Source organism: Haliotis rubra, unplaced genomic scaffold (assembly GCF_003918875.1).
Source record: "Haliotis rubra isolate DU_JTF1 unplaced genomic scaffold, ASM391887v1 Scf405, whole genome shotgun sequence".
Lineage (NCBI taxonomy): Eukaryota > Metazoa > Mollusca > Gastropoda > Lepetellida > Haliotidae > Haliotis > Haliotis rubra.
Window position 1 is genome coordinate 516,445 of NW_025767086.1, and position 109,523 is coordinate 625,967.

The following is a 109,523-nucleotide window of genomic DNA, read 5'->3' on the forward strand; positions in this document are numbered from 1 at the left end:
CCTCCACTGGAGTACAATGATATGCTCTCAAGGTTCTCAATCTGAGCAGCTCCCCTCCACTGGAGTACAATGACATGCTGTCAAGGTTTTCAATCTGAGCAGCCGCTCCACTGGAGTACAATGACATGCAGTCAAGGTTCTCAATCCGAGCAGCCCCTCCACTGGAGTACAATGACATGCTGTCAAGGTTTTCAATCTGTCCAGCCCCTCCAATGGAGTACAATGACATGCTGTCTAGGTTTTCAATCTGAGCAGCCGCTCCACTGGAGTACAATGACATGCTGTCAAGGTTCTCAATCTGTCCAGCCACTCCACTGGAGTACAATGACATGCTGTCAAGGTTTTCAATCTGAGCAGCCTCTCCACTGGAGTACAATGACACGCAGTCAAGGTTCTCAATCTGAGCAGCCCCTCCAATGGAGTACAATGACACGCAGTCAAGGTTTTCAATCTGAGCAGCAGGTCCACTGGAGTACAATGACATGCTGTCAAGGTTCTCAATCTGTCCAGCCGCTCCACTGGAGTACAATGACATGCAGTCAAGGTTTTCAATCTGTCCAGCCCCTCCACTGGAGTACAATGACATGCTGTCAAGGTTTTCAATCTGAGCAGCCGCTCCACTGGAGTACAATGACATGCTGTCAAGGTTCTCAATCTGTCCAGCCCCTCCACAGGAGTACAATGACATGCAGTCAAGGTTCTCAATCTGTCCAGCCCCTCCACTGGAGTACAATGACATGCTGTCAAGGTTTTCAATCTGAGCAGCCGCTCCACTGGAGTACAATGACATGCAGTCAAGGTTTTCAATCTGTCCAACCCCTCCACTGGAGTACAATGACACGCAGTCAAGGTTTTCAATCTGTCCAGCCACTCAGCTGGAGTACAATGGCAAGCAGTCAAGGTTTCAATCTGAGCAGCTCCCCTACACTGGAGTACAATGACATGCAGTCAAGGGTTTCAATCTGAGCAGCCGCTCCACTGGAGTACAATGACATGCAGTCAAGGTTCTCAATCTGTCCAGCCCCTCCACTGGAGTACAATGACATGCTGTCAAGGTTTTCAATCTGTCCAACCCCTCCACTGGAGTACAATGACATGCAGTCAAGGTTTTCAATCTGTCCAGCCACTCAGCTGGAGTACAATGGCAAGCAGTCAAGGTTTCAATCTGAGCAGCTCCCCTCCACTGGAGTACAATGACATGCAGTCAAGGGTTTTCAATCTGAGCAGCCACTCCACTGGAGTACAATGACATGCAGTCAAGGTTTTCAATCTGACCAGCCGCTCCACTGGAGTACAATGACATGCTGTCAAGGTTCTCAATCTGAGCAGCCCCTCCACTGGAGTACAATGACACGCTGTCAGGGTTCTCAATCTGAGCAGCCGCTCCACTGGAGTACAATGACATGCAGTCAAGGTTCTCAATCTGTCCAGCCGCTCCACTGGAGTACAATGACATGTAGTCAAGGTTTTCAATCCGACCAGCCACTCCACTGGAGTACAATGGCATGCAGTCAAGGTTTCAATCTGAACAGCCCCTCCACTGGAGTACAATAACATGCTGTCAAGGTTTTCAATCTGTCCAGCCACTCAACTGGAGTACAATGGCATGCAGACAAGGTTTCAATCTGAGCAGCTCCCCTCCACTGGAGTACAATGACATGCAGTCAAGGGTTTCAATCTGTCCAGCCACTCCACTGGAGTACAATGACATGCTGTCAAGGTTCTCAATCTGAGCAGCCCCTCCACTGAAGTACAATGACATGCAGTCAAGCTTTTTAATCTGTCCAGACCCTCTACTGGAGTACAATGACATGCAGTCAAGCTTTTTAATCTGTCCAGACCCTCCACTGGAGTACAATGACATGCAGTCAAGGTTCTCAGTCTGAGCAGCCCCTCCACTGGAATAAAATGACATGCTGTCACGGTTTTCAATCTGAGCAGCTGCTCCACTGGAGTACAATGACATGCAGTCAAGGTTCTAAATCTGAGCAGCCCTTCCACTGGAGTACAATGACATGCTGTCAAGGTTCTAAATCTGAGCAGCAGGTCCACTGGAGTACAATGACATGCTGTCAAGGTTCTAAATCTGAGCAGCCCCTCCACTGGAGTACAATGACATGCAGTCAAGGTTCTAAATCTGAGCAGCCCCTCCACTGGAGTACAATGACATGCTGTCAAGGTTCTAAATCTGAGCAGCCCCTCCACTGGAGTACAACATGCTGTCAAGGTTCTAAATCTGAGCAGCCCATCCACTGGAGTACAATGACATGCTGTCAAGGTTCTAAAACTGAGCAGCCCATCCACTGGAGTACAATGACATGCAGTCAAGGTTCTAAATCTGAGCAGCCCATCCACTGGAGTACAATGACATGCTGTCAAGGTTCTAAATCTGAGCAGCCCATCCACTGGAGTACAATGACATGCTGTCAAGGTTCTAAATCTGAGCAGCCCCTCCACTGGAGTACAATGACATGCTGTCAAGGTTCTAAATCTGAGCAGCCCCTCCACTGGAGTACAATGACATGCTGTCAAGGTTCTAAATCTGAGCAGCCCTCCACTGGAGTACAATGACATGCTGTCAAGGTTCTAAATCTGAGCAGCCCCTCCACTGGAGTACAATGACATGCTGTCAAGGTTCTAAATCTGAGCAGCCCATCCACTGGAGTACAATGACATGCTGTCAAGGTTCTAAATCTGAGCAGCTGCTCCACTGGAGTACAATGACATGCTGTCAAGGTTCTAAATCTGAGCAGCCCCTCCACTGGAGTACAATGACATGCTGTCAAGGTTCTAAATCTGAGCAGCCCCTCCACTGGAGTACAATGACATGCTGTCAAGGTTCTAAATCTGAGCAGCCCCTCCACTGGAGTACAATGACATGCTGTCAAGGTTCTAAATCTGAGCAGCCCATCCACTGGAGTACAATGACATGCTGTCAAGGTTCTAAATCTGAGCAGCTGCTCCACTGGAGTACAATGACATGCTGTCAAGGTTCTAAATCTGAGCAGCCCCTCCACTGGAGTACAATGACATGCTGTCAAGGTTCTAAATCTGAGCAGCCCCTCCACTGGAGTACAATGACATGCTGTCAAGGTTCTAAATCTGAGCAGCCCCTCCACTGGAGTACAATGACATGCTGTCAAGGTTCTAAATCTGAGCAGCCCCTCCACTGGAGTACAATGACATGCTGTCAAGGTTCTAAATCTGAGCAGCCCATCCACTGGAGTACAATGACATGCTGTCAAGGTTCTAAATCTGAGCAGCTGCTCCACTGGAGTACAATGACATGCTGTCAAGGTTCTAAATCTGAGCAGCTGCTCCACTGGAGTACAATGACATGCTGTTGTGACAGGGTTCCTCAGCTAAAATGTTTGTTATAATTAATTCAAAGCTTGTATATGAATACGTAAAGAAAGACGACAGGCGAGCTTGGTATGTGTTGTGGGCGTTTTCAGTGTATCATTATTTACTGAGAGCATACATGGAATTCAAGGACGCTGAGCAATGCTGTGTTACCTATATGTTTGTTGGCTGCATCAGTCATGACCTCGAACTATGATATGTTTTATGAATACATTATATGCAGTAGGTCTGTATATGTTATGAATTCTATCTGTTTATGAGGCTGCAAATGTGCATTGACCATGTCTCAGATGTTATCTGTGAGGTTTGTCATCACGACATCAGCCATCCTCGTTTATGTAGTGTATAGATCTCCAACCAACCGCCCTCAACCCTTGGCTTCGTGTCTTTTCTTTCATCTTTTATTTCTCGAAAACACACCAACACTGATACATAAGACAAATAAGTGCAAATGATGCATGTGCAAAGTGACATCGACATCATTTATAACACATATACAAAGATATATTATCACTAATTGAAAAAGCGTAGATGTTACAAATTCGATTGTTTTATTTGAAACAATTCTAATATATTTTGCTAAGTTACGTAAAATGTTGGTTCTTTTGGATTTGAAAAGGTTCGCCATTTGTCAAAGGTAAAATGAGCTTAACACATATTCATGGTAGTGTGTTGGTTGAGTGTAATACAGAGTGAGTGCAATGAATAATCAAGTGTTCTCACTGGAAGGTGATTTGTTTCATGACAAATGTGTTTACACGGTTTATTGCATTAGTAACATTATCGCATCAGTACCTTGCTTTAATACGTAAATGAGTTCAAATCCCGGGTTGTAATGACATATGAAATAACCCATTGACAACGCGGAGCTGATCTCTGGCTGTTAAAGGAGTCATTTTTTGTGATTTCCATGTAATGTACTGGACAGTTATCCTGTAGCAGTGTGTCATCACTCATGGAGTGTTCAGATGTTCAGTAGACTTGAACCCTTGTCCTGTAGCAGTGTGTCATCACTCATGGAGTGTTCAGATGTACAGTAGACTTGAACCCTTGTCCTGTAGCAGTGTGTCATCACTCATGGAGTGTTCAGATGTACAGTAGACTTGAACCCTTATCCTGTAGCAGTGTGTCATCACTCATGGAGTGTTCAGATGTACAGTAGACTTGAACCCTTATCCTGTAGCAGTGTGTCATCACTCATGGAGTGTTCAGATGTTCAGTAGACTTGAACCCTTATCCTGTAGCAGTGTGTCATCACTCATGGAGTGTTCAGATGTACAGTAGACTTGAAACCTTGTCCTGTTGCAGTGTGTCATCACTCATGAAGTGTTCAGATGTTCAGTAGACTTGAACCCTTGTCCTGTAGCAGTGTGTCATCACTCATGGAGTGTTCGGATGTTCTGTGGACTTGAACCCTTGTCCTGTTGCAGTGTGTCATCACTCACGGAGCGTTCAGATGTTCAGTAGACTTGAACCCTTGTCCTGTTGCACTGTGTCATCACTCATGAAGTGTTCAGATGTTCTGTGGACTTGAACCCTTGTCCTGTTACAGTGTGTCATCACTCATGAAGTGTTCAGATGTTCAGTAGACTTGAACCCTTGTCCTGTAGCAGTGTGTCATCACTCATGGAGTGTTCAGATGTTCTGTGGACTTGAACCCTTGTCCTGTAGCAGTGTGTCATCACTCATGGAGTGTTCAGATGTTCTGTGGACTTGAACCCTTGTCCTGTAGCAGTGTGGCATCACTCATGGAGTGTTCAGATGTTCTGTGGACTTGAACCCTTGTCCTGTAGCAGTGTGGCATCACTCATGGAGTGTTCAGATGTACAGTAGACTTGAACCCTTGTCCTGTAGCAGTGTGTCATCACTCATGGAGTGTTCAGATGTACAGTAGACTTGAACCCTTGTCCTGTAGCAGTGTGTCATCACTCATGGAGTGTTCAGATGTACAGTAGACTTGAACCCTTGTCCTGTAGCAGTGTGTCATCACTCATGAAGTGTTCAGATGTTCAGTAGACTTGAAACCTTGTCCTGTTGCACTGTGGCATCACTCATGAAGTGTTCAGATGTTCAGTAGACTTGAACCCTTGTCCTGTAGCAGTGTGTCATCTCTCATGAAGTGTTCAGATGTTCAGTAGACTTGAACCCTTGTCCTGTTGCACTGTGGCATCACTCATGAAGTGTTCAGATGTTCAGTAGACTTGAACCCTTGTCCTGTAGCAGTGTGTCATCCCTCATGAAGTGTTCAGATGTTCAGTAGACTTGAACCCTTGTCCTGTTGCAGTGTGTCATCCCTCATGGAGTGTTCAGATGTTCAGTAGACTTGAACCCTTGTCCTGTTGCACTGTGTCATCACTCATGGAGTGTTCAGATGTTCAGTAGACTTGAACCCTTGTCCTGTTGCAGTGTGGCATCACTCATGGAGTGTTCAGATGTTCAGTAGACTTGAACCCTTGTCCTGTTGCACTGTGTCATCACTCATTAAGTGTTCAGATGTACAGTAGACTTGAACCCTTGTCCTGTTGCAGTGTGTCATCACTCATGGAGTGTTCAGATGTTCAGTAGACTTGAACCCTTGTCCTGTTGCACTGTGTCATCACTCATGGAGTGTTCAGATGTTCAGTAGACTTGAACCCTTGTCCTGTAGCAGTGTGTCATCACTCATGGAGTGTTCAGATGTACAGTAGACTTGAACCCTTGTCCTGTAGCAGTGTGTCATCACTCATGGAGTGTTCAGATGTACAGTAGACTTGAACCCTTATCCTGTAGCAGTGTGTCATCACTCATGGAGTGTTCAGATGTACAGTAGACTTGAACCCTTATCCTGTAGCAGTGTGTCATCACTCATGGAGTGTTCAGATGTTCAGTAGACTTGAACCCTTATCCTGTAGCAGTGTGTCATCACTCATGGAGTGTTCAGATGTACAGTAGACTTGAAACCTTGTCCTGTTGCAGTGTGTCATCACTCATGAAGTGTTCAGATGTTCAGTAGACTTGAACCCTTGTCCTGTAGCAGTGTGTCATCACTCATGGAGTGTTCGGATGTTCTGTGGACTTGAACCCTTGTCCTGTTGCAGTGTGTCATCACTCACGGAGCGTTCAGATGTTCAGTAGACTTGAACCCTTGTCCTGTTGCACTGTGTCATCACTCATGAAGTGTTCAGATGTTCTGTGGACTTGAACCCTTGTCCTGTTACAGTGTGTCATCACTCATGAAGTGTTCAGATGTTCAGTAGACTTGAACCCTTGTCCTGTAGCAGTGTGTCATCACTCATGGAGTGTTCAGATGTTCTGTGGACTTGAACCCTTGTCCTGTAGCAGTGTGTCATCACTCATGGAGTGTTCAGATGTTCTGTGGACTTGAACCCTTGTCCTGTAGCAGTGTGGCATCACTCATGGAGTGTTCAGATGTTCTGTGGACTTGAACCCTTGTCCTGTAGCAGTGTGGCATCACTCATGGAGTGTTCAGATGTACAGTAGACTTGAACCCTTGTCCTGTAGCAGTGTGTCATCACTCATGGAGTGTTCAGATGTACAGTAGACTTGAACCCTTGTCCTGTAGCAGTGTGTCATCACTCATGGAGTGTTCAGATGTACAGTAGACTTGAACCCTTGTCCTGTAGCAGTGTGTCATCACTCATGAAGTGTTCAGATGTTCAGTAGACTTGAAACCTTGTCCTGTTGCACTGTGGCATCACTCATGAAGTGTTCAGATGTTCAGTAGACTTGAACCCTTGTCCTGTAGCAGTGTGTCATCCCTCATGAAGTGTTCAGATGTTCAGTAGACTTGAACCCTTGTCCTGTAGCAGTGTGTCATCTCTCATGAAGTGTTCAGATGTTCAGTAGACTTGAACCCTTGTCCTGTTGCACTGTGGCATCACTCATGAAGTGTTCAGATGTTCAGTAGACTTGAACCCTTGTCCTGTAGCAGTGTGTCATCCCTCATGAAGTGTTCAGATGTTCAGTAGACTTGAACCCTTGTCCTGTTGCAGTGTGTCATCCCTCATGGAGTGTTCAGATGTTCAGTAGACTTGAACCCTTGTCCTGTTGCACTGTGTCATCACTCATGGAGTGTTCAGATGTTCAGTAGACTTGAACCCTTGTCCTGTTGCAGTGTGGCATCACTCATGGAGTGTTCAGATGTTCAGTAGACTTGAACCCTTGTCCTGTTGCACTGTGTCATCACTCATTAAGTGTTCAGATGTACAGTAGACTTGAACCCTTGTCCTGTTGCAGTGTGTCATCACTCATGGAGTGTTCAGATGTTCAGTAGACTTGAACCCTTGTCCTGTTGCACTGTGTCATCACTCATGAAGTGTTCAGATGTTCAGTAGACTTGAACCCTTGTCCTATTGCAGTGTGTCATCACTCATGGAGTGTTCAGATGTTCAGTAGACTTGAACCCTTGTCCTGTTGCACTGTGTCATCACTCATTAAGTGTTCAGATGTACAGTAGACTTGAACCCTTGTCCTGTTGCAGTGTGGCATCCCTCATGGAGTGTTCAGATGTTCAGTAGACTTGAACCCTTGTCCTGTTGCACTGTGTCATCACTCATGGAGTGTTCAGATGTTCAGTAGACTTGAACCCTTGTCCTGTAGCAGTGTGTCATCACTCATGGAGTGTTCAGATGTTCAGTAGACTTGAACCCTTGTCCTGTTGCACTGTGTCATCACTCATTAAGTGTTCAGATGTACAGTAGACTTGAACCCTTGTCCTGTAGCACTGTGTCATCTCTCATGGAGTGTTCAGATGTTCAGTAGACTTGAACCCTTGTCCTGTTGCAGTGTGTCATCACTCATGGAGTGTTCAGATGTTCAGTAGACTTGAACCCTTGTCCTGTAGCAGTGTGTCATCACTCATGGAGTGTTTAGATGTACAGTAGACTTGAACCCTTGTCCTGTAGCAGTGTGTCATCACTCATGGAGTGTTCAGATGTTCAGTAGACTTGAACCCTTGTCCTGTAGCACTGTGTCATCACTCATGGAGTGTTCAGATGTACAGTAGACTTGAACCCTTGTCCTGTTGCAGTGTGTCATCCCTCATGGAGCGTTCAGATGTTCAGTAGACTTGAACCCTTGTCCTGTTGCCCTGTGTCATCCCTCATGGAGTGTTCAGATGTTCAGTAGACTTGAACCCTTGTCCTGTTGCAGTGTGTCATCACTCATGAAGTGTTCAGATGTACAGTAAATATATTACTCCAGACACCTCAATCTGTTTGCGTTTCATTTTCAGTGGGCATAACCTGGCAGAACGTTTTAAACGTTGACCTGAAGGATGTCACATCGATGTACAAGTACGATAGTTTTGAAAGCATCAGACAAAACACCAGCTTCTGTTTCATTTTCTTCTTATCTACTGGTCAGGCATGTACTTTGGTGACAATACAATATTTCAGGTAAAGAACTAGAAGAAACTACTTACATACTAGTATTTCTCAGAAGGATAAAAGCATCATGTGTAATAACTTAGCGAGATTTGCACCAAGGCTAATTAGTTAGTTAAGTCATGTGACATCACAGTGTTTCAACACTGAGAAAAGTACCAAATGACGTCATCTTTTGTTCATGGCAAATAGAATCCATTGCTTAGTCTGGGTGTCGTTGTACAACCTTAGCGCGGCGATGGTCGTAAAGCTATGTCGTTGTACAACCTTAGCGCGGCGATGATCGTAAACCTATGTCGTTGTACAACCTTAGCGCGGTGATGATCGTAAACCTATGATAAAGTATATGAGTCACGAACACCTCAACGCTAAGATCGTTTTGCATAAGCTGCCTTCAGTGACAATTCTCTGCAGGGCTGATCGTTTAAAAACATATTGTTATTTTTTTCTCCTAAACATCAATAATGCATAGAATAATCTTCTCGAAACTGAAACGTACAGACTGTCTGTCTCTCGCGAATGAATCTCGTGAACATGTCGTCAAAGCCTGATCACTTGTGCGTATTTTCTGCTGAACTTGCAGCAATCATTGAAGCATTGCGGTGGATCCATTTCTTAAGCCCTGTGTCAGCGGTCATTTTCAGTGGTTCTGTCAGCGCTTTACATGCAATTCGGACAGGTTCTTCCTCAGTGAGGCAGGACTTAATGAACACTGTCCTTGACCTTTTCAATGAATTTAGTAAAGATATTTTAGATGTTGAAATTTCTTGGATACCTGCTCATGTTGGACTACTTGTAAATGAGAAGGCTGATAAATTGGCAAAAGTTGCATTCGACTTTGATGAATCAGAAGAAGAAGGAACAATATTACCTCCCCCTGCAGAATTATACACTGTCAGTAAGATCCATACTCATAGAAAATGGCAACAGATGGACCTCATCCTTAAAAGGACGCCATTTCTGTGACATTTCTGTGAGCCTCGTGTTGCTACATTCCAATAATCTTGAAACAATCGGAGAGAAGAGGTTCTGTTAAGCAGCCATGTCATGGGCATTGTGCTCTTGGTGCTTATCTCAATATTATCAATAAAATATGTCTGCGAATTGTGCAGTGTGTAATCAGCTAGATAATGTGGCGTATTATCCACTGCATTGCCAAAAATATGTTAAACAACGAAAAGCAATTGTTTGGATCTCTTACAACTCTCAATATTGACCTCTCATTGGCTGGGCTATTATGTTCAAGGAATATCGCTCGCCATGAAGTTCAGAATGTAATTCTTGTATACCTTAAAGCATGTGGCTGCTTTGCTACTTTATGAATCTTTTAGAATCTTACCAAAGCTTTATGATGGGCAAGGTGTAAATGAGTCTAGTTACCCGAACACCTATTAATCAATCAGTCAGACTGAGAGACAAGACTGGTGTGGAAATTTCGTTGGCTATTCCTGATTATTCCATTGTAATCTGACCCAGAGAATTACAAAAAGGTCTCCAAGGATTTCAGCCTAAGGCTACTTTGGAAGCCTGACCACTGGTGAGGTGAATCTTGTCATCACCATCTTTACTGATAATCACTACTAGAATACAAGTGTTTTTATCGCCATATTTTGTTGGTGTCTAGTCATTTACATCATTTTGAAATGTCATTGTTTAAGTTATACTGTTCAGTGACATATATTTCAGGTCCGTTAAGACACAGTTGACGTCATTCAGAGAGAAGTAGTTCTCGGAACCACAAGAACATGTGTGTGTGATTACACAATAGATGTGAGCGAGAGAGTGACTGATGACTATCTAGTTACTGCTATTTCAAGTATATTTTCAAGACTAAGAAAACTAACCTCATCCCATTTTGTAAAACAAATGTAGGGTCATTCATTTGTGTTCAAGACATCAGTTGTTGTCTGCGAAAGGTAGGGACACGCATGATGTAACTACGACATTTTCTTCCAGCATATTCAGTGAACAATCATGTCTTGCATGGACTAGTTATCAAATGGACCGTCTTTAATTAGATCATAAAGGTCTCTGGTCATTATGATACTTCAAAGATTCAATCAACTCTAAAAACTCCAAATATACTAGCCTCAAAAAGAAACTGACCACATACTACATCAAAATATACATGTGCACATATCGTGAACAGAATTGAACACTATAAGTTGTTGACTGGTCACGAGGGGAACATGGCTTGATGTACAAACAGTATATCAACCCATGGGCCCCGAGGGACCAGTGAACAACGTACTTATCTAACCGAACACCTCAGTGTTAATTTCGAACTGTTTGAAGCACAGGTACTGGATCATGATAAGGAGTCACAGAGTTAGGCAACAGCCCCCACACTACTAACACGAAGTACCCAACGAATTCCCACAGTTCGGCATTTCCAGCGGTAACATAATATATCATATGTTACTCGCTTGTAAGCGGGGTACATTGGCTCAGCCAATCAGAAAACGACATTTATGTGTGAGGGAAGATAAATACGCATGTGCACCGTTTCGTGACGTCAGTAGTTTTGGTATGATCACGCGCAACACGTTGGTGCATGTGCTTCCAGATAAACTGCGTGGAACAGATGCATGTCTAAACCTGCTGCAGATTTTGGACGTTTGATATTTGATCGTTTAAAAATGTAAACGGCTAATGAACCGTACACCGTTTCATCACTAAGGACTGCACAACGTCATGAGACAATTGAGGTGATCCATGAGGGACAGTTTCACCGTCAGATGGCTGCGCATTTCGATTGCCACCGAAACACCATGTCAGCACTGTTATCAGAACAATAACAGTAATGTAACTGCCGATTGCCCACGTCCACGCGTTATGATCAAGCCCAGCTAACACACAGCGTTTTAGCAACGTTGTGGGATGGTTGAAGATTGGTAACGTCATGATACAACGTTGTCACATTTTATAACGTTATATCACAACGTAATAACAACGTTGCAAATTTGCGTTGAGAAAACGCTATGCTTTGGGTTCCTCACAACGTTATATAACAACGTTTCTTATAACTTGGTGTCACGATAGAGTTTTCTGTAAAAGATTTCACTTTGAGATTCTTTCTTCACTATTCAGCTACAGCTTCAGAAAACAGACAACCAAGATAACATGCAAATTGACGATTAAACATGGAAGTGAATTTCTGCTTAGTTTCTGATGCACTGTTCACTACTGGGAAAACTATTAACATTAAATAGAACGTTAAGACAGCGTAAAATACGTAAGCATCAAATAACTTGTGGCGACGTAAAAAAAGACGTATTACAACGTTAGGCCACAACGTTGTGACAGCCTAAATGGGACTCCACAGAATAACGTTGTCACAACGAAAGCATAACAATGTGACAACGTGACATTGAGAGGAACAGACTCTATGCGCCGGCGATACGCTGCTGTTGCCGCTGCTCATGGTGGGTTCTGACATTGATGCTTGATCCCTGCTCCGTATTTGGACTCATAACGTCAATGTCACGGACAACATATTGTTCCGCCGCCTTTTTTATGATCTCAGTATCCACATATTACAGTTTCATGGAAGCTTTTCATTGTCGTTATATTATAATATTTAGAAGTGAGTGAGTGAGTTTAGTTTTACGCCGCACTCAGCAATATTTCAGCTATATGGCAGCGGTCTTTAAATAATCGAGTCTGGACCAGACAATCCAGTGATCAACAACATGAGCATCGATATGCGCAATCCGGAACGGATGACATGTGTCAACCAAGTCAGTGGGTCTGACCACCCGATCCTGTTAGTCGCCTCTTATGACAAGCATGGGATACTGAAGGCCAATATTCTAGCCCGGACCTTCGCGGATCTAATATTTAGAAAGAAATGCAAGAATGCACAGTTTCTTCTTGTGTCTACTCTATCTATTCGCATGACTGACTGACTGAGTTTAGTTTTACGCCGCTTTTAGCAATATTCCAGCAATATCACGGCGGGGGGACACCAGAAATGGGCTTCACACATTGTGCCCATGTGGGGAATCGAACCCGGGTCTTCGGCGTGACGACCCAACGCTTGAACCACTAGGCTACCCCACAGCCCCCCTATTCGCATGAACAGAAGTCACATAATGATATAAAGACAAAATAATAAACAGTTGTGATAACATTTATTTGCGATCTTAGATTACCCAACTTACAAAATCGTTTCGGAAGTAATGGAAATTATATATTTTCTTGTCAGTAAGTAACTGCGTGTTCCCTACACAATATACAAATACAAAAGCGCTATCAAGCTTCTAACGTTTTCCCTGTGAAGTTTCTGCAATTTAACCGACAACATTGTGACAGTGAGAAATAGTGAATAACCAATAACATTAAAGTATTAAAGTTACTTTCTTTGATTTTCCCGGACATATCAACATTGTTTCTAAAATAGACAGTATTGAGCAGAATAACGAATCAGTTGAAAAGCAAATGTTTTACAAACAAAGGACACACTAGTACGTATCTAAGACATATGCAATTCTCCTTCCACAATGTTGTGTGTCATTTAATTGATAACTGTTAGAATCTATGTCCAAGATATTTTTATGGATTAAGCTTAAGTTTAATCCATAAAAATATCTTGGACATCTATGTACAACTTCTACATGCCACTGAAACACATGTTAGAATCTACACCGAAACGTCACATCTGTGCAATAAAGAAGCTGTCTATCCATAAAAGTGTTCTTCTGGCAGTCATATGTCAAAGATGACATCTCCTCTGACGACCGACTATAACTTTATATCTGTATATACGCCCTACTCCCCTACGATGTTGGAGAGCCTATTATGTGCGACCCAGGACTGTCGTGGTAGAGATTGTCTGCCTACTTTGAAGCTGTTGGGTTTCCGATGTCCCGAATAAAAACCTTGTCAATCACATTCATGTCGGCGAGCTGGATCTTGTCAATGATGCTAGACTTCATCCTTTCTTGATACTCGGCGAACAGGCGGCCCTGGCCGAATAGCTGTGTCAGAAAACCACCATGTAAGTGATGAAGAGATTAAGATTGTTTTCATATTTTCCAAGTCAGAAAATCTCAATAGATGAAATGCAAAAAAAGAATGGTGTAAATATAGATGTTTTTTCGACAGACATCTGATCTTTCATTTCGGATCTGTATGTATCCAGAATTTTATCAATACACTTTCGATTCAGATTGTAGCTGACGTAAGACTCAAGGTTTCCAAAATTCAATAGCGTTTTGTCACATTCTATTTCGTGGACCTACTAACATGAGCAATCAGGAGGCGTGCAGTGGACATGATGTTAGGATGACGAAAGGATGGCCGACGTACAATGTAACATCACATGAGGGCCTTGAAACCTCTTTCAAGATTCATGCGTTCTCATTGAAAATACATCTGTGATGAGAATTAATTATAACTCACTTTGGTTGTGTGTGTTTCGTAAAATGTATGTGCTTTTTAACATACTTTGTAATTTTCGAACTCAAGTGTAATCTTACTTGTGTTATCCGATTTGGGCCAATGCAGTACCCGTGTGTCTGGTTTTGTACGTAACAATGGCTCAAAAATAAAATATTAATTGCAAACAAAATGTATATGTTAAATAAATCCTGTGTTTGAAACAGGAATGTTTTCCTTCTTCTACCTTGAGTTTCCCAATGAAGAAGCAGATGGTAAGGTTGATTGGCTGATCGTGAAAGAACGGTTCCACCAAGGAATCCTTCTCCTCCTTTCCCCACCAGGTAAGCATAGAATTCCTCACCCATACATCATCCCGATGAGTCAAATGCAACAACACGGACGCTGGGCTACTGCTCACCAGATTCAGAGTAAACCTGAAAAAAGCAACAACACATAAATAGATATTTATTGTTCAAGGCAACACAGGAAAACTATCAACTAAACGGTAAAGCAATGTTGGTTGAGCGAGGAAGCATAACGATAATAAAAGGATCAGACAAAGTAAAACTGCTTTATTTAGTACAATGTAACTTCATCGTGGCAATGTTCACGTACTGGAAGATTATTACCCTGAGAAAGGTCAATCACCACTTAACATGAACGTACAGCGTCGAATTTCACCAAGATCATGAATAAGTTATCAAATATTAAGATATTGTCCTGAATGACACGTTGAATAAGCCCCTACACACGTCAATGTCGACATTGAGACTGGAGTCAGTTACCCACCACTTATCTCCGGGGCACCTCCCCCTGCACCTCCAGACATCTACCTGGCACTAGAGTGTTTCTGGGAATCCTTCCCGTCAATGGGGCACTCTGAAACAAAGATGTGCTGTCCTTAGTGCGTGTATGGTGACGTTGTACAGTGAAACACATCAAGCGAAATTGAACCGTCAAACTGTCGGGATTAGCAAACAGAGATGAAGAAATAATTGGCATTTGAATATCATTAGACGTTCCCTAATGTAATCGTCTGGGATCACTGTATATGCAGGTGCGTGGGATGGTGGCAGAGCAAAGCGTTGGCTTGTCACGCCGAAGACCCGGGTTCGATTCCCCACATGGGCACAATGTGTTAAGCCCATTTCTGTTGTCCCCCGCCGAGATATTGCTGGAATATTGCTAAAAGCGGCGTAAAACTAAACTCAGTCAGTCAGTCAGTCATTCGTGATGTGAAGGAATCAAACCCGGGTCTTCGGCGTTACGAGAGGACGCTTCAACCATTATGCTACCACACCACCATGAACCAAGGATGACGAATGACGCACTGTAGTGGAGTTTATCTGTATACACATATGAAAATATAGATCTAGCTAGACTTCAAAAGCTTCATTCACACAAGTGTCTTTATATATCATTTTTGATATAATAATGAACCGCAACATCGGACGTTACTTGCAGGTTTCTTAGTATTTAGTTTGACCTATGCTTAATACACATGACATGGTCCAATCACCGGGTTGGTCCACAGGTACAGCACACAGATGCCAACGTCAGGTTCCCACGTGCCAGACGTGCTGCACGTGAGTTTTTTGTTGCTGCCCGTGTATTTAGTGGAACCACGACACGTGACCCTCGCCGTGCCCTCTGGCGTGTTTCCGATGTACGTCAGGATGCGGTCTTTGGAAGGTTCCAGTTGAGGACAAGAGGCAAGAGGTTGGTAACCTTAAAAGACATGTTATTGACATTCGATCTCCATAGATTTCAACACTTCCAGAAGAACTCGTCCGATATACTGTCTCACTGCTTGATAAATTCAAAACGTCAACGCTAAAATTGTAAAACGGAGTAAAAACTGTCCTGAATATATACTGAAACAGGTTTCATAGGTTGTAAAGTTAAAACAATATTTACCATAAGAATCATGGGATAGCATCACACATGGGATAGCATTGCACCATATCTAGTTCGTTGATATGTACATGCATTAACAAATAAGTTTTCAGGCAACATTAAGCCCTTACTACTAGCAAATCCAACTCCCCCTGCCCAAAGGTTAAAACTTGTACTAACGTATCGGGTTGCACACATGACCACCTCCGGTACTGCTGTCAGTCATGCACATGTTGCCTCCCGGGCACTGGTGAGAGGAACACGGATCCTGGGATGGCTGAACGTAACACAGAGAACGATATATTTCAAGTGTGAAATATTCATCAAACATCAACGTAACGAACACTATTGGTGATTACGATGCGACCCTGTCACGATATGTCCTTTTGAATAACCTCAAATCGCGTACGTGTCAGCGAGGATCAGTGCATTTGCATCGACTGATAGATGAAGAGGGGAGTGTACAAAATACCCAATAAAACACGCAGGTCTGGAAATGCGTTACATAAATGTCGTTGATGAAGTCCCCACCACCGTCTCTGTAGTTTATTCCAAACTTCAACTCGATTTTCTTAGACCATGAACTCCATCCCCAACACCCTTCCTGAATTTGTAAACCGACATTATTGACCCTTTTACAAACTCCAAACAGCGTGTCTCCAAACAGCGTGTTTATGTAGATACTGCCTTCGATATAATATCCAGCTTGTCGAAAACGAGTACCATTTTATCCTTGTCTGCTATGCCTTCACCGACTTAAGAAAGCAGTATATTGAGTATAAATACTATAGTAACCCCTCATTTGAAACATTTGTTCGACTTATGTCTTCAAATCATCAACTTACTTCTGTGAATTTGTCTAAATACATATATTTTGCTTTGAAATTGTATGAATCACTCCATTTGTAATCACAATATTGAAATGTTTTGTACTGTGGGCCTTTGGCCTAGAAAAACGTAAATAAAACGACTCTATTATAAAAAACAAAAACAAAACAAAACAGCGTGTCTAGGAAGGATGTGATGTATCCGGGATTTACCCAAATAATGTAACAACTAAATGCTGGAAATCCGCCTTTGAAAAAGTATTGACATTGATCGTCAGTGTTGTCGTAAGAGTATTATAAACGTATTACTCAAAGCCAGTGTGTTTCTATTCGGTACAGCTTTAAAGAATTTAATTAATAAAACTGACTTTGCACAGGGGATTCTTCTTCACAGCGTACATCTCAAAGGCGCTGTCCTGAAATAGGGTCGTGTTGATGTTGCTTTCGGAGAACAGTCGGCACTGTCGTGAAATGTTGTTGAAGCTGACGGAGTAGCAGGAGATGATGGCCCAGCACCAGTCGTAGCAATGGATCTCGCTGCGGGCTTTGACATGGTGGAACGCTGAGGCGGAGAAAGCCATCTTGCCCTCAAATCTAGGAGGCCCGCATCCTTGACCTGCTCTGACGGCAGTGGAAGCTATTACCACCAGGGGGACTAGCAGCAGAATCATCCTGAAGGGAAAATACTACTCTCAGCAGAAGTGTGTGGAAGCTATAATACACCAATAGTGTCATGGTTGATGAACGATACAAAAGGAAACTCGTGAATACACACAGACGGTAAGCACAATATAACCTCACCCACGTTCAATGCGAAACCGATGAACCTTAAAAAAATCATTTCTTAACCCACAAGTAGACAGGGAATGTGCTATGTAAGCTAGGTATACGCACTTATCGTCATTTTATGTCACCCACTGAAACGCCTCATCCTATTTTTACTTAACGATGTTAGGCCTAGCAGCAGTCATAACGGTATAGTCAGGATGAGCTTCAGAGTAAAGGTTTTCTATTTCTCAAGTTTTTCTTCAAACGGCTTACCACAAATGTGTGGTGTACTTTGATCATGTAGATCAATGTCAAACAGAATATTGAAACGATCTAACCCCTCACTGTGAGACAATATGGGATAAACTTCAGAATGCGTGTGGAGAAAATCACGTGGAAGTACTTACCTGACGGAACAACGTCCTGGTTTATTCCACTACCGATTTCAAGTCTTCTGGTGGTTTCATCAGTCGTTTCCACAGCAACAGAAAATGATAGGCTCTCGAAAGATCAACCTTTCGATAAGTCTCTTTCGATATCCTTATAAATAAGTAACAAAGGTAGATTGCTGATACCTGTTTCTGCAAATTGATCTTCCTGCTGAATAGACAATGAATGTAGCAAGATGGACGCTGATCTTCTTACTTTAGACGTGGCAGCACCATTGTTATAATGCTCTCACCATTGTTATAATACTCTCACCATTGTTATAATACTCTCACCATTGTTATAATATCTCTCACCATTGTTATAATACTCTCACCATTGTTATAATACTCTCACTATTGTTATAATACTCTCACCATTGTTATAATACTCTCAGCAAAACTGAAAACTTGACACTGATAAATTTCGACATTTTTCTTTTTCTGTCTAATCAAATAAATTTACAAGTATATTAATCAGTTGTAAACAGTAGGAATGCTTTAATTTCGAGAAATTGTAAGTTCCGTGCACACCTTGACTTTGTAGCCTATAAAGACGAAAAATACGAAATGTAAATGTAAATTCATGAGGCCATTCGGTGCATATTTGCTTAAACTGAAAACGAGCACTGAATGTGAGCTGGAAAAAATATTAACCGTTTCATTTTAATATTTGTTTGGCGATGCCACGCCTTTCAAATGAAGCATATCAACGTGCTATGTGAAGGCTTGATGGTGGTTAGTCTGTGGTCGCTGTTGCAAGAGCCTTTCATTGCTCACGACAAACAATTTTTAAACTTAGGCCAAGGATGAGAGTGCATCAAACCCGAACAGTTGCTGACCGCCCGGGGCCGGGAGCGTCACGTGTGAAGGCACTCTATGAAGATGAACGTGAGTGGATAGCCCAGCGCGTGTTGTAGCCATGGGTCTCACTGATCTGACGGCAGGGGATGCTGTCACCAGAATCATCTCTGTAAGACTCTGTTAACTGTCTGGGATTTTTTGGTCCAGACTCGATTATTTACAGATCACCGCTAAGTAGTTGAAAATTGCTGAGTGAGGCGTAAAACTAAACTCACCCACTCTTAGCATTTCCGATTTTTTACTACATGATTAACTAACTTGGAAAGCACAGTACGTGACAGCTTAACGTAAAGTCCCGTGTCGGAAGAGTAACCTGAGTCTGTTCTGCCTTCACTGACACAGGATTCTTGATCTTCACTAATCTCTCATTCTCCCTAAATGTGACAAAGTCATGTGTATAACCTCCTGGATGAGATGGTCCTGAACCAGTCCATAAGAATCAAGTAAGCATGAAGTGTTTGTGACTGTGTGTTATGTATGTCCACAGGTCAGTGATATGTTTGTCAAACAAACAATCCTTGAAAATCCTATTTTCACCCTGGACATAGGGAACCACAAAGGCAACAGTGGTTGTAAACCTTCTCAGTAATTCTTTCCAAAGATGCAATTATGTCTCCATCGTAGTCTTTCTTTCCCTTGGAGACACCCATAAACACTATGTTTGCATCACCGCCATGTTTATTATGCCTAGGAAATAAGGATGTTTATAAATCCCGGACGATTGGTCCTTCAAATTCCAACATTATCAATAGTATCATGTCATATGTTTTAGTATACCCGTGAAGAGCCGGGTTAGAATTGGTCTTCAGCATCCCATGTTTGTCGTAATTGACGACTAACGGGATCGGCTGGTCGGGATCGCTGATTTGGTTGACACATGTCATCGTATCCCAATTGCGTAGATTGATGCTCATGCTTTTGATCACTTGATTGTTTGGTCCATACTCGTTAATTTACAGACCACCGTCATATAGCTGGAATATTGCTGAGTGAGGCGTTAACCAGCAAACCAGGTATTGTGAGCACATCATTTCTCTATTATTAAACATTAGATATGACACATATTATACTTCATCAGTTGGGGTACTTTCAGTTCTGACGTATCTGGCATTCACAGTTGCTAGGATACTTCTAAACGATACTTATATCGACGTAGATGGTGCTAACATCTACTCGGTTGATACTTTCTTGTACGTAGATGACTCTTATATCTCCGTAGATGATGCTTACATTTACGCATATGATGTTAAAATCTACTTAAGAAAAGGTATCTTCCAGTATCGAATTATCAAGTAGGTAACCATATTATCTCCAGTAACCGACAATAGCTCCGGGTTTGTTTTACGGAACATCTGGCTTCATCCATAATGACCGATGTGTTTGACTTTTACCCTCGAGGTGTCTTGTTTAATGATCTCTGTATGTGTATGCTCCTGACGAACATTCAGTAAACTACTGACTGACTGACTGAGTTTGGTTTTACGCCGCTTTTAGCAATATTCCAGCAACATCACGGAGGGGGGGCACCAGAAATGGGCTTCACACATTGTGCCCATGTGGGGATTCGAACCAATTAGGCTACCCCACCGCCCCTCAGTAAACTAACTCTTTATTTAAATGTGTCGAAGTTTTGTATATTGAATCTGTTTGAGTTTACTGGTACTTGGAAATGACTTCACTTGTAAAAAAATCACATCGAGAAGGGCAAATGGAAATACATGATGAACATGCTGCCAAATATACATTGTACATGAACATATGTTTGAATAAACCATATCCAACGTTAGGGTCGTGATGTCACAACTTCATGTAACAGTCCCAGTAGCAATGTGCACGATCATAACACCATATATAGAGATGAAAGTATCATCTAAGCAGAGTGAGTGAGTATGGTTTTACGCTGTTTACAGCAATATCACGGCGGGGACACCAGGAATGGGCTTTACACATTGTGCCCATGTGGGGAATAGAACCCTGGCCTTCAGCGTGACGATCGGACGCTTTAACCACTAGGCTACCCCACCGCTCGCTTCTAATGAGAAGAAAATATAATCTACGTAGAAGTAAAGTATCAATTTTAGACTGTGATACTAAATTTAATACGCTTCCTGACTAACACCAACACTTTACTATGTAAAACATTCTTTTCAGTCTGACCGATGAAAACCAGCAGAGAGCAATCAAACCACGGAATATATACGCACATTTAAAAGCCACACAAATTATAAACATGGCACAGTCCCTATGAAGTGGGCATATTAAGGCTTTAATATAAGTTGTAAGTTTGTGCGTCATAGGTCTGTGAGTACGTTTGATTGTTATATGCTTGTAAGTTTTAAATCGTGTAGCTTGTAAGTTTGTCAATTCCAAGTTATAAAGCTTAGAGCGTGTGAGTTTTAGGTCGCTGACATTTTATTGGAAGCATCCTTTGCAAAATTGAGTATACACAAGAAAATTCGATTTGTAAGCTTGTGAGTTTGGATATTAACAATAATTACAAAAGGTTATCAAAAAGATATTTGGTGGGAACAGTCTAGCAGTGTTACTCCTCGTGTACACGATGTCATTTATAGCGAAAAAGATAACGACGAAGACAAAACATATGTGTTTTACAAAGCATTTAATGTGAAAACTTGTCAGCTCCTTGGCAGGTTAACATATATGCCGTGCATAGTGTATCATTAGCACATGTGAGTTGATTAACGCCAACTGCGGTAGCTCGAAACATTGCTCGAATCAACCAGTTGTCCAGTATTGATGATCAGTCTGTTTATCTTTGCACCTTAATGTCTATTTATTTATTTACTTTTAGAATTCACGCCCAGTTTCAACAGCCTTCGTCACAAGTCGGCTTCCCAGTGGATCTGGCCTTGGCGGCGTGTTCGGTAGTAAAGTACGGCGACACATGTCGCGCTTCCTATAATACCAGGGAGCTACTCAATTTGTTGTGAAAAGGTAGATGTGTATGTGTGTTTTAAAAACAAACAAGCAAATAATGTCACTCTCCTGAAAATGTTCGGCAGCCAAGTGCAGAAGTGTATGTTCTGGTCTGTGAAAGGGTAGGAATGCCACAACAATGGCCTGTGGTAAGGTCATGGTAAATCACTGTACATTACTAGATCATATCTTCCAGATATGCTCGCAATTTACCTTATCTAGTTTTATTGTACATGCCGTGCCTTGCTGATATCTTGACTCAGCTACTAAATTTTAAAGTGAGTGTAATTGCCTTGAAAGGATTCTTTTGCAAATTGACACATATAATATCGTTAGTATTGCGCTGTAGATTTCCATTATGTTGGCACCCAGTTCATGCGTACGTCACTATATATCATTATTATTAATACTGCTGTATCATTGTCAGGGAGCGGCATTGATATAAGCATGTTTCATGCTTGTTTGCCAATCACGTCATGATTAAATGAATAAATATGTTTAAACCAAATTACAAGGTGGGTTAGGAAGTCTCAACGTGGAAGGGAAACCCAGCGAGGCGCCGTATGAAGCTGTGAACCACTTGTGTAAATCCAACCAGCATGGAGTGAGTGAGTGAGTATGGTTTTAACACTATTCCAGCAACATCACGGCGGGGGACACCAGGAATGGGCTTCAAACATTGTACCCATGTGGGGAATCGAACCCGGGTCTTCGGCGTGACGAGCGAACGTTTTCAGCACTAGGCTACCCCACCGCCCCTTAACCAGTATGAAGGGCGATGGGGTGGGACCGTGGTTAATATCTTCGCCCAGGTTCCATTGGTTACAATGTGTGAAGTCTGTTTCTGGTGTCCATTGCCTTAATAAGGTTGGAAAGAAACATACTCATTCATTCCAACGAGCGACCCGTGAAGATCCGGGTCAGAATTGATCTTCATGCTTGTGGTAAGAGGCGACTGACGGGATCGGGTGGTCAGGATCACTGACTTGGTTGACACATGTCATCGTGTCCCAAATGCGTAGATCGATGCTCACGCTGTTGATCACTAGATTGTCTGGTCCAGACTCGATTATTTACAGTCCGCCGCCATATAGCTGGAATATTGCTGAGTGAGGCGTAAACTTAAACCCACTCACTCACTCATTCCAACGAGCACGGCGCTGACCGAGGCACGTGTGAACACAACGATAGGGTCCAGACTCGATTATTTACAGACCGCCGCCAATATCGCTGAGTGCGGCGTAAATCAACAAACAAGCTTAACAAGCAAAACATGTTATAGGGCTTAAGATCACTCCTGATGTAGGTGTCACCACGCAGATATACAGAGTGAGTTGTGGTCCATGCAGTACCACGTGACCTACCCACGTCATATATACAGTGAACACTGTTTAACAAAAATGTCCAACGTATACACACGCGTGTGACTGCATCGTCTTGATGTTACTTATATCCACAAGATGAGGGGTCCGCGAAGAGGCAGGTTGTCGTGTATAAGCACAATATAATGTACAACAAAATTGTGTGACATTCCGATAATCCATCCAACTGACGTAGACATCACGTGACCTTGGTAGGGCGCCATCTACCGGCAGGAGTACCGTCCCTATCCTCAGTTTCAATAATCCACTGCCATACCCGCCGCTGTGCACAAGGGAAAAATGTAATTGTAGTTTCACACACAAATCTACAAAGCTTATGTCAAGAAAAAAATGTCTCGGACTGTGAAGTACACCGAGCAGTGCCCTTACTGTCCGCACTGAACATAGTGTCGTACCCCATGATGTCTGCACGTAACGTACCCCATGATGTACATCGTTCAGTGTCCATGTTGTCTGCACGTAACATATTGACGTACTTTCAAAACTCTCCCCATTTCAAGAGAGGAACACAGTGTGTACTCATATCTAAATACGTGTGGATGCTGGAATCAGTGGATGGGAGGAGGGTAAGCAAAATATCATCAGTACCTTCTCGACTGGAAAACCTTAAAGTTTGTTCCAGTTTGGAGAGGGAAGTAATTATCAGACAATTTTGAGGGATTCAGAGTCGAAATTGAAAGCCAATTGTGGTAAGGTCTTCAGGTTCAAATTCAAATTCATATTCATATTCAGTCTATAAAACGTTCCTGCTACATCTTATCAAGCCCATGCTTGTCGTAAGATTCGCGTGATCATACAGCAATTGTGTTTCTGGTCCAGACTCCATTATTGATGTATACATACAGTCGTCATGTAGCAGGGATATTGCCGAATCCCCCGTTAGTATCAAACAAACATTACCTATCTTGTGACTGTCTTGTCAGGAAACAACAGGGGAACCAAAATGGGAAAACAGTAGCAACTATAAAACAAGGGATTGAATCAAGTTGAGCACGGACTGAATCACTAGCAGTGGCGGTACCAACTGATCAGGCAACACCAGGAACCAACCACGTTCTCAACGTCCACGATCTTTATGGCCGTCACAACATGCCGAGGTGTGGCATAAGTTTATGAGGTTTGGCATTTAACAAACTTCAGCGATTGTGTGCGAATTGAATCAGCCTCATGTTTACTGTAAATATAGGACGACATTTTTTCGTAATGCACCGAGTATTTAGTATATTTTGTACTTCTTATGCCAAAGGAATTGTATGTTTTTGAAAATCAGTTAATTTTACTCTAGCAATGCTAAGTCAAATTTGTCTTTTGTTTTGTTTATAGAATACTTTTTTTAATCCGAATACCATAACATGGAATCCAATTTAGTGGAATTTAGTGGATCCTTTCAGTTTTTCAGCCTTTCATGTACTAATACATCACACGAAGGCATATTAGTACAAAAAGGTTAAGGTTCGCCCAACAAAACAGGGTGGTTATCAACTTTCTTACAAGTACATCTCTAGGAAGAAACTTCACCAACGTGTGTTCTGCTGACAGTTGTGGAGACTGATGCTGCTTTAGTTTACATCATGTCATCAGCCATCAGCTTGTTTTCATTTATAATTATATGCGTTCACCATCCTTCTTTTCACGTTATGTATTTGATATGGGCATCCTATCACATGCATCAATGGACATCTCACAGCAGGTAACGCTTGTAATCTCTTGGTTCTAATCTTATTTTCAAGTATATATTCTTTCTGTGCCGCAGTTTACATGACGCATCACCTTGACCGTCAGCTCGTTATAAGAACTTACAGTAAACGGTCATCTATAACGTATAAATACCTTCCTTGAATACTCAGGAGGAAATACCCGTGTCCTACCTGGCAGTTTGCACCGAGGTCGGTTGTTTCGGTCCAGGTAGCAGGATTCGCTGCAGGTGATGAAGCTGCAGCCTCCCACAACATCCGACATCTCCTACATCAAACCAAACATTGGCATTCGTTAGAGTGTGCTGTTGGTGAGGCGACTCCACTATATAATTGTGACGATAAAGGTAGTGTAGGGTCCTTTGTGTCAAGCTTTGAAACGGACATTGGTTCCTTGTCGTCCATACAAAAACTTTCAAAGTACTGAATGCAACAACGATACACTTAGACCAATTGTTGCTTTGAAAACTACCTCTAATTTTTAAGGGGGCGGTGGGGTAGCCGAGTCGTTAAAGCGTTCGATGGTCACGCCGGAGACCAGGGTTCGATTCCCCACATGGGTACAATGTGTGAAGCCCATTTCTGGTGTTCCCCGCCGTGATATTGCTGGAATATTGCTAAAAGCGGCGTAAAACTATACTCACTCACTCTAACTGTTAAAGTAAACAATATATGACATTGTCGTCCCATCTAAAATGTGTGGACATAAAATGCGTGACAATGCATCGAATTGTCGCATTGAACCAAGTATTGTAATCAATACATTTTCGAATTTTTTTGTTTTTGTTTGTATGTATAGTTTAAGGCCGCACTCAGTAATATTCTAGCCATAACACGGCGGTTTGTGAATGATCCAGACAATCCGGTGATTGAAGCCATGGGCACCGATCTAAGCGATTGGGATACTAAGTCAGCAAACCTGACCACCAGTTTCTAAGTCGCTCTTACGACAAACATAGATTGCCGAAGATCAATCCTAGACCAGATGTTCGTCGATTCCAGCGAGTTTGGTTTAAAGATGTTTCGTTATTTCATAGCGTCAGCTTGATGTTTGAGTAGAGCCGGAAGAAGTACACTTGGGATTAGAACCTACGATGAGATGTTTGACACGCCACGGGGGATGTCTTTGGAGACAACGTTAAGTACTTGCTGCATAAAACATGAACCTGTTCATGGTATATTCATTGATACAGATTTATGTACTACCCATCAAAAGTTTAGACTCACTTAAAGCACTCACTATGTGTTATGACTCACTTAAAGCACTCACTATGTGTTATGTATATGGGTCATTTTCAAAAGTGGCAGGATTTTCAATTCTTTATTATAGTAAAATCAAACTCCTGAAAATTGATTTAGTTTTTACTTAAATAAAATCTCAAACACTTAATTATTCAAAAATACAAACATGCAGGCTCAAATTTACTAATTGGCCTTTTAATTGATACATAAGTAATTAATAGGGTGAGGGAAAGTCCTGACCGGTACCACTTCTTAATCAGAAGAGGGATTTTGAAATATAATTCATAAAATCTTTTAAAGATGGCAGACACAGCTTTTACACCGACTTAATCAAACTTGAAGGTAAAAACTATGAATCCTGAAAGTGTTATTTTGTATCTTTCATATATTTACCACAAAATAATAGCATTTATCTAAAACATTATTATGTACATAGCTTTCAACAGGTAAAATTGTCTAAAATACACATCAGCTACTAAGCCCAGAACATCTTTTGATGACACCAGCATAAAGAGGAGGGTGTCCTCCCATTACGCAGACGGGCAGTTCGCAGCCGCCTTAAAACAACATCTACGGTTCAGTGAACAGATTAGCTATTACCTGTTACCTACACATTATAATGGAATATTCCAAATAAAAACACAGGAACAAACTGAAGCTATATTATTTATTTTGAAAGATGGACGAAAAGACAGTAATTCGAATTTTTATTGCTGCAATATAAAACAGATTATTTTCATAACCCTTCTAGTCTAACGGGAGTCGGCATCATCATATTGAAAACATTAGCTTAACTATTAGAAATTGCGACACTGTTGTATCATTTAAATCTTATATCCACGTGAAAGACAAATGCGAACCTAAATATTATTCATATGGAATAAAGAAGTTATATGTTTTGCACACAATATTAAGATATATGACGAGTGCAGTTTATTAAGATTTATTTAGAATAAATATTTTAAAAATGACGAATCATGTCAATGTGGCCATGGATGTGAGAATGTTTTTCATTACTTCCTTCAATGACTTTTGTATACTACTCAAAGATAGAAACTGTTACAATCTTTAGAAAGTATTGTTAAAATTAGAACACTGATTGGTATTAATCGTATCTTACATGGCAATGCAGGTGTCTCATTTAATGCAAAATAGAATGTTTTCAAATATGTACATATCTATATCTCTCCAACAAAACGTTTTCTCAGTTAACTTCTGTTGTACATATCCTATTATTGGGAGGGGTCTTTTCTATCAATAAACACAATCAAACCTCTCAGTGACAAACCTGTGTTCATATTCGATAGTAATTGATAGTAAAATCAGTTTTGAGAAGAGAAATCATTTATCATTTAATCACGACAAAGTTCTATTTACCCACAATCAAACTTCTCAGTAACGAACCTGTTTCAGGCTCACCCTGCTCTACTCACAAGACTGTTCCATTATACCCGTAGGTGTTACCCAAATTAACCTTCTAGTTCAGTGTCTGTCAACTGGGTGTCTGTCAATTGGGTGTCTGTCAATTGGGAGATAACCAAGAGAAGTGTTTCATGTATTATCATGAATTAATTAGAGCAGTCAATTAACACCAGTAACGGTTAGGACAATAGTGGTTACGGTTTGGACAGGAATGGTAACGGGCTGGACATAAACCTTAAACAATTTAATTCAACATAGAAACAGGTAACATGAAAGGAAAAAATGATATCATTTACTTCAACTGCTAACCCTATTTTGGACAGACAGTGAAATGTGTATTAGAAATTGTAACTTGTAACAAATATGACATGTTTTCTTCCATGCTGTGGTAACGGTTTGGACATCTGTTATATCAATATGAAACTTGTGAATGAATTTAGGCTTTTGAATAAAAACAAACTGTAGCTTCTAAAGAATAGAAAAACACACCTGTCTAGATTGAAAATCACTTATAATCTAAAGAAGAGTGTAACTGGGGAACGAAAATTGAATGAATAGTAACGGTTGTGACATTATTGGTAACGGTCAGGACATCAGTGGAACAAACAAATGTTATCCCTCTAAAAAGTTGCAAAAGATTAAATTCTGAAAGGTACCGCAACAACTATGATACTGTACACATGGTCATGCTACACAGGCCACTGCATAGATATCATTTTGCTGTTGATATTATGGTGCAATATTAGTCTCCACGAAATATACCTCTTTCATTCACTCGGATACCTTTAGTTTTTGTTAATAGTGAGATGATAACATGTATTTATCAAATACAAAGGTTTGGCCAACATATTAGCACCTAGCAATGTTCAAAGTAAATGGTAGCCTTACATATGTCATAGTTCAAGTCAAAACAGTTTACACCCAAAACATCTTTAAAGGTTTGAATACAATTAAGTTGTTTACCCTTACTACATTTGGTCCAAACTGTTACCACAGATGTCCTAACCGTTACCTTTATAATTCATAAAGACTATAGATCTTATAGAAAATAGAAACTTAACGTGATAAATTCGTTTTGGTTTTTAATATTTAAAGCAGATAGATAAGTAAATAGAAATTTACTATCACACCATAGAACATATTCTTCAAAATTGAAATTTATTAAAGATATGTCCAGACCGTTACTATTATTTGTCCAAACCGTTACTAGAGACTGTTTTTATGCTACTACATCAAAACTCCTTTGAACAGTAAAATTCCATGCTTAAACTATCTTAACTCTTAAAGTAATAATAAATTTGCAGATTGAGTATGCCTGTTCAATCCTAATTGGCATAATATGAATTAATTTGTTTATTTGCATTTATATTTACATTATTTGTGAACATTGATATTAGGACCGTCACTTCCGGACAGAGCAAATCTGCCAATTTTAACCCTAAAATGTGGCTAAATATAAGTTTCAAAATGACAAGACCAATGATATAACACAACTACTGACTAGTAAACATCTAAATATGTTTTCTAGCACAAAAAAATCCTTTTAGGTTAACAGAGGTTTTTTTAATTGGAACGGACAGAAAATACTACCAATTTTGAAAATGACCCATATATGTATGGTTACATCGAAGATGAATTTCTCCACTAACTTGGGGGAACCAACTGAAAACCTTATGCAGATGATTGCACGAGGATCATGCATCAAATTGCTGTAAAACGTGCAAATATCATGCAATGTGAACAGCTGCGTTTTGGTGTAAAGTTTTGTTACGAATTCGTCAATTTTCACTGGGTTTCATCAATTATTGAACTCATGACAATAATCTTTTCAACGTTACAAATGTGTTTTACAATACATCAGTTCATGTGTAAAGAGTACCTTTAAACAGTATGGAAAGTTTCGCAAAATTTATTTTAGAACAGTTGACTTAAGTAAATGGGTACATTTACACTAGTGAGTCTAACCTTTTGATGGGGAGTATATTTAGCAAGTCATGAGTAATTCGTGACATTTAAGAAGTGTAAAGCTCAGGTTTCATTCAATCTTCCTTTCTTACTCACGAAGATTTATACGCATCAAACATTGGAAACCTGAAACGTCAGTATTTTAGCCGTGTTATGCTTGAATGACTTCAACAAGGGGTTAAAGAGATAATCAAAATGCAGTTACATGTTTCAAATAATGTTAAAGACGAGGTTCGTGTGTAATTTGTGTATCGATCCCAATTACGAATGGAACGGAGCGATTAATGAAAGGTAGCGACTCAATCTCAGCGTGTTGCATTGGCAGGTCGTTGACGTACAGCCTACCAAGGTTACTTGTTGGGGGCTTTCAAGCAAACATACTCAACAGATGTGTCTCTGCAGAAAGGTGACAACACACATGCACGCGATTTTTTCTGGATGCTGTAAGATCCAACAACAACACACCCCTATATTGAAAAAATATATATATCCAATGACATCTAACTTCCATGTGATAATAGGAGTTTCCATAATAAGTGAGGTGAGGTGAAATTGGGTTTAACGTCGTACTTCAAAATATTTCGCTCATATGACGACGGTCATGCGTGTGTATATGTATGTGCGGCTGCTTGTACTAGCCCAGACTTAAGCTGGTTTGATAGTGCTAGCCCACTGAGATACCATGCCGCAGTGAAGGATGAATACCCCACTCAGACACATTATACTGACTCCGAGCCGACCAGTCCTTGTTGTACCCATTAATGCCGAGAGCCAGGCAGGGATCAACAAGTACCATATATATTTTATCGTATTTTGGTATGGCGCGGTCGGGGATCGAGCCCGCGACCTTCCGCTCTCTGGGCGGACGCTCTAACCACTACACCACGGAGGCGGTCCCATAATAAGTAATCTGTCATAGCTATGTCTTTGTTTACAACATCGAGAACCACTGCAAACACTAGAAGAAATGACAAAAACCTTATATTCTAACCTTGTTGAATACATTAATGTATAAGACGGCTGAACGACAGTCGTTTCGTATTTCCAAAGCTTGAATATGAAGGGATCGATGAATTATTATGAATTATTAGCAACCTGTGTATAGTTTTTGAAAGGCTTCTGACGTTTGACATTTTGATACTAATCCTCTACTGTTGCACCCATCGATAGCACTAGTTGATCTTGACAGTCTCGCTTGGATCTAAAGAATGGTAGCATATGTGGGAGTGTTGCTAATTACTTGTGCTTTCATATGCAAATTTAGTTCTGAAAACTGCTTTTATCTACTGACTACTACACAGAAACAGGGGTCGTCTGAAGGTCAACTCTCCACTATGAAGCTTGGTCATTTGAAGACGACTCCTGCTCGCTGTTCCTCGGTACATTCCGGATCACGAGTATATTTAGCGAGTTTTGTTACGTGCATTACCTTACATTATCCCTTGTTAAACATACTTGCTTCAGTATGCTCTATACATCATTTAAACTCCACTTAACGAAAAAATACTCCATACCCTTGGTTCCATCACCTTCTAGAAGTTGGTGACTCAAAAATGAAAACATACAACTTTATGGATGACAACTCTTGTTTATTGCATTAAGCGACGTTTGTTGTGCCCTTAAACGCACAATGGTCTTAAGTGCACAGAAATCATTCTTACATCGTAATCAAGCGAAAAGTCTAAGCTTGATAACGGTGTAAGAATCTACATGGACACGTCGCTTAATGCAGTAAACAAGAAGTTGTCATCCATAAAGTTGTATGTTTCAGGCATACAATACTTCCATATTAAGTGAGTGAGGGTGAATGAGTTTAGTTTTACGCCGCTTTTAGCAATATTTCAGTAATATCAATTGGGGGACACCAGAAATGCTTTCACAAATGCTGAAGGCCCATTTTGTGAATGATGAGTGCTAACGGTAGGGCAGGATATGTTTACTCTTTTCGCGAACACCTGTGTCAAAATAGATAAGAGATTCTGGACATATTGTCGAAGAGGTATATATAGAAAAGAGGTTTAGGACAATGTATTAAACATGTAGAGATAGAACAGTAGTTCAGGACTATGTGTCAAACAGACAGAGATATAGCAGAGGTTCAGATCGAGTTGTCAAACAGATAGAGATATAGCAGAGGTTCAGATCGAGTTGTCAAACAGATAGAGATATAGCAGAGGTTCAGATCGAGTTGTCAAACAGATAGAGATATAGCAGAGGTTCAGATCGAGTTGTCAAACAGATAGAGATATAGCAGAGGTTCAGATCAAGTTGTCAAACAGATAGAGATATAGCAGAGGTTCAGATCGAGTTGTCAAACAGATAGAGATATAGCAGAGGTTCAGATCGAGTTGTCAAACAGATAGAGATATAGCAGAGTTCAGATCGAGTTGTCAAACAGATAGAGATATAGCAGAGGTTCAGATCGAGTTGTCAAACAGATAGAGATATAGCAGAGGTTCAGATCAGATCGAGTTGTCAAACAGATAGAGATATAGCAGAGGTTCAGATCAAGTTGTCAAACAGATAGAGATAGAGCAGAGGTTCAAATCGAGTTGTCAAACAGATCAAACAGAGAGATATAGCAGAGGTTCAGATCGAGTTGTCAAACAGATAGAGATATAGCAGAGGTTCAGATCGAGTTGTCAAACAGATAGAGATATAGCAGAGGTTCAGATCAAGTTGTCAAACAGATAGAGATACAGCAGAGGTTCAGATCGAGTTGTCAAACAGATAGAGATATAGCAGAGGTTCAGATCAAGTTGTCAAACAGATAGAGATATAGCAGAGGTTCAGATCGAGTTGTCAAACAGATAGAGATATAGCAGAGGTTCAGATCGAGTTGTCAAACAGATAGAGATATAGCAGAGGTTCAGATCGAGTTGTCAAACAGATAAAACAGATAAGAGATTCAGGACATGTTGTCGAAAAGGTATATATAGAAAAGAGGTTCAGGACCAAGTGTCAAACAGAAATATATAGAACAGAGGTTCAGGACAAGTTATCAAAGAAAAAAGAAAGTGTCATCTGACTATGGTGAAGTGTTGGGCCTCCTCGTTGAAAATGTAACATTTGGAATTTGACTTTTGGGTAAGAAAAAGCTGTCACTATGAGCCGTTCTTGTACCTCCCAAAGGTGTGCTTCTTTCTGTATATGAATACCGAGTTCTACCGGGGCTGGCAAATTCAAAAGAAGGTTATATGGGCAAGAAACTCAAGTTGTTGTTTATCGACGGTCTGATATCGTTCCATAACTATCAAATAGCCCATTCTCTTCCACTGCTTACCTGTCTGAGCTAGAAACAAAGGAGGCCTTGTGAGACAACCTCGTCTGTTTTTTTTATTCATATGTAAGCATAAACATTTTAAGGGACAATCTCCACAAGACTTCAACATTTCCTTTCCTTGTCAATATTCATGTGGCTCCAGCCGTTGGTGTCTGCATTTGACAACGTTATAAGCACAGTCGAGCATGTTCCTACTATAACTACTTCGAAGAGTACCTCGACTATCGGAGAGATTTTGCAACATTCAAGCCTGGGAAAAGCCTTCAAAAAGTGTAATGTTAGACAAGTTGGAAACATTTTTTGATACATAACATCGGTAACAAAACTGAAATGTGCAACGCATTACCTAATCAAAAGAAATGAGGCCTAAGTACGTATCACCATTGATCTAATTATTGAACACAACTGTCATAATTCTTAATCGACTGCAGCAATGGTTTTGATGAAAGTGTATATGTTTAACACAAAAAGTACATTGTTGTTACGTGTTTCCGGTCAGGTGTGTGTGTGTGTGTGTGTGTGTGTTTTGCGTTGTTGCTTTTTAATATTTAGGCTATTAAAATATCTAGTATTACAACAGTTGCTAATATATTCAGGGTAATACAGTTCTATATTAAATATATTTCATAGAGGGAAGCAAGAAACTATTGTCTATAGCATTAGTATTTAATGTACTAGCAGAATCATGAATAGAACAAAATATGTATGTATCTGTGTCTTACCACGAAGGGGGTCTGTCAGTGCTACCTAATATCTAAGGATGTAGACATGCGCCCTTGGATCGTTCCAGGATTGAGAGCTCGAATAACGAGACGGTCTTTAATCTTGAGTATGGACAAAATATTGAGCTTTAAGAAGTAAACAACATATTTCCTTTCTTATACGGCTCGAAAGACTGAATGTGTATTTTTATTTGCAGCATTACTTATTATGACCAAATATTCAAAATTACAGCTTTGTCAGTTCCTAAGGCATCTGGAAGTCTGAATAACACGGACTGAATGACGTGTTAGGGGCCGTGACAGTACAGTTCAAGTGTTGGAAGCATGGAATCACATATGTTACGTGGTTAATTTCTGAAGGAAACAGTGAACCTACCTGTGGCATGGTGGCCATGTCGGTGTAAATGGCGTGGACATTGGTACCCTCTTCCTTGTTGTCATTGTCACTCAGGGATTTCTCAAAGAACTGGCACACCGACGAATTCGTCCAGTAATTAAACGACCGGCACGCCTCGGTGTGCGTGAAACAACTAGCCATGCACTCATACAGACTTATCTCTGAAAGCTCTTTGGAATATTGGTTGTCCGTTGTTGGGATTTGATACGATCCATGAACCCAGTGGTCCTTATACTGACAGGTACAGTACACCACAGACCTTCGGAGACACAGACAGAAGACGGACAGAAGTGTAAGTTGTTTACACTGCATGGTACGGCTGTCATCCACGCCTGTCTCCTGTCTCATAGGACTCGTCTGCTTTGGTCGTCGTCTGCTGTTGAAATGAACACCGTGAGTGCTCCACCTCTCTAGTGAAACCGGGGTTATTAATAAATGATCTACCTACACTTGGTATAGGTCTGACAAAAAGAGATGCGTCTAACAAGGACGAAAGGTTCGCAAAAGATGTACCATTATACTACTTACAGCCACAACAGCAATCTTGTGTATCAATGCCACCATAATCGCTGCTAATCACTGCATGAGGCGGACTTTACAGTCACGACCAAATAAATCAGCGAGAATCAAATGGCCACAAAGGAAAAGAGAGGTTACCTGGGTCTGCCAGCTCTCAATTACCCTGCATCATTCGGCGGAGGGTGAGTGCTTTCTGACTGGTAAATGCCAAATACACTATCTTGTATCTTGTAAAATCAGCATCTATTTATAATTAGTCAGACTTCCATGAACTTGGGAATGCATATTTGAACACATTCTCTTGTAGTAGATTAAAGTCTCAATTACAAGTATTTCGTTTTTGATATTCCTTGGGTAGTCGTATTATAAAATAAGGAATCGTTAAAACGGATATCCAAATCTAGTGTTTCAAATCGATGGTAGTTGACAGAAACGCGATACGAGGACGACAACCTTGAAGTTGGCGTTGTAAATCTGGCTTGAGAAATACTGCTGGTCAATAGTCAGGGATGAGATTTTTCTGAAAATACAAGGATTTAATTCAAGGCTCTCAAGGGTCACTATTGTTAAACATACTTGACCATATACGCATGAGCTATTTTTCCCTTTAAAAACCCAAATCTCCACAGAATATAGGGATGGGAGACATACGGTAGATATCTCAAACTTTGAGTCCCTGGACTTGGTTCAAATTTATACTTACGGAAATGATGATTGGAACACATTTATATAGGTATTTTTATTGATATGTTAGTGACACGCAAGACATCAGAATCTCATTTCGTTTACAAAAAGAGTTCGTATTGAATACTTCTGTGTAAATATTCTTCTAAATATTGGTATGATGTCTGTGCGTTATTACATTCCTGCAGTCTAAACAAAATGTACTGCTGTCACAGCTACCAGATACCAGTCGATTTGCCCCAGCTACAAAATGACCCCGCACATTTGTTCAAATTGCACCAGATCTTTGGTAAATCCAGGGCAATTTGACCAAATGTGCTGGGGGCAATTCGACTGGTACCCGCGTAACCTGAACAGTTTAAACGCCAGATATAGATATGAGCAAAAACCAATGGCCTGTGGGACAACTGTGAACTATTTGCACGTTTAAACGTTAACCATACTCCCACTCATTAAATATTCAAGTAGTAATATCTGGTAAGACTTGTGAAACAATAAATCAAACATTTGTCTCACCCGAATCACTGAATTCATACATGTTTTATATTGATTAACCACAATGTGTTTCCTCTTTAGATACATTTGTCCAAATCGTGTGCTTGAAAAGAAATTTATATAAAAAAGTATAAAATCTGAAAAGAATAACTACGGGCAGACGTCAGGCTTATGATGTCGCTAGCTCTTCAGAAACTTGAAGTCCACTTGAAGTCTAATGACAGTGTATGAAATAAGTACGGACGGTCTAAATTTACAGCTAGCCAGCCCATGGTCCTGATGTCTGGCTGGGTTTTTGGCTCATTTCATAGACTGCTAATGACCTTTACCATTACAAAATTTCAAACTGCAAGTAAAGTGTTCGATAGTCACATACAGTATCACAGCTGTAGAAGTCGGAATAGCCTTTTGTAGATAACAACACAAGCAAGTCCTTCAATGACTTCTTTGATTGGCATTCTAGAAGTTGACAGAATGAAGAATGAGGACAATATTTATAGATATACAACTTCTTTATTCTGTATAGACGACGTTTCGCCACTTGCTTGACGACATTCGAATCTTTGTCGAGACGTCAGCTATACAGAATAAAGAAGTTGTATGTCCATAAAAATTGTCCTCATTCTTATAGTCCTTCAGCTCCTGAATGACACTGGTATCTGACATAGCCTTTATCATTGAAAGGTTTTGCTTGTCATGAACTGAAACCAAATTTCTGATTATGTAATGAATGTCTAGTGCAGATCACCCAACCTGTTGTGTTGCCCGCACAAGGTTGTTGTGGGCATATTCTAACCAGGAATACATGTGGGGGCAGCCATTTTTGAATTGAGATCCAGTTTAACCTGTCTTTTGGCCACTCAAAGTCACTGCCATCTTGAACAGAGAACACACACACATGCTTCTCTGTCGCAGTCAAAGACAATTGTCAGGCAATCAAGAGATATTTGTGCTTTGGGAGATTTCTTGCGTTTCAGAATCTCTATTGTTGGAAAATTGTTGGTCAATCTAGTGACAGCTCTCATACTTTGTGTGATTTCTTGTGTTTGAGGATTTCTGTTGCAGTCAGGGAAAGCTGCCGGTCACACTCAGGGCAGAAGTAGGACTTTCTCAGAGGGTTGAGCTGTGAGGCTCGTTCTGATTCACGTTCTGCAGCCTCCTCATCTTTAGACACTGAAACATAAGTGTCATATTACCTGTACATAACAGCTGGGAGAGTTGGCATATCATCTAGACTCCAGAAAAAAGCAGGTCAAAAGTATGCAGTGTCAATAAATATGATAATCAACAGTTGAAATCAATTCAAGCCATGAGGACCTAAAAAGTAGGCACGGGCCACAAAAGTTGCCCCCTCGCATAAATTTTCAATTTCTCCCTGTTTTGCCAGTGAGTGAGTGAGTTTGGTTTTACACCTCTTTTAGCAACATTCCATTGACACCGAGTATGGGTACAGCAGTGAAATGTCATCAGCCGGCCGTTTCGGCTGCCTCCTATGGTAGCATCTGGAACTGTTTATTTGTGACGTCATTCGGACTTTACGTCACAATTTGATTTTAATGACGTCATCACAGCTGACGACGTAACAATACAATGGTGTGAGCGATGTTTGTATGTATTAATACGCAGCGAATTTCCGGGAATCGAATACCATTTGATCATGTTTTTCAACCAATCAGATTAAAGAACACAGTGACTTTTGGTTTACAATAAGCAGTAATTAAGCACCACCCTATTTTGAAAATAAGATGTGATGCTACAGAAAAGTTAGGGTATAGCCATCAATTTAATCAACCTATAGTTAAAGAAGCTTTATCCATTGACAGTTTTACAAATACCATAACCTTTTCTATTCTTTATGAAAGAATAAGTTGATGAAAATGTGATGGGACTGAATTTTTACCCACATTACTATTCCTCTCCTGCTCAAACTACACAACTAAATTAAGTTTTGACTAAAAATAACAATTCTGTTATCAGGGGCGGATACAGCTTTTTGAGAAAGGGGGGATGCACACTTCATTTTCACCCGAGTTTCAATGGCCATTTCATAAACTTTCAGGACAAAAGGGGGTGTTCTCTTTTTGCCTGCACGTATTGTTTAGGGATTAAAATTACTAGACCTTACTAATCCTTGCAACAATGGGGATTAAAGCTATAGTCTATAGTAGAAATGTAAGTATGCCAGCACTTGCTAGTAAACAGTAAAGTTTATCACATTTTGTTTATTGCTATAGCACCCACAAATATACAAATACAAGTCATTTGAAAACTATGGTGACATTTTTAATTTTACTAATATTACATGTAACACACTTTGATAAGGATCAAATCATGGATTCAACAGAAAACTATAATGTGGGGTCAAATTTGGTTTAAATATCTAAGCTTATTGTAAGCATGGATCCTAGGTTTAAACATCTAAGCTTATTGTAAGCATGGATCCTAGGTTTAAACATCTAAGCTTATTGTAAGCATGGATCCTAGGTTTAAACATCTAAGCTTATTGTAAGCATGGATCCTAGGTTTAAACATCTAAGCTTATTGTAAGCATGGATCCTAGGTTTAAATATCTAAGCCTATTGTAAGCATGGATCCTAGGTTTAAACATCTAAGCTTATTGTAAGCAAGGATCCTAGGTTTAAACATCTAAGCTTATTGTAAGCATGGATCCTAGGTTTAAACATCTAAGCTTATTGTAAGCATGGATCCTAGGTTTAAACATCTAAGCTTATTGTAAGCATGGATACTAGGTTTAAACATCTAAGCTTATTGTAAGCATGGATCCTAGGTTTAAACATCTAAGCTTATTGTAAGCATGGATCCTAGGTTTAAATATCTAAGCTTATTGTAAGCATGGATCCTAGGTTTAAACATCTAAGCTTATTGTAAGCAAGGATCCTAGGTTTAAACATCTAAGCTTATTGTAAGCATGGATCCTAGGTTTCAGTTTGTCATTTCGTCTTGTGTTGTGTACTTGTCAATGACTCCTTCCATGATTTGCAAAATGGTTGATTGGTGCCATGAAAACAATTTCTAAGGTGACTCATGTATCAAGCGCATAAGGTTAGGTTAAAGTGACTGTTTGCCTGAAGAGGGGTTACCATATCATTATTTATCCAATTTCAAATGGATACAATTTCAAATTATAAATCTACGTTTTAGTAAAGTTGTGATCTGTTGTGATCCTTAGCAAAGTGTGAGTAGTATACATAAATACATACAATTGTATAATTTGTTTCACATGACATAATATTATTGTCCTTCGTCGACAGGTTTTTGTAATTTAATTCCATTTATTATCAGTTAGTAACTTTTTAAGTCATGATATGGCTGAAATATTGCCGATGTGGCTATAAATCTTAACTCACTCACTCAAATGACATAATAATCCAATTCACAATCCCACCAGATGAGAAACGGTATCACCATAAAGAAGTGGTGAGACTAGTCAAGAGTCTGTGTTTCTCAAGGTCAATTCTTTCTTCAAGGTGCCGGTAGTGAACTCCACTTACTTGAACAGACTATAATTGTGCAGGCACTGGACTGTTAATCCTACTCCGCTTATAGCCAATTAAAGTGCAGGCAGACAGAGAATACACCAACAAAAGTGGGGGTGCGCACCTGCACACACCCCTCTGGAACCGCCTATGGTTATATACCAAGATGACATTTACACATCAAGTAAGCTTTAATTATGCATAATCAGGAAGAACCCGAATGTCAAAGATTCAGACCTTTTTCCAACAATTCAGATTGCTAATTGACAAAAACTGAAAAAGGCCACATTAATAAGATTTTGGAATGAATCTTTTATGATTTTGAGTTTATTGTATTGAATGAACACTTTTCCTAGCCAGATACTGGTAATTACAGCTAAAATCTGTTTGTTTTGTTTGTAAAGCAAACTTTTACTGCATTTTAAAATTTTACTTTTTTTAGTTTGACTGTAACTTTTCCTAAATCTTAGTTTACAAACTTTCATCCATTCACAATAAATAACAAATTTATAGGCCACATAACAATCAATTATTACTTTCACTTTTCAAAATAAGGTAACTCGTTTAAGGAAAGAAAAACACCTGTTTTAAATTTAGGGAATTATCCTAATGGTACATGGTAATTTCAAAGATGTTTTCGTTTTTTAAATGTTAAATGCTTGCTCTATCAAATTATAAAGGTTATTTTTTTGGAAAGAGTTTAGAAATTCATTTCAGACAAAACTAATTGGTAAAAATACAGGGTGGTGCTTATTTTATGCACGGATGTATAGTATGACCAGAAATTATTGAGAATTTTAGGAATATGTTTAATTGATTTCTAGTATAAACAACCTTGACCAGCTATCAAGTGCTTGGTTTCATTCATGAGAGACAACTCTGTTAATCCTTTTCATTAGTTTGTGAAGAGTTATCCCCCTTTGTTTACTTGCTAGCAGACGACATTTTCAGTGATCCTCAGTAGGGATGATTTAGAGAAGAGGAAGTTGATTTTAGAGTATTATAACAAGGACATCAGATCAGCTAAAGTGATTTCAAGTAGAACAGGCATCCCTTTGTCCACTGTTTATCGTGTTTTGAAAAATATTGCAAATGGATATGGCATTGAGCACCATGTGGCTGTTTCCTAATACACTGAAATTCAGGACCAAACAAACTGAAAAACCTTTGTATCAGCGCCCAAAGTACAGTCCGAAATCTGCTCACGTGTTCTATGGAAATATTTGGATTTTCCAGCAGAACAACGACCCCAAATATCGTTCAAAGCATTCACAGGCCTGGTTTCGGACCCAAAATATGACATTATTAGATTGGCCAAGCTATAGCCCTGACCTAAATCCAATAGAAAATGTTTTGGAACTTATGAAGGAAAGTGTCAATAAGAACAATCTGACAAATATTGCTGAAATGAAAGAAGAGGTAATGGGACAGCATGGACCACGACTTTCTAACTTCATTGATCAGTAGTATGCCCCGCCGCATTGAAGCCTGACAAAATACTAACTATTCACCTGTCTTTGAATCTGGAGTTATGTTCTGCTAATATTCACATTTAATACGTGAGTAATGAGTGAATTTTTTAAAAAAATTACAATCTTTAAATTCTCAATAATTTCTGGTTGTACTGTATATATTGCAGTTATTGTGTTTGCCAGCAAGGCCCGTTCGTTTGACACATGGTATTACCTTTGCCACTGTAAAGTAAAACTGTTTGTTCAATTGTAAGTAAATGTCATCATTTTAGTTCTGATCAACCTCATTTCTGGGATAACATTCAGTTTGAAATTGACCTCCTACCAACTGATGGCCACATGTCTACATTGAATAACATACATATGTTACCACCTGTAACCATATGACTGTAACAATACAGGTCTTATAAGGTGTCACTGTACGACTGGTGGAAATACAGGGACAAGATGAAACGTGAAAGGTACCACATATTCTTGTGTATTAACTGACTTGCCTTTGCATGTGTTTGTGATGAATTCCACCAGTAGGGGAAGGATAGGCTTGCTATCTGGTATCATAACTGTTTTATAGAGTCTAAAAGGCTTCTTTCAAATTTAATACGGAATATATTAACCCATCTTCTACTGCACGTGTATTTATAGTGTCATTTACAATCCTCTTTATTGTGTACTGCCATTGTATTTATAGTGTCATTTACAATCCTCTCTATTGTGTACTGCGATTGTATTGTATTTATATTTACAATGTCATGTACAATCCTCTCTGTGTCATTTACAATCCTCTTGTATTTATGTGTACTGCCATTGTATTTATAGTGTCATTTACAATCCTCTCTATTGTGTACTGCCATTGTATTTATAGTGTCATTTACAATCCTCTCTATTGTGTACTGTCATTGTAATTAAACCTGTTGAATGATATAGTACAATTGTTAATTGTATATTATTTACAATTCCTATTTGTTGTTTGTTGGTATCAGACTGAATTGTTTGGTACACTGACTTCAATTTCCAATTTGGAAGTCACAATCCTCTCTATGTCTATATAACTTTCTTCCAGCAAAGCATCAATGGAAACAGTGTCATTTTCCTCTTTTCATCTGTTATGGTTATCATTGTGGCAAGAAGAATGTGGATGCAACTCCATACTAACATACCTATTGTGTACTGTGTCATTGTAATTAAACCATGTGAATCAGGATGAATTGTTTGGTACACTGAGCTCAACATTACTTCCTGGTTTTCTCTTTTCATCGATTCATTGTGGCAAGAAGAATATGCACTATACCTTCATAAATGTGCCGATTCACGATATGCATATTTCATAAATGTGGCCCATTGTATTGCACCAGAATCATCAGATTACTGCTTTGACATTTCTCACCTTTACTCTACAAGGCAGGGGATTGTTGTAGCACTAAGCTATATTATTAATTGGGAGCCGGCTAACATAGTACATCAAGTCTGGACCAGACAAACTGGTGGTACATCAAGTCTGGGCCAGATAAACTGATGGTACATCAAGACTTGGCCAGACACACTGGTGGTACATCAAGTCTGGACCAGACAAACTGGTGGTACATCAGGTCTGGACCAGACAAACTGGTGGTACATCAAGTCTGGGCCAGACAAACTGATGGAACATCAAGACTTGGCCAGACACACTGGTGGTACATCAAGACTTGGCCAGACAAACTAGTGGTACATCAGGTCTGGACCAGACAAACTGGTGGTACATCAAGTCTGGGTCAGACACACTGATGGTACATCAAGACTGTACCAGACACACTGGTGGTACATCAAGACTTGGCCAGAAGACTGGACCAGACAAACCGGTGGTACATCAAGTCTGGACCAGATAAACTGGTGGTACATCAAGTCTGGACCAGACAAACTGGTGGTACATCAAGACTGGGCCAGATAAACTGGTGGTACATCAAGACTTGGCCAGACAAACAGGTGGTACATCAAGACTGAGCCAGACAAACTGGTCTGGTGGTACATCATCACCAGACTTCAGACCAGATAAACTGGTGGTACATCAAGTCTGACCAGACAAACAGATCAAGACAGGTGGTACATCAAGTCTGGACCAGACAAACTGGTGGACCAGACAAACTGGTGGTATCAAGTCTCACAAACTGGTGGTACATCAAGACTGGGCCAGACAGTCTGGTGGTACATCAAGTCTGGACCAGACAAACTGGTGGTACATCAAGACTGAGCCAGACAAACTGGTGGTATATCAGGTCTGGACCACACAAACTGGTGGAACATCAAGACTGGGCCAGATAAACTGGTGGTACATCAAGTCTGGACCAGACAAACTGGTGGTACATCAAGACTGGGCCAGACAGTCTGGTGGTACATCAAGTCTGGACCAGACAAACTGGTGGTACATCAAGACTGAGCCAGACAAACTGGTGGTACATCAAGACCTGGCCAGACAAACTGGTGGTACATCAAGACTGGGCCAGACAAACTGGTGGTACATCAAGTCTGGACCAGATAAACTGGTGGTACATCATCAAACTGGTGTACACATCAAGACTGGACCAGTACATCAAACTGGGCCAGACATAAACTGGTGGTACATCAAGTCTGGGCCAGACAAACTGGTGGTACATCAAGTCTGGACCAGACAAACTGGTGGTACATCAAGACTGGGCCAGACAAACTGGTGGTACATCAAGACTGGGCCAGACAAACTGGTGGTACATCAAGACTTGGCCAGACACACTGGTGGTACATCAAGACTGGGCCAGACAAACTGGTGGTACATCATGTCTGGACCAGACAAACTGGTGGTACATCAAGTCTGGACCAGACAAACTGGTGGTACATCAAGACTTGGCCAGACAAACTGGTGGTACATCAGGTCTGGACCAGATAAACTGGTGGTACATCAGGTCTGGACCAGACAAACTGGTGGTACATCAAGACTGAGCCAGATAAACTGGTGGAACATCAAGTCTGGACCAGATAAACCGGTGGTACATCAAGATAAAGTCTGGACCAGATAAACCGGTGGTACATCAAGATTGGGCCGGACAAACTGGTGGTACATCACGACTGGGCCAGATAAACTGGTGGTACATCACGACTTGGCCAGACAAACTGGTGGTACATCAAGTCTGGACCAGACAAACTGGTGGTACATCAAGTCTGGACCAGACACACTGGTGGTACATCAAGTCTGGGCCAGACAAACTGGTGGTACATCAGGTCTGGACCAGACAAACTGGTGGTACATCAAGTCTGGGCCAGACACACTGATGGTACATCAAGTCTGGACCAGATAAACTGGTGGTACATCAAGTCTGGGCCAGATAAACTGGTGGTACATCAAGTCTGGGCCAGACAAACTGGTGGTACATCAGGTCTGGGCCAGACAAACTGGTGGTACATCAAGTCTGGACCAGACACACTGGTGGTGCATCAAGTCTGGACCAGACAAACTGGTGGTACATCATGTCTGGACCAGACACACTGGTGGTACATCAAGTCTGGGCCAGATAAACTGGTGGTACATCAAGTCTGGGCCAGATAAACTGGTGGTACATCAAGTCTGGACCAGATAAACTGGTGGTACATCAAGTCTGGGCCAGATAAACTGGTGGTACATCAAGTCTGGGCCAGACACACTGATGGTACATCAAGTCTGGACCAGATAAACTGGTGGTACATCAAGTCTGGGCCAGATAAACTGGTGGTACATCAAGTCTGGGCCAGACAAACTGGTGGTACATCAAGTCTGGGCCAGACAAACTGGTGGTACATCAAGTCTGGACCAGACAAACTGGTGGTACATCAAGTCTGGACCAGACAAACTGGTGGTACATCAAGTCTGGACCAGACAAACTGGTGGTACATCAAGTCTGGACCAGATAAACTGGTGGTACATCAAGTCTGGGCCAGATACACTGGTGGTACATCAAGTCTGGGCCAGATAAACTGGTGGTACATCAAGTCTGGGCCAGATAAACTGGTGGTACATCAAGTCTGGGCCAGATAAACTGGTGGTACATCAAGTCTGGGCCAGATAAACTGGTGGTACATCAAGTCTGGGCCAGATAAACTGGTGGTACATCAAGTCTGGGCCAGACTGGTACATCAAAAACTGGTGGTACATCAAGTCTGGGCCAGACTGGTGGTACACTCAAGGTGGTACATCAAGTCTGTACCAGACAAACTGGTGGTACATCAAGTCTGGGCCAGATAAACTGGTGGTACATCAAGTCTGTACCAGACACACTGGTGGTACATCAAGTCTGGACCAGACAAACTGGTGGTACATCAAGACTGGGCCAGACAAACTGGTGGTACATCAAGTCTGTACCAGACACACTGGTGGTACATCAAGTCTGGGCAAGACAAACTGGTGGTACATCAGGTCTGGGCCAGACAAACTGGTGGTACATCAGGTCTGGGCCAGACAAACTGGTGGTACATCAGGTCTGGACCAGACACACTGGTGGTACATCAAGTCTGGGCTAAACAAACTGGTGGTACATCAGGTCTGGGCCAGACAAACTGGTGGTACATCAAGTCTGGGCCAGACAATCTGGTAGTACATCAAGTCTGGGCCAGACAATCTGGTATTACATCAAGTCTGGGCCAGACAAACTGGTGGTACATCAAGTCAGACAAACCTGAAGATTTGATTTATGCTGTGACTTGAAACAGTTTGTACTTTGCAATAAGTGGATGAATATTGCCAGGTAAATATCAACCCACTTACTACTAAAATACTGAAGATGCACCAGAAAGACAAAGACCCATCAAATTCATAGGAAATAAATCACTTACAAATATTCCCTGGGGAATAACTTCAACTTAAGGCCATCATGAACTTAGTCATCAGACTGTCTCTACACATGATAGCACTATGATACACATGATAGCACTATGATACACATGATAGCACTATGATACACATGATAGCACTATGATACACATGATAGCACTATGATACACATGATAGCACTATGATACACATGATAGCACTATGATACACATGATAGCACTATGATACACATGATAGCACTATGATACACATGATAGCACTATGATACACATGATAGCACTATGATACACATGATAGCACTATGATACACATGATAGCACTATGATACACATGATAGCACTATGCATACACAGACCCTCCAACCGCTGCAACCTGCAACCTGGTGGTTGGGTAGCCTTGGGGTTCAAGTGGTTGCTCTCCACAACAAGGGCCATGCTTCAGGGCCCCAAATGTGAACTACATGGTGGCTTATTCCTGGTGTTCCCCACCATGCAAAATTATACATTAACTCACGAACTGCAGACCTGGGCTCTGGTGTGATCTAGTGTAAATGTATACCAGGCCACTAGTCAGCCTTTCTCCTTCAGACATACATACAGTACATCTAGTGTGAAGGTATATGAAGGCTTTGGGGGTGGTGGATTTTGTTCTGTTTTTTGAGATTCTATGAAATACTAGTGTATACATTTATGGAGTAATTGTACATTGATGATTTCATAATTCTAAACAAAAGCTTACAGGGCTTATCACCACTCTGACACTCCATCTGATGCTGCAGGCGTTCCACCACAGACACAATCAGGCTCATGTGACATCGTGGGCATTCCCACACTTTCTGCATGTGTGATGTGTATTCCCCCCACACGGAGGCCGAGGCATCATCAAGGAGGCTGAAAACATGAAATAAATGAGTAGGCAAGAAATTCTAAAAAACATTTGATACTTTTCTCCAGCCATCTGATACACACAAGCTTACAACATCATAAGAATCATTCCCACTACTGCTTCTAAGAAAACTTTGATATAAATCACCAATAGTACTACTTATCAAACAACAATTACATATGCAGTCGAGTACCGTTGTGTCTATATTCATGGGACCATATCAGGGCATATCATCACATATCACTATGAAAGAAAACAAAACACTTCTCAGTATGTTTTGGTTCAAAACTATAATCCGTGTTTAGTTGTAACAGTGAGTACGTCCTAATTAATTCTTTCTTAATTAATCCTAATTAAAAAACAAACCAGTGACACCTTCAACTCAATTAGCCCTAATTAGTTTACACTACCGCATCCCTTTGACTCATGCCGCACCGTGTGTAAACGTGTGTAAACAACCTCAGTTCAGAGCGATACTTGTCCATGAAAGGTAGGTGAATATCGAGTTTCTTTGCAAATATCGAGTTAAAACGGTAATTTTGCTTGTTGGGACCATGAAATTATATCGAGGTATCCGAAATATCGAGACATCTGTATCAATTAAAAGAACTTGAATAATGATAAATTATGAAGGATTTTGCCGGGACCGAGATGTTATATCGAGACAACCGAGATATCGAGTTATCAGAGTTCGACACAACGGTGCTCCGCTATAATTTTGCCCTGCTACTACTCACCAGCCAACTGTTAAATAGGAATTAACTTGTTTTCCTCCTTTAACTGAATTCTCCTTATTATCTTGACTTTCTGAAACAGAAACATCACACTCCTGTTCCAAATAATCTGTAATCTCATCACTTCAAAGGAATTCACTAACCTGTGGCCCTTAGCACCACTTTGCAAAGCTTCTAGGTGGACAGCTAAATGAGGAGAGAAACATTTATTTGTTTTCAGATTTACAGCCACTATTGAGAGAGTATTTGATGCCAAGAAACTAAATTATCATCATGCATAATTCAAGGAACATCAACTCTAATGTATCATCGCTAATAATTAAATAATCTGGCTGACATCACACATCAAAGGTTTGTTGGGATCACGCAATTACTTGCCTCATCACAGCTGAGCCATTAGCTGGAATATTACTGAATGAATAACCTTTAGATATTTTCCAGAAAACTCTTTGCTTGTCTAAGCTTTCTTGTCTTGATGTATCTTTTTTTTTATAAAAAAGCATTCAAGGAATTTAAAAAAACATTTGTTTCAATATCTTTCAAAAATGTTTCCATTTCTTAATAAAACTGGATTCACTTTATCAATAACTGTCCAGAATATATACTTTCTAACTACAAAAATAACATTTTTTTCCAGAAATCTCCAAATGGCATATTCTGTAGAAAAGAATATATAATCCTTATTTGGATAATGCGGAACTGAAGATATTTTTAACCTACCTGTACTCATCCCTACATACAGGTGCTGCTGTTCGGCAGCCATTACCCGTCGTATTGAGTACGTGACACGACTGTCCAGGAACTCGGCCAGTTTACGAGCGAGGAGTTGTTCCAGGCGCCGGGCCCTGGTGCTCGTCTTCCTCTGGTCATCCATCTGACTCATCGTGTCTGCAGAAGGATCTATGCCAGTCAGTTGTCTGAACTCTTTCAATTGTTATTACGCATTATTATGTTTCAGGATTCAACTGACCTTAGATGTTTCAAATAGATAAAATATAGTCTGATTTTATTCTACTTGTCTGAACCCCTCTTTGAAAATAACAAAAATGCATTGTATACAATCTCTGAACATTGAAAACGTCATATTAAGAGAAGAAAGCCTTTTCAGCAGTAAAACATACATACATTAATAATGTATACACACTGCCCTTGAAACATTCATGCATTACCATTCAAACAGCTGTCCACTATAAATGCAAAATAATATATAACAATACTGAGCTTCACTAACTTATTATCACTTTGGCCAACCCATTTATTAATTTGTTAGAAACAAATCGAAAACCATATGAAATAAATTATTGTAGTGAATGAAATGAAATCAAACAAACTATTTAATGCTCGACAAATGTCAGTTTAAATTATCAAATATATAAAATACTTATCAAATATCAAATTAAGAAAACTATCAAAGAAATCTATATTTCCAAAAGTGAACACTTCAATTCTTCTCAAAGTCTTTATCGCACAAGTTTAATTGTTCTGACTTTTTATAAAGTCAATAATGGTCATGGTTGAGTGGTCTGTATCCGGCCAACAGAGAGACACTCCAGGCCGAATTCAACCTCACAGGTTGTGAAAAACAATTCTCATCATCTTACCTTCCAGGCGGACTCGAAGTAGGTTCAGCCACGTGGCTCGGAGATGTAAGATGCTGGATATGACACCATCAGCAGACTCCGCATCAGGGAACCGGATCTCCAGCCAGCCGTCACACACCAACCTGAAAGACACAACACGTTCACTGCCATGTTGACACCTCTGACCAGCCATTACGGACACTATGGGGAAGTAGCTAGATGGAAGATGGGCCACCTACCTGGTGCAGTCAGCATTAGCATCAATGGAGTTGGAGAAGAGGGTGATAGTTTGCAGCGCTGGGACCCGCATCGTGTTGATCAGGTAAGGCTTGTTGGTCTCCAGGACAGAACTGGTGGCAAGACAAATTATTTGAAATATGATTGAGTCTGCTTCTTCTGCTTACTCATCTAAAGGAGATCTGTCCTCTTCTAATGTTTCCAAGCTGTCTAGTAGTAAGAAAACTCTAAATGGCAAGGAGAAATTCTTCACCCTTATCACCATGGTAACTTACACAAATGCCAGAACCTCATGTTTGCTGCTGAGCCTCCCCCCTCAGCTCACTGGGCGTGGTCTTGTTGTCCTTGACGTCACTGGGTCGCAGCACCTCGGGTTTGCTGGCGAATACACTTGTTGGATGCAGGAGGATGAAAGCCTTGTTCTAAAGTAAAATATGTTGACATTGGTAGGGAATACTGGCATGTGCGGCTACCATATCAGGAATATCATTCTACAAGTTCTAAACCTCATAACCGCCGTGATATTGCTGGAATATTGCTAAAAGTGGCGTAAACCCAACTCGCTCACTCACTCAACCTCATAGAAATCTATACTAGAGGTTACAAAAGGTTAAAAGTCCACTTTGAACCAGCAAAATAGAACACAGACAAGTCTAAAATATTCAATAATATATTGAACAAACAATGAGCAAACTACAATGAGTGACAATACAGATTTCTTGTACAATGCAAGTGAGTCACAAATCTAAAATACTGGGTCACAAATATAAAATATTATCTCACCAGAGTCTTGACATTTACAGTGAGAACAGATATACTAATTTGGGGTTGTTTACAATCACAGCAGTTGAATAGACAAACACGGTCGATCTTGAAACGTTGATCAGCTTCATGATTGCAGACAGATATGTATAAATCCAGTCATGTGAAAGCCCTGTGTCGCCCCACTCAACAACCAGCCTTTATATAGCTCTTACAAAGTTCACGAACATTCTAGCAAAGCTAGGCTCCATCATTATTCTCTCAGAACACCATGGGACCACGTGGAAAACACACGACGTGACAAGACCCGGAAGTCAAAACAAAATAAAACCATACAAGGGAGGCAACTCTGAAGCGCTATCAAAAAGGCATGCCACTACAAATACTTTTGCCATTGAACATATATGATGCGAGATGTGAGCCACAACCCACACTCAAAACTTTAAACATTGTGACCCAAAATAACTATCACTTAATCAATGTGATATTTCAAATGACATAAAACACACTCTCTTAACACTAGTAGTGAGTCATCAAAAGAATCACAATGTAATAGAAGTGAGTAATATCTAAAACCATGGGTAGGCTCAAGTTGGCACCACAGAGGCCTGTACAACATAGAGCTGCAGCAAGATATATGGTCATTGTACCCTTTACAGGTATACCATAACATGAAAGTGATCATTTCCATGTATCTTCCTGTTGATTAGTCCATAACAAGCCCCTGTGTTTTGCACTACTTTCACCAGCAATGCTTTAGTATTGGGAAGCACTAAACCAAAACAGATGACATTCTTAGCATCACACCAAGCATCATCCAGGAATATTGTGACATGAAAGTCCGCTTTAGGTCAGAATTAACTATAAGTTGCCATGAAGGTAGGTGTGACACAATCCCTGACTGTCTCATCAAGGAAGGTATCTGTATTACATGTACAATCCAGTGAGGCATTAAAAATCTTTTTATCAATTATAACTGAATTAGTTTCTACATTATGGATATAAACATATGCAAAGTCTAAATAATACATGAATTTGGGGTTGAAGGTACACTTACAGAATACCGGATACCTACCAGCCATATTGTGTAGTGTGATGTCACCCTAACCCTAAACCTTACCCTAACCCTAACCCTTACCCATACCCTAACCCTAAACCTTACCCTAACCCTAAACCTTACCCTAACCCTAACCAAAAGTAAACTCGCGTGCTTTCAAAGATGGCGGAAGGTATCCGGTATTCTGTAATCTTACCGGGGTTGAATTTGATTCACATAAAATATCAATGGAGAAACTGTATGACTGATATATGCCATGCCATATATGACTAGGAAGCAACCTTTGTATGGAAGGCCTGCTCAGAGTCGCCCTTGTAGGAGTTGCAGTCATCAGCCAACGCCACCTGGGGGTACAGCCCGCTGCACAGGATGACCTTGAGCAAGTTGATATCACGAAGATTGAAGCTCCGGGTCTTATTTGCTGTCTCCTGTTGTAAGTGGTAGAGGTCAAGGTTACACTCTATGAATCATTGGTGAGTGGTTATTTCAACATTTCAGCTTGATTTGAACATAAAACTTAGTACTGAATATGACTTCATACCCCATCAACAACTCCTTTGATACATCTCTCTCATATCCTCCCTACTTACCCAAAACACCCCCTCCACATCTCTCACCCACCACCCCCCCCCATTATATTTTACCCACCCCTCCCCATATCTTTCACCCACCCCTCGTCACAACTCCCACCACCCCACTCTACACAGCTTTCACCCACTCCCTCACCATATCTTAAACCCATCCCTCGGCCACCACTCCCACCACCCTACTCTACATACCTTTCACCCACCCCCTCCCCATATCTTTCACCCACCCCTCGTCACAACTCCCACCACCCCACTCTACACAGCTTTCACCCACTCCCTCACCATATCTTAAACCCATCCCTCGTCACCACTCCCACCACCCACTCTACATACCTTTCACCCACCCCCTCCCCATATCTTTCACCCACCGCGGTGGGGTAGCCTAGTGGTTAAAGCGTTGGCTCGTCACGCCGAAGACCCGGGTTCGAATCCCCACATGGGCACAATGTGTGAAGCCCATTTCTGGTGTCCCCCGCCGTGATGTTGCTGGAATATTGCTAAAAGCGGCGTAAAACCAAACTCAGTCAGTCAGTCAGTCTTTCACCCACCCCTCATCACATCTCCCACCATCCCACCCTACCCATCTTCCATCCTCCATGTCCCTCACACCCACCTGTAGTTGACTAAGGTCATGTGACAGCCGGAATTCCAGATCCTTGATGTCATCACCCTTGTCATCTTCGTCCCCATCACTCAGCTGGTAGTCCTGAATCACAGCAGTTCATTACACCCATGTTCTGGAACTGATGCCTACTGTCCTCTGTAACTGTACTGCAGTTTTGTCCAAAAGGGACATAAATTATCTGTTTTGCTTACTACAACACTTTGGTAACACAAATAATTTTCATTGGTTGCAATATCCCAAATTTTGAAACAACTAAAAACAATATTCACTCTAAACATTAAGCATTAATAGTGTAAACCTCTTTGACAAATACCGAAAGTGAGGAGCACACCATGCTTGTTAAATCAAGTCGTACAAAATGATATTCCGCAAGCAAACACATGTAGAAATAGCATTTTAGCAATCAGTGTTGTATTGTGAATCTCAAGCTCTTTAGTTTTCCTACTTCCTACCTTTAAATGCTCGAACGTTATATCAGTAATGTGAGATTCTATTTGCTTGTGCTAATCATAGAGGCAGTTATCTCTCTAAACTGATGAACCATAAGATGTTTATCTTTCTTCTATTAGTGAGCCAAGAACTTTGCTGAAGACAGTTTAGGAAATGCTTCCTCACACAGTCAAAGGGCAGTTTCTGCTTGTGCATGTCTACCTACATCCTCAGTGAACTTGAGAACTTTCCTCTTCTTGGACTCATTATTCTGTTCTCTCTTCAGCTGCCCAAGACGCTTCCTCTCCCCATGGCGCTGTCGGCGTTCCTCACTGGTATAGTAGCGTTCTTCTTCCTTAACTTCATTCAGCAGCCCATGGTCCTTAAACATGAGCACCAATGGTACAGACTCATGTTCTCACAGAGGACAACTTAAATACTCCTGTATCTACATAGCTCTATATTGAGAGGAAAACATTAAGGGTTTTACATGTTTTACCTACATCCTTCTAGCAGGTAAGCATCAACCTGACCTAACGATACATCAATCAGAAGATCTATCCTTACCCTCAGGAGTTCTCGGAACTGTCGCTTCAGTTTGTTCATCTCATAGAACCTTTGTTCCTCAAGGCCTCGTCTCTGACACCACTTCTTGGTTCCTCGTCCCTCAGCCTTTACCTGTTAACAGTTACCATGCTAACCATGTCCATAGATTGAGGCTGAAAAGCATTGTTGAAAGATGGACACTGGACAGACCCCAAAAAGGTCCAAATGACCAAGAATCTTAATAGCAAACAAAAGAAAGCTTTCAGTCTACCATACCAGCAGTCTGCAAACAAGTATTTTCAGATTGTTCAACTTGTCATGAAAACAAAAGAATATTTAAAAAAGCTTCCCATTTATCAAAAGGCACCAGCTCAACACAAGACTTATCTGTATAGGGGTCTCCACATGAATTACAGAAAAGGTTTATGAGTTCAATTTCAGAAATAGAAAATGGACAGAGGACAGACATGCTGATTGCTATATCCCCTAATTTTTCAAACCGGCACAAATGGATGAATATAGTTATATTAGCTTGACACCTGCCATCAAAATCTGTGTAGGAGTAAGAACAGAGTACCAGTACCTGTATCCACTCATCTGCTGCATTCAGCAACGTGAAGGGGTCGCCATGATCCGACTCCAAGGGCTTCCGGGCTGCCTGGAAATCATAGCAAGAATTGGGTTCAACTCTTCCATGACCTTCTGTAATCCTGCATTTGCCCTGGTCTTTCAGCACTACCAAATCTATATTACATCCCGATTTTACTGATGACCACATCACCATGACAGGAAATATTACTTAGACAATCCACCAGACTCACTGCCGCTGTCAGCTTTGAGCTGTGAACATGTGTACCATCAACCATCTCATACATAACCAAAGTAAATACATGTTATAAATCTATTACAAGACAGTTCCATGTAGACACAAGAGCTCCTTGCCATCAGTATGGAAATAAGTTATTTTCCATTGAACATTGGTTAAAAGACTGATCTGCCTACAAAGTTCTACTATTGGTAATCAAGCTTAGGGTGTCAGCATTGGTTGGTGACAAGAGCAGCTCAGATTGGCAGTTCGTTATAACAAGAATTTGTTATATCCGCCAGTTTGTAATAGCAACAAAGAGAGTTTGTTATATTCGCCAGTTCACTATTACAACAAAGAGAGTTTGGTACATCTGCCAATTTTGTTATAACAAGCAGAGGGTTTACACATACACATATCTGCCAGTTCATTAAAACAACCAAGAGAGTATTGTTATACTGTAAACCTGTTATTTCACCTCAGAAAGAGTTTGGTACATCTGCCAGTTCAATATAACAAGAAAGACTGGTTTGTCATATCTGCCAGTTATTAAAACAACCTCAGGGAGTTTGTTATATCTAAGCAGCTCAGATTTGCAGTTCATTATAGCAAAAAAAGAGTTTGGTACATCTGCCAGTTTATGTTATAACAACAAAGAGAGTTTGTTATATCTGCCAGTTTGTTATTACAACAAAAAAGAGTTTGTTATAGCCAGTTTGTTATTACAACAAGAGAGAGTTTGGTATCCACCAGTTTATAATAGCAACAAAGAGAGTTTGTTATTAAAGAAAGAGTTTGGTACATCTGCCAGTTCACTATAACAAGAAAGAGGGTTTGTATCATATCTGCCAGTTCATTAAAACAACCAAGAGAGTTTGTTATATCTGCCAGTTTGTTATAAAAAGAAAGAGTTTGGTACATCTGCCAGTTCATTATAAAAAGAAAGAGTTTGGTACATCTGCCAGTTCGTTATAAAAAGAAAGAGTTTGGTACATCTGCCAGTTCATTAGCAACAAAGAGTTTGTTATAGCCAGTTTGTTATAGAAAGAGCCAGTTCTGCCAGTTTACAAAAAAAAGAGTTTGGTACATCTGCCAGTTCATTATAATACATCTGCCAACAAAGAGAGTTTGTTACATCTGCCAGTTCATAATAAAAAGAAAGAGTTTGGTACATCTGCCAGTTTGTTATAAAAAGAAAGAGTTTGGTACATCTGCCAGTTCATTATAAAAAGAAAGAGTTTGGTTATAAAAAGAAAGAGTTTGGTACATCTGCCAGTTCATTAAACAAAAGAGAGTTTGTTATATCTGCCAGTTCGTATATAAAAGCCAGTTCTGCCAGTTCATTATAAAAAGAAAGAGTTTGGTACATCTGCCAGTTCGCTATAAAAGAGTTTGTTATATTCGTTATAAAAAGAGGGTTTGGTACATCTGCAAGTTCATTATAAAAAGAAAGAGTTTGGTACATCTGCCAGTTCGTTATAAAAAGAAAGAGTTTGGTACATCTGCCAGTTCGTTATAAAAAGAAAGAGTTTGGTACATCTGCCAGTTCGTTATAAAAAGAAAGAGTTTGGTACATCTGCCAGTTCGTTATAAAAAGAAAGAGTTTGGTACATCTGCCAGTTCATTAAAACAACCAAGAGAGTTTGTTATATCTGCCAGTTCGTTATAAAAAGAAAGAGTTTGGTACATCTGCCAGTTCGTTATAAAAAGAGGGTTTGGTACATCTGCAAGTTCATTATAAAAAGAAAGAGTTTGGTACATCTGCCAGTTCGTTATAACCAGAAAGAGAGTTTGTCATATCTGCCAGTTCATTAAAACAACCAAGAGAGTTTGTTATATCTGCCAGTTCGTTATAAAAAGAAAGAGTTTGGTACATCTGCCAGTTCGTTATAACAAGAAAGAGGGTTTGTCATATCTGCCAGTTCATTAAAACAACCAAGAGAGTTTGTTATATCTGCCAGTTTGTTATAAAAAGAAAGAGAGTTGGGTACATCTGCCAGTTCGTTATAACAAGAAAGAGGGTTTGTCATATCTGCCAGTTCATTGAAACAAGAAAGAGAGTTTGTCATATCTGCCAGTTTGTTATAAAAAGAAAGAGTTTGGTACATCTGCCAGTTCGTTATAAAAAAGAGGGTTTGGTACATCTGCAAGTTCATTATAAAAAGAAAGAGTTTGGTACATCTGCCAGTTCATTAAAACAACCAAGAGAGTTTGTTATATCTGCCAGTTCGTTATAAAAAGAAAGAGTTTGGTACATCTGCCAGTTCGTTATACCAAAAAGAGGGTTTGGTACATCTGCAAGTTCATTATAAAAGAAAGAGTTTGGTACATCTGCCAGTTCATTAAAACAACAAAGAGAGTTTGTTATATCTGCCAGTTCGTTATAAACAAAGAGAGTTTGGTACATCTGCCAGTTCGTTATAACAAGAAAGAGAGTTTGTCATATCTGCCAGTTCATTAAAACAACCAAGAGAGTTTGTTATATCTGCCAGTTTGTTATAAAAAGAAAGAGTTTGGTACATCTGCCAGTTCGTTATAACAAGAAAGAGGGTTTGTCATATTTGCCAGTTCATTGAAACAAGAAAGAGAGTTTGTCATATCTGCCAGTTCATTAAAACAACCAAGAGAGTTTGTTATATCTGCCAGTTTGTTATAAAAAGAAAGAGAGTTGGGTACATCTGCCAGTTCGTTATAACAAGAAAGAGGGTTTGTTATATCTGCCAGTTGATTAAAACAACCAAGAGAGTTTGTTATATCTGCCAGTTTGTTATAAAAAGAAAGAGAGTTGGGTACATCTGCCAGTTCGTTATAACAAGAAAGAGGGTTTGTCACATCTGCCAGTTCATTGAAACAAGAAAGAGGTTTTGTCATATTTGCCAGTTCATTGAAACAAGAAAGAGAGTTTGTTATATCTGCCAGTTCATAAAACAACAAAGAGGGTTTGTTATATATGCCAGTTTACTATGCATGCAATGAAAATGCATGTTCATTATGCCAGACCAAATTATGCATGTTAATTATGCATGTTAATTATGCCAGTTCATGTTCATTATGCATTATGCATGTTCATTATGAACACTTTACATTGTTGTTATTATCATTTATTTTCTTTTTGAAAGCATCCAGATGAAAGGTGAGTCACAGTACTTACAATAGCATCTCTGTCCTGGTGGGCCTTCATGGTAAACGGAGACTGCACACTCATGGCCGCCGCAATCGTTAACACTGGGTCTATCATCTGGAGTAATTGCACTCAAAATATGAACCTAAATGTATCATTCCACAACATCTGTGAGAAAAATACACTGAAAATTGTCCATCTTTCATTTGACAAGGACCTGACTCACTACACACAGACTGTGTTTGTACTGGAGTTGAATACAAGTACAACTTTATACACATATACACAGGAGTATTAATTAAGCACATTTTAAAACTTTGGTGCAAACAATCAATCATATCCTTGCATACTTGGGGGCGAAGGGCTAGCCTAGTGGTTAAAGCTTGTCACACTGAAGACCACGGTCTAATTTCCCACATGGGTACATTGTGTGATCCCCCACCATAATATTGCTGGAATAGCATGAAGAAGAAATTACTCTCTCTCTTACTTATTCACCAAGTATTTTGGAAAGCACATGTAAAGCACATGCTTCATGCAGTATCTCAAAATATATGGGTCAGAATAAACTATGTTCCAGTTAACCAGAAGCACAAGGCTGTTTAAAGGTTAGGCCTAAAGTGTATGATGTTGTCCAAGGGCAACCCTCTTCTTTTACACCACTACTGTTTTATTGATGTCAAATAAACCCTTTGCCCTGCTTGAATCTTTAAGTAAGTAATTCTATAGAATCCTTCTATATTCAAGAGAGTTCACACATACAATGTAGCATTCAGCGCCGAGAATAGATGTAACAGTACAACACATTAGTCGAGTTTTACTTGTTAACACTGCATAACAATGCCCAATATTCCACTGCCTAGTGGGACACAGACATGGATAACATAATGTCACCAATGTTTTCTTCTGTCCTAATGTAACCCATTCCTACAAAAATGAATTTCTTAATTGTGCTGGCTTGATTACAAATAGATACCAACATATATGATGTAAGCATCTGCATCCAGCATCTGAGCAATCGAAAGCCAGTAACAAGTCACCTATTATGTATTCAATATTTTCCAAAAGTTACCACAATAGGCAAAGTATTGATGCCCCATGGATTTGATGATGTGAAACAAATGTGTACTTCTCAACAACATATGTAATGATATTGTACATATTGAGGTCTCACATGGAAGATGGAGCCCATGATCAGCATCTTGCCGATCACCACATCCACTGGTAGCTGAGATAACATCTGCCCAATAGGAGTCAGTGCCTCATCGTCAGTCAAAGCCCCCTGCAGTCAGAGAAAATATCATTGGGCATTTTGATGTAGAGTGGCCCAATGAATCTCTACACAATCAACTGGAAGGACATTAGGCCACTCATGCATCTCCACACACTCAACTGGAGGGACATTGGGCCACTCATGCATCTCTACAAAGCTGAGAGGTCAACTGGGGCTGCAAAAAATCCTCTATGAGGCGAATACAAGACATATCAGGAATGAGAATATTTTCCCGATTATTATAACACATCATCAGTTGATGTTTCATTCATCATATTCAGTCAAATGATAACAAAATATACAAGTGTTTGCCACTGATATGGAAATGTCCCCCGCCGATAAAGAATGGAATATCTATGTTTACTATTTCTTATTTTTGGGTCACATACAAGATGACTGGTGTCCTCATAATCACCCAATGTAGGCTGTCAACATAATTGAAAACATTGGGTGCAATGTTTTATGAGATATCGCGTTTAAATAAGTTTGAAAAGTGGTCAAAGTGTTGTGGTGACCTTGAAGATAAGGTCAAGGTCACCCAAATCGACTAGTGTCTGAGTAATTACCCAATGTAGGCTGTCACCAAATTTGAAGACATTGGGTACAACAGTTCATGAGATATCGCGTTAACAAGATTTTGAAAAGTGGTCAAAGTGTCGTGGTGACAGTGAAGGTCACCCAAATCAACTGGTGTCTGGGTAATCACCCAATGTAGGCTGTCACCAAATTTAAAGACATTGGGTACAACAGTTCATGAGATATCATGTTAACAAGAATCGGGACGTACGGACGCATGGACGGACGCCGCTGAATACATAGTCCCCGGTTGCGCATTGCGGCGGGAGACAATTATTTGACATGTTTTGACTATGCTGACAGTGATAATTGGTTACAACAATGACCTTTGACCACTTAACTGTCAAATGAAATATATAAGTGTGTTGACTATTATCCTTCCCAGTGTGGATACATTCCATTTTGCATATCTCACTTTGATAAGTAACAAATTCAACTAAAAAACACACTAATAAAAATTCATGAATATTTGATTACAATGATTGAAAATGAAAAATGGTTCGATTCACAAAATATGTGAGTGAATCATAATGGCCCTGATGGCAAGTATAGCAGGCTACCATTTTAATAGCTCCAAGATAAAACATCTTTATTTGGTATTGTACTTCCATTCATATGTTGAAGTTGATTCAGTAGTCAGCAGTTGATATACTACCCATCAAAAGTTTAGACTCACTTAAAGCACTCACTATATGTTATGTATATGTATGTGGTTACATCGAAGATGAATTTCTCCACCAACTTGGGGGAACCAACTGAAAACCTTATGCAGATGAATTGCACAAGGATGATGCTTCAAATTGCGAAAGGCATGAGCAAATGTCGTGCATGTGAACAGATTCGTTTTGGTGTAAAGTTTTGTTAAGAATTCGCCAATTTTCACAGATTTTAATCATTTACTGAACTCATGACAATAATCTTTTCAATGTTACGAATATGTTTTACAATACACCAGTTCATAACTAAACAGTACCTTTAAACAGTATGGAATATTTTGCAAAAAAGCTAGTTTAGAACAGTGGACAAGTAAGTGGCTACATTTACACTAGTGAGTCTAAACTTTTGATGGGTAGTATATAAACATTCTGAGGTTTCTGACGGTTTAACGTGACCCCTGTCCCCATCTCCTCATCCTCAGTCAAGAAGTCAGCCAATATCGTGTGTCAAGTCACCCCACCCACAACAATCAATCTGATGTAGTGATCAGACCAAACCTGTGTTTATCCCTAGGTATATGAGCACCTGCCTATGGAAAAATACCATTTGGATCAAACTACTCATTGCAACATGCAAGAAAATCAGTGTGAACATTTACTAATGAATATTTGATGTTTAGTCATGTTCCTCGTGAGTTATGTTATACTAACCTGACTTCATGACGTCATTCTCCGCATATCATATTACGTTCTTCATTGAGGAATTTTAGTGAGGTACTTTAGGTTAATAATTGACTTCAAAATAATTGCATTTATGGAGGTCTAAATGTGGTTCCTGGTGTGTTTACAGTGTAAATACATGTAAATATGACAACAATAACAACTTCACTATAAATATGGACAGCAACACAATACCATCATATCATCATATTACCAGCAAGAAATGTCATAAAAATATCACTGTTCAAACTGGTAGCTGCAACTTCAGACTTGGTCATTTTCACTGGCATTTGGTGATTGGGGCCAAATATCTGCATCTTAGCAGGTCTACATATATCCATGGATATGGGGAAGGTTTCAGCACACACCTGCTCCTTGAGGAACGCAATGGAGGTCTCAATGCTGGACATTGCCGGAGGCTCAATAAAAGGGAATCTGGAAAGAAAGTATTCTCTTACAATGGTGCACTCAGCGACACAATAATTCTTTCATGGCCATCTGGTTGAACCAGTGAGTTGTTGAGGCGTAGATCAATCTCAAACTTGCACCTGATGATGCTTTACAAGATGCACCTACTAATGTATTGAAACATGGTTCTTTCAATTTACAAAAATAATACTCACTCACCACATTTGCCTTAATCAAATGTAAAGCTAAATCTGAGTAGATCATAAATTGTGACCAGTCTTATTTATTCTCTCATGAGAGATAAACACCTACTGGTTAACAGCAGATAGCCACAACCTCTGGTTAGCATTATCCATGCAAAAAATAATTCAAAGAAAACATCCCAATATGTAAATCTGTCGTACCTTGCCTCTAGTTTCGCAACATGAATCCACAGATAAGGCAGTTTCTATATATATTTGTTTAGTTTAGTCACACTGCCTTCCCATCGCTTGATACCATCCCCCACTAAAATGGTCATAAACCTTCCTCCAATAAGCAATTCTCACAAAAGAGTGATCTATAAGATTAAATATTGCTGTAGTGAACTTGTACATTGGTGGAAGTAAGATGGATGGATGGATTTCAGCATGACAATGATCAATGAATATAACTAACATGAAGTCGAAGGTCATGTCCAGTTGAAAAAATGCTTTAGAAACAAATTCCTGTCCACAGTATGACTCTTAATTCCAAAATGCATCAACATGCAGCCACGCCATGAAAAAAAGCACGAAATTCATTCTGAAATCATACTGACTGTGACATAAAAAGCAGGTGTATGAGAAACGATTCTCATTGCTTCACTAACGATTGTGAAACAAGGACAGAGATGCCGAGGTTAACACCTCACGGAAGAGAACGTGCACTAGGCATGATTCAGGTTGGCACCAGCAGCAGAGATATTGCTTGACAACTTGGACTTGGCCACTCCACCATCGTTAGGCTTCATAGATGACATCAGTAGACAGGCAGCAACCTTGAATGACCTTGGCAACAACGTGTTACGACGCTCCATCAGGATCGCCATATTGACCTTGTCCATATCAGTGATTGAACACTGCTGACTTCCAGGACTGCAGCACTAGTTCAAGGTTGACGTGGGGGTCATCAGCGCTGACTCCATGCGACGCCGTCAACACGTTACAGGGCTCCATGCTCGAAGTCCTTACGTTGGACCAATTCTGACTGACAGACACCGTAATGAGCGTATACAATGGGCTAGCAGGCATTTTCAGTCAAGGTTACAACAATGGCATGGTGTGGTAGTCGCTGACAAGTCACGTCTTCATCTACGTAATGCTGACGGCCGATCACGTGTTTGGCGTAGACGTGGTGAACATTATGCTGATGAGTGTGTGGTTCAGACAGACCTTTGGGTGGTGGGATTGTCATGGTCTGGGGTGGAATAAATTACAATCACAGGACTGCCTTCATGTCTGTCAAGCGAGAGTTAATGCCCTTTATTACCGTGAGCAGATTCTTCAGAATCACATCGTATCTGTCTTTAACCACCACCAAGATGTCCATACTTTTCAACAGGACAACGCACGGACACACAATAAGACTTTCCATGCAGTATCTGGCCCAGCAACACATCCAGGTTATTCATTGGCCAGCACAGTCGCCAGATGTATCCCCCATGGATCACTTGTGGGACGAAATTGGTCAAAGTCTTTCGCGGCGACAACAGATGCGAAACATCCGGGAACTTGAGGCTGCACTTCTGCAGAAGTGGAATGCCATCCTCAAGAACTCTATTCGGATGCTTATTGACTCAATGAGGAGACGCTGAACTGCATGTGTCAATGCAAATGGCGGTCACACGCGATATTGACTTTTCGATTTGACCCCACGAGTGTTTGATCCTTTCTGACTGTGGAACATTTCAATGAATGAGCGTCTTTTCTGTGTTGTTGTTTTTGTCAGTCGTCCATCTGTTATTATCCACTCAAAAAATATCAATTCCTTACACGTGCTTTTAATAATCTGAACTTTTATAAGAGGTGCATTTTCAATGATGTTCAGTATACTTGCAAAAGCAGACAGCAAGCCCTTTAAGAAAGGTACCCAAGTTGTCAAATTCAGTTTAACAAAATCCAGATCCACACTACTTAACATAACAACTTCACTGATAGAAAACTCATAGAAGCTGTCACAAATCATTGATCAACAGAGATAAAGGAATTACATCCCTACAGCCATGGAATACCCAATCAAGCAACAGCTTGTTTTATTTACTGGTAGTATACAATCAGTTTGTTATAACTGTCAAATCCTCCCTGTCACTTGGCTTATGCGTGTTGCTACTTGCTATCTGTTACCTGTTTTTGGTGTTAACATGCCACTTATCCCGCTTTTATACTTCTCTGCAGTCATGTCAGCTTGATTACAGAGTAAGAATATACATTGAAGCAGTGCACCTGCTTTTATCCACACTGTTGAATGTCTTCTTACTGTACAACCAGAAATTATTGAGAATTTAAAGATTGTAAAAAAAATTTTTTTCACTCATTACCCACGTAAAAAATGTGAATATTAGCAGAACATAACTCCAGATTCAAAGACAGGTGAACACTTAGTATTTTGTCAAGTCACCATGGGAAGCAATGCAGGCTTCAAAGCGGTCGTGGTCCATGCTGTCCCAATATCGGACCACCTCTTCTTTCATTTCAGCAATATTTGTCAGATTTTTCTTATTGACACTTTCCTTCATAAGTCCCCAAATATTTTCTATTGGATTTAGGTCAGGGCTATAGCTTGGCCAATCTAATAATGTCATATTTTGGGTCCAAACCAGGCCTTTAAAATGCTTTGAACGATGTTTTGGGTCCAGATGGAAGTAAATGTCCGTCGAGAATATCTGTGTACCGCTCACTGTTCATATTCCCTTCAAATACACAGAGGGGTGTTGCCCCTAACACAGATATGCACCCCACACATTAAATTTCGGACTGTACTTTGGGCGCTGATACAAAGGTTTTTCAGTTTGTTTGCTGCAGAATTTCAGTGTATTAGGAAACTGAGAAAATGACATTGTCCCAGTTAAAATTTCTATGCTGTAAGCACCAGTTCAATCTTCGCTCCTTTTGTTCAGGTTTCATGATCGGTGATGGAATTCCTCGACTTTTCTGCCAACCCATTGCATGCAGCTCAGTTCTAATTGTCTCCTTACAGACAGTCACAGTTCCTCTATCAATCATATCCAGCCTTAAGTTTTCTAAACTCCTTCGTTTGTTTTTAGAAACAAGAATACCAAACCACCTCCTGTCACCGACAGTCAATTTTCTGGGCCTACCTACGCCTTCCTGGTGCTCAATGCCATATCCATTTGCAATATTTTTCAAAACACGATAAACAGTGGACAAAGGGATGCCTGTTCTACTTGAAATCACTTTAGCTGATCTGATGTCCTTGTTATAATACTCTAAAATCAACTTCCTCTTCTCTAAATCATCCATACTGAGGATCACTGAAAATGTTGTCTGCTAGCAAGTAAACAAAGGGGGATAACTCTTCACAAACTAATGAAAAAGGATTAACAGAGTTTTCTCTCTTGAATGAAACCAATCACTTGATAGCTGGTCAAGGTTGTTTATACTAGAAATCCAATTAAACATATTCCTAAAATTCTCAATAATTTCTGGTCACACTATATTTACTATCCAACTTTCAGAGTGCTCCATAAATGTAAAAGCATATATAAGTCATTTCCTCTGAATAAATATGACAACAAACATACCTTCACAGAAACATAACCTTTCCCCTCACTTACATTACCTTCTTACACTCATCACCCCCTTACACACATCACCTCCTTACACTCATCACCTTCGACTTAAACTCATCACCTTCCCCTTACACACTCATCACCTTCCCCTTACACTCACATCACCTCCTTACACTCATCACCCCTTACACTCATCACCTTCCCACTTACACTCATCACCTCCTTACACTCATCACCTTCCACTTACACTCATCACCTTCCCCTTACACACATCACCTTCCCCTTACATTCATCACCTTCCCCTTACACACATCACCTCCTTACGCACATCACCTTCCCCTTACACTCATCATCTTCCCCTTACACTCATCACCTTCCCCTTACACACATCACCTCCTTACACTCATAACCTTCCCTTACAAACATCACCTTCCCCTTACAACTACAAACATCACCTTCCCCTTACACACATCACCTTCCCCTTACACACATCACCTTCCCCTTACACTCGACACCTCCTTACACACATCACCTTCCCCTAATACTCATCACCTTCCCCTTACACACATCACCTCCTTACACTCATCACCTTTCCCCTTACACTCATCACCTTTCCCCTTACACTCATCACCTTCCCCTTACACTCATCACCTTTCCCCTTACTCTCATCACCTTTCCCCTTACACTCATCACCTCCTTACACTCATCACCTTCCCCTTACACTCATCACCTCCCTATACACATCAACTTTCCCCTTACACTCATCACCTTCCCCTTACACTCATCACCTTTCCCCTTACTCTCATCACCTTTCCCCTTACACTCATCACCTTTCCCCTTACACTCATCACCTTCCCCTTACACCTTCATCACCTCCTAATACACTCATTTCCCCTTACACTCATCACCTTCCCCTTATGTTCATCAACCTTCCCCTTACACTCATCACCTTCCCCACCTTACACTCATCACCTTTCCCCTTACACTCATCACCTTTCCTTACACTCATCACCTTTCCCCTTACACTCATCACCTTTCCCCTTACACTCATCACCTTTCCCCTTACACTCATCACCTTCCCCTTACACTCATCACCTTCCCCTTACACTCATCACCTTTCCCCTTACTCTCATCACCTTTCCCCTTACACTCTTCACCTTCCCCTTACACACATCACCTCCTTACACACATCACCTTTCCCCTTCCCTCATGACCCCCTTACACACATCACCTTTCCCCTTACACTCATCACCTCATTACACACATCACCTTTCCCCTTACACTCATCACCTTTCCCCTTACACTCATCACCTTCCCCTTACACTCTTCACCTTCCCCTTACACACATCACCTCCTTACACACATCACCTTTCCCCTTCCCTCATGACCTCCTTACACACATCACCTTTCCCCTTACACTCATCACCTCATTACATCTCATCACCTTTCCCCTTACACTCATCACCTTCCCCTTACACTCTTCACCTTCCCCTTACACACATCACCTCCTTACACACATCACCTTTCCCCTTCCCTCATGACCTCCTTACACACATCACCTTTCCCCTTACACTCATCACCTCATTACACTCATCACCTTTCCCCTTACACTCATCACCTTCCCACTTACACTCATCACCACCTTACACACATCACCTGCTTACACACATCAGCTTTCCCCTTACACTCATCACCTTTCCCCTTACACACATCAGCTCCTTACACACATCAGCTCCTTACACACATCAGCTTTCCCCTTACACTCATCACCGCCTTACACTCATCACCTTTACCCTTACACACATCAGCTTTCCCCTTACACTCATCACCTTTCCCCTTACACACATCAGCTCCTTACACACATCAGCTTTCCCCTTACACTCATCACCGCCTTACACTCATCACCTTTACCCTTACACACATCACCCATTAACATGCCAAAGGCTGTTAAGAAAACCTACATTCCACATCAACGTCCTTATTACATTGGAGAGTGATGATAAAGTGTCCTACCTCCTTGCATCAGGCAATCCAAGGGAAATCATCTGGAGGATGAGGGTATCCAGCGTGACCCTCTGTATCTCGGGAGTGGCGTACTCCTGGAAGGAGTTGTAGTCAGTGTCAGCATACAGGCGGTAGCAAACCCCCGGACCAGTCCGACCTGCGGGAGCACATAGGACAGGTTGTGAAGACTCTTGCAGTTCATCACCCTATATACCTACAAGTCTTTACAGTGTCAGCATACAGGCGGTGGCAAACCCCCGGGCCAGTCCGACCTGTGGCAGCACATAGGACAGGTTGTGAAGACTCTTGCAGTTCATCACCCTATATACCTACAAGTCTTTACAGTGTCAGCATACAGGCGGTAGCAAACCCCCGGGGAAGTCCGACCTGTGGCAGCACATAGGACAGGTTGTGAAGACTCTTGCAGTTCATCACCCTATATACCTACAAGTCTTTACAGTGTTTGCTCGCCACACAAATCAGTAAAATGCTCATTCCATGATGTCAAAGTTCAAATACTTGCCTCAAAATATATTTAGCTGAGTTTTTTTCTTTTGAACCAGATGCTGCATTTTTCAGGCAGCTCACAGTTTGTCAGTAAATTGCTTTAGTAAACTCCACAATGACCTTGGTAGACATCTAAATGGAGCGATACCCATGAGCACCGATATGGTGCTGACAGGCCATGGACTATAATCAGGATCAGAATCTCTCATCCATGACAAGTTCACTAAGTAAAATCATACAGCTATATAAAGAGCGGTGAACACACACATGCACACACCAAGTCATACAGCTATATATATAGTGACACACGCACACACACTCTTTCCCATCTTCCTTCCCATCAAAGGTAACAGATCCACCTAAGCTCTTAACCAAAACCTACATTATGACAGAAGTGGCATGTTGTGCATAACGTACCTGCTCGGCCCTTCCTCTGTTCCGCACTTGCACGACTGATCCAGAACTCCTGAAGGCGCTGCATCTTATACTTGGGGTCAAAGTTCATTTCCTTCACCTGTTGTACAATGAGTTCAGTCACTACCCTTTCATGGATTTATCATTCTGTTTGAGGAAATTATTACACGTAACAGAAACAGAGTCCTTGAGAGAGTAAATGTATCTTATTCATCTCCATTACTTGAGGATTGTTTACGTTGAGTGAAACTGTTTCTAACTGCCGATCTGTGAAGTCAGGACCCTTGATAATTCCATGTCATAGAACAGAGTATTTGTAAGGTTCAGCTATGGTGTGAGACTAACCTTGAACCAGGAACATACCTTGCCAGAGTCAACAATGAACCGTACACCATCGATAGTCACTGATGTCTCTGCAATGTTCGTAGATACAATGCACTTTCTCACACCCTCAGGAGAAATGTCAAACACCTGATACAAAAAAGCAGAAAACACACTGTGAATATTTCTATATGCAGGATCAGCACCATAAGCAAGTATTTGCCATTAACATTTGTCCAAAATATGGCCTACATGGAAAAGTATGTGTTGCATGAAGCAGTCAGATGTATATTTCAGTTATATCACAGCCGGCAACAACAACCAGTGGTTGATAGGCAACAATCCACATTGTTGGTATATCACAGCAATCCATAATAACCAGTGGTTGATAACATAGGCAACAATACACATTGTTGTTATATCACAGCCGGCAACAATAACCAGTGGTTGATAGGCAACAATCCACATTGTTGGTATATCACAGCAATCCACAATAACCAGTGGTTGATAGCATCGGCAACAATCCACATTGTTGTTATATCACAGCAATCCACAATAACCAGTGGTTTATGGCATCGGCAACAATTCACATTGTTGTTATATCACAGCAATCCACAATAACCAGTGGTTGATAACATCGGCAACAATACACATTGTTGTTATATCACAGCAATCCACAATAACCAGTGGTTGATAACATCGGCAACAATCCACATTGTTGTTATATCACAGCAATCCACAATAACCAGTGGTTGATAACATCGGCAACAATCCACATTGTTGTTATATCACAGCAATCCACAATAACCAGTGGTTGATAACAGAGGGCAACAATCAGTATCACCAGAAATCTACCAAACCTGAATAGGTTTGTCCTCATGCCTAAGAAGAATGCAAAAATGGCTTTCAAGCAAGAATGGTATTCTCTACACTATTTGTACAACTGAAAACAGTATAACAACTATTACCAGCATCACCTACATGTGCCTTCTCTACCACTGGCCCAGCATCAGTTTCTCATAGCTCACCTTATCCTGCTCCTGGACTGACAGAGCACTGTGGAGGGGGAGAATGATCCATCTTTTGGTCTGTTGAGCGTACTGATTGGCTGCCTCCACAATAGTCATAATCTCTGTCATCCCACTCAAAAATATCAGCAGATCACCTCTCTCTGTGGTCGGGTACTGCAATCAGGACACTCCATGAACCAACACCAAGTCACAGGAACAGTGAGACAGGAAGCACTGTCAACCAGTTTTTAGTACCCCAGAAATTTTGGCTCTCACAGTGTTTCAGCTTATGAGAAGACATAACTTTAAAGTTTTCCACATTTTTTGCAAACAAGCTTCAGATAACTGGCTATTGTGGTTTCTCAGAAGAAAACTCATTAAGATTTTCAAAGTTAAGTGGTATGTATACCTAGGTCATAGGTCTGAAACCTATTGTTTTGAAACACATCACATCAATTCACAAGGGGCCTGACACGACAACATATCACTTTAAGTAAGGAGGTGATGGAAGGAGTTGAAGAGAAGGGGAAGGAAAGACATGGGAAGGAAGGAAGGAAGGAAGGAAGGGAAGTACTGCATCCACATTCTACTCACCCGGTGGTCAATTGTCTGCATTATACGGAGGTACGGGGTCGGATCCAGCTTTTCACCACGACTGGTCATCTCATCGCGTTTGATTGGCTGATACTCTAACTCAATAGGGTGAAGACGTCCAGGGACCTGCAACACATCGTCTTTCTTACCTGATACAACATACATGGATACATCAATATCAACAACATTTGTTGAACAGCTTAGAACTCAACAACAACCAGTGCCATGTAGTAACCCATGCTGAAAGCAGTCATCTACAAAAACATCCAAAGTGAGATTCAATCATGTTGTACTGTTTGATAAGATACACATACAACACAGACAACACAGACAGGGATTTACAGGACGCAAATTCCTGCGTCCTATCGCATAAAAATTGACAATGGACGCAACTAAATTTATTAGCGCAGATAAAATCCAAATACTTTTTGTCAAAAATTTGATCAAGTGACAATAAGTTATCACTGAGTTTGTTAGCTGGATTATGGTGTCATTTGCAATTTAATTACTGTAACAATGGTACACAATACAATAACAGTAACTGAATTGCAACAATATTACAACATAGTATTAATAATATTATTTAAGTGTCTGGGACCCCTGAAAATAAAGAGAATGCGTCCCAGGACCCTCAAATACAGGACTCAAGGTAAATCCCTGACAGACTATATGTATATAGAATGTGACCAGAGTTGTCTGATTGTAGGTGAGGTGAGGTGAAATTGGGTTAACGTCGTGCTTGAGAATATTTCGCTCATATGACCACGTGCTTGCGTGTGTATGTGTAGGTGCGGCTGCTTGTACTAGCCCAGACTGAAGCTGGTTTTATAGTGCTAGCCCACTGAGATACCATGCCGCAGTAAAGCAGGAATACCCCACTCAGACACATTATACTGACTCCATGCAGACCAGTCCTTGTTGTACCCATTAATGCCGAGAGCCAGGCAGGGACCAACAAGTGCTGTATTTTAACGTCTTTTGATATGATGCGGTTGGGGATCGAACCTGCGACCTTCCACTCTCCGGCGGACGCTCTAACCACTACACCCACGGTCTGTCGTAACAAAGTCACGGTCTGTCTGATTGTGCCAAGTTTTGCTGAAAGATATTAAGAAGTTTTCCAGTTGTGTTCGAAACGAAACCCATCCCTTCCTTTTGAGACTAAGTCCGAATCATTTCCATGGAAACCGAGAAAATAATAAATCACAAATATCTGCAAATAGCAAAAGGCACCACTTCAAGATCTGCCTCACATATCTGCCAAGTTTTGCTGAAAGATATAGAGAGGTTTTGAGTTGTGCTCCGGAAACGAAAGCCTACCCTCACTTTTGGGATTAAGTCCGAATCGTTTCCATGGAAACCGGGAAAAATAAAAATGCCAAAATCTGCAAATAGCAAAAGGCACAACTTTAGGATCTGTTTGATATATCTACCAAGTTTTGTTGAAAAATATTATACGGTTTTTGAGTTATGCTCCGGAAACGAAGCCCACCCCTCACTTTTGGGACTAAGTCCGAATCGTTTCCATGGAAACCGGGAAAAATAAAAATGCCAAAAATCTGCAAATAGCAAAAGGCACAACTTTAGGATCTGTTTGATATATCTACCAAGTTTTGTTGAAAAATATTGAATGGTTCTTGAGTTATGCTCCGGAAACGAAAGCAATCCTTACTTTTTGAGACTAAGTCCAAAATGTTTCCATGGAAACCGGGAAAAATAAAAATGACAAAAATCTGCAAATACCAAAAGGCACCACTCATGGTTCTGTTTGATATATCTACCAACTTTTGTTGAAAAATATTGAACGGTTCTTGAGTTATGCTCCGGAAACGAAGCCCACCCCTCACTTTTGGGACTAAGTCCGGATTGTTTCCATGGAAACCGGGAAAAATAAAAATGCCAAAAATCTGTAAATAGCAAAAGGCACCACTTTGGGATCTGTTTGATATATCTACCAAGTTTTGTTGAAAAATATTGAATGGTTCTTGAGTTATGCTCGGAAACGAAGCCCACCCTTCTTTAAGACTAAGTCCAAAACGTTTCCATGGAAACCGAGAAAAATAAAATGACAATTATCTGTAAATAGCAAAAGGCACCACCTTAGGTTATGTTTGACATATCTACCAATTTTGGTTAAAAAATATCGAATGGTCTTTGAGTTATGGTCCGGAAACAAAATGATTACGTACGGACGGACGGACGGACGGACGGACGGACAGACGGACGAGGCGACGACTATATCCCATCGCATTATATGCCGGTGGGATAATAATCAGGCACTGATTACATGTCATGACATGACATGAGGAACAGACTGTATCTATCTTCAATTTAGTATATCTTGATGTCCGTTACTAGTGCTACACAAGAGTCTAGTACAACAGCCACTTGTTATTTAACTTGTTTTAATTGTTATTTATTTAAACCTCTCTGTGTTATTAATGTGGACAGCAATTACTGATGCAAGACAGTTATGAACATGGCTTCGAGAGCATTACTGAAATGTAGTAGGACGTAGTTGCCTCACCCGGATGACTGGGGCATTCTCGAAGTACCCGCTGAACAGCTCAATGTTGATGGTGGCAGACATGAGGACCAGCTTGAGGTCCTCCCTCTTCTTGAGCATGCACTTCAGCACACCAAGCAGGAAGTCCGTGAAGATGTGGCGCTCATGAACCTACAGACACCAGTAGATACACTTACCTCATTTCAAACAACATAAATACAGTCTAGCTCATACCTATCTATCACATAACGGATGGAGAATAAAGTTTCAAGGTACTGGAGCTCAACCATCCCTGACAGCCTGAGTGAGTGATTGAGCTGCATCGTTTTGAAAAGTATTTCAGTAATGTGTATGCAGGTCTCTGTTGATACTGACAAGGACAGGTTTGGTGTAGACAAACCAAGTTCATAATCTGAGATTTGACCCCACATTGCAGGATCAAGGCATGCCTACAGTTAAAATGTTCATAGAGGTGGCAAATTAAAGTCAAAGAGAATGTCTACAATTTTCAAGCTATATATTATAGTCTGTACTTGGTTAGGCAAACAGATGTATCTAAGTATTGTAATAATCCATGAACAGTCCAGGAACCTCTGTCAGTAAACTTATACCTATATACTGGTATATGTCCCCACACAGGGAATTCCACATGGAGTCTCTACACTACCTCATCAATCACGATGACGTCATACTGCTTCAGGTAAGGATCAGATGTCATCTGTCTCAGCAACAATCCTGGAAACAGAAAACATAAGCTGAGCTGATGTTTACTGCAAGACACGTCTTGACTGCATTCTGACAACTCCCCTGCACAAACAGTGCTGCTATGTCCTAAAGCAGGTGTCAACTTCACTGCAGGTCTGTAGGCCCATGTCTAGCAGAAACAACAGAGGGGACCAGCTGCCATAAGACAGTGTAACTTGTTTGAAGATGGCTTGGATTGTACTTACTGACATTCCAGTAACAAAGAATTGGCACTGGCAGAATATTTGGTACATTCAACACATTCACATCTGCCTGTTGGGTCATTGTGGATGAAGTCGACTTTCAACTCTATCTGGACCTGGTCGTCAGTGGTTAATGTTTTTCTTACTTCTACACTACTGCTTCTACATGATTAGATGAGCCTGCGCAGTACACGCGTTTGTGACAAGTAGGCGGGGCAGGGAATCTAGACGAATACACTTGGTTGCTACAGGGACATTGGCGATTAAGTACGTGCAATACATGCTGACCGTGACGTGAACTCAATGCCGCTTCTGTTGAAAACGTGTCTCGTAGAGCGATTTAGTTCAGCAAGACACCATCTTGACACGAGTCAATTTTTGAATGTTTGCAGATTTTAATTAATTTAACATGTCCAAGTTAGGGAAGCATGGGCAAATTGTTCATTCTCAAACAAGGGAGTTAGCCTACAATGTTATTATTTATATGGAAAAGACGTGTGCAACCAAAGTAGACACTTTGTCAAAAAAGTAGCCTTGCTACTGGTCTTTCCAAGGCAACTTTAAAACGTATTAAAGCGGAAGGTGATAGGGGTGTGAGTAGGCCTACTTCTATTAGTCCAACCAAGTTGTGCAAACCCAAAACTTTCAATTATAAACTTAATGATTTTGACCGGTGTGCAGTCCGTTAATTTGTACAAAGTTTATGTGGAGTACAAAAGCAACTGCCTACTCTAGATATGATATATGATATGGCAAGAAGCCAATTGCATTACCAGGGATCAAAGGAATGTTTTCGAAATAATCTGAAAGACATGGAGTTTAGGTGGCGTATCATCAGGTTTTAATGGAACAAAAAGACATCGCTGCAAAGCACATGCAACACTTACGTGCAATAAAAAAATGTCGACATGAAAATCGAACAATCATCTTGATGGTGAGGTTGTGATAAATGGGGTTCAGCCTCCGTCCAGTACCGGACCTCGGCTTATTGTTGTTCATGCAGGGTCCAAAAACGGTTTTGTACCAATTGCCTTACTTGTATTTGATTCAAAGCTCAAATCAGCAAAATATCATGTCGAGATGAATTTTGATAATTTTTCCAAATGGCAACAGGAAAAACTGATCCCACACATTCCACCCCACAGCCATACCACAGCAAGCAAGTGGACAAATGTCAAACAACGGCTAACAGAAAAGATGATATCAAAGCTTTGTTACAAAGGCACAATATTGCATTCAACGATAAAATGCTCAAAGCCGAACTGTTGTGTCTGGCAAAATCCTTTAACAAATCAGGCCTGTCTATAATGTAGACACTATGTTGAAACAACTTGGCCATGGTGTACTACGTCTTCCTCCTTACCACGCAGAATTGAACCCAATTGAGTTGATTTGGGCCAATGTCAAAAATTATGTTGCTAAACAAAACTTGCAGTTCACAAAAACTTCGCTAAGAGTTGACATAAACGAGAGAATGTCTGCAATCAGTGCCAAGGAATGGTCCGAATGTTGTAAACATGTTAAAACCATTGAAAATGGCTACTGGCAACGGGAAATTGCAGTAGAAAAAGAAATTGACAGAATCGTGATCGTAGGACTGACAAGTGATTCAGACACAGAGACCAATTTAGAAAGTGACAGCTAAGGCCCGAAGTAGCCTGAATCAGTAAATTCCATAATGGATCTATTCGGTATTTGACCCCTGTGTGGAGAGGATGCACCAGAATATTTGCCGATTATACATCCGTTTGTAAACATAACAAGAGTTCTTTTCTCTAGCACTTGTATGGGGTGTTTTGTAAATAAAGTTATATTTGTCTTGGTTCAGTTTCTCAGGATCTTAGCTGTACACATGCTTAGTATGACATAACAATCACAACACGATTCGCACGAGGAAACGAAAATTTTCAAGTTTTAGACGACAACCTGTTTCCCTCATTTTTCAGATGAAATGTTCTGGAGGGCGTTCCCATACGTGCAAATTGGGGTCATTGGTCAGGTCGTGGCTCATCTAATAGTAGTACATCAGTAGCTTCAAGACTATCTGGAAAATTTCACAATTGTATCGACTCCCCTCATAAGGTAAAAACGAGCACATCTGTTATCACCTTACCTTCTGTCAGGAAGAGGATTTTGGTGGCTCTTGTTTTGCTTTTCTCAAAGCGTACCTGGAATCAAACAACTTGAATTAGATTACAGGTAATAACACTGTCTCAGCATAATTGTTACTTGTTCCAGAGTTTAGAAACAGAAGATCTTTAACAATCACTATATTTCATCACCATAACCTTGTATTAATGTGGTTTGGGCATCACACTAAAAGGTGAGGTGAGGTGAAATTAGGTTTTACGTCGCTCTTGAGAATATTTCGCTCATATGACCACGTGCATGCATGTGTATGTGTAGGTGGGCTGCTTGTACTAGCCCAGACTTAAGCTGGTTTTATAGTGCTATATCACTGAGATACCATGCTGCAGTGAAGCAGGAATACCCCACTCAGACACATTATACTGACTCCGAGTCGACCAGTCCTTGTTGTACCCATTAATGCCGAGCGCCAGGCAGGGACCAACAAGTACCATATTTTAACGTCTTTTGGTATGACGCGGTCGGGGATCGAACCTGCAACCTTCCGCTCTCCGGGCGGACGCTCTAACCACAACACCACAGAGGCGGTCCACACTAAAAGGTCATTAGGTCAATCTGTTATCTTTTGTAGTTTTAAATCAATATGAGAATGACAAATTAACATTGTGGACAAATATTCTTGCTAGTCATTTGAAAAAGCAATTGTATGCATATCAAACTTTTCAAAAAGTACCACAAAGCATCAATATTACATACTATTTCAGTATTACTGAAATACCAATTCTGGAGTATTGCTATTGGGATTTAATTGGAGGAAAGCTGGGAATGTATCTAGCATGTCTGTTGTGGTTTCTTGGCTATCAGTGTACCTGGAAGGCTACAGCTGAGCCGTACTCATTCAACGTCTCGTAGCTGACTCGCTTGGATAGAGAGATGCAGGCGATCCTCCGTGGCTGAGTGCAGGCAATGTTCTCGAACCCTGCCTCCATCAGATACTGCGGCACCTGAGACAACAGTGAGATGGGTTATACAGCTGCATTTACCAACATTTCAGACATCACAGCATGTCAACACGACGTGTGAAGAGAGCCACAAGTGCTTTATGTCCCAGATATTTCCCACATTGATGAAACCAACAAGGACAGGTATGGTGATTATATGCCAAAAGTCCTGATTCAAGGCAAATGTCTGACAGGACTCACAGATATATCAGATGTATCAGACCCATGTATCACATGTATCAGACCCATGTATCAGATATATCAGATGTATCAGACTCATGTATCAGACCCATGTATCAGATGTATCAGACCCATGTATCAGATATATCAGATGTATCAGACCCATGTATCAGATGTATCAGACCCATTTATTAGATGTATCAGACACATGTATCAGATGTATCAGATGTATCAGATGTATCAGATGTATCAGACTCATGTATTAGATGTATCAGACTCATGTATCACATGTATCAGACTCATGTATCACATGTATCAGACTCATGTATCAGACTCATGTATCAGACCCATGTATCAGATGTATCAGACCCATGTATCACATGTATCAGACCCATGTATCAGATATATCAGATGTATCAGACCCAAGTATCACATGTATCAGATGTATCAGACCCAAGTATCACATGTATCTGATGTATCAGACTTATGTATCAGATATATCAGATGTATCTGACCAATCTATCAGATATATCAGATGTATCAGACCCATGTATCAGATGTATCAGACCCATGTATCAGATATATCAGATGTATCAGACCCATGTATCAGATATATCAGATGTATCAGACCCATGTATCAGATGTATCAGATGTATCAGACCCATGTATCACATGTATCAGACCCATGTATCAGATGTATCCGACACATGTATCACATGTATCAGATGTATCAGATGTATCAGACCCATGTATCAGAGTACCAGATGTATTAGACTCATGTATCAGATGTATCAGATAGATCAGATGTATCAGACCCATGTATCACATGTATCAGATCACACATGTATCAGATATATCAGATGTATCAGACTCATGTATCAGATGTATCAGACCCATGTATCACATGTATCAGATGTATCAGACTCATGTATCACATGTATCAGACCCATGTATCACATGTATCAGACCCATGTATCACATGTATCAGATGTATCAGACCCATGTATCACATGTATCAGACTCATGTATCACATGTATCAGATGTATCAGACCCATGTATCAGATGTATCAGACTCATGTATCAGATGTATCAGACTCATGTATCACATGTATCAGACGTATCAGACTCATGTATCAGATGTATCAGACCCATGTATCACATGTATCAGACTCATGTATCAGATGTATCAGACCCATGTATCACATGTATCAGACCCATGTATCAGATGTATCAGATGTATCAGACTCATGTATCAGATGTATCAGACTCATGTATCAGATGTATCAGACACATGTATCACATGTATCAGACGTATCAGACTCATGTATCACATGTATCAGACCCATGTATCACATGTATCAGATGTATCAGACCCATGTATCACATGTATCAGACCCATGTATCACATGTATCAGATGTATCAGACTCATGTATCAGATGTATCAGACTCATGTATCACATGTATCAGACCCATGAATCACATGTATCACACCCATGTATCAGATATATCAGATGTCTCAGACACATGTATCACATATATCAGATGTATCAGACCCATGTATCACATGTATCAGATGTATCCATGATCACATGTATCACATGTATCAGACCCATGTATCAGATATATCAGATGTATCAGACCCATGTATCACATGTATCAGACCCATGTATCACATGTATCAGATGTATCAGACCCATGTATCACATGTACCAGATGTATCAGACCCATGTATCACATGTATCAGATAGATCAGATGTATCAGACCCATGTATCACATGTATGAGACCAGATGTATCAGACTCATGTATCAGATGTATCAGACACATGTATCAGATGCATCAGACCCATGTATCACATGTATCAGATGTATCAGACACATGTATCAGATGTATCAGACTCCATGTATCAGATGTATCACATGTATCAGACCCATGTATCAGATGTATCAGACCCATGTATCACATGTATCAGATGTATCAGACCCATGTATCAGATGTATCAGACTCATGTATCAGATGTATCACATGTATCAGACCCATGTATCAGATATATCAGACCCATGTATCACATATCACATGTATCAGACCCATGTATCAGATGTATCACATGTATCAGATGTATCATGTATCAGACACTATGTATCACATGTATCAGACTCAGGTATCAGATGTATCAGACACATGTATCACATGTATCAGATGTATCAGATATATCAGATGTATCAGACTCCATGTATCAGATATATCAGATGTATCAGACTCATGAATCACATGTATCAGACTCCATGTATCAGATATATCAGATGTATCAGACTCATGTATCAGATGTATCAGACCCATGTATCACATGTATCAGACCCATGTATCAGATATATCACATGTATCAGATAAATCAGATGTATCAGACATATGTATCACATGTATCAGACTCCATGTCTCAGATGTATCAGATATATCACATGTATCAGACTCATGTATCAGATGTATCACATGTATCAGACCCATGTATCAGATATATCAGATGTATCAGACTCATATATGAGATGTATCAGATGTATCAGACCCATGTATCAGGTGTATCAGATGCATCAGATATCAGATGTATCAGACCCAAGTATCACATGTATCAGACTCAAGTATCAGATTTATCAGACTCATATCAGATGTATCAGACTCCATGTATCAGATGTATCAGACTCCATGTATCAGATGTATCAGACTCATGTATCAGATGTATCAGACTCATGTATCAGTATCAGACATGTATCACATGTATAAGACCCATGCATCATCAGACGTATCAGACTCCATTATATCAGATGTATCAGACCCATGTATCAGATGTATCAGATGTATCAAACTCATGTAACAGATGTATCAGACTCATGTATCAGATGTATCAGACTCATGTATCAGATGTATCAGACTCATGTATCAGATGTATCAGATGATATCAGACTCATGTATCACATGTATCAGACCCATGTATCACATGTATCAGATGTATCAGACCCATGTATCACATGTATCAGACCCATGTATCACATGTATCAGATGTATCAGACCCATGTATCAGATGTATCAGACCCATGTATCACATGTATCAGACCCATGTATCACATGTATCAGATGTATCAGACTCATGTATCACATGTATCAGACCCATGTATCACATGTATCAGATGTATCCGACACATGTATCACATGTATCAGACCCATATATCAGATATATCAGATGTATCAGACCCATCACATGTATCACCAGACCCATGTATCACATGTATCAGATGTATCAGACTCATATATCAGATATATCAGATGTATCAGACCCATGTATCACATGTACCAGATGTATCAGACCCATGTATCACATGAACCAGATGTATCAGACTCATGTATCAGATGTATCAGACACATGTATCAGATGCATCAGACCCATGTATCACATGTATCAGATGTATCAGACACATGTATCAGATGTATCAGACTCATGTATCAGATGTATCACATGTATCAGACACGTGTATCAGATGTATCAGACCCATGTATCACATGTATCAGATGTATCGGACCCATGTATCAGATGTATCAGACTCATGTATCAGATGTATCACATGTATCAGACCCATGTATCAGATATATCAGACACATGTATCACATGTATCACATGTATCAGACTCATGTATCAGATGTATCACATGTATCAGACCCATGTATCAGACACATGTATCACATGTATCAGACTCAGGTATCAGATGTATCAGACACATGTATAACATGTATCAGATGTATCAGATATATCAGATGTATCAGACTCATGTATCAGATATATCAGATGTATCAGACTCATGAATCACATGTATCAGACTCATGTATCAGATATATCAGATGTATCAGACTCATGTATCAGATGTATCAGACCCATGTATCACATGTATCAGACCCATGTATCAGATATATCACATGTATCAGATAAATCAGATGTATCAGACACATGTATCACATGTATCAGACTCATGTCTCAGATGTATCAGATATATCACATGTATCAGACTCATGTATCAGATGTATCACATGTATCAGACCCATGTATCAGATGTATCAGATATATCAGATGTATCAGACTCATATATGAGATGTATCACATGTATCAGACCCATGTATCAGGTGTATCAGATGTATCAGATATATCAGATGTATCAGACCCATGTATCACATGTATCAGACTCAAGTATCAGATTTATCAGACTCATGTATCAGATGTATCAGACTCATGTATCAGATGTATCAGACTCATGTATCAGATGTATCAGACTCATGTATCAGATGTATCAGACTCATGTATCAGATGTATCAGACACATGTATCACATGTATAAGACTCATGTATCAGATGTATCAGACGTATCAGACTCATGTATCAGATGTATCAGACACATGTATCAGATGTATCAGACTCATGTATCAGATGTATCAGACTCATGTATCAGATGTATCAGACTCATGTATCAGATGTATCAGACCCATGTATCAGATGTATCAGACTCATGTATCAGATGTATCAGACTCATGTATCAGATGTATCAGACTCATGTATCAGATGTATCAGACTCAGATGTATCAGACTCATGTATCAGATGTATAAGACACATGTATCACATGTATAAGACTCATGTATCAGATGTATCAGATGTATCAAACTCATGTAACAGATGTATCAGACTCATGTATCAGACTCATGTATCAGATGTATCAGACCCATGTATCACATGTATCAGACCCATGTATCATGTATCAGATATATCAGATGTATCAGACACATGTATCAGATATATCAGATGTATCAGACCCAAGTATCACATATATCAGATGTATCAGACCCAAGTATCACATGTATCAGACCCATGTATCACATGTATCAGATGTATCAGACCCATGTATCAGATATATCAGATGTATCAGACCCATGTATCACATGTATCAGACCCATGTATCACATGTATCAGATGTATCAGACCCATGTATCACATGTATCAGACCCATGTATCACATGTACCAGATGTATCAGACCCATGTATCACTTGAACCAGATGTATCAGACTCATGTATCAGATGTATCAGACCCATGTATCACATGTACCAGATGTATCAGACCCATGTATCACTTGAACCAGATGTATCAGACTCATGTATCACATGTATCAGATAGATCAGATGTATCAGACCCATGTATCACATGTATCAGACCCATGTATCACATGTACCAGATGTATCAGACCCATGTATCACTTGAACCAGATGTATCAGACTCATGTATCAGATGTATCAGACCCATGTATCACATGTATCAGACCCATGTATCAGATATATCAGATGTATCAGACCCATGTATCACATGTATCAGATGTATCCGACACATGTGTATCACATGTCATCAGATATATCAGATGTATCAGACCCATGTATCACATGTATCAGACCCATGTATCAGATGTATCCGACACATGTATCACATGTATCAGACTCATGTATCAGATGTATCACATGTATCAGACACGTGTATCAGATGTATCAGACCCATGTATCACATGTATCAGATGTATCGGACCCATGTATCAGATGTATCAGACTCATGTATCAGATGTATCACATGTATCAGACCCATGTATCAGATATATCAGACACATGTATCACATGTATCAGACTCATGTATCAGATGTATCACATGTATCAGACCCATGTATCAGACACATGTATCACATGTATCAGACTCAGGTATCAGATGTATCAGACACATGTATAACATGTATCAGATGTATCAGATATATCAGATGTATCAGACTCATGTATCAGATATATCAGATGTATCAGACTCATGAATCACATGTATCAGACTCATGTATCAGATATATCAGATGTATCAGACTCATGTATCACATGTATCAGACCCATGTATCACATGTATCAGACCCATGTATCAGATATATCACATGTATCAGATAAATCAGATGTATCAGACACATGTATCACATGTATCAGACTCATGTCTCAGATGTATCAGATATATCACATGTATCAGACTCATGTATCAGATGTATCACATGTATCAGACCCATGTATCAGATGTATCAGATATATCAGATGTATCAGACTCATATATGAGATGTATCACATGTATCAGACCCATGTATCAGGTGTATCAGATGTATCAGATATATCAGATGTATCAGACCCATGTATCAGACCCATGTATCACATGTATCAGACTCAAGTATCAGATTTATCAGACTCATGTATCAGATGTATCAGACTCATGTATCAGATGTATCAGACTCATGTATCAGATGTATCCGACCCATGTATCAGATGTATCAGACTCATGTATCAGACTCATGTATCAGATGTATCAGACTCATGTATCAGATGTATCAGACACATGTATCACATGTATAAGACTCATGTATCAGATGTATCAGACGTATCAGACTCATGTATCAGATGTATCAGACCCATGTATCAGATGTATCAGACTCATGTATCAGATGTATCAGACTCATGTATCAGACTCATGTATCAGATGTATCAGACTCATGTATCAGATGTATCAGACACATGTATCACATGTATCAGACTCATGTATCAGATGTATCAGACCCATGTATCAGATGTATCAGACTCATGTATCAGATGTATCAGACTCATGTATCAGACTCATGTATCAGATGTATCAGACTCATGTATCAGATGTATCAGACTCATGTATCACATGTATCAGACTCATGTATCAGATGTATCAGACTCATGTATCAGATGTATCAGACTCATGTATCAGATGTATCAGACTCAGATGTATCAGACTCATGTATCAGATGTATAAGACACATGTATCAGATGTATCAGACTCATGTATCAGATGTATAAGACTCATGTATCAGATGTATCAGATGTATCAAACTCATGTAACAGATGTATCAGACTCATGTATCAGATGTATCAGACTCATGTATCAGATGTATCAGACTCATGTATCAGATGTATAAGACTCATGTATCAGATGTATCAGTCTCATGTATCAGATGTATCAGACTCATGTATCAGATGTATCAGACTCATGTAACAGATGTATCAGACTCATGTATCAGATGTATCAGACTCATGTATCAGATGTATCAGACTCATGTATCAGATGTATCAGACTCACGTATCAGATGTATCAGACACATGTATCACATGTATCAGACTCATGTTTCAGATGTATCAGACCCATGTATCAGATGTATCAGACTCATGTATCAGATGTATCAGACTAATGTATCAGATGTATCAGACTCATGTATCAGATGTATCAGACACATGTATCACATGTATAAGACTCATGTATCAGATGTATCAGACGTATCAGACTCATGTATCAGATGTATCAGACACATGTATCAGACACATGTATCACATGTATCAGACGTATCAGACTCATGTATCAGATGTATCAGATGTACCAGACACGTGTATCAGATGTACCAGACACGTGTATCAGATGTATCAGACACATGTATCACATGTATAAGACTCATGTATCAGATGTATCAGACTCATGTATCAGATGTATGTATCACATGTATGTATCAGACTCATGTATCAGATGTATCAGATGTACCAGACACGTATCAGACTCATGTATCAGATGTATCAGATGTACCAGACACATGTATCAGTATAAGACCCACATGTATCAGATGTATCAGACACATGTATCAGATGTATAAGACACATGTATCACATGTATCAGACCCATGTATCAGATGTATCAGACGTATCAGACTCATGTATCAGATGTATCAGACACATGTATCACATGTATCAGACCCATGTATCACATGTATCAGACGTATCAGACTCATGTATCAGATGTATCAGATGTACCAGACACGTGTATCAGATGTATCAGACCCATGTATCAGATGTATCAGATGGCAGCACAAGGACACAACTGTGTACAGTTGATCACACAGATCTAGATTAACGGGTCAGTAATGGTGCTACAGTGAGTCAGGCTTTACGTCACTCTCTGCAAGATTCCATCAACAGAAACATCTGATCATGGCAGCCACACAGTCTCACACAATAGTACTCAACAATACGTACATTTAGTAATGTCAGATTCATTCAGCAGACAATCACTGGTTAGAGGAACAAACAACAAATTCACTGTGCAATTACTTGGCAAACCAATGGCACACAACCCACCATGATATAAGCTAACACAAAAAATCTTTAGTTTGCATGCACAAAATAGTAATTCAGAGTGAGTAACTTCACTACTGATATTTTTTGGAAAAGGGTTGATTGGGGAGTGGGTGCGTAAAACATAAAAAATGTGTGATTATTCATTCATGCAACAGTTTGTGTTTGTAAGCCATGTTCATGTACACCCACAGCCCCCATTAAGATTGATGTTGATGTCCACCCTTTCAGATCCCCCTCTAGATTTAAGAATGTTCATGCACACCACTATTGACCCTCTCTAAGATTTGTGTATGTTTAGACGCACCCTTTCAGATCCCCTCTAGATTTAAGAATGTTCATGCACACCACTATTGACCCTCTCTAAGATTTGTGCATGTTTAGACTCACCCTTGCAGACCCCCTCTAGATTTAAGTATGTTCATGCACACCACTATTGACCCTCTCTAAGATTTCATGTATGTTTGAGATTCTTAAGTATGTTCATGCACACCACTATTGACCCTCTCTAAGATTCATGTATGTTTAGACGCACCCTTTCAGACCCCCTCGAGATTTATGTATGTTCATGCACACCACTATTGACCTTCTCTAAGATTCATGTATGTTTAGACGCACCCTTTCAGACCCCCTCTAGATCTGCATGTGGTTATCTCTGTGTTACTTACCTGTGTGGACTTGCCACATCCTGTATCCCCGGCAACAACCACCACTTGGTGGCGCTTCACCATACCACAGATCATGGTCTTGTACTGGAAAATGGGCAAGTTCTCCTGGTCTGCACGGATCTTCCTCAACTTGGAGAACTGACAAAATACAGTAAGGAAGTGTATGTTTGTTAATCACTTACTTAACATTCATGATGGACTGCATATAAACAAGCCTGGACCAGGCAAATCAGTGACTGAAAGCAACAATCCACACCACTGGAGTATGATGGACTCATTCACTTAATACCAGAGTCACATCTCACTGGCATTTGGAACAAGTCACTGAGGACCTACTGTGACCTGATATCCCTACTGGGCTGTTGGAACAGAAACATTTACGTCATAATGTTCTAAAAGTAAAATAAATGTGAGTACCCCAATGAAATCGGCTATTGGCTCATTGCCAGCTATATATGCCAAAACTATTTTCATATAACTGAGTACTTTGGATAATTGGAGTAAAAAATATTGCAGCAAAAAGCATGGCACACCTAATAACACATTCAGAGACATTTTAATAAATGGATGTGTCACACAAATATATGCTACCCAACACACAAAGACCTTTCCACGTTGCCCTACCTTCTGTTTCTGTTGGAAGTCAAGATAGTGAAGCAGGATGCCCTTGAACTTGGTCACTCTCTCCCGGGTCAGTTCTCGCCCCACATCGTAGTCTGGCATCAAGGAAGCAAAGTGTTCAGACACATGGACTAATATATTAATGATTGTTACACCATGCCTTGATTTCTAGGTGTTTCACTACACATCCCTAAAATCCCCATGTTGATACCTTCTGGTAAAATCACATTCCATATGAGACATAAAAGCTAATGTCGATTATTAAACTAGTTGAGGCCATTCTCTTCATCCATGAAAGGAAGCACCATAAAAGATGTTAACAAAGTTTTTGTAGAACCAATACTGAAAAACACAAGATATAGCTAAACTAACTAAATTTAGCTACCATGACAGTGGCATAATTTCTCTGTAGTTAAGATAAATGTGTGATTTCACCTTTGATTGAGACACTATACATTTCAGTGACAGGTAAACATGTGAACCAGAAATTTGTATTTCAGGATGTGTAACAAACAAGCAGAGAATAAAGTCAATTCACAACTGGGGGAAATCTCTACATGCACTCCAGAGCTGCAGTATGATAATGGTACACCATGTGACAACAATCATTAGATACAGTACACATTGCAAATTCCAATTCCACTCAATCTTTACCCTTTATTCAGTTTTAAAGGAAAAACAAAAAGGACTTTTCACACACAAGTCAGGTCGATCCCCTTTGATTCTACAACTGCACAGATCAATGCTGCCATTTGTCTAGTGGTCCACAATGTTTGTGAAACTCTGTACAGCATCCATTGATACTCACCAACAAGTCGCCCCTTCTTGAGGAACAGTTCCACATCTTTGCTGACCAACGACAGGTTGATGCGGTAACGGTTGTCATATGTTTGTGGTAGGCCAAGCCTCCCCTCATCTTCCAGTCTCGAGGATGGTTTACTTGTAGCTGAAATTGAAACCCCTAATACATCAAGATCATTAAATGACACATACGTACGCCTATGCTTAACATCAACAAACAGGTTATCATGTTTCTAGTCCCTGTCCACATCATATTCAATACTTACTTCCACTCCCATTCTTTAGCATTGATTAAAGTCTACTATAGTCCTATGATCACTCTATGGAATGGGGTCCCAAATTTTAGATTTGACATTTTGTGATTTTTTTAAATAAGGGCATGTAACTGTAGCTGCCATAAATTTTCAGAGAACTGGTCTGGGATTTGAACCACAGACCCTCTGATCCAAAGTCAGAGCCTTGTCCACATGACCAAAGCTGACAACATAAGGATGTCATCTACTGGATGATTCCATGCCCTGCTAGATAACTCTAACATGCTTTCCCAACCAATCCAAATATTTGCTTTTACATCATGAAATTGATACATACGATGTTTTTTGGCTGCCTTCTTCCGTTGGAACTCTTGATATTTAACCAGGAATGCCCAAAAATCATCATACTGTTTGGTTCCTCTGAAATCAAACAAGCAAGACGATAGGAAAGATGCCAAAAGAGGGTCATAACCTTTTCCATCACGATCATGCCTTACTCCCATACCAGTTATGACAAAATGCACAGTCAATGAAGTGACATGCAGAGAGTATTTTGACACACAACAGCATTATGCTGCAACACAATCATGACAATATGAAATAAACACAGATTTTTACAACAAATAGTTAGGTATATTTTGACAAGAATACTGAGAATAATTTGGGATCTTTTATAAAATTTCAAAATTTAGGTGTACTTTTGTTTCATTATGTTCTGTCATGAAAGATTGAAATAATAATATTATTTAATGTTCTGCTCAAAGATAAATAACACAGACTAAGTCCATGAGCATGTTCAGGCCATAAAACAACTTGAAGAAAGAGAATGTCTACACAAATACAGACTTATGCGTATGTTTAGCTCTGCTGGTCCTCAAACAGATTGAAAAACAAACAGGTTGACATCACATAAGGGAAGGTGAAGCCCATTTCTGGTGTCCCCCGCCCCGTGATGTTGCTGGAATATTGCTAAAAGCGGTGTAAAACCAAACTCAGTCAGTCATATAAGGGAAGTGCAGCGAAAATCATATTTTAAATGCATGATTTCATTTTGTATGCTCACTGATTATTTTATACATTGATTCAGCAAATTGAAAATGCCTAATATTCCACTAGTGAATGAAACGGTTGTTTACCAAAGTCATTTGCATTCATCACCCATTCATGTGCTTACAAAATGTGACGTCACCTTGTTTCGTGGATTGCGTAGTCGGTTACAATATATCACTATGTACGACAGCCCATTGCAGTGAGTTTTGACACTAGGAAAGCAGACAACGGGATGTAAGAAGGTTGGTGCTAACGGTATCTTTTTGACTTGACATTTTGTAAAGATAAAATTCGGTATTAGTGGCATTAGTGATCTTGGGTTATTTTTCTCAGTGCTGGACAATTAGATTTAGTGTATTTATGTGTAATGCAGAGATTTGGAACATTTTTGTCAGCAAGGCATGGCATTGTGTGTTCATCAAAAGTACTGCATCGTGACGTCATACGAGTCTAAATTTACGAGATAGCATGATAATTACTGTAATCCACAAATCAAGGTTAATCCATGAATTTAGGTTACGTTTTGTAGATGAACATTAATTGTGAACAGTGTTAAACAACAAAGAAATTATAACCATCAAATGTGCTGCAACTTATATGAAGGACAGTTTGGATGTTTCACAGTACATTCAGTATTTACCTTCTTATGAAGTCCTGATCTCTGAAAAATATTCTGTTCAAAGATGGCTTATGCTGAGTGAAATCAAAGTCCGTGTCCTGCTGCTCATCTTCCGAATCAGAATCTAATGAAGCAGCCTTTTTTCCATGACGATTTTTGTCCTTAAAGTTTGTTGCATACACGTCTTTTACATCACTGTATTTGTTGTGAGAAATATCACGTGCCTTTTCATGTTCCACAGCACTTAGCCTACGTTTTGAAGGCTTTTCATGATGCGTGTATCTACTGTTATCGTCGGTATCTCCTGCACTATGTCTACTGCTAGTGTCGGCACCCCCATCTTTGTATCGTCTGATGTCGTGATACCTCTTATTGTCATCTGAAGATGTATGTTTTGCATGAGATACATGACGATCGTGGAACTCCGGACTGCGCTCCCTTACTTTGGATTTGTCGTGGTGTTTATGTTTTGACTTTTTGTGTTTACTATGTTTACGTTTCTTTTTATGACTAGAAGAAGACTTTTCTTTCGACAGAGAAGAATCGGAATCACTCAGATCGTCGCTTGTTGTCATGATCAGTTATGTTAAATGTCATCAACCGTATACGAAACACAGACGTTGCAGCATTTGTTGTTTTTCGGTTTTCATGGAAGCCGCCATTTTACAGGAAGCTGACATAGTACTAAACCATAAATATACGTATGATGTTTTTTTTTATTCCAATTAATAAGATATAATATGTTGCCATAAAACATATATCTAAACACTATTCATCTTATTGTATACTGATGATATATATACTTTCTTTTATTTTCTGAACATCTGTTTGACATCTTGTTATCGACATTCAACTCTAGGTACACCGGAAGTGATTCAGATGAGCGCCATATACAAACTTCGAAATCTCTGCAGTCGGTGGTGAGTAGGGCTGGGACGGGTAACCCGGGTACCCGGGATGGGTGGGTAATGGGCTGGACCCGGGTACCCGTCACGTTACCCGGACCCTCTTTGATCACGTGACTAATAAATGAAGCCTTAATTGAATGTGTTTATAATTATTAAATTCAGGGCTCCAGATAAGGGCCGTATCGGCGTATGTACGGATAAAAAATATGCAAGATACGGTAGGAAATAATTTAGAAAGCGTAGCAGATACGCACCACAGCAATGGTGTACGGTCTTAGAATCATTTACAGACGTATTTATCTGAAAAATTATTGTTTTATTGTTTATTGACCTGTTTACACAAGAGTAGCAATGTTGTGAAATCAGAGACCATATCATAGCAGGGTGTCGATGTGTATCAGTTACATGCCAGGCCGTAGCGCTGATGGTTAGTGATACACTGTTGGGGAGGGCCCTCCCTCTATCATATGGTCTCTGATGAAACGAAACACAAGATTACTGATAGTCCATTAATTTCCATACAGTACTCTAAATGTACTCAAGGTTTTCCAGTACTCCTATATTGAATAAATAAGGAGTGCGTACTCCTGATCATGAAAAATTATCTGGAGCCCTGATTAATAATTATATATATTTACAACGAGATTGTTGTCTTATGTTTGAAATTGTGGACTAAACTAGCACAAGGTATCAACTGTCGACAACTATCATGTCACGTGTAACATAGGTTGCAAGTACGCCAAGTAGTTAATTGTGTAAATGTAAAAGACTCAAGAACACAGACGTCCGTGAAGGTAGACCTATTGTTGTCGATTAGGTAGCTCGTTTTCAAAACATTTACCAAACTGTACGATGCATTACTTTGGGCAGTTGTAACTTAAGTCATTTCAATCTATGGAACCAGAGACCATATAATATATGGTCTCTGATGGAACAGAGGACTATTCATCAATCAACGCAATGCAAAACAGTGCTATGAGATTTTACCTAGGTCTAGGCTATTGAAGTCGAGGCTAATGAAGAAGTTAGTGGTGACAAAGGGATGGAACCCTGCAACTACATGTACTACAAGATATATGCTTGATTCTTTACTGGAGGAAAATGATGAATATAGACCAAGAAAGTATACTAGAGCCCTATGTTTTCAATTGGGAAAATAGTCAAGCTTGGAACAGACACAAGCCTTGGCACTTAGCCTTTTACCGGCGAATGAACACATTGGGAATCACCAAAGAAGCTCTTTTAAACAATATCATCACTGTAAGAGACTGTGAAGAACTATCGTTACAAGCTTTTATAAAAACAAGGGAAAATTCATCACACCTGGAGAACGCAAAACGTGGATCGGGGGAAAACAAACTCTGGCACTACAGAACACAGGCCCTCGTGTTTTTGCAAGGATTAAAGATTTAAAAAACATTGTTTTTGAGATGACCCCCAACTCGAAATGCTTCACAGTACAATACATGATGTATTGTATTGTGAAGCATTTCGAGTCGGGGGTCATGTCAAATTTTTATATATTTATAAAAAATCTTTAATCCTCACATAAGACTCGAGGGCCTGTGCTACAGAATCCATAAATCAATATTCGATATAACAGAGGCCTATGTTTTAACACCTCACAGTAGTGATGATCGATTATAATTGAAAATTGATTGGTTACCCTTTCCAGATCGCGACAATCGATTGCAAAATTTCATAGTCGATTGTTGGTAATAATTTTTACGAAAACAGTAATGAATACCCAACTCAGACCACAAGACAACTGGCAGTTACCTATAATTATAACTTCTGTCCGTATTATTCACAGAAATCACAATCATATTGTGTCTACTCACGCCTTGAAATGAAGTGTAGTTGACAGAAAATGGATACATACATATATTTTGTTTTGCTAAATGTCATATTTATTGGAGCTTGCGATCACAACAAACTGTCATGTGTATTTCACCTCATTCCATGCGCATAAAATTTCCGCTTACCATGTTCATGAGGGTACGCTTTTCACTCCAACCGTGATAGTACCAATTTTAACATTATTCTCAACAATCACAAACTGATTACCGCCTCGTCATCCATTTTCTGTAAACTACACTTCATTTCAAGGCGTAATTTAGTCATGTATTGTTTTTATGACATCTGACAAGATCTGGTGTTTGTTGAATGGTTGGTAATTGATGCTGTTGATGGTACATAATAAACCATAAAAGAACAAAAAAATCTTTTCTTTTGTGTACCTCTACATGTTCAACCATCTGTCTCTGAACTGTACTTGCTTACCTTCAGGAGTCTGAGACAATAACAAACACATGGCCTTGTGTAATATATTTATTATTTAGAGGGTATTCTTGGGATTTAATTTAACCGAATATTAATCGATGATTGATTGGTTGGGCCAATCCGATTGTAACTGATGATCGATTATGAAATCACAACCAATTCCCACCACTACCTCAGAGTCTCCTCAAGTCTCACAGACGTGCCCAGGACGGGTACAGTGCCTCCGCGTACAGAAACCTGCCGTTATGAAGGAACTCCATTTATAATATTTACTGTATATTTTTGTATGTATTATTATTTATTTTAATATACATATGGTGAGACGTAAATAAGCAATCTGTCTGTCTGTCTGACTATTGTGATTGGATTATGAGTCCACGGGTGGGGGAGAGAGGTATTTACCTTGAAAACTTTATGTTTACATTACATTGTTTACTTGTTAGTTTAATGGTATACACTTTTTATTTTTACCTTCAATTGTATTTTGCATGTAGATTGGAACGCCATTTGTTTGTAGCTCCTGGTTTGTTACAGAGGGATGTTTGTTGTTCAGATGTTTCCACATCGATTACGTACTCCCTCCTTTCTGACTTAGCTGCACTGTGCACAAAGTGCATTTTGTCTTGTGCCTGATGCGAGTATTCAAAATATTTCCTGACGCCACTCTTAATTTCGGCCATAACTGATTTTATTGAAGGGGAATAACTTGCAATTAGTGTTATAACAGGTACCCAACATAAGACACAATCTCAGAAGTTCTGTACTTGAGGTTGATGAAATATTTTCCTTAGAAACAGTTTTGGGCCCCAATATCATGTACGGGTCCGTGCAACGGGCAGTTTTAGATTTTGCCTCGTCATCTGGAAAATATCATGTAATCTAGACAAGCTCTCAAGTGGCTTAAATCATTTTAACGCTCTGTCATCTGAACGGTTAACCTACTTCTTTTTTAATGAATAAGTATTTCATGTTTCAGAAATGGAAGCAGAGGTTATTTGATATATGTGTACGTCTATCCAAATGAATATTAATAATGTTGTCTGTTCTTTTATGTTAACTAAACGATTCCTTTTGGCAATGAAATAACTATGATGTTTTACTAAATCAAGCCAATGTGTTGGGCACAAATACGCCTATTATTGGCCCATGTCGCCCTAAAACTATAAAACCAACCAAAATATAACGGGTACCCGGGTCGGAAATTTGGACCCGTTCCAGCCCTAGTGGTGAGAACATTTATTAGATACGGAATGACTTGCTAATGTTATGCAGTTGTTCCCCCTAATCTACCAATTGATGAAACAGAATTGTGATGTAGGTTTAGTGATCCGTGTTAACATGATCGACTGTTTAAATTGTCGTTTGTGTTGACAAGGATCTTGATAGGTATTATTAATTATTTCCATGTTTTCATCAGATATTGATCAAGATATAATGGAGTCTGAAGTTTTGGAAATAATGAAGATAAAGGAAAACTTTGATCCTAGTCTGTATGCACAGATGGAGTTGGTACAGCAGGTATGTATAATATTTGTATTGTTATTCATGAATATCCAATCCGGGTTAGAATTGGTCTGCAGCAACGCATGTTTGTCATAAGAGGCGACTAACAGGATTGTGTAGTCATACATGTCATTGTATTCCAATTGCATAGATCAAAGTTCATGCTGTTGATCACTGGATTGTCCAGACTCGATTATTTACCGACCGCCGCCATATAGCTGGAATATTGCTCAGTGCGGCATTAAACAACAAACAATCATGTTATTGATAGTTCATACCATGGTTACACCAGATGCCATAGTTGTGTGGCTGTGAGTGTTATCAATATGCTTATATGGTCAAAACTATATTTCCCTTTTGTTTATCCTATCATCCTAAGACTAAATAACAGGAGAGGGGTGGAAGTAACCCATTGCCCGACGTCCGAGTCCAGTGTTTTTTTCTGTCAGGCAAGCAAATTTGTATATCACACTGTACCGGTGTCCAGTTGAGTTTCCAATGTTAATTATATTGTTCATTTAAAAAATCAGCAAGAAAACGGTCGGTGTAGTGGAAAAATTATCAGGGCAAGTAACTTTCCATGTGCCACTATAGCGGAGTACACCATCAATTTTGAAGTTATTTCCACCCCTGCAGGATACCACAATGTGAATGTTGTGGTCACAATAGATGCTGATATGTATAAGACTGGGTGACCAAGACAGGATCATCTCAGCCAGTCTCTCTGAGACTGGTTTTGTAAACATATTAATACCCACACATTGAGTAAGATAGCTCTAATCAGACTTCAATATGGACAGAGCAATGAAAACAAGTTAAGAGACTAAATAAAGTCATAATGGTCGTAGGTACAGATTACATGTATATTTCATCATATTCTTTGATGTCAAATACCTTGTCAAACTTATGTTATATGCACCCATGCCATATCCATCACTGGGATTAGCACAATGCTGTTTCTTTTTTCTGACAGCGCAAGATGTTTGTGAAAACAAATTATTTCTTTGTGAATGCTAAGAAGCAGTTCCTCAAGAGCCTCTACATGGATCCTAGCAACTGGCTGACTACAGAGCAAGCAGGTAATGTCATGTGATATATCACAGTTGTGCTCTATAGTCTCCTACTAATGTTTGATAGAAGATATCCTCAATCATTACATTCTGTCATAAGATTACTCTTGATATGTCATGTTGTGGTTCATAAGAGGCGACTAGCGGGATCGGGTGGTCAGGCTCGCTGACTTGGTTGACACATGTCATCGGTTCCCAATTACGCAGATTGATGCTCTTGCTGTTGATCAGTGGATTGTCTGGTCCAGACTTGATTATTTACAGATCGCCGCCATATAGCTGGAATATTGCTGAGTGCAGCGTAAAACTAAACTCACTCACTCACTCATGTTGTGGTTAAGGCATTCGCTCGTCACAATTCCCCACATGGGCACAATGTGTGAAGCAAATAACTGGTGTCCCCGCACTATACTCACTCACTCACTCACTCACTCACTCACATACTCACTCACATACATTACAGATGCCGAGTTAGAGGAAGCGTCATCAGAGTTGCAGGAAGTGAAGAGTGAAATAAAAGATGTCAAGACGGCCATTCAGTCTCTGTGCGAGTCTGCCGAGGAAGGTAACTGACGCCTTATGTGTGTCATCACTTATGGTTTCATTGTCAACAAGACTCTACTCCACGAGCTGCATGTTCATATACAAAGTGGTGAAGTACATGCAGGTAGTTCCTATGATAGCTGTCCTGAGAGGGTACTTAAGTCCCAAAACAATTCAAGTAAATTTAAACTTACTATGATTTTTACCTGCAGTATATGTGTTATTTTAATGTTATGGCTAGATTGTCAAAAATTGCTGACAGCTGAAGGGATGGTGTAAATCCAGCTAGGGTCCATGCAGGTAGAAAAAGTAATGTAAGTCCCCATGGTTCCTAGTATGGTGATCTCCCTACAGTTGTTAGCGATCTATAGCCTGTTTCTATATTGTGTTGTCGTCTATAGTTAAAATGTTTTAGATTTAAGTACTAGTTTTACATTTATATCTGTGATATTCTAGCTGTTTTACTGTCCCTCAATGACAGACTTTTTATAATTTACCTATAATTATTATGGATATGTAACTTTCTTAGTCACGATATGGCTGAAATACTGCTGATGTGACTTTAAATTTTCACTCACTCACTCACTTCTATGATTGCAACTGGAGACGCAGGAATGCAAATTTGCACTAACTCATAAGTCAAATCACCTTGGCTATAGTGTAAGGTACCTCAAACATCAGTAGAATTTCAGGATTTTTAGATCATTTCTGCATATGTTATCGGTAATGAAGCAAGTGAAGTTTTCTATCCCACTTGTCTAAAGCATGAGTCGTGTGCATTTTGTATTGGACTAGTATTCTTCACTGAAAATACATATAGCTCAGGTATGCCAAGTGTTTACATACAAATAGGCTGATTTGTAAAATGTGAAGGGTTCAGGGAAAGCCTACAAAAGTGGCAAAAGACCATACTTGCTGGCACCATCAATCACACAAAACATTGATCAACCACTGTCTCTCTTTTCCTGTAGGCTTCTCCTTGCTGACACAGAAACAACAGTTGCTAGAGGAGAAGAAGCAAGAACTAGAGGAGAAGGTACAACAGAAAAACTTAAGATCCATTTATTGAAATCTGCTTTTGTCTGTCAGTGCTTTAATTTATTGACATGTCACTAATCACAAGACATTATTTATCTCAGCTCTTCACAGAGATAGTTTTACCCAGCCAACACCACAGGGAGTATGGCACATGCTTATGTTTTCCTGGTTCTCATGTGTTGGCACACAACACATCACTTCTATATGGAGACAAAGTTAATTTATGATCTGTTACAAGAAGTCTAACATATGTAGAATTCTTGGAGATTGGTGAACAAATCTCAAGTTCCAAGAATCAATGAATGTCAACATTGTATCCCTTTGCTTGCCAGCTAGTTATTATGTAATGTTGTTGATAGAAACTAAAACTGCAACAGCGGCAGACCAAGAATTCCACTACACAGCTGGCATCTGATGACACAGAGGAGGGGAGCACTGGTCAAGAAATTATCAACAATCTGGTATGGGTACTTCCATTATCATGATCGTAGGGTACTGAGAATGATCAACAATCTGGTATGGGTACTTCCATTATCATGATCGTAGGGTACTGAGAATGATCAACAATCTGGTATGGGTACTTCCATTATCATGATCGTAAGGTACTGAGAATGATCAACAATCTGGTATGGGTACTTCCATTATCATGATCGTAGGGTACTAAGAATGATCAACAATCTGGTATGGGTACTTCAATTATCATGATCAAAGAGTACTGAGAATGATCAACAATCTGGTATGGGTACTTCCATTATCATGATCGTAGGGTACTGAGAATGATCAACAATCTGGTATGGGTACTTACATTATCATGATCGTAGGGTACTGAGATTGATCAACAATCTGGTATGGGTACTTCCATTATCATGATCGTAGGGTACTGAGAATGATCAACAATCTGGTATGGGTACTTCCATTATCATGATCGTTGGGTACTGAGAATGATCAACAATCTGGTATGGGTACTTCAATTATCATGATCAAAGGGTACTGAGAATGATCAACAATCTGGTATGGGTACTTCCATTATCATGATCGTAGGGTACTGAGAATGATCAACAATCTGGTATGGGTACTTACATTATCATGATCGTAGGGTACTGAGAATGATCAATAATCTGCTATGGGAACTTCCATTATCATGATCGTAGGGTACTGAGAATGATCAACAATCTGGTATGGGTACTTACATTATCATGATCGTAGGGTACTGAGAATGATCAACAATCTGGTATGGGTACTTCCATTATCATGATCATAGGGTACTGGGAATGATCAACAATCTGGTATGGGTACTTCCATTATCATGACCGTAGGGTACTGAGAATGATCAACAATCTGGTATGGGTACTTCCATTATCATGATCATAGGGTACTGAGAGTGATCAACAATCTGGTATGGGTACTTCCATAATCATGATCGTAGGGTACTGAGAATGATCAACAATCTGGTATGGGTACTTACATTATCATGATCATAGGCTACTGAGAATGATCAACAATCTGGTATGGGTACTTCCATTATCATGATCATAGGGTACTGGGAATGATCAACAATCTGGTATGGGTACTTCCATTATCATGACCGTAGGGTACTGAGAATGATCAACAATCTGGTATGGGTTACTTCCATTATCATGATCATAGGGTACTGAGTGATCAACAATCTGGTATGGGTACTTCCATAATCATGATAAGTAGGGTACTGAGAATGATCAACAATCTGGTATGGGTACTTACATTATCATGATCATAGGCTACTGAGAATGATCAACAATCTGGTATGGGTACTTACATTATCATGATCATTGGGTACTGAGAATGATCAACAATCTGGTATGGGTACTTACATTATCATGATCATAGGCTACTGAGAATGATCAACAATCTGGTATGGGTACTTCCATAATCATGATCGTAGGGTACTGAGAATGATCAACAATCTGGTATGGGTACTTACATTATCATGATCATAGGCTACTGAGAATGATCAACAATCTGGTATGGGTACTTCCATTATCATGATCATAGGCTACTGAGAATGATCAACAATCTGGTATGGGTACTTCCATTATCATGACCGTAGGGTACTGAGAATGATCAACAATCTGGTATGGGTACTTCCATTATCATGATCATAGGGTACTGAGAGTGATCAACAATCTGGTATGGGTACTTCCATTATCATGATCGTAGGGTACTGAGAATGATCAACAATCTGGTATGGGTACTTCCATTATCATGATTGTAGGGTACTGAGAATGATCAACAATCTGGTATGGGTACTTACATTATCATGATCATAGGCTACTGAGAATGATCAACAATCTGGTATGGGTACTTACATTATCATGATCATAGGCTACTGGGAATGATCAACAATCTGGTATGGGTACTTCCATAATCATGATCGTAGGGTACTGAGAATGATCAACAATCTGGTATGGGTACTTACATTTCATGATCATAGGCTACTGAGAATGATCAACAATCTGGTATGGGTACTTACATTATCATGATCATAGGCTACTGAGAATGATCAACAATCTGGTATGGGTACTTCCATAATCATGATCGTAGGGTACTGAGAATGATCAACAATCTGGTATGGGTACTTACATTATCATGATCATAGGCTACTGAGAATGATCAACAATCTGGTATGGGTACTTCCATTATCATGATCGTAGGGTACTGACAATGATCAACAATCTGGTATGGGTACTTCCATTATCATGATCGTAGGGTACTGAGAGTGATCAACATTCTGGTATGGGTACTTCCATTATCATGATCGTAGGGTACTGAGAATGATCAACAATCTGGTATGGGTACTTACATTATCATGATCATAGGGTACTGAGAATGATCAACAATCTGGTATGGGTACTTCCATTATCATGACCGTAGGGTACTGAGAATGATCAACAATCTGGTATGGGTACTTCCATTATCATGATCATAGGGTACTGAGAGTGATCAACAATCTGGTATGGGTACTTCCATTATCATGATCGTAGGGTACTGAGAATGATCAACAATCTGGTATGGGTACTTCCATTATCATGATGATTGTAGGGTACTGAGAATGATCAACAATCTGGTATGGGTACTTACATTATCATGATCATAGGCTACTGAGAATGATCAACAATCTGGTAATGGAGTACTTACATTATCATGATCATAGGCTACTGAGAATGATCAACAATCTGGTATGGGTACTTCCATAATCATGATCGTAGGGTACTGAGAATGATCAACAATCTGGTATGGGTACTTACATTTTCATGATCATAGGCTACTGAGAATGATCAACAATCTGGTATGGGTACTTACATTATCATGATCATAGGCTACTGAGAATGATCAACAATCTGGTATGGGTACTTCCATAATCATGATCGTAGGGTACTGAGAATGATCAACAATCTGGTATGGGTACTTACATTATCATGATCATAGGCTACTGAGAATGATCAACAATCTGGTATGGGTACTTACATTATCATGATCGTAGGGTACTGAGAATGATCAACAATCTGGTATGGGTACTTCCATTATCATGATCGTAGGGTACTGAGAGTGATCAACATTCTGGTATGGGTACTTCCATTATCATGATCGTATGGTACTGAGAATGATCAACAATCTGGTATGGGTACTTCCATTATCATGATCATAGGGTACTGAGAATATTCAAAACAATCTGGTATGGGTACTTACATTATCATGATCATAGGGTACTGAGAATGATCAACAATCTGGTATGGGTACTTCCATTATCATGATCGTAGGGTACTGACAATGATCAACAATCTGGTATGGGTACTTACATTATCATGATCATAGGGTACTGAGTATGATGAACAATCTGGTATGGGTACTTCCATTATCATAGGGTACTGACAATGATCAACAATCTGGTATGGGTACTTAAATTATGGTGATCGTAGGGTACTGAGAATGATCAACAATCTGGTATGGGTACTTCCATTATCATGATCGTAGGGTACTGAGAATGATCAACAATCTGGTATGGGTACTTACATTATGATGATCGTAAGGTACTGAGAATGATCAACAATCTGGTATGGGTACTTCCATTATCATGATCGTAGGGTACTGAGAGTGATCAACAATCTGGTATGGGTACTTACATTATCATGATCGTGGGCTACTGAGAATGATCAACAATCTGGTATGGGTACTTACATTATCATGATGCGTGGGGTACTGACAATGATCAACAATCTGGTATGGTGCCCATTATCATGATCGTAGGGCTACTGAGAATGATCAACAATCTGGTATGGGTACTTCCATTATCATGATCGTAGGATTACTGAGAATGATCAACAATCTGGTATGGGTACTTACATTATGATGATCGTAGGGTACTGAGAATGATCAACAATCTGGTATGGGTACTTCCATTATCATGATCGTAGGGTACTGAGAGTGATCAACAATCTGGTATGGGTACTTACATTATCATGATCGTAGGCTACTGAGAATGATCAACAATCTGGTATGGGTACTTACATTATCATGATCGTAGGGTACTGACAATGATCAACAATCTGGTATGGGTACTTACATTATCATGATCGTAGGCTACTGAGAATGATCAACAATCTGGTATGGGTACTTCCATTATCATGATCGTAGGGTACTGAGAATGATCAACAATCTGGTATGGGTACTTACATTATGATGATCGTAAGGTACTGAGAATGATCAACAATCTGGTATGGGTACTTCCATTATCATGATCGTAGGGTACTGAGTGATCAACAATCTGGTATGGGTACCCATTATCATGATCGTAGGCTACTGAGAATGATCAACAATCTGGTATGGGTACTTACATTATCATGATCGTAGGCTACTGAGAATGATCAACAATCTGGTATGGGTACTTACATTATCATGATCGTAGGCTACTGAGAATGATCAACAATCTGGTATGGGTACTTACATTATCATGATCGTAGGGTACTGAGAATGATCAACAATCTGGTATGGGTACTTACATTATCATGATCGTAGGCTACTGAGAATGATCAACAATCTGGTATGGGTACTTACATTATCATGATCGTAGGGTACTGAGAATGATCAACAATCTGGTATGGGTACTTACATTATCATGATCGTAGGCTACTGAGAATGATCAACAATCTGGTATGGGTACTTACATTATCATGATCGTAGGGTACTGAGAATGATCAACAATCTGGTATGGGTACTTCAATTATCATGATCATAGGGTACTGAGAATGATCAACAATCTGGTATGGGTACTTCCATTATCATGATCGTAGGGTGCTGAGAATGATCAACAATCTGGTATGGGTACTTACATTATCATGATCGTAGGGTACTGAGAATGATCAACAATCTGGTATGGGTACTTACATTATCATGATTGTAGGGTTCTAAGGGCACAGGTGGCACAGCTGTCTAATTCACTGTTTAGGTGCATACCTTGTGCATGGCAGAAACCACATCGGTTTTTGATTATTTCCCTGTTTATTGTTCTAGGTTGGTGAGAACCATATCTGTACTCAGGCCAAATAGAAAAAATGGTGTGGTTCCGATTTACACCTCTTTAAAATTTAGGGTAGGTAGGTAGGATATTTTATATATATTTTTGGGGAAGTAAAGTACAAATTCACAACACAGTTATCAATGTGTAATTGTTTATTCAATCAAGCTTGTGGCCATTATGTCGACTGTCTCTATCAGAATGACTGATGTTCGTCGGTGCTGGGGAAAAAAAACTGGTATCTGGATGCTTATTTTCTTTCATACTGCTTAAAAAATATAGGCTTGGCACCAGAATTCAAGCGTCAGTTGGGTGGGTAATTGGAACCACAACATTTATTTTATTAGGCCTCATCGGTTTGACCAAAGTGGTACACATCTATAACGTGTCACTGCGGGAATATTATTCCAAGCAGCATTAAACGCAACTCACGTGCTTGACAACGGTGTAAGAATTTATACCGAGCCATTGTATTAGGATATAATAGAGAAGTTGCCATCCATAACATATCCTACGTTCCTCAGCTCATTCACTCATGTTTTTATGCATTTTACAAACCATAATCTAAAAAGACTAAACCTGAATGAAATTGGGTGTCGATATCTTAAATGTTTTCCTTGATTCTAACCAGTCAACAAAGATAGAGGCTGTGGAGTATGCCATCCTGAAGTGTGATGAAGCAATAGATCAAGTGACCTCTCAACTGCAGTTGATGCAGCCAACCATCAAGGCTATGGAGCAGACGGTCTCACTAAACACAAACAGGCTAAAGCAGATCACTGAAGAGCAGAAGAGGAAGAAGAGTGTCATGTCACAGCTTGCTAAACGGTCAGTAGAACGTGACAAAGATTAATAGGAAAGACATAATACTACAGTGCTGGTATTCAGATCAAGTGAGAAATGTTATGACTGAAGCAATGTGTCTGTGGTATATAGAGTTTCAGCTGCATCCAATGACATGCTTAAGTCATGCTGTGATATTTAATAGCGTCACTTTCAACTATGGCACATAAGTTGAATCTATACTTCTGGGTGTTTGCATAAGATGAAGGTAGTCATATTTGGACACAGTGAGTTCCTCAGCAGATGTTGAATTACATTGCAAACACCAGAAGTCGTCATGCCATGATATTACTTCATCTGTTGGTCCTGAAATGGGACACCCAACCCTACTGTCACTGTGTGTTGCAGCCTGGAGGAGCTTGTGGGCAACATGGAGTCCGTGAGTGGGCTGACGGTGATCCCCCTGAGCTGGTGTGGTATGCGGGTGGAGTTTCCCCGGGCAGGGACTGACGGGGTGCAGCTGGCTCTGTCCCTGGAGTACTCAGAAAACAACCTGGGTGACCTAGTGCTGAAGTCTGCGGAGGTAGGGGCCAGATCATGATCCATCAGGCTGATTAGTTAACTGTATCTGCCTGGTGGGGTGTTACACGGTTAATAGTCACATTACCATCTCATCCTACTGGGTACCCATTCACTGCTGGATGGACAGAGGCATAGTACAAAGTAGAGAGAACACATGTGGTATGTGTGCTTTAGTGTGGGACAGGATGAAACTCTCGAAACCCTCAGTCGTCAAACTGTCAAACACGGTCACTTATCCCCCATCTCACTGTGACAACCATAACTTTACCTGACTTGTGACCCATGCACTCTGTGTGGGACCATTAGCTGCCAATGTTAAAGTTGACTGTTTAATACTGTAGTGTAATCAAGTACATGCCCCTGTACGTCCAGTTATAACACTAATGTATGACATGTTGCAGGTGAATGTCGACTCCATAGACGTGTCGGAGATGCTACATGAGGCTGTTGCCCACAATGATGTGCCAGCACTTGTCACAAAGCTCAAGTCGCGGTGGCTGTCCCACCAACCATTACTGACAGAGGTGTCCCAACTCCGACTGAGGTGATACAACTGGATGTTAACATTTCTGTATGATTCCAAACAAGAATAGGCCTAATGACCTAATGATACTTTACACCAAATGTGCCATATTTCCTCTGATGCTTTAACTTGATGCCATCGTAAGCTCTGTCACAGAAAGTAGAAGCGAGGATTCTAGTACTGTGATATGATGGTGATGCATTATGACAGTTTCCTGCAGATGTTGCCTTTGTATGACTGTAAAGTTTGGGATCAGGTAATTTAGAGAGTTCCAACATTAAACAGAACAGATGCGAGGCCAGTAATACACTCCAGCCAAAGGCACAAGGTCAATGGCTTGTGTGAACATAATACCACCCAGGGCCCCGTTCCTCAAAGCAATCGTAGCAATAAGACGATCGTAACTCCCATACTTTAACATAGACTTACGACAGTGACAGCCTATGATCACTTTGAGGAATGGGGCCTAGGTGTCTAATAGAAGAAATGTGGTATGTGCATGCAACAGTGGCTGCTCAATATTGGTATTATTGATTTACCCTCATCATCAATCCACTTAACATGAAAATGAAAGCCTGGTTTCCTTCATGCAAGTTTTGTATTAATCCATTGTTAGAAGTGGCTGGTACTGACATCAGTCTGTGAGTCAGCTACTCGGTATTTGTTTCTGTCTACAGGTATGCTATTGACTGGATACAAGAGGAGAATATTTTGCGAGTGATGGTCGGGCGCGGAGGGAGCATCGTCTGCACACTTATCATACCATCGGGGTATCCTCTGTCAGGGGAGGTAACTCTGACTGACATCAAGGGACATTCGGGTACAGACCTAACAGACTTGCAGGTAATATAATTAAAATCTACAGAAATTCTCAATGTATCAGTATCATGTCATGTCAATAAATCAGTCCATCAGTTTCTATAGTTTAGATAGTGGAGCCGGGTCCTTCAGCTTTAAACATAAGTGCTGTTGTAACAACTCTTTGAATCCGTATGTTACAGCAGGGTATTGTCTTCGCTAATATACATTAATGATCTCACTGGCGGGCATTACGGCAGAACCATGCTAGAAGCCTCTTACACCTGTAGTCTCATGTTTACCTCTGTACCATAAGACTGCTGTAAAGAATGAGAGTTTCAGCTACCGTATTGTCAAGGCACCCAAGCTTTGTATGTCAGTTTTAATATTAACAGTATGGATGGTGTGGTGCCTGCCCTCGAGACTGACCAATATCCTGTTTCTTCCCCAGCCAGCAGGGTGTGAGAGGGGCTTGACTGCCTGGGCCGAGATGCTGGAGGAGAAGTTCGGGCGGCCATGATCACGTCACATCACAGCTGTACAGACATTACATTGTAAATATCATCACTTTTGTAGATATGGCAATAAATGACAACTCAACCATGAAAGTACTGTTTTATTTAGGTGTTTGAAATAACAGGGAATCCTACAGTGTGTGGAATCTTGGAACCCCCTAAATCTTGACTTTGGTTTCATTTTGTAAACTGTTTGTTCCAGTTTACAGTTGTTTACAGACAGTGTGGTCATGTAGGGGCAGTAAACTTGCTACACTGCTCCATTCACATGAACAGGGCATTACTGGGTGGTCAGTACTAGGTCTGGTGCTGATACATTACACAAGCGAAGGGATGAAAAGCAGGATAGATATTCAAGTCATTCAATTCATGTGAATTGTAGATTTTAACCGATATTTTTAACTGAAGTTCTGATTTTCTTCTGCCTTCCATCTATGAATGACATACAGCTCCCAAACGTGCGATGATATAGCATCAATAAATTGAAGAAAAATGTGACACAGATTGTTCACCTGGAACCCTTCACAAATTGGACAGGTTTATCACTTAATGTCATAATAAAATAAAGAAGTTGTTATTCATAAAGTATTATAGTTTTTTCACTTGAGTTAAGTAAACCTACATTCAATACCTCATTGTAGATACAGTTTTCAAAGTAAGAGCATGAAGGCCGTGTTGGAAACTACATACATGTAATCTATTGGTCAGCTGATAGTGGTTAAAGTTATGTTTGTCTTGCAAAGGTCTAGGTTCCATTCCTCGCATGGGAACACCATTTGAAGCCCACTTTTGGTGTCAATTGCCATTAAATTACTGGAATATTACTTAAAATGCAGTAAAAGCAAACTAAGTCATTGTCAGGTTAACATTTTCATTCATAGCTGGGCAACTCATGGAAACAGGAACTTTGTGAGGGCACCCAGTGAGATGCAGTTTTCCACTAGAAGCCAAGACTTTTCTATTTGTTATCAGTTTGTGAAGGGTTCAATACTGGCTGCCCAATAGTTCAAGGAACATCATGTGAGAGTCCACACGTGACAGAAGATTATGGCGCATCAGGAAATAGATAAGAAAACAATATTTCCAATGTTGTGTCTGCTGTACTTTCACTCCTCCTCGTCTTCCTTGTCCTTCAGCAAGTAGAGCTTACAGTCAAACACACGTTCCTTGGCCCCGACCTTCTGGCGGAACAGCTGGGCCTGCCTCCAGGCCGTGGTGCCAGAACCCCCGCTGACTGTGGCTTCCAGGACTATGACCTGGCTTCTCTTCATGTTGATGGAGCGGGTTTTGTACAAATATTCACCTGGGGCAGAGCAGTAGATTATTTAGAACAGTAGACAATAATCAAATTGTCAAGCTTTTCTTCATCTCAACATAAAACTGAAATTGTTACTGTGAAATGAGGTTAATTTGGGACCTGGCTCACCACAAACACTCCCTGTGTGTCAATCACTGATTTGCCACATGATTTTACTTTGAATCTGCTTTGGTTTGATTATGTTATATTCTCCATATCTCCTACCTTGGTGTGTGACAGATTTGTCATCAGCATAGATTTTCCAAACAACTTGACCATCTCCATATTTCTTGCATTTAGCCATCAAAGCCATCTTCTGTACACACATCCCCGAGTCTGTAAAATAAAAAATTGATATTAGGGTTGTAACGTTTTATAAATGAATCAGCTAGATTTTATTTGGTTCAAGGTAATGCAGTTTGCATCAATACAGTCTCAGCCGCACAATCAGCTTGTTTGAGGCTCTCAAAAACACGTAAACATCCCAAAATGTGCCCCATGCATGAGATTGAGTATGGTTTTACACTGCTTTAGCAATGTTCCAGCAATATCATGGAGGCGGACTCTCCCTGCATGAACACCCACAACTTGTGAATCAGTTTTAAAGTCAAGGAGAAAAATGTATTGGAAATGCATTGTTTTTTGAACTTAATAAGAAGCACATGTTTTTATTCGTCTGTGTTAGAAAGGCAAAATGTGCTTCAGAAACAGCTTTGTATCGACTCCCAAGATCGCTTTTTGTTTTACATACAAAACCAAGTGGTAATATATAATAGATCGATGGATGACATAAGATCACATAACTAAATGCTAGGCAACAATAATAGTTATGATTTGATGAAAACGGACACATGATTTATTGGGGATGCATCCGTTTGTTTTGTTTTGATGAACCCACAACAGCCTGCAGCTCAAACTGAATATTAGGTTTATATGTCGGAGCCAAGTCATGCTTCACATTCCTCAAATTCCGTATGTCCAGTCCCGGGATCAAGAAGACAAGAAGGACACCAGTATCCCATTTTTGTCCACTATGAATGAAGTACCCAAACGACGTGGAAAGTAACTCTACCACTGATTTGTCCAATCGAGAGTCTAATATATTCAGGGCGTCATCGTGGGTCTGAAATGTTTCACTTACCTGTTAGATCAATCTTCCACCTATAGACCGCCTCATTTCGACCTTCCTCTCGGGCCCAGTACACCATCCCCTCATCCACCTCCCGCTGTGCTCCCTCGCTCTGGTACAGTCCACTCAGCAGACCCTTTATGTCCGTACCAGACGATTTCCGGTGATAGGTGTCTTGGTCACAAAAGTAGCGGAGCTGGAAGAGTTGCATCTTTTTCTCGAGGGTAGTCAGACGGTACACCATTGTGTAGGCGGAGTTCTGGAAAACACGAAGTTGAATAAAGAATGTCATAGGGAGCTCTGGAAAACACAGACCAGAATAAAGGATGTCGAAGAGAGTTCTGGAAAACACAGGACTGAATAAAGAATGCCATAAAGAGTTCTGGAAAGCACGCGATAGAATAAGAATGCCAAAGGGAGTTCTGGAAAACACGGGACAGACCAAAGGAAGTCAATCGGAGTTCTTGAAAATACAGACCAGAATAGAGAATGTTATAGGGAGTTCTGGAAAACATGGGACAGAATAAAGAATGTCATAGCAAGTTCTGGAAAACACAGGATAGACCAGGGAGTGTCATAGGGAGTTCTGGAAAACATGGAGCAGTATGAAAAGTATCACAGTTAGGTCTGGAAAATGCAAGATTCATACAGTTGAATGTGATCATCTATACTGACGTACAGGACTGACTCAACACCAAGAGGGCCGCCCTTCCCGCCTTCACGACACGTCTGGTATCGTCAGACGATGACATCCAAGATCGCGTGCAGCTCTGAGTAGTGAAGGGGAAGGTCATTGCTATGCATGGATGGTCCAGTGTCACCGATAATGTTTCAACAGCATCCTAGCCGCGAATAGGTGCAATATTGCAGAAACGACTTAAAGAAGAACTTCCACTCACTCACTCACTTAATCTCAAACAGCATGCAGTTTACTGCACCCACCATATGCAGTTTGGCTTCAAAGGGGTATGTATCAGTATCAACAAATGACTGCTTGAACAGGTGCGCGTCCTTCCACGTGCCCCCGTGTATCTCGGCAATGATCGTGATACTGCTGTAGCCCTGGACGTCCACGGTGAACGTTGACAGCAAGTCGGCAGCTGGAAGAAAATATGAAGGAGGTATCAACAACTTGGATTAACTCAACTATATAGACACATTTACAATGACCCTGAAACCAACGAGAAATCCCTTTTTACCGTCTAATGTCTGTGACTTGTCACCGCAGACGATCTTCCAGGTGACTTTGGCTTCTCCTGTGGCGTGACTCACAGCTCGAAGTTCAAGACTTTTGCCATGGACACCGGTTCCTGAAAACAATTAGATGCGCGAGACGTGGAATCAGATGACAAAAATAACATTCCCTAATATCAACTTTCAAAGTTAATTCACAGCGCACTTTTGCAAAGGGATGTCAACGAACCCTAGAGAAACCAAACTAAAGAAACCTCTTTTGAGGTTTCAGATGCTTACAGTTAGTGAATGTTGTTAAAACTGTAACTGATCGAATCAAGACCAGACACACTCGCCCGTTAAAGCATGAGCGATGGTCTGTACAATCAGCACACAGTTATACACAAATAAATTGAACATCCGATGCCTAATTTTGTCGGACTACGACAAGCGACAAGAGATTCCAAGCAACTACTTTGATCCAAAATCCTAAAGGTGAAGTCCTGAGACGAATTGACGCTTAGAGTGTGCATGCATTGGTGTAAAAAATCTGAACGCAATATGACGTTTGATTTCTATATTTTGAACCTTCCAGGTCGATCTTCCATGCAATGGAAGAGGTTTCCTGGTCCTCCTGACGTGCAAGAAAGGCGCACATAGCATCTTGGTCCTCGTGACGGTACATCCGGGGCTCTCCATAAGTCAGGTTGCGCCATCCAGTGTTCCTCCTTGTTGTAGCAGACGACACCCGCTCATACATGTCCTTGGCGCAACTGTACCGGAAGTGGAACACGTGATCTTGGATGTCATCGTCTGACGGTACTAGACGTGTCGTGAAGGCGGGAAGGGCGGCCATCTTGGTGTTGAGTCAGTTGTCCTGTACGTCAGTATAGATGATCCAATTGATCTGAGTCAATGAACAACAATAGAGGAAATATGAGGAATGTATATTGCACTACATTTCTGAATCGATAATTTGCTCATGAAAATATTTTTATGCAGTTTTGAAATGCTTTACCGTTCTCCGTTTACGACACTCTTACAACGTGTAGTCCTACACTGAAAATGTAAATCAGTACAGTCTACCTATCGCACTTGGACTGTGGGAGACGCTAAAGTTTGTATGTTTGTTTGTTGTTGTTTGTTTAACGTCGCACCAAATGACATGGTCTCAAAATAACCCAGTTTCGACCAGATAAACCAGTGATTAACATAACGAGTATCGAGATAAGTAACACGATGACAATCAAACAGGACAGCGCAGGTGTGCTCGGTCGCCCCTTACGACAAGCACGTGCTATTGAAGACTACTTCTACCCGAGGAAACGCGACAGTAAGAGGCTTAGAGAAAGTTACGTCAGAACACTCCGTTCGTTCATTCAGGAATGAAAGCTTTTTAACACCGCTGTAAGCAATATTACAGCGATACGCACCTACAGAATACACTGGATGATACATACCAGTGGTTGAAAGCTTGGATACCAATCCACCCATGAGGTGTTTATTACGGGTGCCACAAGCAAGTAAGGATATGCTTACTGGTATCATCACTATTGTGACTGTGATTCATGAACTCATGATGCAGTCGGAAATGTACTATGGACTATGCTTTTACCAGAGGTATCTTACGTCACTTTCATTTACAACCCGAACCCGTTTAGTCTGTTCTTAGAGTGAGTGAGTTTGTGAGTATGGTTTTACGCCTCTTTTAGCATTATTCCAACACGGCGGTGGACACCACAATTGGGCTTCACACATTGTCCCCATTTGGGGTCTTCGGCGTGACGAGCGAACGCTTTAACCA

At 40.2% G+C, this 109,523-nt stretch overlaps 4 protein-coding genes across 4 annotated transcripts; 1 reads left to right on the forward strand and 3 right to left on the reverse strand.

Moving 5' to 3' along the window:
* Positions 1-22,946: 22,946 nt before the first annotated feature.
* Positions 22,947-34,307, reverse strand: LOC124287714. Its single transcript, XM_046724244.1, has 3 exons — positions 33,933-34,307; positions 25,097-25,190; positions 22,947-23,490 (listed from the first exon to the last, which is right to left on the reverse strand). The coding sequence occupies exons 1-3, from the start codon at positions 34,299-34,301 to the stop codon at positions 23,465-23,467; spliced, it is 489 nt and encodes a 162-aa protein (XP_046580200.1). The 5' UTR covers positions 34,302-34,307; the 3' UTR covers positions 22,947-23,464.
* Positions 34,308-35,196: 889 nt separating this feature from the next.
* LOC124287704 (probable ATP-dependent RNA helicase DHX34) lies at positions 35,197-88,751 on the reverse strand. Its single transcript, XM_046724224.1, is given in 30 exon segments — positions 35,197-36,824; positions 46,166-46,317; positions 47,050-47,119; positions 47,767-47,934; positions 48,648-48,769; positions 48,866-48,976; positions 49,139-49,176; positions 49,178-49,285; positions 50,964-51,110; positions 51,883-51,975; positions 52,550-52,705; positions 52,891-53,001; positions 53,453-53,527; positions 56,826-56,912; positions 57,970-58,077; positions 60,389-60,455; positions 66,211-66,358; positions 67,126-67,222; positions 67,486-67,593; positions 68,472-68,627; positions 69,048-69,173; positions 71,575-71,724; positions 72,221-72,288; positions 74,614-74,668; positions 75,458-75,592; positions 84,679-84,816; positions 85,303-85,394; positions 86,108-86,245; positions 86,692-86,774; positions 88,045-88,751. Coding segments are annotated over 30 exon segments (3,813 nt in total). The 5' UTR covers positions 88,599-88,751; the 3' UTR covers positions 35,197-36,672.
* Positions 88,752-88,867: 116 nt separating this feature from the next.
* Positions 88,868-104,206, forward strand: LOC124287705 (coiled-coil domain-containing protein 18-like). Its single transcript, XM_046724225.1, has 11 exons — positions 88,868-88,943; positions 92,632-92,732; positions 93,691-93,796; positions 94,251-94,352; positions 95,302-95,366; positions 95,728-95,829; positions 101,551-101,747; positions 102,111-102,285; positions 102,686-102,828; positions 103,485-103,650; positions 104,057-104,206. Exons 2-11 carry the CDS (start codon positions 92,649-92,651, stop codon positions 104,123-104,125), a joined length of 1,209 nt encoding a protein of 402 aa, XP_046580181.1. The 5' UTR covers positions 88,868-88,943; positions 92,632-92,648; the 3' UTR covers positions 104,126-104,206.
* A 60-nt stretch (positions 104,207-104,266) lies between these two features.
* Positions 104,267-108,831, reverse strand: LOC124287706 (peptide-N(4)-(N-acetyl-beta-glucosaminyl)asparagine amidase-like). Its single transcript, XM_046724227.1, has 6 exons — positions 108,308-108,831; positions 107,746-107,856; positions 107,489-107,646; positions 106,559-106,805; positions 105,643-105,753; positions 104,267-105,423 (listed from the first exon to the last, which is right to left on the reverse strand). The coding sequence occupies exons 1-6, from the start codon at positions 108,573-108,575 to the stop codon at positions 105,227-105,229; spliced, it is 1,092 nt and encodes a 363-aa protein (XP_046580183.1). The 5' UTR covers positions 108,576-108,831; the 3' UTR covers positions 104,267-105,226.
* Positions 108,832-109,523: the final 692 nt, after the last annotated feature.

Excerpts from the sequence above, each read along its gene's own strand:
- LOC124287714 (XM_046724244.1), bottom strand. The coding sequence starts at position 34,301 with ATGAGACAGGAGACAGGCGTGGATGACAGCCGTACCATGCAGTGTAAA. Across the intron at positions 25,191-33,932 it reads ACATGGCCACCATGCCACAG|GAGATGTCGGATGTTGTGGG; the intron begins GTAGGTTCACTG and ends GGTTTGATGTAG. Across the intron at positions 23,491-25,096 it reads ACCTCGGTGCAAACTGCCAG|CGGCGGGTATGGCAGTGGAT; the intron begins GTAGGACACGGG and ends CCTTGTGCACAG.
- LOC124287705 (XM_046724225.1), top strand. The coding sequence starts at position 92,649 with ATGGAGTCTGAAGTTTTGGAAATAATGAAGATAAAGGAAAACTTTGAT. Across the intron at positions 93,797-94,250 it reads GCTGACTACAGAGCAAGCAG|ATGCCGAGTTAGAGGAAGCG; the intron begins GTAATGTCATGT and ends CATACATTACAG. Across the intron at positions 94,353-95,301 it reads GTGCGAGTCTGCCGAGGAAG|GCTTCTCCTTGCTGACACAG; the intron begins GTAACTGACGCC and ends CTTTTCCTGTAG.
- LOC124287706 (XM_046724227.1), bottom strand. The coding sequence starts at position 108,575 with ATGGCCGCCCTTCCCGCCTTCACGACACGTCTAGTACCGTCAGACGAT. Across the intron at positions 105,754-106,558 it reads GTGGAAGATTGATCTAACAG|ACTCGGGGATGTGTGTACAG; the intron begins GTAAGTGAAACA and ends TTTATTTTACAG. Across the intron at positions 105,424-105,642 it reads CAAATCTGTCACACACCAAG|GTGAATATTTGTACAAAACC; the intron begins GTAGGAGATATG and ends GCTCTGCCCCAG.